The sequence below is a fragment of the Pelobates fuscus genome, chromosome 12 (genome assembly GCF_036172605.1).
Source record: "Pelobates fuscus isolate aPelFus1 chromosome 12, aPelFus1.pri, whole genome shotgun sequence".
Classification (NCBI taxonomy): Eukaryota; Metazoa; Chordata; class Amphibia; order Anura; family Pelobatidae; genus Pelobates; species Pelobates fuscus.
In genome coordinates, this window is record NC_086328.1 from 90,577,664 (window position 1) to 90,721,842 (window position 144,179).

General features: G+C 41.7%; 3 protein-coding genes across 3 annotated transcripts in view; all 3 read right to left on the reverse strand.

The window, feature by feature from the left end:
• Positions 1-265: 265 nt before the first annotated feature.
• GPHA2 (glycoprotein hormone subunit alpha 2) lies at positions 266-9,735 on the reverse strand. Its single transcript, XM_063438023.1, has 4 exons — positions 9,659-9,735; positions 8,995-9,102; positions 7,634-7,818; positions 266-532 (listed from the first exon to the last, which is right to left on the reverse strand). Exons 2-4 carry the CDS (start codon positions 9,089-9,091, stop codon positions 431-433), a joined length of 384 nt encoding a protein of 127 aa, XP_063294093.1. The 5' UTR covers positions 9,092-9,102; positions 9,659-9,735; the 3' UTR covers positions 266-430.
• An 11,318-nt stretch (positions 9,736-21,053) lies between these two features.
• Positions 21,054-82,249, reverse strand: MAJIN (membrane anchored junction protein). Its single transcript, XM_063437497.1, has 9 exons — positions 82,229-82,249; positions 58,114-58,220; positions 52,693-52,738; positions 46,824-46,899; positions 46,633-46,746; positions 41,895-41,941; positions 35,533-35,578; positions 28,374-28,476; positions 21,054-21,128 (listed from the first exon to the last, which is right to left on the reverse strand). Exons 2-9 carry the CDS (start codon positions 58,212-58,214, stop codon positions 21,083-21,085), a joined length of 579 nt encoding a protein of 192 aa, XP_063293567.1. The 5' UTR covers positions 58,215-58,220; positions 82,229-82,249; the 3' UTR covers positions 21,054-21,082.
• Positions 82,250-142,984: 60,735 nt separating this feature from the next.
• BATF2 (basic leucine zipper ATF-like transcription factor 2) overlaps positions 142,985-144,179 on the reverse strand; it is a 17,000-nt gene continuing 15,805 nt past the window's right edge. The window contains exon 3 of the mRNA XM_063437852.1: positions 142,985-143,600. Within this exon, the coding sequence (XP_063293922.1) occupies positions 143,397-143,600 (204 nt within the window). The 3' untranslated portion in view covers positions 142,985-143,396. The remainder of the gene's footprint in view (positions 143,601-144,179) is intronic.

The window sequence follows — 144,179 nt, forward strand, 5'->3', positions numbered from 1 at the left end:
TAAGATACAATTATTTAAGGTAAATTAAATCTGTTTGAAAGTGAAACCTGTTTTTTTTTTTTTTCCCTGCTGGCTCTGTCAATCATAGCCAGGGGAGGTGTGGCTAGAGCTGCATAAACAGAAACAAAGTGATTTAACTCCTAAATGACAGTGAATTGAGCAGTGAAATTGCAGGGGAATGATCTATACACTAAAACTGCTTTATATAGCTAAAGTAATTTAGGTGACTATAGTGTTCCTTTAATGTTGTAAATGGCATGTCTATTTTATTCAGTGTTTACATGTGCTGGTGTGTATATGGGTTTGTACAACCGTGTAACAGAGACGTTTGGACTTCTACTGCCTCCCACCAGCTAAACTATAAAATGCCTGAATGTGGCAAACAGGAGCTCTGACACTGCTAGTAATATGACATGAGAGTGTGTTCATGTTAGTATCTTGAGAGACGACACATATCACATTGGCATGCTTTGGCAGTGCCAATTTCTATCTCTTCCCAACGAGATCCAGCGCAGAGCAATTGAACCTTAACCTGGACAGAAGACAAATAACAATGTGTTTGAGTGTCAGTGGAGGACAGCTCTATAAAAGGTTTTCTACAATTTTCTAATAATAAATTATAGTAATTTTATTATACTGACTTGACTGTGAGATGTAGCTTCAAAGTAACAGACTAACACCAATCAACCATCTGTGTAACCTTCCATGTATCTTTGTAGTAAGGTGCTCATAAAGTTATTTCAAACACATTTAACTCGGGTATTTAGCACTCAGAAGAAGCCTAGATAGGTCTTTATTTGAAAGTTTAGAACCCATTCTAGGCGTTTTCGATCTGATAATATATTACAACAAATACCCTTGCTCATAGAGAATCAAAAGAGATCACGCTCATTCAAACAAACATTAACACTCAGATGTAATCTAACTCTGCACACAAATAAATGCATAGATGTAAACATTTACAGAGTTATTTACTAAAGTGAGAATTCAAAGTGAGTTTCAAATTTAAGGCCAGAGTAACCGAATTGAAAGCATAACTGATATGGAGAATATTTCCAGCTCAGGTATTTTGATCTTAACTTTAAAATTCACTTTGAATTCACATTATTGTGAATAATCCTTTTAGACAATATTTGCAGTTTGGGTATTTTCACCTTAAATTTGAAAGTGATAGCCCTGTAAGTTCAAACTGAATTTAAAATTTAGGGTCAAAATAGTCAAACTGGAAAAATTATCTTGTAGAGTTATTCACTAAACTGAGAATTGTTGACAATTAAAAGTGAATTTGGGCCAAAGTAGCTGAGCTCCAAGGAGAAGTGACAATTTTTCTAGTTTGGCTATTATGTCCTTAAAATTGAAGTTCACTATGAATTCTTACTTTAGAAAATAACCCTGTATCATCCATGCATTCTCATCACAAGCATATCTCTACATGAATTTAAGCATATATATGTGTATATGTGCCTAAACATACATAATGCATTCTCATGGTCCCACATATTCATGCATACATTCATACACATGCATATGCATTCCTAGGCCCGTAGTCGTAGACCACTTAATACCTCCCACTTGTTCTTAATCCCTAACAGACTGAAATTAGGTTTTGTGTAAACACTGACTTTATCAGACTATTGTACGAGAAGTCATGATGAAAGTTTATGATTTTAAACTGAAACGTTGATCTTAAATAAAAATTACGGTTTAGGAGGATAAGACCCATCTGACCATCTTTGGGATTTTTGTAAGTAAAGTACTGCTGGTTGCTGGCACCAGGCAAGTGGATTCTCACTCCCATGAGTGCAAACCTACAGTGGAATGTTTAGATGTAATACATATATATATACAGTTGTAATCAAAATGATTCAACCCCCATTGAAAATCAGATATGTTGTCAAAATGTACAGACTTTCATATGTTTGCAATGAACAAATCAAACAAAAGCAATTGAAATAGCTCAACACAAAGAATGCTCCAACTGCTCTGCACAGTGAATCTCTTTATATACTGAGTGACACACTGCTCTGCACAGTGAATCTCTCTATATACTGATTGACACATTGCTCTGCACAGTGAATCCCTATATATACTGAGTGACGCACTGCTCTGCACAGTGAATCCCTCTATATACTGAGTGACACACTGCTCTGCACAGTGAATCTCTCTATATACTGAGTGACGCACTGCTCTGCACAGTGAATCCCTATATATACTGAGTGACGCACTGCTCTGCACAGTGAATCCCTCTATATACTGAGTGACACACTGCTCTGCACAGTGAATCCCTATATATACTGAGTGACACATTGCTCTGCACAGTGAATCTCTCTATATACTGAGTGACGCACTGCTCTGCACAGTGAATCCCTCTATATACTGAGTGACACACTGCTCTGCACAGTGAATCTCTCTATATACTGAGTGACGCACTGCTCTGCACAGTGAATCCCTCTATATACTGAGTGACGCACTGCTCTGCACAGTGAATCCCTATATATACTGAGTGACGCACTGCTCTGCACAGTGAATCCCTCTATATACTGAGTGACACACTGCTCTGCACAGTGAATCCCTATATATACTGAGTGACACATTGCTCTGCACAGTGAATCTCTCTATATACTGAGTGACGCACTGCTCTGCACAGTGAATCTCTCTATATACTGAGTGACACACTGCTCTGCACAGTGAATCTCTCTATATACTGAGTGACACACTGCTCTGCACAGTGAATCCCTCTATATACTGAGTGACACACTGCTCTGCACAGTGAATCTCTCTATATACTGAGTGACGCACTGCTCTGCACAGTGAATCCCGAAATATACTGAGTGACACACTGCTCTGCACAGTGAATCCCTATATATACTGAGTGACACATTGCTCTGCACAGTGAATCTCTCTATATACTGAGTGACACACTGCTCTGCACAGTGCATCTCTCTATATACTGAGTGACACACTGCTCTGCACAGTGAATCTCTCTATATACTGAGTGACGCACTGCTCTGCACAGTGAATCTCTCTATATACAGAGTGACACACTGCTCTGCACAGTGAATCCCACTATATACTGAGTGACAAACTGCTCTGCACAGTGAATCTCTCTATATACTGAGTGACACACTGCTCTGCACAGTGAATCTCTCTATATACTGAGTGACAAACTGCTCTGCATAGTGAATCTCTCTATATACTGAGTGACACACTGCTCTGCACAGTGAATCTCTCTATATACTGAGTGACAAACTGCTCTGCATAGTGAATCTCTATATACTGAGTGACACACTGCCCTGCACAGTGAATCTCTATATACTGAGTGACGCACTGCTCTGCACAGTGAATCTCTCTATATACTGAGTGACACACTGCTCTGCACAGTGAATCTCTCTATATACTGAGTGACGCACTGCTCTGCACAGTGAATCTCTCTATATACAGAGTGACACACTGCTCTGCACAGTGAATCCCACTATATACTGAGTGACAAACTGCTCTGCATAGTGAATCTCTATATACTGAGTGGCACACTGCTCTGCACAGTGAATCCCTATATATACTGAGTGACGCACTGCTCTGCACAGTGAATCCCTCTATATACTGAGTGACACACTGCTCTGCACAGTGAATCCCACTATATACTGAGTGACAAACTGCTCTGCACAGTGAATCTCTCTATATACTGAGTGACACACTGCTCTGCACAGTGAATCTCTCTATATACTGAGTGACACACTGCTCTGCACAGTGAATCCCTCTATATACTGAGTGACACACTGCTCTGCACAGTGAATCTCTCTATATACTGAGTGACGCACTGCTCTGCACAGTGAATCCCGAAATATACTGAGTGACGCACTGCTCTGCAAAGTGAATCCCTCTATATACTGAGTGACACACTGCTCTGCACAGTGAATCCCTATATATACTGAGTGACACATTGCTCTGCACAGTGAATCTCTCTATATACTGAGTGACACACTGCTCTGCACAGTGCATCTCTCTATATACTGAGTGACACACTGCTCTGCACAGTGAATCTCTCTATATACTGAGTGACGCACTGCTCTGCACAGTGAATCTCTCTATATACAGAGTGACACACTGCTCTGCACAGTGAATCCCACTATATACTGAGTGACAAACTGCTCTGCATAGTGAATCTCTATATACTGAGTGGCACACTGCTCTGCACAGTGAATCCCTATATATACTGAGTGACACATTGCTCTGCACAGTGAATCTCTCTATATACTGAGTGACACACTGCTCTGCACAGTGAATCTCTCTATATACTGAGTGACAAACTGCTCTGCATAGTGAATCTCTCTATATACTGAGTGACACACTGCTCTGCACAGTGAATCTCTCTATATACTGAGTGACAAACTGCTCTGCATAGTGAATCTCTATATACTGAGTGACACACTGCCCTGCACAGTGAATCTCTATATACTGAGTGACGCACTGCTCTGCACAGTGAATCTCTCTATATACTGAGTGACACACTGCTCTGCACAGTGAATCTCTCTATATACTGAGTGACAAACTGCTCTGCATAGTGAATCTCTCTATATACTGAGTGACGCACTGCTCTGCACAGTGAATCTCTCTATATACTGAGTGACGCACTGCTCTGCACAGTGAATCTCTCTATATACTGAGTGACACACTGCCCTGCACAGTGAATCTCTCTATATACTGAGTAGCACACTGCTCTGCACAGTGAATCTCTCTATATACTGAGTGACAAACTGCTCTGCATAGTGAATCTCTATGTACTGAGTGACACACTGCTCTGCACAGTGAATCTCTCTATATACTGAGTAGCACACTGCTCTGCACAGTGAATCCCGAAATATACTGAGTAGCACACACTGTGGGTGTCACTCATATACAGAGGGATTTGAGTTTGTATATTTGTGTAGAAGTGTTCGTTGCTGGTTTAAATAATTGTGAAGTGATGCATGTTCCTTCAATAGTTTTAGGCCAAAATAGTGACCTGATAAAAGAGCTGAGCTGGAGAACTTTCTAATTTGTCCATTTTGGTTTTAAAAAAATTGCAATTCCATTGTCAATACCTGACAGGTCAATTATTGAATAACCTTGCTTATACACCACTGTAAGTATTATCCTTCAAACTCCTTTCTTAAAGGACCACTATAGTGCCAGGAAAACACTTGCCAGGCTCTAGGGGGTGGAAGGGGTTAAACTTACCTCTTTCTCCAGCGCCGGGCGGGTGACTCTCCTCCTCCTCGGCTGCATGCGCATGCGCGGAAGGAGCCGCGCGCATTCAGCCAGTCCATAGGAAAGCATTCACAATGCTTTCCTATGGACGCTGGCGTCTTCTCACTGTGATTTTCACAGTGAGAAGCGCGAAAGCCCTCTAGCGGTTGTCAATGAGACAGCCGCTAGAGGCTGGATTAACCCTATTATAAACATAGCAGTTTCTCTGAAACTGCTATGTTTATAGAAAAAAGGGTTAATCCTAGCTGGACCTGGCACCCAGACCACTTCATTAAGCTGAAGTGGTTTGGGTGCCTATAGTGGCCCTTTAAGCACGGTTTAACTTTCCCTCCCTTCTATCAGTGTTGTAAAACTGTTGTCTATGACGGTTTAATTTACAGTTAGGAGAAAAACTAATTTGCTAAAGCTGGTTGCATTTGGATGTGCATTATTAATGTTGCTAATATTTTGTTCAGAATAAACAGCAACAAAAGGGTAGTCTAAAGCCAGGAAAGCCAGGTGGTTGAGTTTATCTCTATCAAGTGGATTGTAAAAGAAGTACTTCACGTCTGCTTTACATAAATAGGCAGTGAATATATTTGGTGTTTTGGTGACAATAACATGAAAACCTGCACTGAAATTAGCTTTTTTTTTTTTTAAATAAATGTTACGATAAAATACAGTTTTGTTTAATCTTGGTGTTGATACTCTGCAATCATAGCTATGATGCATTAGGACAGCTGTGATGCCATCGATCACTGGATATATAAAGGAACCTCATGTCAGTGCCTGTAGACTTTCTATCGCTGTAATGTTTAAATCCCAGATATGAGAGAAGGATTTGATTATATATTATATAATAGTAATTTATTAAGTGACAATTCACACGTCACAAATTTGGTTATTAAACTGTTGTAAATGTACACATTTAAAACCTCACCTTCAACAAAGTGCCAAAATAAATAGAGAAAGAAAAGAGTCGCTTTAAACATACATAATGTGGCACATTGCTGTGTCTTGTGCATTCTTTTTAAGAATGCATTTTTTGGTAACAGTTTAATGACTCTGTGGTCACAAGAATACAAACCTATTGTGTTGCCCTATTTATCAAGTGTACTTTTTAAAGTTGCCTTTTTAAAGTGATTCATTAAACCACAATTTTCCTGATCAAAGGCTGGTGGAGAAGGCTATGGGAGTTGTAGGTGCTAACCATCTGGGGAACCCAGGCGTAAAGGAAAATATTAATTTAAAACAGGGGAAGTAGAGGCAATCTCTTCTGGGCTCTGGATCCTCTATTATGCATTGCCCTGCTCATCTCAGGTGTGAGTGACTTCGCTGCTCCTTTCCCTGGCACTCAATGGATTATAATATATTTCATTTATTTTTGCTGCTTTTTACAATGGTTCATTCTAGCAATCAAAATTATAGCTTTGTTGTCACTGTCACTCTGCAGCAGGGGTGACAAACTCAAAGCACTGTCTCCTCTCTGTGTCATTGTCACTGTGACGCAGCAGGTATACGCTCAGTTTCCCTTCTGCTCGGATAGTAGGAGGGACTGATTCATCTCTTTACTTTGTAAGGAGAAAATCATTTGCCAAAAATAATAAAAATGTATCTCATTATCTGGGCTGAACCACTATGTAGACTGTAGCTTATTGAGCAGTCCATTCAAGAACTGAAGGAGTTCTGGTGTACATAGCTACGCAGGTTATAGATTTAGCCCATCCTCATTAATGTTCAATAATACCTAATTTAAACAACCTCCTTGAGACTAAGGTAGAAATGGGTTTGAGATGAGTTTATTACATTATTCTGGGTAAAGTTATAAATGTTTGTTAATTTGGTAGAACTCCTCACTAATGTCTGAAGGAGTAGCACACCAAGTCCCTTGGTTCATATCTCTGTCTTTCCCAACAATCATTAACAAATTTACAAAGAACCAGAATCATAACCTTATTCTGCTAAACAAAGAAGAGTATTACCACAACATTCTATATGTCTAGTTTATTCCCTAATGAAAGGTGCAAGCAACCTTCAGCACTCCAGACATTGTGGACAAACCATCAGTAGAGACGTAGTCGATAACATCTGGAGTGCCGAGGTTTGCCTAACCCTGCCTAGAAGTTCTTGCAGTAAATGGGGAATTGTGTAAAACTGACAGTAAAATTGAAAATTTTAGGACTAACAAAAAACGTAACATCTTTTCCAACATGGACGTGTTATCCTAAAATCACCTTGTCAATTCATCAGATTTCTAGTTTAGTGAATAATTTCAGCTGTAGTGAAATAATCAATATATTATTATACAGCAAGGGCTGGATTTTCTTATCAAAGTAAGCCCATAATCTGCTATCCAGCCCCATGTTCCGATTTAATATCCCAACTCTCTATATCCAATAGCTCTTACCTTCTGCAATTTGCTTATAGTGCAGCACTGTGACACTGACGTAATATTATGTTTAAATCCACTTGCCGCCAGCACCGAATATTTGGATGGGAAAGCACTTGACTCACAGTGGCCCACACAGGCATGAATGACTTGGGTTCCTCTGCACGTTCCTTTGCGATCACTTCTTATAGTAACATTAAATGCTAAAGAGTAAAGGAAATGAGTTAAAAATGGTATTTCATACATTTTGTCTATACCTGTATAAACTAAAACAATTATTCTAACAATACTTATATTATTATATCAGGGCACTAATTGTCTGCCCTTAAAGTAGCATTGATATCGCAGAGACTGACTCAAAGCAAGGTCTTGTTACCAGTGGGGTACCTCAGGCATCTGTACTTGGACCCATTCTCTGTAATGTTTTTATTAGTGATATTGCAGAATGTGTTGATGGTAAGGTATGTCTTTTTGCTGATGATACTAAGCTTTGTAACAGGGTTGAGGTTCCAGGAGGGATAAGCCAAATGGCAAATGATTTAGGTAAACTAGAAAAATGGTCAGAGATGTGGCAACTGACATTTAATGTGGATACGTGCAAGATAATGCACTTTGGATGTAAAAACCCAAGGGCAGAGTATAGAATATTTGAGGAAAGGGATTTAGGGGTAATTATTCCAGATGAGCAGCAGGAAATGCTAGCAGAATGCTTGGTTGTATAGTGAGAGGTATTAGCAGTAGAAAAGTGCTCATGCCATTGTACAGAACACTGGTGATACCTAACTTGGAGTATCGTACGCAGTACTGTAGACTGTATCTCCAATAGGAGATAGTTCAGAGAAGGGCTACTAAACTGGCTCATGGATTGCAGTGTAAAACTTACCAGAAAAAGGTCTAAAGATCTTAAAACGCATAGCATTGAGGAAAGACGAGACAGGGGGGATATGATAGAAACATTTAAATTCATAAAGGGAATCAACACAGTAAGGGAGGAGAATATATTAAAAAGAAGGAAAACTACCACAACAAGAGGACATAGTCTTAAATTAGAGGGTCAAAGATTTAAAAATAATATTAGGAAGTATTACTTTACTGAGAGGGTAGTGGATGCATGGAATAGCCTTCCAGCTGAAGTGGTAGAGGTTAACACAGTGAAGGAGTTTAAGCCTGTGTGGGATAGGTATAAGGGTATCCTACATTATAAGAGAATAATGAAAGACCAGATGGTTCTTATCTGCCGTCACATTCTATGTTTCTATGACCTGGAGCTGTCTTTTGTGACCGTGTGACAAATTATATTACTTTGTGTTATGTTGTATATACATATGCATTAATTTTTTATAAAAAATATATTTTTAAAAATGGAAAAGGTCACTTACGATGAAGATGACATCCTGGAGTGGTGACATCATGTGTCTGCGTTTCTGACATCATCACGGCAATGGAGAGGAAGACTGATCCCAAGAGAATGGACATGGTGAAGGAATCTAGAGAAGCAAAATGCTTTATAAGTCCCAAGGCAAACAAAATGCAAGAAGCTATTTTGTTTTCTCTTTCTTGTCCCCGAAGGTTTAACATGTTTCCTTTACTAGAATTATTAGACCAAATAACCGCACAATAAGCAAACAATACCTGTATCTTCAGCAAATCATTTGTTTACTTAAGATGAGCAGATGGAGTTACTGCTGGAAAATGTTACAGTTCCCAAAACTTGGGTGATGGCTAAATGCAGCTTGCGGTATAAACACTGAACTCTTAAGCTACCAGGTATGAACATCCTGCTAAATCTGTCAGTAGACATTTGTAGGTGTCTGAAAAAGAACTTAATGGAAAATTGGTTCCACCAAAATGTACATTTCAGAGTCAAATTTGAGCAGGAATGAAAGAATAGCGTATTCGTTTTGGTTAATAACTACAGAATACATGATACCAAAAAGTAGTGCATATCCTATGTTTACATTCACAATCCTACTAGGCCCAGACTAGAAGCAGGTTTTATATATTGTACCCTCTTGCCAATTTGGTATTCTTCGAGCATCTTACCTTATTGATGGTTAAAGATCAGTTATTCAGACTGCGCTTTTCCTTAGTGTTGAATGAAGGTGTATATATACTTATATATGTGCTCCGCAGACACACCCATCCGCACCTCGCTCTCCCTAATACCCTCCACCTCTTCTACCTCTCCTTTCCCTGGGGCTCTCAAAGTGATCCAAAGAGGTGAAAGAGATTTAATTAATCACCAATGTACTGGAAAAAATTCTTGCATTTTGCTGAAATGAAATAACAGCATTGTTTAACGACAATGAAATTCTACATAAGTAATATTAAGTATGTCACTCTGAATAATGATGTATCTTTACAAAGGAAATGTTAAATGTGATGCTACTGCCCGGCTAAATCCCATTAGGATATCACCATGGTGATTTTAAATATAGTGAATAAACGATGCTTTGGCTGTTCAGTTTATCTGATTGCCATGTTTCTGTGGGACACATAGATTTTTCATGTTGTTGGGCTGTGTATGAAAAGAACTCCCAGTACTAAGGTGGCAATCATGTGCTTCAGAACTGAAATCAATTAATTACAGCTTCTTGTTTGGGACCACACTACCTATTATAGGAGCACCATAGACACCATAACAATTTAAACTGGTTATGGTGTGTTAAGTCCATGGACTCTGGATCAGTGTTAAATGTTTTTACACTGTTTAGCAAGGTTGCTCTCTGTCCCTGGGGGATTCAGCCTGGCCTCCAGGCACAATAGGGTGAAGACAAATTTTTGGCCCCATGCCATACCAAGAATACCAAGAATATTTGGCTGTGATAGGCTGAATGTGCTCGGTTACTGCTCTAAGTCTATCACTGCCCGCTACCTTTGGTATTGCATGAAGAGGATCGTAACTCTGCCTTCCCCATGTTGCCTTTGGTGGCTGGGCTGCAGACTGTCAATGACTAAGCTTCCTTGCTAAATGGTAAATAACAAGTTTAACATTGATGTGGGACCCAGCGCCTGTAGACACCATAACCACTTATATATGTGAAATGATTGTGGTGTCCATAGTGTCCTTTAATTAGTTTATAACAATAATTGATTATTTAAAATGCCTTTTTTTCTTTTTCTAGAAATTATCGGGCCTTCTGATGGCCGGACTTAACCTTAGACAGAGAGAAAGTAGAGAGACAGTGGAAACGAGAACTAGCCAGAGTCAGTAATCAGTCAAACAAGCAAACAACACAGGAAAGGGATAAAGATAAAAACAGGGTCAGTAACAAGCCAAGGTCAATACCAGAAAATACTCAAGGAATCAAGAAATGCACTAAAGTGTATTGGGACAGAAACCACAATAGGACACTGCAGATAGGGCCAGGTTAATTTAAATACCTTTATGTAGCATTTGATTAATACACATCATGCATGCAACCACAAAACCTAAATGTGGGGGTGTGGGGCGAAATGACATGGACCAATAGGAGCCAGTAGAGACTTCTGGCTCCCATTTCCCTTTAAGAATGTGCTTGTTATGCGTACAGCATTCTTTACTATAGTATTTGGGCCCCGTGATCGATGATAATAGTCGGTGCACATGTCCTGCTTGACGGCAGGAGTGTTCCAGTCGCATGTGGCTTGCTTGGATGCAGGAGCTTTTAACAAAGCTAATTTTGGTTGGAATAAAGTTGAATTCTGACCGAATATTACCATTCAGATTCGGTCCACATTCGGTCACTGTTCATAATTTTGAACATTCGGTTACGGGTCACGTTTGAGCATTTGGTTGCATGTTTTAAGTGTTCAGTCCACCTGATTCCTGATTTATTGATTTGATTTAGTGGCTGTTAGTGATGTCCCGAACGGTTCGCTGGCGAACAGTTCCCGGCGAACATAGCTTGTTCGCATTCGCCACAGACAGCGAACATATGCGATGTTCGGTCCGCCCCCTATTCGTAATCATTGAGTAAACTTTGACCCTGTACCTCACAGTCAGCAGACACATTCCAGCCAATCAGCAGCAGACCCTCCCTCCCAGACCCTCCCACCTCCAAGACAGCATACAATTTAGATTAATTCTGAAGCTGCATTCTTTTTTTTTTTTATTCTTTTTTTTTTTTAGACAGAAGTGTATTATATTTGAGCATGCTAGGCTGAACGTGCGTATATCATGGCTAGTTGCACTGAGGGTATGAGTATATAGCAGTACATTGTTGTGAAAGATGGCTGTCATGTTTAGGGTGTAGCTTGCACGTTATCAACTGTGTATTTATATCAGCAGCTCCACCACTAGTTATAAATCAAGTGTGAGTCGCCCCATAAGATGAGACTAGTGAATAACATAATACATGAACGGTTAAGGTAAAGGCATGTAAGGAACTACGACAATAAACTCTTTAGGAGGTGAAATAATGACATGTTTAAACGCTTGCTACTTTACGATTAGTTAATGTGCAGAGAGCAGTTCATGTGATCAAAGGCATGGTGTGGAGGATCGGCTATAGTGGGACATGCTTGGAAGGCTGCTGTTTACTGCTTGTGCTCATCCGATCCCTTCTGGGCGCCAGGTGCAGTCCCTGGGAGTCCCGGATACCTGGAACAACAAAGGCACGTCTCTGGCTGAGTGCCGGGTTCGCGGCTTGAGGTGGTGGAAGCTTGTTTTGTCCGGTGGTCGGATCTGTCCCGGTGGTGCTTCACGTCCGGTGCGGGCTTAAGGTGGAGGCGAATGCTTGACGTGGGGCAGGCTCTGCATTTCTGTTTGTGCTTTGCTGGTACCAGGAGGACACGCAGCTGCCGCCATATTGGGAGAGTCGCAGATGAGTATATCAGCCTGGGCGGCTGTGCTCTGTGCGTCCATTAGCTCCAGACAGCCTCTCAGGGGTGGACCAGGATAACCCCCACCGGTCCGAGGGGGGGGGGGTTACGGAGCTCCTGCCGGGAAGTAGCTGCTCCTGGGCCACCTCTCCTGCCCGGTGAGCACCAGGCCACACTTGCCACGCAGAGGTAAGTAAGACTCTGTCGAGTTGCTGACCGCTATTAAGCATGTCGGGTCGGTCAGGTAGGAGCAACATTGCTGGATCATCCCCTTCTGGGGTGAAATTCGCTTGTTAATAGCTGCTTAAAGTGAGATATTGAGGGAGCTCACACGAAGTGCATCTTTCCTCCATAACAGCTAGGCCCCGCCCCCCGGAAGCTGCATTCTTAGTGAGAGGAGGGACAGTGTAGCTGCTGCTGATTTAATAGGGAAATCGATAGCTAGGCTAGTGTATTCAGTGTCCACTACAGTCCTGAAGGACTCATCTGATCTCTGCTGTAAGGACAGCACCCCAAAAAGCCCTTTTTAGGGCTAGAACATCAGTCTGCTTTTTTTCCCCCTGTGTAATCTAATTGCAGTTGCCTGCCTGCGTGTGTGTCAGGCTCACAGCGTATACTGTGCCCACTTGCCCAGTGCCACCACTCATATCTGGTGTCACAATAGCTTGCACTTAAAAAAAAACAAAAAACTTTTTTGACAGTAATATAATAGCAGTCAGTTTCCTTCACACGTGTGCGTTTCAGGGCCTGCCAGGGCACAGTGTCACACCAGTGCAACTCACATCTGGTGTAACAGTAGTGTACATTTAAAAAAAAAAAATACAGGGGGCTTGTTGTCACCTTTAAGGGACCGTTGGTGTTGTACGTGGCTGGGTGGAGGAAGAGACCTTCAATGACATCAGTGAGGACAAGGAACGGGACATGGCTAGCTTGGTATCCAACCTTGTGCAAATGGGGAGTTTGCGGTTGTGCAAATGGACTGTTTGCGGTGCGTTAAACGGGGAGTTTGGTCTGTCACTGTGAAGCGGGCGTAACCCTTACACTACCTGATCGATACAACATCATACCTGATGTTTTAAAGCACGTTATTCCAAACAATTTAGGAATGTTAGGTGATTTATGCCCTTTATGGATTAAAACCAGACTCTGCATCAACTATGTAATTTTACATGGGAGTTTTGCCATGGATCCCCCTCCGGCATGCCACAGTCCAGGTGTTAGTCCCCTTGAAACAACGTTTCCATCACTATTGTGGCCAGAAAGAGTCCCTGTGGGTTTTAAAATTCGCCTGCCTATTGAAGTCTATGGCGGTTCGCCCGGTTCGCCCGTTCGTGAACATTTGCGGAAGTTCGCGTTCGCCGGAAAATTTTATGTTCGCGACATCACTAGTGGCTGTCCCCAAACAGTCAATCATTTATTTTTTGGCATGCCAAACCAAACACCGAATAATGAATGAAACAAACAAACCTATTGGGCCATTGTCTGTGTAATTTTGTCATCATATGTCCATATGGTGCTTTCAAGTTACGGAATTCAGACGACCAGCCAATTGTCCAAAATTCAGACGGACTACAATTCATTTGAAACCGAAAGCAAGTCTGATACTAAGAGTGTCTTACACAGTCAAGTTACACTAAAATGGTATTTAACATTATGTATTTCTCATCTGTTACGCTAATGAAAAAGTGATGCCCGTTGTAAAAACATGTAAAAACTAAACAATAACGCTGTATTGTTTTGGTGTCTGGAGTGTCTCTTCAAGACTAAGCATTTTTGTAAACACTGTTCTGGAATGGTGAGAAATTGACTATAAATCTCTACGTTAAAATGAGCGTTTCATGCTGTGGACACAACCAGAATTAGAAATAATGAACAAAATTTAGTATAGAAATATTATATAAAATATAATAAAGTTTTATGAATATTCCTTTGAAAAAGCCACATCCTAATGACGCACAAAGTTTCCAAAGGACGAAAAACTGAAGCAGGCTATGAGAACATACAGTGAACAAAAGCATCAACATTAATCTGTTAATCCGCCTGCAACACTGCATCATGTTAGAGGATCACATTTTCCACATCCTGATGTCTCATCTATTTAGGGAGAGATGTTATCATTGTGGAAAAATGTTTCTTAAACTAAAAAATAAATGAACTTCTGCAATCCAAGGAGAGGACTCTACTTGTACTGGGATAATGTCATCAATCCCACTTGTCTGACTATATCACTTTGTAAATGAGTGTATAGAGTATTGTATCACTTTCAGCTGTTACTGTACCGGAAAGGACAGTCATTGCTCCCTCCTGTTGGTCCTGTCTCTGCATGGAGGACAGGCGTCTGGATTCACTTGCATTTTTAATGCCTACGATACATAGGAAAACACAATAACGACACTGCAATTTTGTGACAGTCAATTGCTTTAAAAAGAAGCAGCATTACAAAGGAGGCTATGAAAGTTAGTGGTGCTTAGTGTTAGGGAAGAGGTAGATGGACTCAGGGTGCCTCAGGGAGGCTCAGGGTGCCCTTTAAACCATAGCTTCCCTAGCTTGTGATCTGTAATGCAATTATAAACACCCCTTATCCCTTTGCCACCCTTACTCTAAGTCCCCTTAAACCTACAGACATATCACATAGTCTTTGGCCTTATTTAGTCTAGAGCTGCCTCTGCCTAGCTTCAGTGTGTAATGAATGGTGGAGCCAAACTGATTTCCCTCTCCAGTTGGTCCTCTCACATCTCTCCCCTTTGTCAGTCCTTACATTGGCTTTGTGTATTCTATAGGAGTCAATTCAAAGTACTAATCCATACCTATAAAGCATTGAATAATTCTAGCCCCTCCTACATCTCTTCAATGATTTATAGGTATGCCCCTTCTCGGTCTCTACGCTCTGCCCATGACCGTCTCCTGTCTGCTGCGTCACCCGTACGGCCAACTCATGCTTGCAGGACTTCTCGCGGGCGGCTCCCTTACTTTGGAATAGCCTGCCTACCACTCTCAGACTCACCCCTAGTCTTCAATCTTTTAAGAAGTGCCTTAAAACCTAACCTATCTCTTCAGGAAAGTTTATTCCATCCCAGAGTAACCTCAATCTCACATACCTTTCCCTTGCCCTCTCCTAAAGGGCAGCACTCTACTCTCTCCTCCAGCTTAACTCCCACCTTGTTTGATTACTATCTTCTGTCCTATTGTGTTTTATACCCCACCTCCTATAGACTGTAAGCTCGTTTGAGCAGGGTCCTCTTCAACCTATCGTTCCTGTAAGTTTTTTGTAATTGTCTTATTTATTGTGAAATCTCCCCCTTTTATAATATTGGAAAGCACTACGGAATCTGTTGGCGCTATATAAATGCCAATAATAATAATAATAATAATAATTATAATAATAACTGTCTCTGTACCACAATCAAGGATAACCTAGAGAAGTTTCTATCAAGTCATGTTTTACCCCTGCTTCTCCAAGCAACACATATTCCACACTCTCTTGCTATAAAGGGTGCATAACAATGCACACATTGTACCATTCCACTAGCTGTTCTTTGAATTGTATCCAATAGTTTTAATATCTTGTACTATCATTTGACATCTGTTTCCTACCGCTGATCCTAATTCAACCATGTAGCAGAAACCGAAGACTAATAAAAACACTGTACAGACAGAAAGAAAACCTGAAACAATAGTCTCCTGATGCTCCACAATCAGGATCTGCAAATTTCCTCAGACAACACTGGACACACAGGCAATTCTAAAAGAACATTTCTTCCCACTGGGAGGCTTTATGAATATGAATAAAGGCTTCTCAGAATCAGCTCCAGTCTTATTTCACTCGTTAAGGCCCAGTATTAAGCACTAGGTCCCAGTGGTTCCTAACAGTATATCTCATGTCTGCTTGTCTCTCAATACTTATCATACTTTATGTTTATTGCTTTGATGTAAAATCTCTTGTTTATTGCTATATTTACAAAATTGTGCCATACTTCTGTTTAATTATGTTGATATAAATGAGCTTGATTCTGTTGTGATGGCATTGCAGACATGTTTGTATTTATCTGCAAACAAAAATAAATAATAGTTTTAACCCCTTAAGGACACATGACATGTGTGACATGTCATGATTCCATTTTATTCCAGACGTTTGGTCCTTAAGGGGTTAAAAAAGCTTCTCAGTAAGCCAAACTGTTGCTTATGTGACAATAAGTTGCCTTTTTATTAATACTGCTTGTGTGCTCAGTCCTGTCTGTCTAACAAAAAATAATTTTTTATGTAGTTGAGGACTGAAGACAATCCTAAACGTACAGGGTACGAAAATCTTCACTGAAGTGAGAATTGTTGGGAATTAAAAGCGAATTTCAAATTTAACCCCTAAATGACATTAGGACGTGCCATTACGTCCTAGAAAGCCTGGACTTTAACGTTTGTTAGGACATATTGGCACGCCCTAATGTTCTGATGTGAACAAGATTAAATATCTGCTCACAGCAGGGAAAGCAAGGTATCAATCAATCAATCCATGGAGCTCTCCTTTTACTTGTGGCCCTAGACTGACAGATGAGCTGTATGTAGCACTCAAAATTAAATAATTCAATAAAACCCTTTAAAAGACAGTTAAATCCCCCTGTTTGAAAGTTTTGTGTGACCCAGATGTTAACTGATACCTGGGGATCCCCTCTGTCAGCTGGGGCCATATTTGGTGCTGTATGGCAGATGAGCTGTATGCAGCTCTCAAAGTGATGATTGTCAGGCTTTAAGCAGTTCAACGGAGACTCACAGGATATGAAAAAACCCAGCTTGCTCTCTTGCCAACTGTGATTGGTGCTGGGTTTGCCAGCCGAACAGCATCAATCACAGTGTAATTGACAGGGGCAGAATGCCAGACTGAAGCATGAGAGGGAGATCTCCCTGTCATGCTAAAAAAAACAGTCAGCAGATGCTGGTCATTGATCAGTTTGTAACCTTTGTAAAACCCCTGTCAGCCCTCTTCTACAAACCCCCTGTCCTGCCCGGCCCCACTACTACAAACCCCCCGTCCTGCCCCCTTCTACAAAACCCCTGCACCACCCTTCCACAAATCCCCTGCTAAGCCCCAGTATACAAGACCCCCGTCCCAATACAAAACCCCTGACCCCTTCCACAAAATCCCTGCACCCCTCCCCCCCCCCCCCCCCACACACACAGTTACAGGCAGACAGTCACACACACAGTTACAGGCAGCATCACACAATCACAGGCAGTCACACACACAGTTACAGGCAGACAGTCACACACAGACAGTTACAGGCAGACACATATAGTCCTAGCCAGACAGTCATGAACACAGTTACAGGCAGACAGTCACATATACAATCACAGGCAGACATTCACACAAAAACAGTTACAGTCGCACACAACACAGTTACAGGCAGACAGTCACACACATACAGTCACATGCAGACAATCACATATACAGGCAGACAGTCACATGCAGACAGTAACAGGCAGGCATACACACACAATTACAGGCAGACAGTCATACACACACAGTTTCGGGCAGACAGTCACACACACACACACAGTTACAGGCAGCCACCCACAGTCATAGCCAGACAGTCACAGGCAGCATCACACAGTCACACACACACACAATGGCATACAGATACAGGTAGACAGTCACATAGTCACAGGCATACAGGCACACACAGTTACAGGCAGCCAATAACACACACATACAGTCACATGCAGACCATCACATATACAGTCACAGGCAGACAGTCACACAAAGACACTGGCAGACAGTCACACACAGTCACAGGCAGCCATACACACAAAGTTACAGGCAGACAATCTCTCTCTCTCACACACACACACACACACAGTTACAGGCAGGCAGACAGTCACACACACACAGTCACAGGCAGTCATACACACAGAGTTACAGGCAGACAGTAACACACACACACACAGTCATATGCAGACAGTCACAAACACACATACTCTCTCTCTCTCACTTACAGACAGTATGGGCTGGAGGAGGGGTGGATTCACTGAAGTCCTTCTCTGGAGTCTGTAAGTTGGAGAAGCAGGGACTTCTTCTTGCTTCCCCTCCATGTGCATCAGTAACAGCAACGGGTGGGGCCATGTTAAGCCCTGCCCCCACTGCTGGTTTGGCCCTGCCAACGACTTTTATTAGCTCCTCCCCCAATCTCCTTCCGTGCTGCCAGTTTTGACGTAATTGCTGGTCTCTGCAGGTGTGAGCTGTGTTGGCCGCCCCGTGTCCCTGCTGCCTTGGGGCACTTTGTGACTGCACGGCTCACACATGACATATCCCTGGTCATGGCACCCCCCTACCTACTGGCACCCAGGGTGTAATGTACAATCTCTTGTCCTAACACATTTCACTCTCCACTTCAACTTTGATTCTTAATATATAAAATATTTTCAGTTATATCTTTAGTCCTTTCTTCTAAGATTAAGATTTGAATATCCATCTTAAAAACTCTTGGTTCCTGAGTTTCATTAGTTTTTACACTGTTAACAAAGACTTTTTACCTGCCCTTCTTTGGACTTTCTCTAAAGCCTTATTTCCTTCTGGAAAGATTTCCAAACGTTTATTGTGATGATAAAGTGTTTGAATTTGTATTTTCCACTGCTTTGTTTTATCTACGGTGTCTATTTTTAAGTCATTCGAAATAATACCACTAAGGCTCCTTTAATTTGTTTGTCATTGCAGTCCCTTTAAACTCTCCTGTTAGGCAAATTCCATGATAACAGGTCAGCCCTGATATATTAAATGTAAAGAAAAGGTTTATAATCACATTTTCATTCTTATATTCTTTCTAAGGCAATTTTTGTACTTTTAAATTTTAATTTTAACAGTTATTAAAGGGACACTATAGTCACCTGAACAACTTTAGCTTAATTAAGCAGTTTTGGTGTATAAAACATGCCCCTGCAGCCTCACTGCTCAGTCCTCTGCCATTTAGGAGTTAAATTCCTTTGTTTATGAACCCTAGTCACACCTCCCTGCATGTGACTTGCATAGCCTTCCATAAACACTTCCTGTAAAGAGAGCCCTATTTAGGCTTTCTTTATTGCAAGTTCTGTTTAATTAAGATTTTCTTATCCCCTGCTATGTTAATAGCTTGCTAGACCCTGCAAGAGCCTCCTGTATGTGATTAAAGTTTAATTTAGAGTTTGAGATACAATTATTTAAGGTAAATTACATCTGTTTGAAAGTGAAACCAGTTTTTTTTTCATGCATGCTCTGTCAATCATAGCCAGGGGAGGTGTGGCTAGGGCTGCATAAACAGAAACAAAGTGATTTAACTCCTAAATTACAGTGAATTGAGCAGTGAAATTGCAGGGGAATGATCTATACACTAAAACTGCTTTATTTAGCTAAAGTAATTTAGGTGACTATAGTGTTCCTTTAAGTACAATACCCAAAAGTGTCCAATACTCTCCTATGACCTTAGTGAATTAAGACTAACATTGGCACCCCCGATATGTGTGATCCACAACAAGAACTCAGCATGGTCAGATTATTAAGTCATTAAACAATGATAGGATAGGCTGAAGTAAGGGGTCTCTTACCTGAATGACTGACAGACTGACAGGCATAAGCATGCATATTTATTTATTCAATGTAGAATTTTTCATAAATCCAAAATTCTATGCAGCATTAAAAACAGCAGAAGATTAAAGAATCAAACACATATAAAATTAAAAATGTATCTTCAGTGTCTCATCTGTTTCTAACTCGCTAATGCCTTACTGTGTTCACAGGCAGTGACTCACATATAGAGTTTGCATATTTCAGCAAGAATAAGCCAGGTAATTGAATTGTACTTCTTCCACGGCACAGGAAATTAAGGGTTAGAAGGCTGGGAGAAAAGGAAATGTGGTTATAAAAGAATATTACCACTCTTCTACGAAGCTGCTCTCCCTACAGGTTCTCAAGCTGTTAAATAAGTTCCAAGGGTACAATAAGGTGCAGATATTTTAATCATAAACTTTTTCATTTTTTAACAGGCTGATTGAGATTACAGTGCTCATAACGCAGAGGTGTTAATAAAGAACTTCAGTGCATAATATATTACTGAGTTTTTCCTTTTGTATATCAAAGATGAAATTAAGAAAGGTAATTACTAAATGACACAAAATAACAGTTGGTGATGGACATAACATCTTACACATATTAATTACATATCAAGCTAAAATGAAAATGAGAGTCCGTAAAGTTCAACTCTTACACATCCATGTTGCTGCTGTTAATGCAAAAGAATGAAAGAAAAAAAATCAAGTTCAAACAATTTACAATTGTGTCTCAAAAGAAGAAACAAATATCTTCTTGACTCCACAAATATAACACAGCTTCTCCATGGAGCACAGATAATTATTAGATAATGTACATGTTACTGATTGCCTTATGGCAGAATTAACTAAAAGGTTAACTTTTACCAAAGGCCTAACAGCCCACAAAAGGTTTTATTCGTGCAATGCAGACATTTTTAAATCTAAACATTAATTGAAAAATAAAATAATAATAGAACATTAAAAATAAAACACAAATATAAAGCCCAAACTCTTTTTTCGGTGTCTCATCCGTCGTTAATTCAGTAATAGCTTACTGTGATCACAGGCAGGGACAGGTACGGTGTTTGCATATTATAGCAAGAGTAAGCCAGGTAATTAAGTGGAGCTCCTTCCCCCGAACAGAAAATGAAAGGGTATAAGGCTGGGAAAAAAGGAAATACAGTTAATAGGTTATTTATATTTCACTCTTTTTTAATATGAAGATGCTCTCCCAAAAGGATCTAAGGCCATTAAAAGAATACTATTTCTTTATTTAGTTGTTTTCGTTTTTTGTTTTTAACAACTTATGCATAAAGTGCCTTTAAGGCATTTTGCAGTTACATTGATATTGAAGTATTTTTATAAAGGTGATACAGTAAAAGGAAATGTATATATTTTTTTAAAACAGAAATTGACAGAAGTTTTTTTTAACTAAATTCTGATGAAGTATATAAAGCTGATAACACATGAAGGACGGGATCCGGAAAGGACAGAAAATAAATCTGAAATAAGTAAACATAGAACCTATCAAGGACTCTTTTTCTCAGTCCTTCTGAGGAGTTTGGAATGAGCCTACTTTAGAAGGCAAAGATTTTATTTTATGCTCAACCTGGCAACTAATTTTGTAGGTCAATCACTGTTCAGCCTCTTTTTCCTAAAGACCCAGCAAACAGCACGTGTGCAAGAGTTGCTCCCTGGGTGTACCGCTTTCAATGCCCGGGGGTCTAACCTAAGCTGTCTCCTTAAGAAGGTGACAGTGGTACATGTAATGTATAAGGCCAAGTCAGGGTTCAGTCTATTTTCCCAGACGCCCCAGTAAACAACACATATGCAATAGTTGCTCCATGGGTGTATTCATTTTAGTGACCAGGAGTCTGACCTAAACTCATTCATTGAGGACATGGCAATAGAATATGAGCTGCATAAGGACAAGCCAAGATTAATCTTCTTTCCTTGAAGAACCAGCTAATGGCACTTACATAAGGTGACTACCTAGTATGCCAGTTTTAGTTACTGGGGTCCTTAGGTGATGACAAATGGCATATTGAGTGCACGAGAAAGTCTCTAGTTTATTGGGGTTTTTTTCATAGGTTTTATTGAACAGTTTCATAATTTTTTTTATAATACAATGTTTAATTAAAAAAGGGAACATATTAAAAAGGAAACATAAAAATGAAAGCCTCAAGTTTAAGCAGAAGACACAGTTATTTGTTAAAATCCCCATATGGAGGTGAAACAAAGGCGTGCAGCAGCTTGTCTGCCTCTATTGTCATTTACTAGTACAAGTATAGGGGTTCCTATTATTTCAGCTACACCTGGCTGCCTACAGTCTCCTCATTGATCAAGGCAATTCATGTTTTGGACCTCCTTATAACAAATAGATCATATTTAGCTTGGTTATTCTTAAACATCTATGTAGGTTTTATATGCCTTCCTAAATAATATAGCCCCGACCAAGAAGAGCTTTTTCCCCAAGTGACTAATCAAAGTAGACACCTGTGTACAAAGTGTGAAAAGTCCTAATTTCTAAATCCATGCTAACACTTGTTCCTATCAAAGTATGCAGCATTAAAAGCATAGCTGCACATAAAAGGGCTTCTTTCAGAGACTAGAAGATAGTTTATTGTTTTGGATACTCGTGATTGTCAGTATCAGCACATGGCACAAACACAGCCTATGTATGAGCTGCTGTGAAGACACTGCCTCAGTATATGTGACTGATATAATCTCGCAGTATGAACTTGTGTGAAGACACAACCTCAGTATTGTGAATAATATATACGATGCAATGTCTATTATAGAACTAGAGTTCTAGGCTTTCATTGCACAGGATTGCATTAATTGGCTGAAAGCTGTCAGCTGACGCATTCAGGCAATGAATGGAGATGGCTTTGGCTTGCAGCACATTACAAGCTCACTGACAAACACAAGATTACTACAAGCTCACTGATGCACACAAGCACACTACAAGCTTACTGATACACAGTGATGTATCTTAATACACATAAAAAAAGAGGGGAAATGTGATTCTTAATAAATGTACTATCCAAGAATTGATAGGAAATTGGTTGTATCTGTGACACTTTCTAAAGGCATACTCTTACATAAATAGGGTTGAGAGGAAATAAGGAAAGTGTCAAAAAGGGGGAATCGGACAGAATAGTAGCACTCTAAATAATAAAATATGTAAAAAAACATATGGTAAAAAAGGGGGAAATCTGTATATAACATTACTTAATTTTTCAACTGTATAGACTCATCTACAGTTGCAAGAAAAAGTATGTGAACCCTTTGGAATGATATGGATTTCTGCACAAATTGGTCATAAAATGTGATCTGATCATCATCTAAGTCCCAACAATAGACAATCACAGTCTGCTTAAACTAATAACACACAAAGAATGAAATGTTGCCATGTTTTTATTGAACACACCATGTAAACATTCACAGTGCAGGTGGAAAAAGTATGTGAACCCCTAGACTAATGACATCTCCAAGAGCTAATTGGAGTGACATGTCAGCCAACTGGAGTCCAATCAATGAGATGAGATTGGATGTGTATGTTACAGCTGCCCTGCCCTATAAAAAACATACACCAGTTCTGGGTTTGCTTTTCACAAGAAGCATTGCCTGATGTGAATGATGCTTCGCACAAAAGAGCTCTCAGAAGACCTACGATTAAGAATTGTTGACTTGCATAAAGCTGGAAAGGGTTATAAAAGTATCTCCAAAAGCCTTCCTGTTCATCAGTCCACGGTAAGACAAATTGTCTATAAATGGAGAAAGTTCAGCACTGCTGCTACTCTCCCTAGGAGTGGCCGTCCTGTAAAGATGACTGCAAGAGCACAGCGCAGACTGCTCAATGAGGTGAAGAAGAATCCTAGAGTGTCAGCTAAAGACTCACAAAAGTCACTGGCAAATGCTAACATCCCTGTTAGCGAATCTACAATACGTAAAACACTAAACAAGAATGGATTTCATGGGAGGATACCACAGAGGAAGCCACTGCTGTACAAACAAAACATTGCTGCACGTTTACAGTTTGCACAAGAGCACCTGGATGTTCCACAGCAGTCCTGGCAAAATATTCTGTGGACAGATGAAACCAAAGTTGAGTTGTTTGGAAGAAACACACAACACTATGTGTGGCGAAAAAGAGGCACAGCACACCAACATCAAAACCTCATCCCAACTGTGAAGTAGGGTGGTGGGGGCATCATGGTTTGGGGCTGCTTTGCTGCGTCAGGGCCTGGACGGATTGCTATCATCGAAGGAAAAATGAAGATATTTGCAGGAGAACTTAAGGCCATCTGTCTACCAGCTGAAGCTCAACGGAAGATGGGTGTTGCAACAGGACAATGACCCAAAGCATAGAAGTAAATCAACAACAGAATGGCTTAAACAGAAGAAAATACGCCTTCTGAAGTGGCCCAGTCAGAGTCCTGACCTCAACCCGATTGAGATGCTGTGGCATGACCTCAAGAAAGTGATTCACACCAGACATCCCAAGAATATTGCTGAACTGAAACAGTTCTGTTAAGAGGAATGGTCAAGAATTACTCCTGACCGTTGTGCACGTCTGATCTGCAACTACGGGATCTGATCTGCAACTACGGGAAACGGTTGAAGTTATTGCTGCCAAAGGAGGTTCAATCAGTTATTAAATCCAAGGGCTCACATACTTTTTCCACCTGCACTGTGAATGTTTACATGGTGTGTTCAATAAAAACATGGCAACATTTCATTCTTTGTGTGTTATTAGTTTAAGCAGACTGTGATTGTCTATTGTTGTGACTTAGATGATGATCAGATCACATTTTATGACCAATTTGTGCAGAAATCCATATCATTCCAAAGGGTTCACATACATTTTCTTGCAACTGTATATATGTATTCCCGTCTCACACATACTCCTTTTCCCTTCTCTTGCACTGATGTAATATGGCCGCCCAGCCACTTCCGGGAGAAGGAACATAGCAGAACCCCTTGCATTGCGTCACTATCCTGTGATACAATGCCCCTCTCGTTATGTCGTGGATTACCACAATGACCTCTCTGAAGAGGTAGGACTTAACCCCTTAAGGACCAAACTTCTGGAATAAAAGGGAATCATGACATGTCACACATGTCATGTGTCCTTAAGGGGTTAAAGAATGCATATGGCATTGACTTGTTACTATCCCACTGTTGATAGAATTATATGTTCACTCGAACGGAAACGCAATGCCGCCATCTTGGCAACATCTGTGTTCCACCGTGGAACGCATACAGTCAATTAACCAATACCATGCAAAGAACCCGTGTCACTTCCGGTGTGACGCGTGCATTAAAAAATGGTGACAGGAAACCAGAAATCTGCTACACCAGGAAGCAATTTTAATTTATGAACACACCATATAATCAGAACGTTAAAGGACTCTACCACCACACTTCTGAAGAAGCTTTTTAAGTGGCGAAACGCGTAAAGTGGGACTAATTAATCTATTTATATATCTATATATTGGTTTTATTATCTTTTGGCAAATTAAAGTTTATTTTATATATATTATTTTCTTTTGCACCAACTGCTTCCTGGCATCAACACATCCTTAGGTGGGGATTATACCATCCATGCTGATTATACTAGAGCAAGTTCTGCTCTAGCAAATGTGAGTACAATACCTTTTTTATTTATCTGTTTTGCAAATTTGAACTTACTTCACCATTGGAGTTTTTTTCTGCATTTGCCTCTACATATTTTCTAGGCATGTGCATGGGGAAAATTTTCGGTTCGGTTCGGCATTCCGAAATTCGGGATTTTCGCAATTTGGGACTTCGGCAATTTGGCACTTCAAGACTTCGGAACTTCGGCAACTTCGGCACTTCAGAACTTCGGCATTTCGAAACTTCTGCATTTCGGGACTTCGGCACCTCGGGACTTCTCTTGCAGCCGCTTGGTAGATAACTCTCTAATTCCCACGGTATTAGGGAGTTATCTACCAAAAGGCTGAAAGACCTAAATTGGTCTTTCAGCCAAATTTACTAATACTAAGTAAAAATTACTTAGTATTAGTAAATTTTGCCCCTACTCGCTATACCGCGAGTAGGGCCATGTCTAGTAAACAGTGAGCAGCCTGTGACTGCTCACTGTTTAAAAAAAAAAAAAATAGTGCCCCCCGGCCCCCACCCCTGAGCGGCGGGGGGGACCTATTGTCCTTCCCCCTGGCCCCCACCCCTGAGCGGCTGGGGTCGTAGGCCCTAAATACTAATAAGGGGGGGGACCTAATGTCCTCCCCCCTGGCCCCACCCCTGAGCGGCGGGTGGGGGCCCTAAATTCTAATAAGGGTGGGACCTAATGTCCTCCCCCCTGGTCCCCACCCCTGAGCGGTGGGAGGGGGCCCTAAACAAGAAAAAGGGGGGGGACCTAATGTCCTCTCCCCTGGCCCCCACCCCTGAGCGGTGGGTGGGGGCCCTAAACAAGAATAAGGGGGGGACCTAATGTCCTCCCCCTGGCCCCCCACCACTCAGCGGCGGGTGGGGGCCTAAATACTAATAAGGGGGGGGACCTAAGGTCCTAAGGTCCTCCCCCCTGAGCGGTGGGTGGGGGCCCTAAAAAAAAAATGTTGTCGTCCCCCAGAAAAAATATCCCCCTACCTACCCCCCTCACCCTAAAAACTAATGAGGGGGGGGACCTTTAACTTTAAAAAAACAAAAAACTTACCATTCAATGTTTTCTTTCTTCTAAAATCTTATTTTTTCAGCCCCCAAAAAGGGCAAACAAAAAACCATAATAACCGACGCAATTATATAAAAAAAAATAATCCAATTTAGGCCCCCCACCCGCCGCTCAGGGGTGGGGCCAGGGTGGAGGACATTAGGTCACCCCCTTATTATAATTTAGGGCCCCCACCCACCACTCAGCGGTTGGGGGCCAGGGGGGAGGACATTAGGACCCCCCCCTTATTCTGATTTAGGCCCCCCACCCACCGCTCAGGGGTGGGGGCCCGGGGGGAGGACAATAGGTCCCCCCCCCATTATTTTACATTAGGGCCCCCACCAACCGCTCAGGGGTGGGGGCCAGGGGGGAGGACATTAGGTCCCTCCTTATTCTGATTTAGGGCCCCCACCCGCCGCTCAGGTGTGGGGGCCGGGGGAGGGGCAACCTTTAGTTTGACGCGCGAGTGGGGGCTCGGGAGGGGGGATTTTTTTTTTTTTTTACAGTGAGCAGCCACAGGCTGCTCACTGTTTAATAGACATGCCCCTACTCGCAGTATAGCGAGTAGGGGCATAATTTACTAATAGTAAGTAATCTTTACTTAGTATTAGTAAATTTGGCTGAAAGACCAATTTAGGTCTTTCAGCCTTTTAGTAGATAGCTCCCTAATACCGTGGGAATTAGGAAGTTATCTACTTATTCATTCCTGTCATTACATTGACTGGCCAAGTAACTTACATTTTATATGAATGTATGTTACTTGATTGTTGTAAGTGTTGCAAATGCTTACAGCTGAATCCTGGCTATGTTTGTATATTTTTTATTTAAAATTGTTTACAATGTAACATTCTTCTTCTTTCACTGGGTAAGTATATTAGTACTTAGGCAATACTGGGCTTCGGAACTTCGGCACTTTGACACTTCGGAACTTTAGCATCTTCGGAACTTCGGTAATTTCGGAACTTCGGCAATTCGGACATTCGGAAGTACCCGAATGTCCGAATTGACCGAAATTCGGCAAAATTCATATTCGGACCGAAACGAATTGCACATGTCTAATATTTTCTGCATATTGCACTTTATCTGACAGACCAGTGGTGAACATAACAACATATATCCTTAGACGGGGATTGTTCCATCCATGCGCAAAACAGCAGAGCTCTGAGTTAGCTCATACAAATGTGAGTGGTAGAGACATTAAATTATCCACCACCTACACTTTATACTTACTGTATTGCACTATTATCTTGGTTTTTTTTTTTGTCTTTCTTTGAGGTCCACTGTACCATATATTTGGAAATCTACGTACGTTTAACTGCTTGTGCTTACATTTTGGGCACAGGTTTACTCTGTCTCCTTTTTTGTATTTAAAGAGGAGTGGGACAAAATCCCTCCTGAGTTATGTGCAAACCTGGTGGCCAACTACAAGAAACGTCTGACCTCTGTGATTGTCAACAAGGGTTTTGCCACCAAGTACTAAGTCGAAAGGGTCAAATACTTATTTCACTCATTGACATGCAAATCAGTTTATACTGTATCTCACTGTTAAAATACACCTACCATTAAAATTATAGACCGATCATTTCTTTGTCAGTGAGCAAACGTTCAAAATCAGCAGGGGATCAAATACTTTTTTCCCTCCCTCAACATCTGTAGTGCCAAAGATTTCTTACCCATGTCTAAGAACTTTTAGGTCACAATTAAGCCAAGTACCTTGCTATAAAAGATAAAATTCCTCCCTTATGAGTATCAGGAGATTGGATGGAATTCTGAGCCTCTTGCACTGGTTGGTTGGATAAGGTCTGGACAATTCCACCTACAAACAAGGATGTAAAATATAGCAATTGAACTGTTTCATGGCTCAGAATGAACCTCAAAACTACTGTATACTAACTATACAAAAAGTAACAATTTGGGTTATTATCGCTCAAAGTGTGGTCAAGGAATGCACCTGGGTATTTGAATAGGTCGCACAGGGCCTGCATTCAACACACATATATATCTGGGTGTAAGTGGTGGAGGGGTGCTTAGTTGCATGCGTTTTAGGAATTATCCTTTTCCTTTTCCAGATGATTGCTTAGGTCCTATCTATCACCCACTTCAAGGCTGAAGGCTTAGGGAAATCTTTGTGGAAGCTAATTTTTACAAGTTCCCATGGGTCTTTTGTATCATGAATTTGTGCTGTAAATTGTAATTTGTATTTTCGATATCTAACATTACTGGCAGTTAGTGAGCTGTATTTTCTATATCTAACATTACTGGCAGTTAGTGAGCTGTAGGGGCAGTTAGTAAGCTGTATTTTCTATATCTAACATTACTGGCAGCTAGTGAGCTGTATTTTCTATATCTAACATTACTGGCGGTTAGTGAGCTGTAGGGGCAGTTAGTGAGCTGTATTTTCTATATCTAACATTACTGGCAATTAGTGAGCTGTAGGGCAGTTAGTGAGCTGTATTTTCTATATCTACCATTACTGGCAGTTAGTGAGCTGTAGGGGCAGTTAGTGAGCTGTATTTTCTATATCTAACATAACTGGCAGTTAGTGAGCTGTATTTTCTATATTTAACATAACTGGCAGTTAGTGAGCTGTAGGGACAGTTAGTGAGCTGTATTTTGTATATCTAACATTACTGGCAGTTAGTGAGCTGAAGGGGCAGTTAGTGAGCTGTATTTTGTATATCTAACATTACTGGCAGTTAGTGAGCTGTAGGGGCAGTTAGTGAGCTGTATTATCTATATCTAACATTACTGGCAGCTAGTGAGCTGTAGGGGCAGTTAGTGAGCTGTATTTTCTATATCTAACATTACTGGCAGCTAGTGAGCTGTATTTTCTATATCTAACATTATTGGCAGTTAGTGAGCTGTAGGGGCAGTTAGTAAGCTGTATTTTCTATATCTAACATTACTGGCAGCTAGTGAGCTGTATTTTCTATATCTAACATTACTGGCAATTAGTGAGCTGTAGGGGCAGTTAGTGAGCTGTATTTTCTATATCTAACATAACTGGCAGTTAGTGAGCTGTATTTTCCATATTTAACATAACTGGCAGTTAGTGAGCTGTAGGGACAGTTAGTGAGCTGTATTTTGTATATCTAACATTACTGGCAGTTAGTGAGCTGAAGGGGCAGTTAGTGAGCTGTATTTTGTATATCTAACATTACTGGCAGTTAGTGAGCTGTAGGGGCAGTTAGTGAGCTGTATTATCTATATCTAACATTACTGGCAGCTAGTGAGCTGTAGGGGCAGTTAGTGAGCTGTATTATCTATATCTAACATTACTGGCAGCTAGTGAGCTGTAGGGACAGTTAGTGAGCTGTATTTTCTATATCTAACATAACTGGCAGTTAGTGAGCTGTATTTTCTATATCTAACATTACTGGCAGTTAGTGAGCTGTATTTTCTATATCTAACATTACTGACAGTTAGTGAGCTGTAGGGGCAGTTAGTGAGCTGTATTTTCTATATCTAACATAACTGGCAGTTAGTGAGCTGTATTTTCTATATTTAACATAACTGGCAGTTAGTGAGCTGTAGGGACAGTTAGTGAGCTGTATTTTGTATATCTAACATTACTGGCAGTTAGTGAGCTGAAGGGGCAGTTAGTGAGCTGTATTTTGTATATCTAACATTACTGGCAGTTAGTGAGCTGTAGGGGCAGTTAGTGAGCTGTATTATCTATATCTAACATTACTGGCAGCTAGTGAGCTGTAGGGGCAGTTAGTGAGCTGTATTTTCTATATCTAACATTACTGGCAGCTAGTGAGCTGTATTTTCTATATCTAACATTACTGGCAGTTAGTGAGCTGTAGGGGCAGTTAGTAAGCTGTATTTTCTATATCTAACATTACTGGCAGCTAGTGAGCTGTATTTTCTATATCTAACATTACTAGCGGTTAGTGAGCTGTAGGGGCAGTTAGTGAGCTGTATTTTCTATATCTAACATTACTGGCAATTAGTGAGCTGTATTTTCTATATCTAACATTACTGGCGGTTAGTGAGCTGTAGGGGCAGTTAGTGAGCTGTATTTTCTATATCTAACATTACTGGCAATTAGTGAGCTGTAGGGCAGTTAGTGAGCTGTATTTTCTATATCTACCATTACTGGCAGTTAGTGAGCTGTAGGGGCAGTTAGTGAGCTGTATTTTCTATATCTAACATAACTGGCAGTTAGTGAGCTGTATTTTCTATATTTAACATAACTGGCAGTTAGTGAGCTGTAGGGACAGTTAGTGAGCTGTATTTTGTATATCTAACATTACTGGCAGTTAGTGAGCTGAAGGGGCAGTTAGTGAGCTGTATTTTGTATATCTAACATTACTGGCAGTTAGTGAGCTGTAGGGGCAGTTAGTGAGCTGTATTATCTATATCTAACATTACTGGCAGCTAGTGAGCTGTAGGGGCAGTTAGTGAGCTGTATTTTCTATATCTAACATTACTGGCAGCTAGTGAGCTGTATTTTCTATATCTAACATTATTGGCAGTTAGTGAGCTGTAGGGGCAGTTAGTAAGCTGTATTTTCTATATCTAACATTACTGGCAGCTAGTGAGCTGTATTTTCTATATCTAACATTACTGGCAATTAGTGAGCTGTAGGGGCAGTTAGTGAGCTGTATTTTCTATATCTAACATAACTGGCAGTTAGTGAGCTGTATTTTCCATATTTAACATAACTGGCAGTTAGTGAGCTGTAGGGACAGTTAGTGAGCTGTATTTTGTATATCTAACATTACTGGCAGTTAGTGAGCTGAAGGGGCAGTTAGTGAGCTGTATTTTGTATATCTAACATTACTGGCAGTTAGTGAGCTGTAGGGGCAGTTAGTGAGCTGTATTATCTATATCTAACATTACTGGCAGCTAGTGAGCTGTAGGGGCAGTTAGTGAGCTGTATTATCTATATCTAACATTACTGGCAGCTAGTGAGCTGTAGGGACAGTTAGTGAGCTGTATTTTCTATATCTAACATAACTGGCAGTTAGTGAGCTGTATTTTCTATATCTAACATTACTGGCAGTTAGTGAGCTGTATTTTCTATATCTAACATTACTGACAGTTAGTGAGCTGTAGGGGCAGTTAGTGAGCTGTATTTTCTATATCTAACATAACTGGCAGTTAGTGAGCTGTATGGGCAGTTTTAGTGAGCTGTAGGGACAGTTAGTGAGCTGTATTTTGTATATCTAACATTACTGGCAGTTAGTGAGCTGAAGGGGCAGTTAGTGAGCTGTATTTTGTATATCTAACATTACTGGCAGTTAGTGAGCTGTAGGGGCAGTTAGTGAGCTGTAGGGCAGTTAGTGAGCTGCATTTTCTATATCTAACATTACTGGCAGTTAGTGAGCTGTAGGGGAAGTTAGTGAGCCGTATTTTCTATATCTAACATAACTGGCAGTTAGTGAGCTGTAGGGGCAGTTTTAGTGAGCTGTAGTGACAGTTAGTGAGCTGTATTTTGTATATCTAACATTACTGGCAGCTAGTGAGCTGTAGGGGCAGTTAGTGAGCTGTATTATCTATATCTAACATTACTGGCAGCTAGTGAGCTGTAGGGGCAGTTAGTGAGCTGTATTTTCTATATCTAACATAACTGGCAGTTAGTGAGCTGTAGGGACAGTTAGTGAGCTGTATTTTGTATATCTAACATTACTGTCAGTTAGTGAGCTGAAGGGGCAGTTAGTGAGCTGTATTTTGTATATCTAACATTACTGGCAGTTAGTGAGCTGTAGGGGCAGTTAGTGAGCTGTATTTTCTATATCTAACATAACTGGCAGTTAGTGAGCTGTAGGGGCAGTGTCAGGATCGGGACAGGGATCCAACACGCAGAGTACAGACAGTAGAAAGGTTCGTATACCGGACCTTAGAATGGCCGGACTAACGTACGGAGATAGAGAGAATGGTCAAAGGCAAGCCGAGGTCGAGGGAACGAGAAGACAGGTAAGCGAGGAACAAGCCGAGTCAAAGGGTAACAGAGATAAGCAGAGTAATACAAACAAGCCGGGTCGGAACCAAAAGGATAACTGGAATACAAGAGCGCTGAGTGACTAGACAGGCTAGAACCACGACAGGGCAATGAGCAAATGGAAGAAGCACTGTTAAATACCCTGGCTCAGGAGAGTAGACACGCCTCCGACGAGTCCTGATTAGTTTCCAGACAACTGAGTGACAGGTCGGTCCGGGTTGGCGTCATGACGTCGACTGCTGGGCGTCGTGTTATAAAAGGAAGTGGATCCCTCGCGGCCGGCGTGTAAATGACCGGAAGGACCGCGAGGGACGGAGGAAACAGCCCTTCTGGACGGATAAACTTCTAAGTCTCTACCTCTCTCAGAGGTAGCGACTTCAGGTACCCTGACAGGCAGTTAGTGAGCTGTATTTTCTATTTCTAACATTACTGCCAGTTAGTGAGCTGTAGCGGCAGTTAGTGAGCTGTTTTTTCTATATCTAACATTACTGGCAGTTAGTGAGCTGTAGGGGCAGTTAGTGAGCTGTATTTTCTATTTCTAACATTACTGCCAGTTAGTGAGCTGTAGGGGCAGTTAGTGAGCTGTATTTTCTATATCTAACATAACTGGCAGTTAGTGAGCTGTATTTTCTATATCTAACATTATTGGCAGTTAGAGAGCTCTAGGGGCAGTTAGTGAGCTGTATTATCTATATCTAACATTACTGGCAGCTAGTGAGCTGTAGGGGCAGTTAGTGAGCTGTATTTTCTATATCTAACATTACTGGCAGTTAGTGAGCTGTATTTTCTATATCTAACATTACTGGCAGTTAGGGAGCTGTTTTTTGTATATCTAACATTACTGTCAGTTAGTGAGCTGAAGGGGCAGTTAGTGAGCTGTATTTTCTATATCTAACATTACTGGCAGTTAGTGAGCTGTAGGGGCAGTTAGTGAGCTGTATTTTCTATATCTAACATTACTGGCAGTTAGTGAGCTGTAGGGCAGTTAGTGAGCTGTATTTTCTATATCTAACATTACTGGCAGTTAGTGAGCTGTAGGGGCAGTTAGTGAGCTGTATTTTCTATATCTAACATTACTGGCAGTTAGTGAGCTGTAGGGGAAGTTAGTGAGCTGTATTTTCTATTTCTAACATTACTGCCAGTTAGTGAGCTGTAGGGGCAGTTAGTGAGCTGTATTTTCTATATCTAACATTACTGGCAGTTAGAGAGCTGTAGGGGAAGTTAGTGAGCTGTATTATCTATATCTAACATTGCTGGCAGCTAGTGAGCTGTAGGGGCAGTTAGTGAGCTGTTTTTTATATATCTAACATTACTGGCAGTTAGTGAGCTTTATTTTCTATATCTAACATAACTGGCAGTTAGTGAGCTGTAGGGGCAGTTAGTGAGCTGTATTTTCTATTTCTAACATTACTGCCAGTTAGTGAGCTGTAGGGGCAGTTAGTGAGCTGTATTTTCTATATCTAACATTACTGGCAGTTAGAGAGCTGTAGGGGAAGTTAGTGAGCTGTATTATCTATATCTAACATTGCTGGCAGCTAGTGAGCTGTAGGGGCAGTTAGTGAGCTGTTTTTTATATATCTAACATTACTGGCAGTTAGTGAGCTGTATTTTCTATATCTAACATTACTGGCAGTTAGGGAGCTGTATTTTGTATATCTAACATTACTGTCAGTTAGTGAGCTGAAGGGGCAGTTAGTGAGCTGTATTTTCTATATCTAACATTACTGGCAGTTAGTGAGCTGTAGGGGTAGTTAGTGAGCTGTATTTTCTATATCTAACATTACTGGCAGTTAGTGAGCTGTAGGGGCAGTTAGGGAGCTGTATTTTGTATATCTAACATTACTGTCAGTTAGTGAGCTGTAGGGGCAGTTAGTGAGCTGTATTTTCTATTTCTAACATTACTGCCAGTTAGTGAGATGTAGGGGCAGTTAGTGAGCTGTATTTTCTATATCTAACATTACTGGCAGTTAGAGAGCTGTAGGGGAAGTTAGTGAGCTGTATTATCTATATCTAACATTGCTGGCAGCTAGTGAGCTGTAGGGGCAGTTAGTGAGCTGTTTTTTTTATATATCTAACATTACTGGCAGTTAGTGAGCTGTATTTTCTATATCTAACATTACTGGCAGTTAGGGAGCTGTATTTTGTATATCTAACATTACTGTCAGTTAGTGAGCTGAAGGGGCAGTTAGTGAGCTGTATTTTCTATATCTAACATTACTGGCAGTTAGTGAGCTGTAGGGGCAGTTAGTGAGCTGTATTTTCTATATCTAACATTACTGGCAGTTAGTGAGCTGTAGGGGCAGTTAGTGAGCTGTATTTTCTATATCTAACATAACTGGCAGTTAGTGAGCTGTAGGGGCAGTTAGTGAGCTGTATTTTCTATTTCTAACATTACTGCCAGTTAGTGAGCTGTAGGGGCAGTTAGTGAGCTGTATTTTCTATATCTAACATAACTGGCAGTTAGTGAGCTGTAGGGGCAGTTAGTGAGCTGTATTTTCTATTTCTAACATTACTGCCAGTTAGTGAGCTGTAGGGGAAGTTAGTGAGCTGTATTTTCTATATCTAACATTACTGGCAGTTAGTGAGCTGTAGGGGCAGTTAGTGAGCTGTATTTTCTATATCTAACATTACTGGCAGTTAGTGAGCTGTAGGGGCAGTTAGTGAGCTGTATTTTCTATATCTAACATTACTGGCAGTTAGTGAGCTGTATTTTCTATATCTAACATTACTGGCAGTTAGTGAGCTGTAGGGACGGTTAGTGAGCTGTATTTTGTATATCTAACATTACTGGCAGTTAGTGAGCTGTATTTTGTATATCTAACATTACTGGCAGTTAGTGAGCTGAAGGGGCAGTTAGTGAGCTGTAAAAAAAATTATAATAATGCTAAATATGAAAAGAAGAAAAAATAAACATTCTCTCACCTAATTTTCTGCTCTTCGTACCATACAATATATTTTGATCTTCACTCTTTAAAATGGCAGTGAATACAATTATTAGTAAAAAAAAAAAAAAAAAAACAACAGCATTTCAGCAATCAGGCTAGAACAAAATGTTACATTGAAATAGGAAATAATTACTCTTTTTCATAACGCTGCAGGTTAATTAACAAGAGTCTCCTGTCTGTCATCAGGAAAGACTATGCTATGATTTTGGAGGAGTCATTAAAGCATTTAATGGAACAATGGTTTTGCACAAAGCAAACTAAATAAGCAACCTTGACATCCTTCTAAAACAAATCACGACTGTTACATTTAGAGTTGTCTACGTGCATTGGTTGTGTTTATTTTGTACATTTAGGCTTTTAAGAAGTGTTCTGTGAATTTCTATTGTATTGAAACCTCTTTATTATAAGAAATTGATATTTAGACATTATTAACATTATTTCAACTGTATTTATGATTTCTATTTTAATACAGTTTTAATCGGTGGGCGGGGCCTGACCGCTGGGCAGTACGGACGCAGGTTAGAGCTGCTCCTGCTCCAAGTGGCAAATATCTTGCATAAAAGCCATAAACGGATCTCTTCAGAACCACAGGGGCCACCGAATGGGAGTTGATTGCAGGGGCTACACGACGATGCCACACATGCAATATATCCTGCAGGAACCCCAGGAGGAAACCCCACGGCCTTCGAGTATGGTCGGAGCGGGGGAAACGGACGCTCTCCCGTCGCCTTCACTGGCTAACCTCTTGAACATGGGCCCTCGTCCTCCCCCCTATGGACCAGTGGGGGTTATCCTGGTCCCAGGAGGGCCTCCTCGGGCGCTAGGGGCAACTAATCCAGCCGAGACCTGCTGGCCCCAAAATGGCAGCGACTGAATCGGAGCCACCCGTTGCAACACAGGGGATCGACATCCTAGCGTGGCTGGAGGCCACATTCGAGGCATTCTGGACCATGCTGAAGGAGAAAATGGCTGCGGCTCACACTCTAGCCGAGTACCCACTAAAAATGCCTCCCGTTACATTTCTCTGAGCACTTCACCTGTTTTGCTGCAGGCTTAAAATGCCATGTTAACATGCACTGAAATAGAACCTGAGTTGTTTAACACATAGCTTGATTAATCTGTTCTATTGTGCACATGAAAACCACCATTTGAGTGAGCTCTAACTAACCCTTGCACCCATTTCTTAAACAATTGCGTGTATCATTATGTTTACTTGATATTTAAAAAAAATAAAATATGGCAGCCTTTCTTAGGAGTGTACTACACACCATCTTGTTATCATTAACTTGTATCACCCCACAATGCCTCCTCTTTTTATTCTGTACCCCATAACGCAAATGCCATAATAAAAAAAAGATTGACAAAAAAAAAAAAGATACAGTTATAATCCATTCAGACTGAATTATTAAAGGGACACTCCACTGACCAAAAAGGTATAAATTCACAATTTAGTAGATAAACCCCCAATTAACACATGCATGCATTTTTCATGCATGTTTTGATTGAGCGTATATCAAAAAGGAGCTTGCAAAATGCTTTGTGAGCCCTCTGTGGTGGAGCTCCTGTACTCCGACCGAATATCTCCGCCAAGTCTGCTTCCTAGGTGCTGGGGAGAGACCCTGGAACGTCTCAGCCCCAGTAACCAAAGCTTAACCCCTCTCCGGAACTCTACCACCAAACCAGACTGCAGCTCTGCATTTGGTGATTGCTCTTGCCTTTACAAAGACACTTGTGGCTCTCAGGTCTAGCTGTCTAGTCTCTGGGCTAGAGGGATCGTGCAGCCAGCTAAACAGGTCTGAAAACTCTGTTACTGGGATCCCTAAAAAGCCACATAAGAGAGACAGTTACAAAGGGAACAAACATGCAACACTTTAGTTTCAACTAGGAGCCTTTGTGGACTAGTCCTTAAATGTGTGGTGACAACCATAAAAAAATACACATATATAGAACAATGGAGAACGAGCAACTATAATTAATACATGACCTATAAAATACAAATAACATTTCCTAACACATGAAAACGCAACAATATATACAATTAACTACTAATTTTGTTGCCTTAATTTACATACCAGCATGTGGGCAAGAGGCTGGCCTTCAAGGGGGGGGGGGGGGGGGAAGAGACCTTTTAGTGTGTTTTTTTTTTAAAAATGAAAACATTTTCTTTTGGTTTTAGCAGCCCCTCTATTTCTCTCTACAGCCCCTGCCCCCACATACTGCTCCTGCCCCTCTATTTTCCTCTACAGCCGCTGCCCCCTCTACAGTCCCACTGTTTCCCTCTACAGCCTCTGCCTCACACCATACCGCCCCCTCTCTTTTAATCTAGAGCCCTTGTTCCTCCTATACTGCCCCTGTTCCTCCCTCTACAGCCCCTGCCCCCACCATACTGCCCCTGCCCCCTCTACTGCCCGTGTCCCCTCTTTTTTCCCTCTACAGCCCGTGCCCCCCACCATACCGCCCCCTTTCTACTGCCCCTCTATTTTACTCTAGAGCCCCCGTTTCTCCCTCTACAGCCCCTGTCCCCTTCTATATTTGTTTTGTGCCCCCTCTATTTCCCTATACAGCCCCTGCCCCAAGCATACTGCCTCTGTCCCCCTTCTACAGCCCCTGTCATCCCTCTACTGCCCAAGTGCCCCCCTCTACTGCCCTTGTGGCCCCTCTACTGCCCTGTCACACCTTTACTGCCCCTGTCTCACCCCTCTAAAGCCTCTGCCACCCCCCTCTACAGCCGCTGTCCCACCTCTACAGCCTCTGTCTCCCCCTCTACTGTATCCATATGTCTCTATATCTTTCTGTGACTATGTCTGTGTATATATGTCCCTGCATGTCTCTGCATGCCTGTATGTCTCTATATGCCTGGGTCTTTATGACACTGTATGTCTGTGTTTGTATATCTCTGTATGACGGTCTTTAGTTCTCTATATGACAGTGTCTGCATGTCCCTGTGTGTCTGTATGACTATATGTTTGTGTTTGTATGACAGTGTACCTGCATGCATTGATTGTATGACTGTGTTTGTTTGATTGTGTGCCTGCATTTTTCTATGACTGTGTGCCTGTAGGTTCGTGTTGCTATATAGCTATGTCTATATGGCTTGGGAGGGAAAAGATACACATGGGCCCTGAGGGGAAGAGGGACACACAAAAAAAACAGGCTGAGGAGAGAGACCCACAGAAAAGGTCTGTGGGAAAGAAAGAGACACACAAGGGACTGAGGGCGAAAGAGATACAAAAGGGGTGTTGTATAAGACATACCAGGGGGTGTAATACACACTAAAGGGGGTTACAATACACTAAATGTGGTAAGAATTTCAAAACGGTGGATACAAGACACTGCTGAAGATGCCTTTTATTTGTGGAGGGGGAGGGGAGGGGGGGAGAAAGGGCGGCAAAACTCATCTTTGCCTGTGTAGCCAAAAATCCTTGCACCAGCCCTGACTGGGGTTAAAATTGGATACTCCTCACCAACAATGTATTTCAGCAAGGTTTATTTGCAGAAAGAATTCGGATATTCATGTGTGATATAAAAAAGAAGAGATGTAGGAGAAAAATCAGTTATAAAGGAGAGGAAAGACAATACAATATGAATGTTGTAGGCAAAGAAATAGGTATTGAAGTCATGAAAGAAGAAGAATTTGGACAATGCATCTGTGTAGGCAAAGAGGAAAGGGGCAAAAACTGAGATTTACACTGACAGAGATGGATAACATGGAAAACTTGTTGAAAGTGATTGAGTATGAATAATCACTATGTTAGGGTGAGAGCCATGAGAAGGCACCACCAGTGACACCAATATTAGGTAGGCATTGTTGAGAGAAGAGTAGGATTATCATTACATCAAAGATAGAAGACATATCGAAAATAATTCTGATGGCTTAGAACAGGCCTGCAAACTGCAGCCCTCCAGATGTTTTGAACAACAACGCCCATGATTCTTTTAATGAAACAGATAGCCAATGCCCGTGATTCTTGAATGAAACAGATAGCCAGGGAATCATGGGAGTTGTAGTCCAAAACATCTGGGGGGCCACAGACTGTGCAGGCCTGGCTTAGAATGTTGTGCAATAAGACATAGACATAGAGAAGCACTGTTTCTGCATAGTGAGTGGGCCATAAGCCAGATTGAATAGCATGGGGTAACAGAGTGGGAGTTGATGACGGTACACAGTTTGCGTGCAACTGTAATGCTTACCTGTTCCGAGGCCTCTACTCGCCACTCTGACAGGGAGACAGACGCTGTGCGCTGCGAATGTGTCTCTCTTTATGTTCGTTAAAGTTAGGCTTGGGCAATATAACTCCCTGTATTTTTGGTTCAGATCGCCCCATAGTGGTTCTTGTATAGCCCAACGATACATATTCTATCTATAGTTACCTTGTTACTGACCTTGGCTTGCTTATCATTTATCCTACTCTCCATGTTCCTGATTTTTGGCTTGTCTACTGTGTACCTGTTTTCTCCTTCCCTTGACCTCAGCTATCACTTTGACTATTCTGTATGTAAAGTCCGGCCACTCTAAGCCTGTTAATACAGCATCTATACCTTTGTTGTATCTTGGGGTTTGTGTATGCGGGTTCCCTCACACATATCGTGACAACAACACACTCCAAGAGCGTAGAAAAGTAGGACAGAAGGTAGATTGCTCAATGACTGTAATGTAGAGAAGATTCTTTGAGAACAGAGAATAGACTGGCATTTTTAAGGTACTAGAATAAAAGCTAGAAAATAATGAGCACTTAAAAACTGAGCATAAACTATGGTATTGGGTTGGTAGGGATGATGACAGAGAGTGATTGCTTCATGGTGGAGAAAAGATAGTCATGAGAGACAAAAGTGTTGGAAAGTAGGGGGCATAGAAGTACAGGTGGGCCAAGTGTAAGAAAGGATGTTCTCAAAGCTGAGATTTTGTTACAATTAGAAATATTTTCAAAATAGTTGGTGTCAGACTTTGGCTATTTTTTTCTTATCAATAAAAACATGCAGTAAAAATGTTTATTTTATGACACAGACTGTTCAGATGACAATATTCTTCATTTACCATACCCCCCTATTCTTAACTGTTGTACTACAACCTAAGGATTGGTAGGGAATGTGGAGCATGGCTGATGTCACACTCACATTTTAACCCCTCACTCACTGCTTGTGAATGTAGAATATGGAGCTCTCACAAACTCGTTACATTGTTGAATTTTGTTCATCAGGCAATTAGCAATTCTGGTATATGTTATTTCATGGAATTGTCAAATGAACAAGCCTGCCCTATATTGGGGTTTATTCACTAATCAAGGAATTGAAGTGAACTGAAAACCAAATTACAAAAAAACTAATTGTTTTAAAGGACCACTATAGTGCCAGGAAAACAATCGTTTTCCTGGCACTATAGTGCCCTGAGCGTGCCCCCACCCGCAGGGTCCCACTCCCGTGGCGCTGAAGGGGGAGGAAGGGGTTAATCGCTTACCTTTTTTCCAGCGCAGGGCTCCCACGGCGCTGGGACTCTCCTCCCTCTTCTTCCGTCATTGGCTGAATGCACATGCGCGGCAAGAGCTGCGCGCGCATTCAGCCAGTCTCATAGGAAAGCATGATCACTGTGAAAATCACAGAGGCTGAATTAACCCTAAAGTAAACATAGCAGCAAAAAGGGTTAAACCTACCTGGACCTGGCACCCAAACCACTTCATTAAGCTGAAGTGGTCTGGGTGCCTATAGTGGTCCTTTAACTATAGTTGTGTTGGAGAAACCTTTACAAATACTTTGTTTCTGAAGTTTCCAATTCATTTTTAAATTCACTGCAGTTCAGTGTGTAGTGAATCAACCTTTACTTGAATCATTTCCCTGGGAAAGTAACTAAAAGCACAAATCCACTTTTGCCTATCAGTCCCAAGTGATTAAAAGAGCTCTTTGTTGTTGTGCATAAACTGAGTGCTTCAGCATGTGCCTGGGAGCAAAGACAGAGAAACTTCGTATCAGAAGGAGATTTATGAGAATGGCACGTATATAGCATTACAATATGGAGTACAGCGAGGGCAATTCAGAAAGATATCTGGAGGATACTAATTAAAATATAATGTGTAGAAAACACGTTAGACTTCTATCACTGAACAAATTCATTAAAAAAGGAAAAAAATAATATTTACTTTGACCGTTTGGTGTGAAGGTTACAGAGTATTACAAAACCACTAACTATTTTGGCAGCAAGGGCTTCTACTATAATAAAGAACTATAAAGTATATAAATGTCATTGAAACAAGACCCTATTATTAGATTGTCCTGTACTGTATATTAATATATAATATCATATTATGTAAGGTTTAAATCATATATCTGCTCTACATTCTTTCATACCTTATCATTAGTTTTCTTAAATGTTTCAAAGCTGGGATAGCTGGGATCTAAAATAAAAATTAGTGCAATTATACATCATTTATGTAGGGAACACAATATAAGTATTTTATTGTAGAATTTTTTTAATACATAAGATAAAAATAACTGTAAATTAATTGTAGAAAAACAAATAATAAAATAGTAATATGAGGTATGTCAAACTTGTAAAATGCAGGGGGTAGGGCCTGACCATCATGGCAGCAGGATCTGTTTCACATGAACTCCCTACTAAACGTGAACATAAAAGCTTCTCACAGCCATACCATGCCCGATCTGGGCCAGCACAAGCAACTAATGTGAACTGCACAATCACTTACCCCTGGCAGAAGCATGCGGCCTGGTGCACGGCGGGCGGGAGAAGCGGCTGATCTCCTGTACCAGAGGCGCCCGGATGCAGTCACTGGCGCACATGTGCACTGTTACACCTCCTTAAACTGGTGGGGGATATCCCGGTCCACTCATGGGAGGCCTTCCCATTATCACTGGTGTGTAGGAGGAAGACACGCAGGTGGAGACACCATGCAGTAACCTCTCCAATTTGGCGGACACTGCATGCCAAGCCAGTAACAGCGTGATTTAGCCCAATATTTTTACCTGGCTGGACAAGATATTTGCCAACTTCTGGCAAAAGCTGGAGCAGGAACGGCAACAACCGTCCCTGACGCAGTCAGGAAAAAATGCGCTCCGACAACGCTCTACTCATACAACATAAATACCACTGGACCAGAAGGCCCTAAAATGGTGACAGAGCATGCAGACTCCCTCACTCCTCACCAAGTCAGCACAGAGAGAGGCATGGATGCGGTATAATGCTAAAGCAAGCGTTGTGCATGAAGAACCAAGGTGAACTCAGGTCTGGCCTTATGATTGTACCAACATGCCCATTACTAGATCCGAGGCCTACAGCACTCCACCTGGATTTGGGACTTTGTTCTACCCATGGATGAATTCAAGACTGGAATATTCACAACCTGGTCTCTTTGTCTTCTCCCCCTAATATAGCTTGTTGGAAGACTTATCTCGCTCATATTGACTAGCTTTATATACACCCTGTTCCAAATTATTATGCAAATTATATTTTTCTCATTTACCTAAATAGTTGATGTAAATAGCAGTCAGCATAATTCTCATGTTATCAACTATTAAGAGTACAATTCAAATTTTATTGAACAAACCTCCTAATGATAACAGTATTTTTTTTAAACATAAAAAACTTACAATGCACTGTTCCAAATTATTATGCACAGTAAGTTTCAAAACACTTTAAAGGTTGTAAAGAATTGAAAATTGTCATTTGTTGTGTTTGCAGCATATTTATTGAAATCAAAAGCTATTTCAATCAAACTTTTAACAACATTTTAACGTTTTAAACATTTTAACAGGTCACGTTACATTTTAACATAGGACCCCTTATTTGATAGCAGCTTCACAAGTCTTGCATCCATTGAACTTGTGAGTTTTTGGACAGTTTCTGCTTGAATTTGTTGCTAGATGTCAGAATAGCCTCCCAGAGCTGTTGTTTGGATGCAAACTGCCTTCCACCCTCATAGATCTTTTGCTTAAGGATGCTCCAAAGGTTCTCAATAGGATTGAGGTCAGGGGAGGATAGAGGCCACACCATGACTTTCTCTCCATTTATCTCCATGGCAGCCACTGATGTAGAGGTATTCTTTGCAGCATGAGATGGTGCATTGTCATGCATGAAGATGATTTTATTCACAGTAGACATAATCTATGACATAGACATACAATAAACAGTTATGGTCATATAAGGAACAATTATTAAAAAAAAAAAAACAATATAGTTGCTGGAAGATACGAAAGGGAAGTTGTCATTAAATCATTTAGCAGTCCTCTAACCTGGTGAGCCATAAGTTATAGGTATCTTGTTGACGTCTATTTAAACCAGATTCCATTTTCAATTGAAATTTAATTTGTTCCTTAACTACTAGCCAAGTTGGCACCAAAGCTAATTTCCAGTACCTAGCAATAGACAATTTTGCAGCTAGGAGTGTATGTATTATCACTGGAAGTGATTTACTGCCAACTTGGCGAATATCTAGCTGTAGAATGCATAATTGTGGTGCGAGAATTAAATCAATCATGATTAACGCTTTTATCTTAAGAAGAATCATTTTCCAAAAAGTTTGTATGGGGCCACAGTCCCACCATACATTTAGATAATTCCCACAGTCCAAATTGCATCTCCAGCATTTGGAGTCGTAAGAATGAGCAAATTTACTGATTTTACTAGGTACCATGTACCACCTATTTACAATTTTATACTGGCACTCTACTAAGTTGAGACAGTGTATGTATTTATAGACTAAATTTAGAGCCTCTCTCCATTGTTTACATATGATCTGGATATCGAGATCTCTCTGCCAAGAGTTTATTATGGCTTCCAAAGGTTTATCTGGGTCTTTTTGCAAAAGTCTTATTCCCATAGCTAATAATTTGTTTGGGGAATCTTTCTTGAGTATATTTTCTATACAATTTATTTGGTTAGATCTTTCTATAGCAGTATGCTGTTGGCAAAAGCCTTTTAGCCTAAGGTTAATATTAGACATATAGTATGATAAATTCCCTAGAGGTAGAAAGGGAATCAACTTGTTCTGAATACCTATCAAGTTTTTCGTTTTTTCCCAGTATTTTAGAATGCCGTTCAAAACAGTACTATGTGATATGACCTTGCGTGAATAATCATTTTTTGACTTGATAGGCCAAAAAAGCAAAGTCAAGACCAAAAGTGGACCCTCGGTGGGAGTTAGATCTTGTTCTAATTTGTACCAGATCTCATTCTTAACTTCCGCTAATTGGGTAATAGCTGCGTGTAAAACTCGCAGCTTTTTGATAGTTAAAATAGGAACCCCTAGCCCTCCCAGGTTCACTTTTAAAGATAAACGATTCAAGCTTATTCTTGGTGGTTTATCCAACCAGATAAATTTATTTAAGAGGGACCATTCTAAATAGGTAAACCCATTTTGGAATAATATAGGACCTGATTACATTAATACGGCCCCACCACAAAAATTCAAAAATTTTCCATTCTTTTAGTTTTTTTGCTTTTGATTTGAGAAGTGGTAGAAAATTTAATTCCATAATTCTATTCACATCATTTGAGATTTCAATCCCTAAATAATTAAGTGATAAATCTGACCTAGTATTTATATTTAAAACTGATCTGATTTAGAGATAATATATCTATCTTTATCGAGAAATTGTATCGATCTAAAAGATTGCCTGTTAAACAACTCCCTGTATTGTGTTATTGTTTCCTTGATGTATTGTTATCCATTTATGTGAAAAAAAGGAGAAATGTATCTCTTAATAAAGAATATAAATATCGAAGATGATTTTATTACGGAAAGCATAGTTCTTCCTTCTGTAACAGGGAAGAAAGTGGTCAGTCAGAAACTCCACATACTTTGCAGAGGTCATCTTTACACATTCGGGGACCCTAAAGGGGCCAACCACCTCTCTTCCCATGATTCCGGCCCAAAACATGACTCCACCACCGCCTTGCTGATGTCACAGCCTTGTTGGAACAGGGTGGCTGTCCACCAACCATCCACTACTCCATACATCTGGACCATCCAGGGTTGCACGGCACTCATCAGTGAATAGGACTGTTTGAAAATTAGTATTCATGTATTTTTCTGCCAATGCAGCCGTTTCTGCTTATGAGCATTGGTTAGTGGTGGCCGAATAGAAGGTTTATGCACAGTTGCAAGACTCTGGAGGACTCTACACCTTGATGTCCGTGGAACTCCAGAGGCACCAGCAGCTTCAAATATCTGTTTGCTGCTATGTAATGGTATTTTAGCAGCTGCTCACTTGAGCCGATGCATGGATCTGGCAGAAATCTTCCTCAATGTGCCTTTATCTGCACGAACCCGTCTGTGCTCTGAATCAGCCACAAATCTCTTAATAGTGCGATGATCACGCTTAAGTTTTCGTGAAATATCTAATGTTTTCATACCTCGTCCAAGGCATTGAACTATTTCACTCTTTTCAGCAGCAGAGAGATCCTTTTTCTTGCCCATATTGCATGAAAATGGTGCTCTGCTTAATAATGTGGAATACCCTCCTTTAGTAGTTTTTCCTTAAATCGGGCTCACCTGCCAATCTAATTATCACAGGTGTCCGAGATTGTTTTCAGTGATCAAAAGAGCCCTGAGACAAAATGCCATCAATGAGTTAAACTGAAAAACAAAATATTTAATCTTTGTGACACTTAAATAGAATTTGCATAATAATTTGGAACAGGGTGTATTTTGCTTTCCATTATGCTTTTACTTTACATACCTCATATCACTCATCTCTTTTCTACTACCATGGAGGCATCCAGTGGGAAATACTCTGCTGCATGGAGTAATGTTGTCTCTCTTATGTTATTATGTTTTTCTTTTTATAGATCCATCTCTGTGCAGACTGCTGGTATACTGTTAATATTGCTCGTCTGATTCATTCTACACAAGTTTTTTTCTACTTCACCTCTACTAAAATTGTGCTTCAATATATACACACTTTCTTGCTCTGATTAGTTATTCTATTGCAATTACTCCAGTGTATTGTGTCATTCTCAAGGACAGCAAAAATAAAGAATTAAAAAAAAAAAAAGTGTAACATGCATTTCCCATAGGTCATACGTATTTTCACATTTTCAATGTGTCAACGTGTCATTTGTGGTTCTTACCATGTAGTAAAGATTTTGGCTCTATGTATAATGTAAACACATCAGGAAAAGGGAGAAGAGGTCTATTCCCATGTTTAAATCTCAGTCGAGAAGCACTGTCCCATTTGCTTTTATCTGTGGGCATTGGTAAAGGTTTTAGTGTTTACAGCACAGTGAAGTTATCTGTTATATTTTCATTATTAAAAGGATACAGGGAAAAATGATAAAACTCCTTGTAGAGAACGGTTTCAAATATTCGTGGTTGGCAAGAACAGCTCGAATTGAAGCCTGTAAAAAAGAAAAAGTGTCAGTTCTATATAAGTAATAACAGTCTAGTATAGCTGAGACTTTATCTAATTTGCCAGGAAATCAAGATCAAGTGCACAGGTAACCTTTTTCTTTGATTTAAACTGTATGTGGTTTTGGAAACTTGGGCTTGACAAAAACTCTGCATTTGGGTCAAAAAGCTGACAAGTTCACTGTGGTGTAATAAATCTTCTTCAGATTTTATTCAGTATTGCAACTCCATGGAGTAACCCTTTAAGGCTGGTCTTGCTGAGGGATTCCACAAAGGAATACTCATTTTGATAGAACTGTTACAGATGGTTGAGGGCTAATTATAATGAGATGGCCTATTCATGGCCAGATTTGCTACAAGGCCACCGAGGCCTCGAGGCGGCAGGCAGGGGAGGGGCGGGACAGCCAGTGGTGCCCCCACTGTCCAGCCCATGCTTCTCCTGTGTGGCTAGTGCCAGGCTCGACTCCCACTCCCTCTCCTTTACAGTATCAGAACATTGCAGTGGGTTACCTTGGGAACCCTATGATACATTTTGCAGGTCACATACTGCATCTCCCACTGAATCACCAGGTATCAGTATTTTCCCTCAGGGAGTGAAGAAGAAACATTTTTTAAATTAAACATTTTTGTAACATAAATAAAACACCAACCCCTCTACAAGGGCTCTAATTGGGTTACAGAGGCTAAAGTGGGGTGATCCATACCTCCCACTATAACCCCAACCACCCCACTACAGTCCCTATCACCACACTATATCCATTATCCACCTCACAATAGTCCCTATCCTCCCACTACAGTCCCTATAGACAAACTATAACCCTACTAGAGGTTGTCACTTCACTATAATTACTATCCACCCTACAGTAGTCTCTATCCTCCCACTAGAGCCTCTATACACACTATTCCCCTACTACAGTCAATGTCACCTCACTGTTGTCCCTGTCACCCCACTATACCCACTGGCCAACCGACAATAGTCCCTATCCCACAAATAAAGCCCCTATCCCCACTATAGCCCTATAGCCTCTGTCACCCCACTATTCACCCCACAATGGTCCCTATCCTCCACACAGTCCATCTATAGCCACTCTCTCCCCACTACAGCCACTATCTCCCCACTATATCCTCTATCATTCCTATACTCCTACTATAACTACTACCTGCCCCCACAGAAGCCCCTATTCCCCTACTACAGTCCCAAATGCAACACAACATGCAGCCGCCCCCAGACACACAACCCCATAAGCAGCAATGTAGTTGCATTCAACACCCATTGTACAGCGCTAGAGAATTTGCTGGTGCTATATAAATAATGAAATAATAAGGAGGGGTAGCAAAATGGATTGTTGTCTAGGGCGGCAAGAATCCTTGCACTGGCCCTGTTTTGAGCACCATCCTTTTTGTGTTTATTTCTACTAGTGGAGGTATGCAGATAAGGCACTCTATCGTCCACCTGAAGGATAGAGAATTTCAGCTTTCATGTACCAACTAAAGTAACCATTAATGCTCTATATACCTAAGAGGCTTTCATATATGTAGGGCAAGGCAGTAAAGCACAAGAGTTCTGAATGTTATTCAAAAGCTTAACTCCATGGCTAGACGTTCCCTTTAGGTGTACGTTTTACCATGAGGAACTTCAGCACTACACACCATAATCTATTAAGCTTATGTATCTTTATCTGACTCACAGGAGAGATCTCTTTACCTGTTAAAATGAGTAGCTACATTTGTTACAGTAGGATAAACAACAACAAAAATGGATTGCTACAGGTTTACTAAATTGCTGTTTAGACTTTTGGCATTGGGCCAAGTACATCATGCTATTTAGTAGCATTTTGTTTATGTGTTTTTTTGAGAAATGTCTCAACTGTATCTTAGGTATGGACACATTGTGCATTTGTATAGTTGTTTGCAATCCTACTATTACTAGGTTCACCTCCGTTCTCTACATACTGATTGGTAAATGAAGCAGCACTTTCTTTTTTTTTTACGTCTCTGAAAAATGGCAATGTTTACATTTTGCCTATGCCATGCCCATATTTGTTTTTAACCATTCACTTAAAGGGACATTCCACTGCCCAAATAAAAAAAAAAGGGGGGTACATTCGGTGTCTTCAAGCTCCACATGGTCTAATGCATTTATATGAAGATATCACTGATGATTTCAGCTAGGGTGGAACAGTGGCTGTGGCGAGACAAATGCGGCATGGGATATAAAGGAAGTCTATCATCATAAGGGCTTAAAAGGGCTTTGAAGTCCTATGTTAATATCCAGGCCTCCAAAGTTACTTGCCACTGCAAGCCATAGCATTACCCACCAGGGGAAAATTTCTACTTGCCAAGGCTTCTTTTTTTAATTTTTATTCAGGGAAACCAATAATCTAAATAGTTAGGAAAACATGTTCTAATGTTAGGAATAAATGTCTGTGTTTCTAACAGGGTGTTTCATTAAAGGGTTACTTCAACTGCCATGACAACTTCAGTGATTTTGCAGTTGTTTTTTTTTTGCTATTTGGTTCTATAGTTATTAGTTTCTAATGAGTGCCTGCTACTCATCTCTTCTGAAATCTGCTGTCATTTCTTCTCAGAGCAGGAATTTCGGTGACTTGTACTTCTATTATTAGCGTTCTAGTTATGGAAGCTATGCAATTGTATTAATGCACGCTGCAGTTTAGAAGGGAAAAATAGAAAGGGAGCTGTAGCCAAGTACAGTAAGGAAGAAGGAAGTATTTTAGAATGAGGATATGGAAATAGGATGCCTGGCTAATTTTTTTAGGTGAAAAGCTCGAAAATGCATTCATTTTTTTTTTTTGGGTGCCTGCGGTGTCCCTTTAAATGGAATTGCTTTAATTTAAAAAAAAAGTTATGTTTTTGTCCACAGACTTTTGGCAGCTCCTCATCATGGGCACTCTGGGGTTATGCAGCACCATGTGCAGAATATTGTGATGCACTGTGTGTTCTGACACCTTTTTATCATGGCCAGCATCATGGTTTTCCGCAATTTGAGCTACAGTAGCTCTTCTGTGTGATCGGACCAGATTGACTAGCCTTTGCTACCCACGTGAATCGATGACCCTTGGGTGGCCATTAACATGATGCTAGTTCTTAGTTGTCCTTCCTTGTACAACTTTGGGTAGGTATTAACCACTGCATACCAGGAACAACCCACAAGACATGCAATTTTGGAGATGCTGTGAACCAGTTGTCTAGCCATCACTATTTGGACTTTGTCAAAGTCACTCAGATCTTTTCACTTGCCCATTGTTAATGCTTCGAACACATGAAATTAAACACAACTGAATATATACTTATCTTAGAATTACTCTCATCTTTTATTCCATTTCCACTGAGTCCTGATTTCACTATTGTTTTAATTCAGTAGGTACCCAACATGAAATTCAAGAACTAACCGTTTACTTGCTGCTTAATATATCCCACCCATTGATAAGTGCCACTGTAATGAAATAATCAATATTATTCACTTCACCTGTTAGTGGTTTTAATATTGTGGCTGATCAGTGTTTTCCTTAGTGAACATAAAATTAGACATCAAAAATGTAACCTAAAGGGAGCCAAGCTGCAGAACGGAGAGGTTGCATGGCACTGCAGCTCCAGCGATTCAAACTAAAAATACCCTGATTTAACCTGAAAAAAACCCGACCAAAACGGCCACAAACCTAAGCCACAACAGAGGAGCCGAGATGGGACGCAAAAATAAGAAACAGAAGGCTGAACAGCCCAGACCTGGCCTCGATATTGGAGACATGTGGAGGCAGGCAACGACCGGGCCCAGGATGGCCGACTCCCCAGAAAATTACTCCGACCTGTCGGACGACTTCTCCCAGAGGGAAGACGCACATAACCCCCCTGGCCAACCGGTGCTAACTACCAAGTCTCTAGACCCCGATAATGCACCCGTCACAACAGCGGTGCTCAAGGCACTGCTGACAGGCCTGCAGACCACGCTCCAGACGGAAATGGTGGTCCTTCGCACGGACCTCCAGGGCATAACCGGGAGACTGGGCAACCTGGAAGACACCTCCGCCGCCGCAGCGGCCCATATTACCTCCATGCAACAAGAGATAAGGAGTCTACAGGGCAAAACTGAGGCTTTTGAGCGGCGGTTCGACGCACTGGAGGACGCACGCCAAGCAGCCAACTTAAAGGTACGCGGAATACCAGACGACATGCCGGCGGAGGAATTACCGCACTTTGTGCGACGACTCCTGGCAGCGCTGCTACCACCACGGCAAGCTAAAGCCATAAGCCTAGACGGCGTCCACAGAGTCCCCAAACCGGCCAGAGCCCCAACAGCGGCCTCCAGAGACACCATAATCCACTTTCAGCGGAGGGAAGACAGAGCGGCAACTATGGCGGCAGCAAGAAACCATGCCCAATACTCTTTTGAATCCATGTCACTCACCTTTTTCACGGACTTGTCTGGCAGTACCTTGGCATGGAGGAGATCGTTTAAACCAATCACTATGCTCCTTCAACAACAAGGCATAATATACAGATGGCGCCCCAACCGTTCCCTGCTGGTAACAAAGGGCAAGACCACCCACGAGGTTTACGACCTGCAAGGAGCACAGGACTTATTACCCAAGCTGGGCCTGCCTCAGGAGGCCATGCACCCCACGGCAAACCCCGAGACCACCAAGCCACGACACAGGTGGGATCCTGAAAAGGCGAAAACTTTTGTCCCACGACGACTCGGACACGGCTCCCCTGCCGACAACCCACCGTGACAGCTCCCAGAGACATAAAATTCACAAAAAAATTCATGGCCGGGACTGTTGGACCAAACCACAAATAGTGGTCACCTACCAAGACCCCACGGTTGTTTATGTTCTAGTAGATTTGTTTGCTTATTTAACCTAACTAGCCTGTTTTGTTTAATGTTACACTTCTTAGCCTCTCTTCACTACCACACATACAGATGATGCCAGATATCCACACGTAACACACTCACGCCTCTGCCACCCACCCGATCAATTACCTCTCTCTCCCCCCCGTCTGCCCTAAGCGGATGCTAGACAATGCATACCCCCAAACTGTAGACAGACGGGCGTAACTCACACCCAGCAACCAGATACTTCACAAGCCACACACCCACTTACACGGCTACAACGAGGAAACTGCACCCCATCACGGCACAGTACACTGCGCCTTACTCAGCCTTCTAACTTTCGGAACAGCCTACTACAAGCATAGTGAGGTATACTTTATGGCACATACGCCAACAGCGCAAACTTAACCGCTTAGCTTGCCACACATCAAGTATCAATTGGTTATTCTTAAACCTCTATCATATTTAACTTTCAAGCACACATAGGTTAACCAGCCAATGTTCTCATTAACCTGCTTTACCATGTGTAACATATTTTATTTAACGAACCTACATGTTACTAGTCTATTTCATCAAAATATAAAATGTGCAACATCTTAGCTACGCCAAGAAAAGCTATGTAATTGCTTGCACTCGCTGTTGTGGCGTTGCAAAAGTGAATGTAATCTTATGCACAAGAAAAATAAAGAATTCAATAAATAAAACTAAATTGTCACATCACCCAAAAAAAAAAAAAAATGTAACCTAAAGTCCTGCAAGTGGTTTTAACAATAGTGCTATATTTATTTATTATTTATTTATAAAATATTTTACCAGGAAGCATACATTGAGATTTCTCTTGTTTTCAAGTACGTCCTGGTATCAATATCAATAATAATGTCAGCATGAATCAGAGCTATGCTACCAAACGTTTTTATCTTTTCTTTTCACTCACCTCTATTTCTTCTGAAATGTGTTCACTGTTACCTTCAACCTGTGTACTATAAAAGAAGGGAAAAAATGAAATCTGAATTATATACAATACTGGTAATTCCATTCACATTTTCTGATATGAAAGGGCTATCTGGACTTTGACATTTAAATCTATTATCCTGTAAAGTGACAGTTTAAGTTTACCACATTGTTACGGACATGTAGGAGTTTATTTACTAAACTCCAAATTGTAGTGAAATGAAAGCCAAGTTGCTGTTACCTAGGCTAAAAAAACAGCTAAGCGGATGACTTGAATTTTCTTGTAGTTATCATCTACTGAACTCCTTGTGCGTTACTACTGTATGTCATGTTTGGAAATTACCAATGGTCACATGACATTACTGAATTCTGTCTTAAAACATATTCACACAGCCCTGTATGCATCTACTGGCTTATTGAAGAGCTTATTCATCACCATGATTCGACACTGTCACTTGTTAAAATATGCAGACTTCTCCAAGAACTGCCTGCTTGTATTGCAGCTAAAATGATGTATACATGTAAGGAACTCACAAGCATCAATGCAGCCGAAGACACGGGTTCTAGATCTAATCTCAGGATTTACGTTGCAGCATCAATTTAACCCCCAATCTTAGCAAATTTGACGCTGCAGCATTGTTAATAGGTTGCGTCCTTCACACTGTAAACTAAACTTAATGCCTTTTTATTAGTTAGTATCGACATCTCTATTGATACAATACTCATGCACAAAAAATTATGCAAAGCCCCATATAAAGCCTTAGCCCATCTTCATTAGCCCAGCCCCCTTTTGTGGTTTCATAGGTCCTAAACGTGTTCTTTGACTGCTCTAGTGTATATTTATATATTGTATTCCTGACGGGTCCAAAAGAATCCCAGGGATCATCCATTAAAGAGACAATTTATTTGTTTGCAAAAGTTTGTTAACATGGTAGAAACCACATAATGTATAAAGATGAATAGAGAAGAAATTGTTGGGGGGGGGGGGGGGGGGGTGGGGAATGTACTTACACCACATGCATAGAACTGGGGGGAACAGAAACAGAATTAGCAACTGAATGCATGTCTTAAGAGACGCTTCCTCAGCAGTAACATGTTACTGTAGAGAAACTATCTCAGATTATCAAAGAAAAGAAGGTATGGACGCAAGAGCTAGATAAATAGGTAAGATATTGGGTAATGATAGATTGGTAATTGCACATCTATGGCATATGTGGCATCAATTAAACTCTGAGGTGGTATAATTATATGCACATAGTGTAGACCAGTGGTTCCCAAGGTCCTCGAGGCACCCCTACCAGTCCAGGATTTGGGGATCACCTGGTTATGTCTAAGGCGTTTTTAGAAAAAAAGAAATACAACACCTTAGACTCAACTGGGTAATCCCTAAATCCTGGACTGGTAGGGGTGCCTTGAGGACTGGTTTGGGAACCACTGGTGTAGGCATCAATCATGGCGATATGAGTAAATGTGACGTTTGACATACGACATTGCCACCAGGTAATTGGCTGCAGCTACGGCTTACATCAGTGCACATCAAGCACCTCAGGGGTGTAGCCCAGGGCCGGACTGGCCCACCGGGATACCGGGAAATTTCCCGGTGGGCCGCGGCACCTGGGGGGCTGGAGAGTGAGAGGGAGCCCTGCTGTCTAATAAAATCGCGGCCGCCGGCCGCATGTCAGTGCCGCCGGGTGGCCGGTCCGGCGGCACACTCAGAGGTGATTACTCACCTTGCGGCCGGCAGCCCCATCTCCTGTGCTGACAGCTATGCTGCTGTCAGTATCAGTGAGTGTGCCGGGCGGCCGCCTAAGCGATGTAGCAGCACACTCACTGATACTGACAGCAGCATAGCTGTCAGCACAGGAGGACTGAGGGAGGGGGCGGAGCTAACTACCAAGCTCCCTCGCGGTTCCTATGATTCCTAGCATCTACACATCATAGAGTAGGGATTACTCTATGATCTATAGATGCTAGGAATTATGGGAACCGGGAGGGAGCATGGTAGTTAGCTCCGCCCCCTCCCTCAGTCCTCCTGTAGCAGCAGCAGGTACAGAGAAAAATAGGGGAAGGGGAATGGGACAAAAAGAGGGGAAGGGGGGACAAAAAGAGGGGAAGGGGGGACAAAAAGAGGGGAAGGGGGGGACAAAAAGAGGGGAAGGGGGGACAAAAAGAGGGGAAGGGGGAGACAAAAAGAGGGGAAGTGGAGGACAAATAGAGGGGAAGTGGAGGACAAATAGAGGGGTAATAGAAACACTGGGGAAGGGGGGACACAGAGACTGAGGGGTAATAGAGAGACAGGGGATGAGGGGGACAAAGAGAGGGGTAATAAAGAGACACCAGGGAAGGGAGGGGGGGCAAAGAGACAGAAGGGTAATAGAGAGACAGGGGATGGGGGGACAAAGAGATGGGGTAATAAAGAGACACCAGGGAAGGGGGGGGGGGCAAAGAGACAGAGGGGTAATAGAGAGACAGGGGATGGGGGGACAAAGAGAGGGGTAATAGAGAGACACCAGGGAAGGGGGGGGGGACAAAGAGACAGAAGGGTAATAGAGAGACAGGGGATGAGGGGACAAAGAGATGGGGTAATAAAGAGACACCAGGAAAGGGGGGGGCAAAGAGACAGAGGGGTAATAGAGAGACAGGGAATGGGGGGGACAAAGAGAGGGGTAATAGAGAGACACCAGGGAGGGGGGGCAAAGAGACAGAGGGGTAATAGAGAGACAGGGGATGGGGGGGACAAAGAGAGGGGTAATAGAGAGACACCAGGGAAGGGGGGCAAAGAGACAGAGGGGTAATAAAGAGACAGGGGATGGGGGGGACAAAGAGAGGGGTAATAGAGAGACACCAGGGAAGGGGGGGACAAAGAGACAGAGGGGTAATAGAGAGACAGGGGATGGGGGGGGGGCAAAGAGATGGGGTAATAAAGAGACACCAGGGAAGGGGGGGGGGGGAAAGAGACAGAGGGGTAATAGAGAGACAGGGAATGGGGGGGGGGACAAAGAGAGGGGTAATAGAGAGACACCAGGGAAGGGGGGGACAAAGAGACAGATGGGTAATAGAGAGACAGGGGATGGGGAAATAAAGAGAGGGGTAATAGAGAGACACCAGGGAAGGGGGGGGACAAAGAGACAGGTGGGGTAATAGAGAGACACCAGGGAAGGGGGACAAAGAGACAGAGGGGTAATAGAGAGACACAGGGGATGGGGGTACAAAGAGACATAGGGGTAAGAGAGAGACACGGAGGAGATGGGGAAGAGAGACTCGGAGGAGAGGGGGAAGAGAGACAGGGAGGAGAGGGGAGAAAGAGACACAGAAGGTTTGTTGGCTGGGGCTACAGAACAACACAAAAGGGGCTAGGGAAAGAGAAATACAGAGGCTGGAGAAGGGTAAAAAGAAACACACAGGGACTGGGATGAAGTAAAAGATGCACAAGGGTCGCTGTAAGAGAAAAAAAGGAGACAAGATACACTAAACGAGGTAAAGGTAATAGACGTAAATTGATGTGATCCTGACAGTAATACACACACACACATATATATATATATATATATATATATACATACATATATATTGATGTGTGTATTAGTAACATATATTTATGCCTATAATATTTACACATATAGTAATATACATTTATATATGCATAATACACACATAAATGTCATTAATATATATATATATATATATATATATATATATATATATATGTAATGAGCACGTATTGGCCCAGTCTTGTTGCTAGTTGCATACTCATGCACCATAACATATTTAAAGTGAAGAGCGCACCCATAGAACTTCAAAATATACAGGCTAACTTCATTTTTGTTTAGTTGTGCAATTGCAGACATTCAGCATTTCAGTATCATTACTAAAATGTCCTTAATAGGCCAAAGTAGTTGTACTGAAACATTGATTACATGCAAATGTACGTCTACTTAAATTAAAGGCACTCTTTTGTTTATTTTGAAGCCCTATATGCGTTCTTTCGTTTCAATTTCAAGTTATTTTTTCACCCTCTATATCAGCACACTATGCTGGCGCGACGCATTATTGGGCTGGTATAGAATTTTTTTCCAGGGCTGCTTTTAGTTTCCAGTCCGGCCCTGGTGTAGCCAAAAGACAAAATGAGAAAAACCAACTTGTTAAGGCTACATTTATCTGACAGGCATGAAAGAGAGTACAACTGATCTTGTACATTGTAAGCTTGTTTGAGCAGGGCCTCCTTCACATATTGTCTCCGTTGTTATTTTGTGTGTCAATTACTTGTTGTCAGTTATCCCCATTGTGCCAAACTCACTATTTTTCCTGTGCCATTTCCCTGCTAAGTTTTCGTATATTATGTTCCCAAACCCCATTCACGTTTCCACAGTTCGGGAGCTGCAATCTACCGAACACCGACGACCACCCCCCTGGCTCATTAACTACAAATTAACCACAATACTAAGTGCTCTCCCTGTGTGGCCACCATTCGTATAACAGAACAACACGTGCTGGAGAAAATGGCGGCCATCTTGTCGCTCAAACGCAGGCAGCAGTGCTTGGTCCTCAAGTGCATGGAACTCAAAATCGGATACATCCTCGTGTGAACCTCGGTGATCTTGCATCAACGTCTGCTTCTTTCCTCGACAAGACAGGAAAGCACTGTTCGGTAGGATTGTTTGCACAAACTAGGCAAACAATCGCTATCTATGAGCTAGGGGAACTGTTCGACATTTCATTCATTTCTGAACTATTTCTCTGGAACTAATTTGGGCAGACGCCATGTGTGTGGTCAGTCAAAACTTTACCACGGTGGCAATTCGGCTGTGTTTGTCGGATCTGAGCGCTATTTGGATATTTTTAATGATTTTTGTTAATATTTTGTAACTCTTGCGCCTGGGAGATAATTAGATTAAGAAACAGCTGACTCTCTTATCTCCCAGACACAGAGGGGCCTAGGCGGGCTTACCGTACAAGTGAATGGAGACACCATGCTGGGGGTCTGTGTATATAAGCTGGCCACTAGATCATAATAAATCATTCCTTCTTGCACCTGGTATTCCTTCTTTGGCTATACCAGAGCTATAATCACTGATTCGCTTGGAACTCGAGAGATTTACAACGGATATACTTAGAGTATAGGGGGATCCGTTACACCCATTCTATAATTTTAAAGCGCTAAAGAATATGTTGTAAAAAATTCTAATAATTCTACACCTTCTGATGAATTACTTTATTTTGATTGGACACTCAGACTAAAAATGATTCATCATATTTGGGGTAGATCATTAACCTATTAGTCTTTATTATAGCCAGGGATAACATACAGAAGCCATAAACTCTCTGCAAAACTATATTTCTCATAGTTTTCACAATTAAATGTACTTTATTTGCTGTATGTTGTGTGTATGTATTTGAAACTTACTTAAAATGTGTGCCATAGCGAAGTTTGAACTTGTACACATACTTTGTTGTATGAAAGAGACGTGTTTCAGGCAATGGAAAAGAGAAAGACTTCAGAGGCATTCTACACTGAAATAAACAATAGAAAGTGATATAATGATATGGGTTAGTGCTATTCACCTGGCACTGAGGAAATGCAGACAGTTGTACACGTATAACTAGCACATAAACACAACAATGCTTATTTTGCTCAGGGGTGTATAATATATATATATATATATATATATATATATATATATATATATATATATATAATAAATACACAAGAACCATCCCCCCATGTTTCCTATATATATATATATATATATACATACATATACATATATACATATACACACACACACACAACGTTTTGTTTACTTGTCAATTCTTTAGAGAAGTATTTTTTTCACTACTGGAAACAAAAAAAGTTAAATATGTCCAAATAAACTGCTTATGGGTATTTATAATAAAACTGCTGGATTTTTTTCAATGCACACTTTGAAAATTACCCACACTATATGCATAACAACTGTGTACCCCAAACCATATTTTAAAAGTAGTGAAAGCTAAAGGTATCCTTTCTGTTTCAATCATTTTTTTATTCTATATCAGCATTGTAAATGCTGGCACAAAAGGAGCCACAAATTTAAAATGGGTACATCTTTACTAACGGGCTTTAGGTGAACATTAGATTAGATTATTTGTATTTACCAATGTGTGTCCATTTTTAATTTTTTTTATTTCACTGTTTCACCCATGGCATCTTATAAACTTTGATATATCTGTGGGCATCTCTTGTTATAATGTACAATTTCTTATTTTTTTTTTATAAACCTCCCTTCTAATATTGTATCTCTTAATATTTAATTAGTTTAAAATTAATAAGTGTATGTCTTTTATTACTGTTCATATTTTCATACACTCTCTTTTTTCTCCTTTTAGCCAGAATCATTTTTATAATTAAAATATCGATGTTTATGTTTTTGTAAAAGATTATTTTATGCATCTATGTGTTTTTGTAAATATTTATATTTGTGTATATTTTTTCCACCTTTTAAATTTTTTTCTGCAATGGTGCATATGTCCTTGCGCTTTCTTGACTCCACCAATATGGTGGATTTTAAAGCCGCAATTAGATTATATGCAATGGACCTAGAACACTCAAGATTGTGAATTGGAGCCGTGACTCGAGTGCCGAAACCGAAGTCGCATGCCAGACGAAAGGATGCGCACGAACATACACGTCTGGGCGTAAGGAAATGACGTAACCAAAAGGGATAATTTAGACTTTTGGAAAAGGCGCCAATACGGACATAAACAGGGAAGATTATGTAGATATCGTTAGCTGAACCACTTTTGAGAAAGGTGAGAAGCAGAAACGCGTTAAGTAGAGGTGGACTTTCTTTTTACTGTTAGGTTTTTATTTACCATTTGTTCCAATAAAGCTGTGAGAGCTTATTTTCATCCTGGATTTTGTTTTTGGTGTTGTCACCTAAGGGACAACAGTTAATCAGGAACCCAGTATCAAGATCCACAGGAAGTGGCTACCTATCTCTTCTGTACATTGAAGTCTTTAGTCTGAGACAGCTTTTGGAGTGGCTCAGAACCACGTGAGTCAATCTCTTTACTTTAATACATAGATCCGGTCTATCCTAGATTACCCTATATGTTTGTTTTATCTTTTTAGATTTTATCATCATTGTCCAAGTTTGTGGTAATATTTTATTCTGTGTGTGCTCTCCCCATTCTATATTATATAATACACTTGTTTTTTGTGTGTTTGAAGTGATACACAAGATGATAGTAGCACCAAGTTTACCATTGTTTATCAACTTTACTATTTTATTGCTATTAATTGCAGCCCACAAATAAAATTTGCCATCATAGCATACCATCTGAAAAAGTAAACCCAGGGTATTAAAAATGGGGTATGTCCAATCTTCTTTAGTAGCCACTTAGACACAAACGATGGCCAAAGTAAGCGTTCATTTTTGTATTTTCACCCCAAAACTGCACTTTTACTGATGATGTCATTGTGATATGGTTTGTGTTTTTTTTTATATCTTTCTCTTTATTCAGATTTTCATAATTTATACGATACGTTCTAGAATTTGCTTATACAATCATTTGAATTAACAAATTACATCCATACAGTCAAATATACATTGCTGACAATAAAGAAAGTTACAAAGCATTATGTATGCTATGTATTACTATATTTGTACAATTTATTCTTGTCTAGTTGCAGCAGTTAAAAGGCATTACCCATAATCCTACACTTCTTTTACATTATTATTGTGACAGTTATTAGTTGCAATATTAATTTCTGATCTTCAAAAAAAGAAAAGACCGTCTATGCCTATAGGGCCTATTTTCCTCTTATGATAGAAGTTTAGAACTTACTTCTTATCACTTGGAATATTTCCCTTACTCCAGTATCCCCTCCCCATTCCTACTCCCCTTCTGGTGTTATAAACTATGGGGTTGTTTAGTTATGTACAATCTGATTTTAACTATTTAGTACCTATGGCCATTCTGACCAGATGTTTTTGTACATTAGTCTTCATGATTTTCCTATAAAAACCTTCTTCCATACGAAATTGATAATTAATTTGATTGATTATTTCTAACCATGTTGGTGAAAATGAATTCTTCCAGTTTCTCGCAATAGCTAATTTAGTGGGCATAAAAATATGAATTAATAATATTTTATGATTTTGTCTATCTAATGGAAGATCAATATGGACTAGAAAGGTTTCAGGGGATAAGTCCTGAGCGCACAGCTTTGAAACTACTTTAGAAAGTGTATTTTTTAAATCGAACAGATTTTCAGAATCCCACCACATATGGTATAATTTGCCTTCAGGGTTTTTTACATCTTCAACAATTCTTAATTCTACATGGAGTCATTTACCACCAATTAATTATTTTAAAATATGTTTCGTGTAAGGTTAAGCTATGAGTAGATTTATTAGCTTGAATTAGTGCCTCACTCCATTTTTCCAGGTGGACCTCTCCAAGGTCTGATTCCCACTGTGTTGTGTAATGTAGGTCTCCCCAGTAAGTGCAGTTTGAGCATATATGTGCGTATAGGTGAGTGATGAGTCCCCTCGGGGTTTTTTCCTTGAGACACATTCGTTTAAAGTTTAGAATAGCGGGACAATTGGTGTGTAGGAGGGCCCTATGTTCTCTTGGTAGCCAGATGTAGAATTGGGGTCGGTCTGCTCCGATTATTTTTGACTCTAGATCTGCCCATCTACGGCCTCCCGGTGTCGAATGCCACATGGCGATCTGGGCGAGTTGGGCTGCCAGATAGTAGTTGTGAAGGTGGGGCAAGCCAAGTCCACCTCCGTCTTTGGGCCTGTATAGTATGTTGCAGGAAATCCTATGTCGTTTGCGTTGCCAGATAAAGTCCCCTATGGTCTTCTGAAGGGGGGCTAAATCTGTTTTAGCAATAGGTAAGCGCAGTGCTTGAAAAAGGAAGAGGAGTCTGGGGAGTACATTAATTTTTATCGTATGGACTCTTCCTATCCAATAGTGGTTTGTCTACCCATCTGTCTAGGTCAGCGCTGAGGGTTCTGAGTAGGGGGGTGTAGTTAGCCCTGTATAGCTGCTTGGGGTCTGCGGTCAGTTGAATCCCTAGGTATTTTATGGTGTTTTGTGCTATGGGTTTGTGGTATTGGTTTCGTATGTGGGTCGCGTCATCTTTTGTCATGGCTATCGGGAGCGCGGTGGATTTGGACAGGTTGACCTTGTAGCCTGATAGATCACCATATTCAGTCAGCACTTGAGCTAAAGCCTTCATTGAGTCCCCTGGGTTCGTAAGAGTGAGGAGTATATCGTCCGCATATCCGGACACTTTATATGTTTGGTCGCCCTCTGAGATACCTTGTATGGATTGGTTCAATCTGATTGCTTGCATTAGGGGTTCTAGTGTAAGTACGAATAGTAAGGGTGACAGCGGGCAGTCCTGTCATGTGCCATTATGTAGTTTGATTGATGCGGTTAGGACGCCCAGGATCCGGATGTGTGCCTTAACATCTGTGTACATAGCTTGGATCATCGGAATGTATGTCTCTGGGAACCAGAGGTGTCGTAGGAGTTCAAACAGGTATGTCCACTTCACCCTGTCGAACGCCTTTTCGTCGTCAAGAGAGAGTACAAACAAAGGATGGATTATATTGTTTGTGTATGGGAGTATCTCATTGTATGAATCTGTTTTTATTGGTTTGTTTACTTTGTGTCCCTGTGCCCAACAAGGTTCACCTGGGTGTCGCCCTTGTTGGGAAACTTGCATAAAAGGTAAGTGTGCCTCCATTAAAAGTCTATTCCAGATTACACTCCAAAACTGTGTGTCATCCTGTTATTGGTGGGAAAGAAGATTTATTCCTGTGTCTGCTGTTACAGCTTGCAGGGGATTAAACGGGGAAAGTCCTTGTAAGGACTAGAGCTAATTCCCCATTCGGTTGCAGGAAGGAGCGGTTCCACGGCTCCAGTCAAGCCACGGCGGCTGTGGGCAGAAGTGCTGCGGTTTGTCCCCTGTTCCTGCTACGCTGGAACAGGGGACAGGGGACTAGGAGAGGTCTACCCACTGGAAGCTGGATCCTGGTCTTTGGTCCAGGGTGGGTGGAGGATGGTGAGACCCCAAACAAGCTGCGGCGGTTCGTGGAGTCTACGGTAGTTATGGTGTTCCAGTGCAGTGATTATGGTACTCGCAAGTACTAGGAAGCAGCGATAGACGGAGGTACCCGGTCAGGGTGCCAGGCGGCCTGTTACAGCTACGTGTTGCTCCATGGAGTTTGAGAAGGCGGGCGCTGTGTTATGTGCCATTGCCATAGGCGTGCGCACGGAGTGTGCCTGGGAACACCCTAATCCTCGCGGCACGCCTATGGAGTGAGACTGGCAGGGGAGATCTCAGGATCTCCCCTATCGGCTCATGCAGAGCCGGCACTATCTGTGCACCGGCTCTGCTCTAAGCCTCCACCATGGGCTGGTGAGGTGATCATAGATCTCCCTCACCAGCCCACAGGCAGGGAGTGAGGCAGGAGAGGACACGGGGAGCTCTTGCCAGCAGCTCCGCCGGGTTCCTCTCGCGAGGTTGGAGCGTTGCCGCGGCAACGCTCAGATCTCGCGAGAGTGAACTTTAGTCCCGCAGGCTAGAGTTCACTCTCCACTGCACCACCAGGGATGGCAGCAGCACGGTCCCCCCTCCCTACATAAGGTAAGAAGGGAGGGGGGATATTAACTAAACAGCCCCCCACCCCACACAATACACACAAACAGAACCCACACACAGCACCCTAACACATACACACACACTAACAGCACCCTCACACTAACAGCACACTTACATATACACACACACTAACATCACCCACATACATACAGCACCCTTACATATACACACACACTTACACATACATCACCCTTACACACACAATGCCTTCACACACACAGCGCCTACACACACACACACACAGCACCCTCACACACACACACAGCAGTATATGTGTATGTATGTGTGTGTGTGTATATATGTATATATATATATATATATATATATATATTTTGTAGTCGGGGCACTTGCCGTGATAATAGTGTAACATAGCATATTATAACCAAAAGACATATTCAAATGACACCAGTCGGTTGTGGTGTGCCGGAACCGACAGTGCAGTAGGCCTGTAATAAAAGTGGGCCCACCTTAGAGAGTGATATGAATAGAGGGAGCGGTGGGAGGGGTGATTCGCCAGACTGTTCACGATAAGGTGGGAGAGGATTGGCCGCCCTTTTAAAGGGAATTCAAGACCCTTCCACAACTACAGGCCAAGGCCTTACATTTGTAGTCGGGGCACTTGCCGTGATAATAGTGTAACATAGCATATTATAACCAAAAGACATATTCAAATGACACCAGTCGGTTGTGGTGTGCCGGAACCGACAGTGCAGTAGGCCTGTAATAAAAGTGGGCAAAAAGAAGAATACCATACCAATTTATCATATAACAACAAACGTTTATTCGGATAAGTCACAAAAGCTTGTATTACCTCTTCCACTGGTTCGGGCTGTAAAGAGTATAGGTGGAGAACGTCCAGCATCCCATAGTCCCGACGACATGAGCTGGAATGTGGTTGGAGGAAGCGGAGAATGCTGCCCCAATGGGGTAGGAGTGTCCTGATGAAAGGTTTGTATTATGCCGAGCCTAGTTAACAGTAAGTGAACATGAAGCATACCTTAAGATGCTGTATGAATGGGAGCCATGAAGTTCTGATAATGGCTGGAGTGGTTATATTTGTAAAGTTGCGCATTAAGTATCCAGAACTTTACCGGGCCCCAGTGTTTAGAGTAGGTAATAGGGGTATGTTGACCGTATGTGCTATAGGGATAGGTATAGACTGAGTTAAGATAGCTCCTAATGGTCTATGGTGTCTGCGGTTATTATATTCTTAGTGGTAAAGTCATGGGATGTAAGAACCCATAGTATGCTAGAGGTTTGCTGTTTGATTGTTGTATGGTCATGTGCTCCGCAGGAGCTGAATCTATAGGTGGATAGTGAATGAATATGTTGTGTGGATGAGTAGCCTTTGATATGGCACAGGTGTTTGGATATAAATTCCTTTCAGTAGGTCTTTATCAGATAATATAAAAGGAATCCTGTATTGTTGGGGTGTCGTAGGAGCATGTGGTGTTGGATATCCATAAGATCCCGTTTAATTGTGTTTAAATGATTATATAAGTTAAGGTGGCAAAAGAAGTGAACCCCAAACCAGTTTCCATAGCAAACATGTCAATAGCTTGAACCCCCCTACAGCCTTAGTGAAATATGTGAACACCCTATCGTATAATTACCTTTTGTTGACTGAAAGTGTAAGGTGAGAAATGTGATGTGCAAGGGTAAACCATACCTTATTCCACAAGCATGTCTCGGAATGGCGGGCCGGTAAGCTAGCCCGGAAGAGGTGGGTAGTGTCTGAAACGAAACCGAAACGAAACCGATGAATGTGGTCAGCTGAGACGTTTGCGAAACCCGGCATGTGAATACAAGAGATAAAATAGCAAGCAGCTATTCATGTGATTTTCCTCAATAGTTTCCTTAAGACCAGAACTGAAGATCGGCCCATATGTACAATGGTTAGGTGTATGTGAATAATATCTGACAGAGTGACTAGACCATATTGGTCCCCAGGCTATGGCAGCCGTCATGAACGGATATCATATGAAACAAGGTCGGAGTATAGGAGAAGCTGGGTCGGGACTTAATGCCTATGAGCCATGACGGGCAACACCATACATTCCCTCCTAAGGCCGTCAAACAAGAGTATGCCGCGGCATCTGTCCAAACAAAGGGTGAAAATGTCAGAGAGGGTGGAATAAACATGGCTCGCCCGTCCGGTATTCGAGGAAAGTGCCAATAAGTAAATCAGTGGTTGCATGAGTGTCTAAACATGATATGTCTGTGGTGAGTCGTGGGAATAAAGAGTAGTAATCGGGCAAATGAAGGATCTACCCTGTGGTATGATTCACATGGCAACATTGAGCGACCCCAGCAGTAATCGAAGGTTCTTGCGGTAGCCAGACCTTGTTGCAATTAGAGTTCAAATGCACGATATGTGCCAGCCTGTATGTGGAAAGAGCCTAATCGGATCCCCAAAATTGTGTGAAAAGGAGGGGAACCAAAGCCCCCTCCACAAACCCTTGAACTAGTTCCATCCTTTTAACTGTACACATTAACTCTCGGTCTGTTAGATCTGTAGTAAGTTAGCATTCCACTGTCCCAGTTGTCAAATGTACAACCCATGTGGAACCCTAGAGTCAGCCTTTACGCATAAATTTAACCAATGCTGTGAGGGATGGTATTGTAAAGTGTAACCAATAAAGTGATGTTGATGCCAGTGTGGTGAGGTTTTTAGGAAACTCTATACGGACACAAGGATAATAAAGAGAACAAAACGTGTAACAACCTACCTGAACTAGAACCTCCAGCCCCTCCGGAACTGTGACACATAACAGAAAACATGTAATTTAATCATCATAGTGAGATGAAGGGATAGGGTACTGGCAGGCTAGCTAGAAGCCAAGTGGCAAAGAACTTAGCTAACTTAACGTGACAGATGAGGCCCTACTAATTGCCAAGCTGCGTGAGAGGCGCTAACTATGAGTTGGCCCGAGGGGATTTTGAGGCCACCAAACGTTGTGGCAGGGTGTTGGCCTCTCGGTGGCAACTAAAGCATAAGATAGAATGGGAGTGACATGGGAGGCCCTCCCTATGCAACCATGCGAGGCGGCTACCTATGATTTGGGCCGAGGGACGTATACCTCCGAGTATGAGGATGGGTGCTGGCCTCGCGGGACCACTAACGCATGGATTAAGACCGGAAAACAGAACCTAGTTGGGCAACCTAATTCTCCAAAAGCCAGTACTGCCCTAAATAGAAAGTACAGGGATGTGAAAACGTGGCTGATATAGTTGACAGGACTAGATTACCAGCAGGAAAATAGGAGCGAGGGAGGTATTAGATACGTGCTGTAACCTAGTAAACGATAAGGGGATTGAGTATTCGTGCATGTAGATTATGTAAGTGGCCCAGAACGCGGGCCTGAACAGTAACGGAAACCTTCCAGAACCTATAGAGAAGTAATGAAAATAATAAAGGTAGGTGACGGAAATGCAACAGAAATACCTATGTAATCTGATTATTATAAGTGAGAAGAAAGGACCTGGTACTGGCAGGCTAGCTAGAAGCCAAGCGGCGAAGAATTAAGCTACCTCAACGTAACAGATGAGTCCCTACTAAATGCCAAGCGGCGTGAGAGGCGCTAACTATGCGTTGGCCCGAGGGGATATTTTGAGGCCACCGAACGTTGTGGCTGGGTGTCGGCCACTCGGTGGCATCTAAAGCATAAGATAGAATGGGAGTGGCATGGGAGGCCCTCCCTATGCGACAATGCGAGGCGGCTACCTATGATTTGGGCCGAGGGACGTATACCTCCGAGTATGAGGATGGGTGTTGGCATCGCAGGACCACTAACGTATGGATTAAGATCGGAAAACATGCAGATATACATGTGCATACGTGTTAATGTTGAAAGCTACTGCAAACATACGACTACCTGCTAATGTATCCTAGCTAATGTCTTTTACCAAAATGTACGCATGCAAAGCAATCTAGTTACAGCGATAGAAATATAAATGCATGCAGATATACATGTGCATACGTGTTAATGTTGAAAGCTACTGCAAACATACGACTACCTGCTAATGTATCCTAGCTAATGTCTTTTATCAAAATGTATGCATGCCGAGCGAACTAGTTACAGCGATAGAAATATAAATGCATGCAGATATACATGTGCATACGTGTTAATGTTGAAAGCTACTGCAAACATACGACTACCAGCTAATGTATCACCCATTCTTGCTTTATGTTCAGTTTACGTTAAGCGAATTACAAATTAATAAAAAAAAAGAGGCATTGATAACGTGGAAATGTAACTAACGGTGTTATTGCTATATTAACCCTACTCTGTGAAAATCCTTGCATTTCCCTCTCTTTTTTCTGTACCCTTCACACGTGCCTTAATAAAAGAAAGATTGACAAAAAAAAAAAAAAAAAAAGATCGGAAAACAGAAACCTAGTTGGGTAACCTAAATCTCAAAAGCCAGTACCACTCTAAATAGAAAGTACGGGGGTTGTGAAAACGTGCCTGATAAAGTTTGAGTCGGGACGAGATCACATGCAGAAAAGTAAGAGCGAGAGGGTGGCAGTAGATACGTGCTGCAACCCTGTAAAATTGATAAGGGGAGTATCTGTGCGTACCAGTTATGTGAGTGACCCAGATTGTGGACCCAAACCATAAACGGAAAACCTACCAGAACCTAAAGATAAACAATGAACAGAAGACAGAGGTAGGTGACGGAATTGCAGTGCTTGTAAAGCAACCGTGCAGCATGACCGAGGTACCTAAAGAAAGCGAAATGTTAATGCCCAATAAAATAACTTGCAATGAGTACAACCTACAACCATGTTATCAACCTAATAAGGCCAAGTATTGGAGCGATGATGTCACAAAACGTAAGCTTAATATCCTGCAATGAACTTGTAGGAACAACATAATTGTCAGCTAACAGATAAATTAACCAGCTGAATACCATATATTTAGAATAGCCACACATAAATTAATTTACTTGGAATCTGTAAAACCTTCAAACCAACAGGGGTATATGACTTAAAACCAGGGACATGACATTACATAATCAGGCCACCAGGTGGCGACAAGACTGAAACAACCTGAATCGTGTAAACGAATGGCTGGAAAGTAGCCGAACCTAACTTCAGACAGCAATACCAGTTCACACAACCACATCAAATGACATTACATAATAAGAAATGCCCAAAATTCCCCCTCATGTATACAAACAGAAAACTGTGTGGGAACGTAGTTTCCCTGACAGTGTCATTATTACTCACTTATGTGGCTGAGCGTGATGGGATTTGAGCTGCCTTAGTGTTTCCCGCCTATAATGCTGTTGTAGAGCCGTGTAAGATCTCACTTTACGGCCGGAAATAGACCGACGCCGGTCTCGGAGGGAGCGTTCCTTGCAATGGCCCCGTGAGTGACTACCTGTGACCTTCTTCATGGAAGGAGGAGGAGAAGACCCGGGGAAGCCGGTACGGCACTCCCCTTGGTGCCCCTGTTACAGGGAGATGGGCGGCAGCCGGCAAATGAATCCCCTCCGCCCCTGTTGATATGTGACACTCCTCCGTGCCCCTGTTGATGGGTGGGAGGGGTAAGGACCTGGCATGTGGGTACACTCCTGCCCTGGAGGTGACACCGTGGGGGGGGGGGGGGGAGGAGGGTACCGAGCCACACTGTAGACCCCAGTGGTTGTGTGATCCTCCTTATGTGATACAGACGGTGTACCAGTGTACCCGTCTGTAATCACTGTTAAGCGCGGGAGCCGAAGCAGCCCATTTTTACAAAGAATACCGCAGACCCCCATGAAAATTGAGGCCGTGGGGGTTCTGTAGTATATCCGGAAAGCATATATAACGGTGCCAGGGACCCTGGTGGTCGGCAGACCCCACTGTATGATACAGACGGTGTACCAATGTACCCGTCTGCAGACTCACGATTAGAGCTGGCAAACGCTGTCCAGGACCACCATGGAAGGCAGGTAAGAAACCAAGATGGCGGTCTGACCGGAAGTGATTCGCCAGACTGTCCACGATAAGGTGGGAGAGGATTGGCCGTCCTTTTAAAGGAAATTCAAGCCCCTCCCAGAACTACAGGCCAAGGCCTTACATATATATATATATATATATATATACACACACACACACACGTGGCGTGTGTTTGTGCTTTAGGGTGCACACCCTTATACAATAGGCTGCGCACACCTATGGTCATTGCTATTTGCTCAACTCTGGTCTCTAGTTGGGTGGTGCGGACCCCTATGGCATGAAACTCAGCCTTAACCACTCTGGAGCTGCGGGTGCAAGCTTAGCTAATATGTGTGGTTTCGCCTGGGGAGCTCACGTGGGTTTCACTGTTCGCAGTCGAATCTGGTGAGAGAGAGCCTCATGGGCTAGCTCGGCAGCCATCTTGTGTCGGCCTTGAGGGGCGCGAATCGGCAAACATGTCTGCTACGGAGACACTGGGCTCCTTCCATTCTCCTCTCTTTTTACGCTGTGTCTTTGCATCTGTTCCTGTGCTAGGCATTTTCTGCGTCTTTAAAAATTGTTAGTGAGATTCGATGCTTTTGGTAAATGCTCGATTTCAAGTGGATTGATCAGGAGCACTTAGATTAGGCGGCCATTTAGGTCGGCTGTCAAAACACGCCCCTCTCTTTTTTCTTTTTAATCCGTTTTACCGGGGGTTTAATTGGCAGTATAGAGTTCCTGCGCTTTCCTCTTAATACTCTTTGAGCAAGGGAGCTTGTTTCCTTTTTCTATCTTTCTTCTTGCCCTTTTCTTTCTCTTTCCTTCCTTTCCCCTTTTCTTTTCTTCCTTCCTGAGTTCTCTGCCCCTTTTTTTTTTTTTTTACATTATTTTTCTGTGCATGAAAATAACAAGCATTCGTAATGTGCCACAACAGCACGCATATTTTATCCATTAAGATTCGCAAGGTGGCACTAAAGAACTGCACATTTTTTCTTTTTTGTTATCGTTTGGTACAAGCTATAAACATTTTTTAACATATGGACTAGATTTGAGTAGCAGACAACGTGTAGCATGGCATAAGTTGGTGCCTAAAGTAAAACAAAATTTATGCTTACAATAAATGTTCAATTATAATGTCATAGTTCCTAAAATCCTATTATTAATGTATACACATAGACAACAAGAAATGGACAGTAATAATTACTTATAGTTGGTATGTCAAAATTGGTTAAATGTAAGGTATAGATAACAGTCTACATGGTATTCACATAGGAGATGCATGTATGCGTGTCCAAGGTGGTGACTACGGTGAGAAAGCGATGTAAGTAAGCGCTACTGTGTCTGTCTAGTTTCTGCATGTATTGGGGGAAAAAAAAAAAAGTGGGTAGTATAAGCAATCTTCCTGAGCCGTAGCCTAACTATATAAATGCCCTGATGATAATAAGGCTGTAGGTAAGTGATGTTAGCCATGCGTGCCTAAACTAGTAAAGTGATAGTGTGGCTATGTATTCCTTCACACTGTAATGGTACGAGCTAAAGCCTTGGTAGTTTAAGTTGGAAGGTGGGTAGTAGCACAGGTTGATAAAACTTTGTAGTTAGGCGTATTGACTTAAATCCTGTGTCTGCTAAAAATGAGAAGATAAGTAAAATGGAAATCATAGCAGAGATCGGTCCCTGGGAGCATATACAGGTTGCCAGTGCTAGTTAAACTGTTGGGTACGCCACTACTTGCACACTGGTGTGATATATAGCGGAGCTTATTTGGCATAGAACTAGGTTAGGCGTAGTGTGAGTTGCGGCAGATTATATACATGAATGTGTATATATGAAAACAGCAACAAAAAAACACACACACAAAAAAAAAATTGTTTCAGTCTTCTAGGAAGGGGAAACATGGGTTAGGAAAAAGGGCCTACGTGAGGTCCCCTGTTAAGCGCCAGTGGAATATTTTCCCTGTGCCTCAAGGGGCCTTGTGCTATGCACAAGGCCGGGCATATCAGAACACCCTGAATGAAAATAATAAAGGGAGATAAGAAACATAAGAAACACTTTAAGTAGGGGGGGCGGGGCCTAACCGCAGAGCCGAGAGGTCGCAGAAAAGAGCTGCTCCTGCACCTCGGGACAGAAACCTCGGGTTAAACGCCTAAAACTTACTGTAAATTCCTCAAACGAGTATCCAGCAGAAAGGCGAGACCGGGGGCTACCTACCGATACCAAATATGTGGCATACCAAGCAGAAACCCTCGAAGTACCCCTCAAGGCCTGCCTGCATGGCCGGCACAGGGGAGACGGCCGCTTCCCTGATGCCTCCAACAGAGATAAGCATGATTACGGGCCCTAACCCCCCCCCTATGGACCGGTGGGGGTCATCCCGGTCCCAGGAGGACCACCCCAGAAGCTGTGGCAGCAACCCCAACGGGACCGACCTGTAAACAAAATGGCGGAGACTACACTCGAGCCAACAGGCCCAACAAAGGAGACTGACATCCTAGCCCGGCTGGACGCCACATTTACAGCGTTTTGGGACAAACTAGCAGACCGGCTGAGCACAAGTAAGGCTAAAGCTTCAGACCCACCTAAGGCACCGCCATACCGCTCCCGTCCAAAGCGCACACCTAGTCAGGCCAAGCGCGCCAAAAAAATATGGCGGAGAAGAAGACGCTCTCTCCTGCAGGCAGGGACACACACGAGGCGGCGCCCGACAGCACGGCACAAAGTACAGCAAGCCGCCCTCAAGCAAATGAAAACAGAGCTGCTAACCATGAGAGCTGGGAAGAGCCTGCACTCACACCCGAGAGGGGTCCACACCACGCCTGCAAATATACCGGGGAAAAAGATGATCTGTCCACATCTCAGCAAACGGGCAGCAAAGCACATGAAGCACACAGGCCTGGTGGTCGGAACGGGTGAGTCCCTGAACGGATTACCAAACCCGAGTCCAACCCTTAAAGGCATAGGCTAAGGAGAACTCTGTGGGACATCAGGAAGACTGGGACACACAGCCTCCAGTAGTAACAGACTATCGCCCCCCTTGATCTAGGACTTATTATACGCCATGCTAATTGTACCGCACATGTACCACACAGAACTAATCCCTTGCTTCCTCAAGCAGCCCAACCTTGTAGATCCTGACACTACTCTAAACTCCTGCCACCGAAGAAGCTGGGACAGCCGTAGGGGAAGGTGTACCTGAAGCAAACCAAGCTCATAACGTGATCTATCAATGCTAAATTTTATTTCATGTTTATTTTTTGTCTAAATCTATTAACACTGTCGTTGAAATGTATAGCATAGACAGGTTGTAACTACCAGAATTAAGCTGAACAGCATGTTTAGCCAGACACAGCTAATCACTACATAGTAACGTAAGCTTGAACAACCAACATGCACTGTTATCTATCACCTTTATAACCTGCCTTAAGCTAATCCAGTTTTGTAATTTTATCAAAATTCAGCCTAGACATAATTCATTGTTACGCGTTTAAAAATTTAAAAAATTTGCAAAGTTTTTCCACTGCCTATCTGATGTACACCTGTATTTCATTATGCATACTCTAGCTGTTGTGGCACGGTGTGCTATATGTATATCTTCATGCACAAATAAAATACAGAATTAAAAAAAAATAAAAAAAAAAAGAAACACTTTAAGTAAATTTAAGGAGAACACAAGGGGAATGCAGACAGTACACAGTACACAGGCTCCCCCCCCCCCCCCTGTCTCTCTCGTTTAGTTATGGCAGTCCATAGTCTGGTAAAGGTAAGCCTTGGTAGGCTTCCTGCAACATGGTAGCTTTGGCTCCCAGAGGGTCTTTGGCCTCTTTCCTGATCCCCCCTCCGTTCGATCCCTCGAGCAGAGTGATCTGTGGCACAGTGGGCACTCGGAGAGTGAAACAGTCCCCGGGCCCCCCCCCCAGGGTCCACAGGCCGCTCATCTCCTGCACCTCCCCTACACCTTCAGGGACTCTGTGAGGCATCGTCCCCTGAGATGTCTCTCCCAGCTCCGGCCACACACTTGATTCCGTCATGTTTCGCTCGCGGCCACCGGTACACCGCTGCTCCACACTATCCGGTTCCACAGGGCTCGCGGTGCTGGGGACAAGTCTCTCCAGGCCCCCCACAAACCCAGAGATTGAGGACAACATGCCTCCGATGGCTGGAAGTTCCGCGTGGCTCTTTCCACAGGTCCACAGTCCCCAGGGCTTATGTGCGACATGTTGCAGTCTCCTACGGCACGTGAGTGTGTCTTCTTGTACCGGCATTCCCGGGCACATCGTGTTGGTTGTTCGCGCCCCATAGGTCTGGTGGGAGGATGGGGGATCGCCATTCCTGGGTGCATCTTAAGCTGCGGGACAGTTCCCCATTTAGGTGGGGGGGAGCGGGACCGGGCCGCCACCCGCCTTCAGCATCATGTCCCACAGGGCTATAGGGAGCAGCCACAGGCACATTTAGGAGCAGGCTGGCATGTTCCGCCATTGCTGTCCATCGAGGCGTCGGAGTGGAGCCTGGAGGTAGGCCTTTGACTTCGGCAGGCTTGGTATTTCTACAGACATTTCTGTGGTCTCTGGTGGGTTCCCACAGGCATATGTAGTTATAATTAGTGGTCTGCTGGGCACTTTTGGCAGTAAATCACCATCTTTAGAGAGCAAAGATCGGAGCTGATGAAGATGGCTGCCGCTCCGCTCGGCGGCCCGGCCCCGCCCTCTGCCCCTTTTTCTTTCTTTTTTTCTTCCTCACCTTTTTTTCCTTTTAATTTTTTCCTTCCTTTTTTCAAATTATTAGAGTACTATTTTTACTTGATTTTTCTACTTTAAATATGTTTTGCTAAAGCTCCAAACGAGCTACTCACAGTTCTTTCTATAATTTTGCCAATATGATTCTCGTGAGGTGACTTGCGCTGTCGTATGGATTCACAGTCCGTCTATTCCACCTCTGGCTCTCCCAGGGCTGCACGCACTCTCTCCGAGCCTCGCGTCTGATCCTATGTCTGGCGAGACCCTGAGCCACTTCAGTGCTCTATTTGTCGGAGCTTTCCGCCTCCCGCTGATCGTTCCCTCTGGGCTCCACAATATTATGGGATCAGGTAAGGGGAGAATGACACAATAGAATGGAAAAGGGCGCTACACACAAAATACTACAATACTGGTGCAGCTTAATACTACAAATACTACAACTGGTGCAGCTTAAAAACACCTCGGCATACAATCACTTATTACACCAAATGAAAGATATAGTGAACAGAAAAAAAAGGTGAAAGCGCACAAACAGTGGTGAGAAAGAGACTTACTTTTTTTGCGCTAGTTCACCGTATCTTCTTTGGGGAATGGGATGAGGGGAACAAAAGGAGAGTTTGGTACTCAGTTTAGCTTCTCAGTTTCTGGGGCCTCCGATGCCAAACAGCATGCCGCCAACACCTACTCGTGCAGCACGAACGCGCCTCATGACATCACGCACCGGCTGCGTACCTGGTTTATGTTTTTAAACACTAATGTTAGTGTTCAGTGAAGTCTCTCGAGTATAACAGTACCCCCATGTACAGGTTTTATAGTGTTTTGGAATATTACAGTGTAATAATATAGGGCTCGCAAATAAAATTCTCTGGACTTTCTGCATGGGTTGTCAGGTAGGTCCTTCAAATTGTAATTAGTAAAATCAGATAATTATGTAAAAAGATTACATAAATATGCATGTAGAATTTAAATATATATACATACATGTATATAAATATTTTGTATATACATATATATATACATTTACTTTTACATTTTGGGCTTTACTAACATTTTTGTTTTAACTTTTCAGCACTAGGGGGACTGCCTGACAGTCGCCCTGCAAGCATCTCCATGGATGCCTATTGCAGCCATGTGACCGATCTGTGACAGTGATCACATGGCGAGCGGGTGCCTGATTCGGCAGAGGGGAACTGTCTGGGCTGTCAGGCATTCCATTTGAAGCGGATCACGGCGGAGGTGTCGGCTGGGCTCTGTGGCTCTAAAACATTGCTGTGTTTAATGCTGCTGCAACGGCCTGAGACCAGCATAGAACGCTCGAACGGTGTTAAGGGGTTAATCAAAGGATAAAGTTGTTGTTTTTTTTTTTTTTATTCTTTATTTTTGTTGCGCAAAGGTGAACAAACAATTATGTCATGACACGACAGCTGTTGACACAAGCAGTTTAGTACATAGTTGACATATGAAGTGGTTGACAGATAAAACTTGCACAATTTTTAAAAGGTGTAATGTGGAACAAGGGGAAACATCGTGTAATTATACAGTATGTAGGTAGTAGAGTAGCTTAGCGGCAGCCACCGCTGTTCAGTATGAACTGCACGCAGTATAGTAATAGATCCTTAGCTGGGTAGGCTATTAGAGGAGCACGTTACTGTATGTCAAGCTAAGGTTTGTCAAAGTTAAAGCATTGCTTATATCCATTCTGCATACAAGAAACATAGCAAATGAACTAACGCCATAACAGTTAAGCAGGCTTTTTGTGTAGCGTTCCTGGCGGTTTAAGTGGAACAAGAAGCGGAGTGAGGTTTTTTTTGTACGTTAAATACACAAGAGTATGCCTAGTCAAGCGTAGTAAGGAAGGGTAACAGTAAAACTATTAATTTTGTTTAAAACAAGTTAACATGAGTTGAGACCTTAATAGTTTGTTGGTCGTATATTGTTACAGGAGATATCTATATGCTAGGTAAGCCCGTCGTGTGGCAAGCAGTTATTTGTTAGGCCGGCTTTTCCAGCTTAAAATAGTTATGCTAAATTGATAGATCACGCTGAGAGCAGTTATATGCTAGGCAGACATATCCTGATGTAAACGGTTATATGCTAGGCAGACACAACCTGATATAGACCGTTGTATGCTAGGCAGACACAACCTGATATAGACCGTTGTATGCTAGGCAGACACAACCTGATATAGACCGTTGTATGCTCGGCAGACACATTCTGATATTAACAGTTATATGCTAGGCAGACGTATCCTGATGTACACAGTTATATGCTAGGCAGATACATCGTGATATAAACAGTTATATGCTAGGCAGACATATCCTGGTGAGAACAGTTACATGGAAAAAACAGTTATATGCTAGGCAGGCACAACATGTTAAAAGCAGTCATATGCTATGCAGGTAAATTAGCCAGCATGAACTGTGGTGTGTAGGTTATCAAGCCTAAGAGCCGAAAAATAGTGTGTCGGCTGTCAGTTCTGCTGGGATAGTTATTTGAAAAGGAAAATAAAAATAATAGGAAACAATCAGGGCTCAAAAGAAAAACAATATTTGGACCTTAGACATTAGTCCCAGTGAGTTTCAGCTCAGCTTAGCCTATGCCCTCGAGGGGCAGAGCATAGTCCAGTCTTTGGGAAAGATGTCCTGCGCTTCCAGGTTTCAGAGTGGGTTGTAGGGGAAAGCCACTCACCGGGGTCGATGCCTCCACCCCTACCTCTGGCGCGACGACTGGTCTAAGGGTCGAAAATGCCCGCTGGTGTGGCGCCCGCTGTTGATGTGGAGTGTGCCGCTTTACTCGCCGCCATTTTGGGGCCTTCCTCCGCGCTGGGTCCATGGGCTGCTGCTGCAGGGTTGCAATCCGCTTGAGAAGGGAGTGTTTTATCAGCTGCTGCGGTGCCTTTCGGTGCGTCGTTTGTTGCTTCAGGATGATTTCCCTGTTGGCTTTCTGCCCAGGCGGACCATGTGTGTGCAGGCTGGATGCTGGGTGTGCAGCTGTACCTGGCGGGGCCCCATGCACCCCTTCTCCCGCTTGCCTCCGTCCGCTCCTCTGTCCCCCAGCCCCCTGTGTTGTGCGTAGTTCCAACTGCTCCCAAAATCGAGTGAAGATCTCGTGGAGGTGTAGCAGCATGCGATCAATCGTGGCGCAGCCGTCTGGCTTGGTCTGCCTCGTGTCGCTTGTGGAGAGTGTATCCGCCATTTTTGAGGAGGAATGCCGTGTGACAGCATCTCGCAGTCTCGGCTGCCCGTTGTCCATAAGGTGAGTGCCTTTGCTTAATGTGGTCCGGGATGACCCGCCGGATCGGGGGGGGGGGGTGGTGGTGTGCTGCTCAGGGTGCCCACCTTCTGCTTGAGGTCCCGGAGAGCGGCCGCCTCTCCCGGGCTCAGCCCTTGGTAGGCCGCAAGCCTCGTTTGGTCGGTCCGGTGTCGTAGAGGTTCGGGAGAGGTACCGTCTGGTGCAGCAGCCTCCCCCTGGTTGAATTTTAATAAGCTGCGGCCCGTAGGTGCAAATTTCTGGGTGAAACACCCCGTTTTTCGTCTCCAGACATGGGAGCTTGTGCTGAACACGTCTGGGCTGCTTGGTTGCCAGGCTCCGCCCCCCAGTTGCTGGGTTTTTAATATGTAGATTACATTATTTACATATCTTTAGGATTAATGTGTAAATGATTTGAGGGTTACTCCAAGAATCATTACTCCAAGATTATGATGTTGAGTATCATGCCTTTCCTCAGTAATGGAGAAAATCATTTTGCAATGGTTTGCCCTCTTATTTGGTCCCACTAGGCTCTGAGCCTCCAGTAATTGCTGCTAAATGACTGCTGCCAATTCACCAGTTGAGAGCCTCAGCTGACCGCTCTCAGACAATGAACTCCCCTCTGTGCATAGAAAGCACAGAACTGACATTAGCCAGGATGGAACTCTTTCTCTGAGCTGGCTAATGACATCCTAATTATACTGACAGAGGTCAAGTTATACCCGGAGCAAGAAGCCCTAATATCTACATACCCGGAGGGTCTCATACTGAAACTTCAAATCACATGCTGCTTGGAGAAACCCTTTAATGAATACCATTAATATATACCGTATTATGTGTGAGACGATCCCTATTTTTTGAGCCCAAAATTACGAAGTCAATATTTTAAACATCAAATAGAACAACTTTGATATATTTTTTTAGAGGTGACTTCTAAGGAGAACAACACACTTCTGATTCTCATGCCTCTCCTGTACGATATTCTGTGAAGTTAATGGCTCTACAGTGCATGCCGGGAGACTGCAGCTCCCATAACAAAGCATAAATATAAATCAGAAAGCAAAACCTACCTGAGGTGGAGCATACCTTAAAGAGCTTAATGTATTTGTTCAGGTGAGATCTATAGCTCCCTGCAGCTCCCTTCAGAGAAAATACAGTGTTTACATTGATTGATAGGAATACCTCCAGTGGCCGTCACTCAGACGGCCACCAGAGGGACTTCCTATCATGTAGGGCCCTAAAAAGGCCCTGTACACGTCAGACGTATTAAGATACGTCTGACGTGTGCAGGAGAGAGAAGGCACTGTGTGCGCGCCTTCTCTCTCCAGCCTGTCAGTGAGGAGAGGGGACGGGCAAATACCACGAGCTGAGCTGTCAGTCAGCTCAGCTCGCGGCCGCGCACACCGCGCGCATGCGCGGTAGTGCGCTCAGGACTTCAGAGGGTGGCATGAATGCCACCCTCTGAAGTATGTGCGCATGTGTGGCGAAGCTGCGCATGCGCACAAGGGAGCAATGACGCTTCCAAATGGAAGCGTCTGATTGCTCCCTGCTCGCCTATTTCGTCATTTTGACGAAATAGAGGGCGCGGCTTCACGAGGCTCCTGGCGCTGGAACCAGGTGAGTAAAAACGGCTGCCTGGAGAGTCCCTTTAATGTGGCTGTTCCTTTTATGGTGTGGCATGCCTCTGGAGCTCCGTTGGTGGTAAGTGATGATGTCTGTTGCAGCTCTCACGCCTTAGGCCTGGGGGGCAAATCGAGTCAAGAGGTCCATTGCACCAAGCATAGAGTAAAAACACCTTTCCAATATGATTGAAAGGGGGGCAGTCTCCTAAACAGACACTCAATGACATGCACACACACACTTGCTGATTTGGCACACACTAAAAAACACACACTGACAGGCACACGCACACACTCACACACACAGTTACAGGCATACTGACTCAGACAGACAGACATATTGACACACACATACTGGCTGACACACACACACACACACACACACACACAGACAAACTGGCACACACATAGATAGACATACTGACACACAGACAGACAGACAGACAGACATACTGGCGCACACACACAGACAGAGACATACTGACACACACAGACATACTCATACACACACATACACCCAAACTTTACACTTTTAAAACCAGTAGACAGGGGCTGAGTAAAGGGACAGGGCTGTAGTGGAGAGTATAAGCTGTAATTAGGGATTTAGGAAATGTAGGGGGGGGGGGGGGGAGAGGGGCTGAAGTAGGATGATGGCTACAATTTGGGAAAGGGGATGTGGTGTGGGTGATATGGGTTGCAATTGGAGGAGAGGAGCTGTAGTGGGGATGTTATGGGGCTGTAGTGGGGGGCATGGGGCTTAGGAAGGGGGCAGGAGCTGAGAGGGGGGGAAATGAGCAGGGAAAAGGTGGGACACGGACTGAGAGGGGGGGACAGGGCTGAAGAAAGGGACAGGGGCTGACTAGGGGGACAGGGGCTGACTAAGGGGACAGGTGCTGAGGAAGGGGGACAGGGGCTGAGGAGGGGGACAGGGCTGAGGAAGGGGACAGGGTTAAGAAAGGCAAAGGGACAGGGGCGGAGCAAAGGGACAGGGGCGGAGCAAAGGGACAGAGGCAGAGCAAGGGAACAGGGGCTGACTAAGGGGACAGGGGCTGAGGAGGGGAATAAAAAAAAAAGTGTATTTCCTCCCTGAGTCTTACCTTAGGCCAGGGAGGGGTGGGCAGCAGCCAGCATACAGCAGTCAGTCTCTCCTGATGATGTCAGGAGGAGGGGGTGTGACTTCCTCTGCTCTTCTCCCAGACTCCCCAGCGGTCCTGGGAGAAGAGCAGTGAAAGTCACGCCCCCTCCTCCTGACATCATCAGGAGAGGCCGGCCGACTCCACTGACTGCAGGAAGGTAAGTTTAAAAATCTGAGTCCCAGCCCACCCCTGTGTGTGGGCCATGGCACACTGAAAGGCGGCAGGTGCCATCTTAACTTTGGCCCTGCACACAAGTTGTTTTTTAAAACCCTTGCAGTAACATTCCATGTATAAGACGACCCCCAATTTTAGTCTATAGACTGTAAGCTCGTTTGAGCAGGGCCCTCTTCAACCTATCGTTTCTGTAAGTGTTCTTGTAATTGTCCTATTTATCGTTAAATCCCCCCCTCTCATAATATTGTAAAGCGCTACGGAATCTGTTGGCGCTATATAAATGGCAATAATAATGATGTAGAATTATTAAAAAATCTTTATTGTACTTGTAGTGAATTATTGCACTAACTCCATTTTAACCTGATACTGTGACAAACCCTCCATTTTGTCCTCATAACCTGACTTCTCCATATGAAAACTACATTACATGACAGAATTGCTCAGCACATCTAACACAATAGACAAAGACTGTATTCTCCATAAAGATATGACTAACTCAGGAACTGCTGAATTTCCCCTAACTCGCAACATAGTATAAATTGAAGGCCATGAGAACACTGTAGTAATGAAATGTTCTATTCATAAGAGACCTTGCACCTGACCACAAGATCTGACGTCACCGACCGTGTAAAATGACGCTCAAGACCCCCCTTGACCCCACTCGTGTCCAAAATAATACCACCTCTTGGTGGGTGGACACGAAGCTAACCACTTAGTTTTGATCCAATTAATTATATTGATAGGTGGATACTAACCCAGACACTTAACAATTAATGATGTTTATTCACTGATATCTTGATAATCAATGATGACGAAAATGTCTCTTAAAAGGGCCTGCGCGCCCTCTGATACTTCACTTGCCAATAAATTTCCTCGAAGTTATTTTAACCTGAACTCCGTGTGTCAGACTGAATTACTTCAGCGTATATACGCAATTCAATTCTTTTTAATTTGGACAGGAACAGATAGACATTTAAACATTTTGGTTTACTAAAAAAGTACCATAACAATAATAGTAGACTCAATTTTTTTTAGAAAAAAACAAAAAACAGTCTTATACATGGAAAAATACAGTACATTTAACTGACTGTTTGCAATAGTTTCATATGCTACACATTATTTTACTGGGGAATATAAATGGTAATAATACAGTGGTATTGGTAAAATGGTTAATAAGATAATTTTTTTTTTCAATTCTCTCTGGATCTAAACTTCTGTTCATAGACTTGGACAGCTGTGATATACATTTGGTAATTTTAATAACTTGACACTATTTTCTATGTAGGTTAATTGCTAATTATTCAATTATTTTCGAAAATGTACCTTTTTTCTATAGAATAGTTTATCATAAGAAAACAATCAAGAAAATAATATACTGTATTAGATCCTGTGGAGATTACATGGCAAAAGCAATCTAAAAAAAAAAGGAAACGTCTCAATGCACAGCAATCACAAACTAGCTGAAATTACATTTTAATAGAAACATATCTAATGCAAACAATGCACATCAACATTAAAAAAATATATATATTAATCTGAGTCTGACACTGCTGGGAATATTACAGAATGTTTATACAAATTTGTAAAATGTAATTTCTGCCTCTGCAGTCCATTTGATTTCTAAAGGCTTATGCTATAGCTCACATAAAGACAATAAATTATCAGTATTTTACATAGACCACACATATATTGAGGCTTATGTACAAAGACTAACTTCTGGAGCAGAATTAAAAAAAATAAAAATAATAATTGAACGATCATCAAGCAAAAATTACATTTCATATATAACCCTAAACACACAGTGCAGGTTTGGGCACAATTACAGACTGGAAAAACCACCATAAGATGGCTATTCAATAATTGGGAGGGAAATAAAGGAATTAATTCTACATCAGAGCTGGCCAGTCTGGGTTAGTTGTTTATCACTGTTTCTGTCACATGGAATTTGTCGCTAACTAAGCCCATCTCGCTCCTGGTCCTATATTGGCTAATAAATCAATATTCACTGTTTTCCCGCTCACTTACGCCCTATTGAGACGAATCTTCTTCCCGCGCTTTTTATCTCAGGCCACGCCTACCAACATGTACACCAATCAGCGGCCTCGTTTCATCCTAGTGTCCAGACCGTCAACTTGCTGGTCTAGTCTGCTCCACGCTTTCAGCTACTTCCGGGAGAGAGGGGTGGAGTAAATAGAGACACGTGGGAGGTATGGTGGAGACAGTCAATAGGGACACTTGGAAGGTATGGGGTGGGGTGATGGTTGAATAAGCTATGTAAGAATAGCATGACAGTGTGCTTTGAAAAATAATTTATTTTATATATTTATATGTGGTATAGTACTGGCTCTAGTTTAGGTTGGCAATACATTGCTTGGGAAATATAGAGGGACATGGTGAAATTGAATGGCCTGGGATAACACCATTACACGTCCTAACTTTTTTTTATTTATTTATTTATTTTTTTTAGGAAAATGCCATTTTAATTGGACATAACTGAAGTGTGTGTCAGGAAAAGGCACGGTAAACATTTGTTATTAGGTCACTTATGATCTGTTAACTTTTTTTAAATTAATTTTTTTAGTACATCTTCCATACTACAATGAAAATGATCATAGATCAGAAAAGTGCTAAAAAATAATTACATTTAATTTGTAAAAAAAAAAAAAATCATAAACAATTACAAGCTTGGAACATCATAAAGTTACATTTATTCTTTCACAGTTATAGCATGGCTCTTCAAGTCCTGCTGAAGCTGGAAATTATATTAAAGGGGCCCTAAAATCACCCAGACCACTTCAGCTCAATGAAGTGCTCTGGGTGCCAAGTCCCTCATGTTTTAACCCTTCAGATGTAAACATAGCAGTTTCAGAGAAACTGATATGTTTACATTGCAGGGTTAATCCAACCTCTAGTGGCTGTCTTCATGATAAATGCTTTCCTATGGACTGTTTAAATGTGCGCGTGGCACTTGCCGCGCATTCCGCTCCACTCTGGAGCTGACGTCGGCAGGGGAGGAGAGGTCACCAGCGCAGAGGAAGCCCGGCGCTGGATTTTTGGTAAGTAGCTGAAGTGGTTTTAACCCCTTCAGCCCTGAGGGTAGGGGCACCCTTAGGGCACTATAGTGTCAGGAAAACCGCTTTGTTTTCCTGACACTATAGTGATCCTTTAAAATATGATTTATTTATTTTTGGCTGACCAATTTTCCAGTTTGTGGTAATACTGATTGATTTTCTTAGTGTGCTCTCATCCATTATTTATTTGACTGTAGGTACTGTAACAATTTAATCTTATTGAAGTTGTTCTAATGCCTTCCGTCCTTCACCCCTAAAATCTTTTGCTTTAATAATTAGAAGGCTTGGAAGCTCGGTTTAAAGCCACACCTCCAAGTCCTCTGGGTAAGAGTGCCGGGACTGTTACTTCCCAGCTGTCATGCGCAGTGCTCATCCGGTCTGCCACAGAGAATAATTGTATTCAGTGATTCTCTATGACAGAATCTTGAGTGATTCAAGGCAAGTGCTGTACCTACGGTCCACAGTGCTCCTATATTAGGAGCCTTGGATGGATGTCATCATGCCTCTCCAGGTTGACATCATTCAAAGAAGATGTCGCGGCAAGCGCTGAGGGAAACTAGGCACTGGAGAAAGGGAGAGTAATTAGTTTTCTTTCATTTTATTTATTTCTAATACTGGAGGGACCTTGAATGAAGTAGCCACGTCAGGACTGTAGCTTTAGGAATACCATGTATTCCTAATGCTACAGTTTTCCTTTGAAGACTTCTCATGGTGCTCAAGGAGATAAGTTCTATGATGGCTTTCACATAGTCTTTCATAGATTACTTTGTTGCACTCTTATATGGGGAAGTATTACAGTTATGTGGCTCCTTTCATGTGAATTGAACAGGAACGCAAGATGAATTCTCAGAGAATTCACAAGAGGGAGAGCTGCAGGTAAGTGGATTTCCCTTTAACTTTTTTTTTAATTCTTTATTTTTATTGTGCAGGTGGTTACAGGTTACCACAACAGCGTGTTGCATAGGTTCACAAGAGTTAGGTAGTGGCATGAGCGTTTGCACATTTTGTATTTATAACAAATTTAGTAAACATTGGTGATCCATAGTTAAGCATGGTGAGTAATAGTTAAGCAAGGTGATTAACAATGAAGCATGCTATGTTGAATTTGTAAATAACAGCACTAGTTGCGCTGTAGCTTAGACATATAGTGCGTTACATTAATTGGTAAGACAGCTTTTGTAAAACATGTTTTTAAACAGGCTTTTAAATCAGGCTTTTAAATCAGGCTTATATGTCAGGCTTATAAATCAGGCTTATATATCAGGCTTATGAAACTGGCTTATATATCAGGCTTATGAAACAGGCCTATGGGACAGGCTCATGAAACAGGCTTAGGTACTGTTATAGTGTGAGCACGTTTAGTGCAGTTATGTAGCATCAGCAAAGGTACAATATACATGCAATCTAGCGTGTGTAATCTAAGCATAAAATGATCAGCAATGCTAGCGAATGCTAAATTAGCTGGATTATACCTTCCCTGCGTGTCCCATGTATTTTGTACTCCAGGTTAGCAGGACAAAGTGTGGTGATGGGACCTGCGTGGCTGCCTGGAGGCACGTTATGAGGCACGGGCGACAGTGGGGCAAGGGGATCAAGCGACTCGCCAGTCAGGCAGGCTTGTCAGTATGGAGTTGGTCTGTGGCATTAGAGTTCAGCGTGGGTCGTCGGTCACGGCTTAGGAGGCTGTAAATGGGTCTAGGGTAAGTCCGTTTGGGTTGCGGCTCTGAACAGTGCCCACCGTGATGTCCCATGGAGTGAGTACCCCCTCAGCCAATGCCCAGCGTTGGGAAGAGCGTTGTGAAGGTAAGAAAGTCCTGGTGTTGGCCCTGGTGCCTCGCCGAGAAGGGTCCCGCATGCTTGGTTTGGAGGGTAGGCAAAATTGTGGAGATTAGCATGCATCTCCTATCTGACCTCGGGATCCAATGTGAGATATGCATCTGGTTCTTCGTTGTGGTCAGATCTGGTTGTGGTAAGCTTCTTGTTGTGTCTTTCTTTGCCTTTCTCTTGTCGGGATGTCTGGCAGGGTACCAGTGGGCGGCTTGCTGTCGTGGTAAACCGGGTCTTTTGATCCGCCATTTTCGGGCCCCTTGCGTCTTTAGCGCCATGTGTTTGCCTCGTGGTCGTGGAGGCTGCTTGTGAGGTAAGTTTTCTCTTACTTCTGGCGACCGGACCTGTTGCTGCCTGAGTTCCAGCTTTCTCCAGAAGGCGTTGAACAGGCTATCCAGTCTAGCTTTGAGGTCCCAGTTTGCATGTGGGCACTTGGCGTCCGCCATTTTCTGTTTTTCCGTGGCTGTTTGCAGCTCGATCGGTGACTGCTTATACGGCTTGAGGAGCAGGGTTGCCTCCCTGGAGTGGACCGGGTTCACCCCCGCCGGTCCCTGGGGGGGGGGATAGAACCTCGAGGAATCCGCACCGCCACTGGCAGGCCGAGGAGAGCGGCCGCCTCTCCCCCTTTCTGCCAACCGCAGGCCACGGTTGTACATCTCGGGCTCCCGTTCTCAGAATCTCTCGGGTAATATGTCTAGGGGTACACCAGAGCTCCCCTAGCTTGGGTTGAGCTATGTGGTGCCTATTCTAACGCTGTAGCATCCGATTTCCCTTTAACTTCACACACCAAGCTGATATGGCAAACTTCAGGATTCTTTGCAAATTATGCAAAAAACATGAAAGTAGCAAAGTCACTTTAAAGTGTACAAATATAAAAAGAAAATTAACTAACTTTTCACCTTCACATTGTGACAGCCAAAATGCCTAATTTAAGGTTAATCATTCTATTCTCTTTCTTCCATGTAGTCATCCATCCCTAAATGGCACTAGTTCCATCCCACAATACCTAATGCAGCTATACATTTTGCCCGTGAAAAGACTAAAGAAAAAAAACATGCAATAAGAATTCCCTATTCTGCACATTTGTCTTTTTCCCCCTGGTATTTTACCATGCTAAACAACTGTATTGAACACTGGAGAGATTCTACTCCAGAGTGTAAAACATTTGTTGTCCTGTTTTTGTTTTTTAAAGACATCTTAATTTTATGGTAGGAGAGGCATAACAGAATTAGTACTAATAGTTTTTGGAATAACACAAGACAATGAAATTGCTCATAGAAGGCAAACTGTCCACCTTATTTTCTTGGTTGACTTAACTGGTCAGATGTTAGATCTCGTGCTAGACCAGAGAGGGTTTGTTTGATTTTTAGAATCACAAATCCCACAAATGTGTGAACGGCAGTTGCAGGATCTTTTATTGGAAATTAAATGCAACAGTGTCCTGACAGATCAACTCATCATTGCACTGATTTAACGGCACACTATAGTCACCAGAACCATTACAGCTTAATGTAGTGGTTCTGGTCTATAGAGAATTTCCCTGCAGGCTGACCAATGAAAACGCTGCCTTTCCATAGAAAAAGCATTGTTACATTGGTGCCTAGAAACACCTCTGGCGACAGTCACTCAGCCACTAGACGTGCTTCCTATTTCAGAGCTGCACTGTGTGTGCACCTACGAGTATAATGAGGTGACGCTGACTGGCGCGGCATTTTGCCGCACATGGGTAATGACATCTTGGGAAAGTATTGGATTGGCTGAGATTGTCAAGATTGATGCAATGGAGATGAGCCAGCCATGCCGAGACCAGTGCGGCGATGGAGAAAAGGAAAGTTAAATATCTTTAATCTCCAATTTGAGGGGGACCAGGGACCTAAATAGCCAGCGGAACACTATAGTGTTCCTAAACTTGACTTTTCCCTTGTCGCTACATTTATTGTTTTATGTCTTTGATTGAATCTCAATCCTGCTTAGTTAACCCAACTAGTGTGTGGCAAAATAATGACAATATTCATTTTATTCGTATGTTTATTGCTTGTTACTACAGCTTCACATGTGAGATGTTTCTTTATTTATTTGTAATCTGCCGTCTATTTAACGGCGCTCGCTTGGAAGGTTGGATATGGTGTCTCCGTGTCTCTGCTGTGCTGCACCTTTTTGAAAAACACAGACATTAAAAAATAAAAAAGTAAACCTATTTTACATCTCATCAGCAAGTCAAGCTTATTAACAAGTTTACATTTTATTTAAGACAGTGAGCTGTTATAAGTTTATTGTTATTGGGCAATTATATCACCATCTTGAATAACTGAAAACATCCAACAAAAGAAAGTTATAATTTCAGGCGGTTCACTAGTTTTTTTGTTTCTTATTTCTCTCTGCAGCTCTTATTACTTATTTATGTTCAAGTGTGGCAAAGAGGCATGTCATATATACTCTTTACATAATCACTTTAATTTGTCTCTGTGCAATCAGTGCAGTCTCTATTCTGGTGACTAACATATAGCAGTTGTATTCCTGACACTTTAGAATCCTTTTAATAGTATAGTGCTCACTAAGTGTCAAATGGTCAAAGTCCATTTCCAACAGAACAACCCACATAAGGACTAGGTGAAGGGGTGAGTGAAGAAATGTAAACTACTCACCACAAACTCCCATCATTTTGCTCAGCAAAGGAATATCAAGCATAGAGCCCTTAGAATTCATAAAGACTCTGATGAGTAAAAACTTTATGGTACGGAGTAATTTACTCAGGGAATCTGTATACCTGGAAAAAGTGCAATCAGGAGAGCCCTATATAGTGTAATAATTATTATAGTAAGAAACAAGAAGCAACAACAATCAAAACAGCCCCCTTAAAGATGGGCACTCACAGAAAAAGTGCCCTAACAATGGTGCTGATAAATTAGCAGAATGTTTAAGTATGAAATCTCCGGGACCACTATGCCATCTTCCTTTGATTCAAAATTGCCGCCGTGCACACCAGCAGTTCAGAATACACTATTCACCGAAAGTACGGTGTCCGACTGGTTCCCCAATGATACATTGTGGTGAGCAAGCTAGTCACTCCCTCTGCTGTTCTATGTTCATTCGCACCCGCTACAGTCCTCCCGCCCCACCGCCTGCTCCCTAGATCCAATTCCCTCACATCTCATCTGTACTGTCTTCTTCTCTTTCTCTACCTTTCACTAAAATTCTCAATCTCTCTCTCTCCTCTGGCAAATTTCCATCGCCCTTCAAACATGCAACTATAAACCCAATTCTAAAGAAGCCCAAGCTTAACCCTAACTCCCCATCCAACTACTGTCCTCGCTATTACCTTTTGTATCCAAGATTCTTGAAAGAGTTGTGTATGTGAGATTGACAGACTTCCTCGAGTCCAACTCTCTTCTAGACCCGCTTCAGTCTGGTTTCCGAGCTAAGCACTCTGTGGAAACGGCACTCGCCAAAGTATCCAATGATCTACTCGCTGCAAAATCTCGTGGTCACTACTCTATCCTAATTCTTCTTGACCGATCTGCGGCTTTTGACACTGTTGATCATCAACAGCTTCTTCTCATCCTCTGCAATATCGGTCTACAAGATACTGCTCTCTCCTGGTGCTCTTCCTACCTATCCCAGTGCTCTTTCAGTGGTTCTTTCTCTGGCTCTGCTTCTTCTCCCCAACAACTCTCTGTTGGTGCCCCCCAAGGTTCAGTTCTTGGTCCCCTACTGTTCTCCATCTATACTGCCTCCCTTGGTAAACTCATTAGCTCCTTTGGCATTCAATATAATTTCTATGCAGATGACATGCAAATCTATCTGTCCTCTCCTGATCTCTTCCTCTCCCTCTTGACTAGTGTCTCTGACTGCCTCTCTGCTATTTCTAACTGGATGGCTGCCCACTTCCTTAAACTCAACTTGACCAAAACTGAAATTCTGGTCTTTCCTCCCTCAAGTGTTGCTACTCCTGTGTCTGTCTCCCTCCAAGTCAACGGTGCTACCATCAGCTGCACCACGCAGGCTTGCTGCATAGGTGTTCTCTTTGGCTTCGCCTCTCCTTCACGCCTAATGTTCAGTCTATTGCCAAATCCTGCCGCTTCTATCGCAAAAAAGTTTGTGCACATCCAACCGTACTTAATGCCAGATGCGACTAAGGCGCTGGTCCATTCCACTGTCCTTTCTCGCCTTGACTACTGTAATCCGCTTCTCAGTGGTCTTACGTGCTCCCTACTTGCGCCGTTACAGTCCATTATGAATGTGGCGGCGAGGCTCATCTTCCTGTCCGCCCGCACCTCCCACACCTCAACCTTCTGTCAGTCCCTACATTGGCTTCCTGTAAGATATAGGGTTCAATTTAACATTCTGGTTCTTGCTTTCAAATCTCTACATAATGCTGCTCCCACCTATCTATCCTCCCTAATACACAAGTATGTACAGTCTAGGCCAGGGGTAGGCAACCTTTGGCACCCCAGATGTTGTGGACTACATCACCCATAATGCTCTTACACCCATAATGCTGGTAAAGCATCATGGGAGGTGTAGTCCAAAACATCTGGAGTGCCGAAGGTTGCCTATGCCTGGTCTAGGCCTTTACACTCTGCTGAAGACTTATGTCTATCTTCTGTCTGTACTCCCACCTCTGATGCTTGCCTTCAAGACTTCCTGTGGAACTCACTTCCCCCTCCGTTAGATGCTCACCCAATCTCCATTCCTTTAAAAAATAATTAAAAACCCACTTCTTCATAAAAGCGTATTAATTAAACTGTTAATAGCTCCCGACTGATTCCTCTCTTGCAACTGTCATTAGTCTAATACTATCCTTACCTTTTGTGTCACTTTACCCCACTCCCTCTAGCATGTAAGCTCATTGAGCAGGACCCTGAACCCCTCTGTTCCTGTGTGTCCAACTTGTCTGGTTACAACTACACGTTCGTTCGTCCACCCACTGTAAAGCGCTACAGAATTTGTTGGCGCTATATAAATATTAACATGATAATACGCGTTCCCTAGTTTTGCGCCTACTTTGTCAGGGTCATAGCATGATCACCGAATCCTTCAATTTAAGACCAATTAAGATAGATGCTATTGAAAACATGAACAAATATTAATTAAAAATACAAAAGCAACTTATTACATATATTTTTTGCTACATGTTTTTAAGTCATGAATTTTCATTAATTGACACCTACTAAGACAAAAGGTTAATTTGTATGAAAATACATGGTATATATGGCATACTGTTTAGATATTTGGCAAACTTCATAAATCAATAATGTATCAGTTTGCTATAATGTAGAAAAGAAGATTTGTAATAAGTTACTTTTTATTTTTTATTAAAATGTGTTTGTTTTGAATAGGACGATCACCACGCTATATCTTCGGCGACCCAGTCGGACACTGTACATTCGGTGAATAGTGTATTCCGGGCCCGCGGGTCTCCCTACTCTGATGAGACACTAGACAACCTATTCTATACTTCTTATTGCGACAATTTATTATTAGACACCCTAGGTCATGTTGAGACTGACAGGTCCTGACTTATCGCTGTGCTGATACCAAGTGTTGCTGTATTTTGCGAGTACATATATAAATAGGCCCACATACACTGGTACATCATTCTAGGCCAAAGCTCACACACTACACTCCCGAATATGGAAAGGGACTACAGAACTTATATACATACCAGTCTTTGGAGCTTATGATCTTAACGTGAATTGTTACGATGTTACTATTTTGGATTTACGCACCTTCTTGTTTTATTTGTCTTATACCATTGACATTGTACTTCTCGTCGGCCTGCAAGCCTACTTATTGCTGACTCTTATGTAATAAACAAGATTTACAAAAAAAAATAAATTGTGTATTCCGAACTGCTGGCATGCACGGAGAAAAGACACCATAGAAGTTGCAGAGGTTTCATACTTAAAGAAAATTCTGCAAATTTATCAATGCCAGTGCGTACTTTACCTGTGAGTACCCATTTTTGGAGGGCTGTTTTAACTGTTGTTGCTTTTTATGTTTCTTAGGATACTACAAGCAGGAAGAGCTGCACGGAACCCTGCGCTGTTTATATGCTATTTTGTTATACTGTACTTTTTTGGGAAGATAGCGTTTTATATATATATAAATAACGCTATTTTTTTTTATTGGCATTTTTATTGGAAGCCATTTATGTTGGAACATTTGGGATTTATGTAGCGTGGTGTAGATGATTAGATGATAATCCACTTCCCTATCGAAGTGAAATTTTATTTTTTTTGAGAAATTTTCCTATCCTCTGTTGGGTGGTTGTTTTGGTAGCAATATAAGTATGGATATCTTCTGATCCTCAAATCCGTGGGATAGCGGATAGAGAAAGGCCATGGGTATAGATTCCAACATTGGCTACTGGTTAGTATGCAGGGGTAGTGAGGATGGTGATACAATTTGTACCACTGGTGATGCTTGTGAGCATAAAAGTGGCATGTATACGAGAAAAAACATACTGGACAGGAAACCAAAATTGGGACTGCCCTGAGTTTGGATCAATTAGCAAGTATGATGGACAAAGACATGTGGACCATTTGTCTCCAACTTCACTGTGCATGAGTTAGAGAAAAATAGGGGCTATTTGTCAAGTATACAAAAAAACCTGGGAGTATTTGCTTAACTAATGGAAAGCAAGAAAACATAGCATATAACTGTGTGGATAATGTGCCAAAAATATTGTAATCCCAAATGGCCACTCACACTTTTAATGAAGTTATAAAGCCTTGTGTGTAAATCCCTTCCAATGGTTCAATCTTAGTATATTAAGATCACCATGTTGTGGCTGGCACACATATACTCAAAAGAAGAAAATATAATTGTAGTGCAAAATAGAGTGTGTAATAAAAAGTATCTTATTAGATGGAAAGGCTATGGTGCCGATGATGACAATTGGGAAAACTCTGCTAGTGTACGTGCCAATAGATTGGTTTCTGCTTTCCACAAACGTTATCCTCACAAACCGAGAATGTAGCACCTAGGGTGTGCTCCTTAGAGTGGGGGTCCTGTCAGATCATACCTGTCAGACTATTTCATGACTCCGGTTCTACTCCCTTCCGAGTATACGGATGATAGTCTCCGCTCTCTCCTATCATGCAAGCGTCTTACGCCTTATAGGGAAGCCGCGCCAGAATTGAATTACTTAGTTAATTTGTTAGGTTACTTCCGTATTCCTTGTGCCGGCTAAGCTCTTCTCATTTCTACTCCTGTGTGCCGAACTCCTGGACTGTTTAACGGATTCTCCTGCCTTCTCCTTAACCTGAGCTCGGACTGAACTACCGCACTTGCCTCTCACTCCAAACCTAAAGACCCGTACCGTTTCACCGTTTATGTTGCATTACAAATCCCCATTGACCAGGCTTGTTAAAGGACTCCTCTCTTCAAACTTTAAGTATACTCTTAAACTAAATTCCTAGAAATTGTTTTGTTCACTATTGGAATTGAACTTTCCTCTGCTTGCTAACTATTGCCTGCTACAATAGCTGTTTCTGAATTCTACTCAGCTAAACTCCTACTTTTGCTTTTGCTGAAAGCCTATTTTATCTTGCTGAAAATGTATTTAAAGTTACAGTATTATATTTCGTCTTCCGGACTATTGCTGTTTATGTTGGCACTGTATCCACAGTTATATGCTATGTTTTCTTGCTTTCTATTGGTTTAGCAGACACTCCCAAATTGTTTTTTGTATAAGTATTTCGTGGAAGAAAGGAGGAGGTCTTTGGGGTACCTTGAAAGCTTCACCTTATACAGGGAAGTTTCTTTCTGTTAATATTTTTATTTGCACTAAATGCACTTTAGTTTATGAACACAAATATTGTCCTGCATTTGCACTGTTTGTCAAGTAACTTGGTAACCTGTCACCTGAGTTTTGTCCTCCCCCTCCACATAGCTAATTTTAAACACAAACAAAATTTTCATGAATTAGGTTAATTACTTTGGAACCATTTGTTGGTCTTCGTATTCAGCTTCAAAGTCTTCTGTTATTGTTGTGTTGTTTATGCGATACCTAGATATTTCCAGGAGATGGGACTATCGGGAAAAAAAAGATTTTGTGTAAAAAGAATTTCAACTTTAACTCTGTAATGTAAAGAAATTTACATACACAATGACATATAAATATAGTTATACTTCTAATAAACCTCTTCTCATTATCTGCACACTTGTCATAGACTTACCTGTACCTGGCACCCATGCTGCTCCCCTTCTTGGGCTGCGCAGCCGCACTGCTTCTGTCTTCAGGCTGCGCGGCCTGCATATGAAATATACTTACCTTCGGTCCAGTGAATGACTCCCTCTGCTGGTTTGTGGGTTGATCTACAGGCCCTTAAATATTTGACTACACGCCCGTAACCCCTTAAGGACACATGGTCCTTAAGGGGTTAAAGGAACCGCATCATCTAGCCTACCCCATGCTCTTTGAAGTCGCAGAGATGACGTGGACCAATGAGAACACACGCAGACCTATTTAAAGCCAATTAAGGTGCACTCATGGCCCTATCGTGATTTAGGTTTTGTAACACGTTTAGTGCTCCTGTGACTCTCTTGTGATTTCCTGTTATTGAGTTTGGCTTCGTTTTGACTCTGTTAACCTCTGGTATCCTGACCTGGCTTGGTTTTCCTGTATCTGTATCTCTGTATTCCTGACCTCGATTCTCTCTTGTAATACGTTAAACCTGGCCACTTTAAGGCCCGGTAATGTGGCTTTTGGACCCTCACTTTGTGGGTATCCTTTTTCCTGTGTGTAAGGGTAACAGCAACCGTGACAACCCTTTTTCCCTTAGCACAGCTTTGAAATATACTGATAATAAGAAAACAGCGATTAGTGGTCCTCTTTGTAGCACATCTAAACTGATCTCTTATTTGTAGAGCTGTGTACATATACTGAAATTGAAGCCAATCAGGAATACATTTTTGCAATTGTTGTAGGTAGGGGGCAGGGCTATGTTGCAGCAAGCTGCAGACTAAAGTGATTTGAGCTGGAGGAAAGACACCCTAAAGGAAAACAGTCAAACTGTTTTATGAATTAAATTAAAAGTTTATACCGTATGTACTTTATAGTTGCGGTTTGTATTATTTTGTAATGAGTACCTATATATAATGACCTTACTTCAGTGCGTTTTGTGACTTTCCCTTGCTCTCTGGGGCCATCTTTAAGTCTTCTATGGTCGGAATCTTAGTTTATCCAATTGAAAACTGTGCATGCAATGTAAACCCACTTCTCCACTGGCATGAGGTCCTTTTGTGGTTCTGGTCGCAGTCTAAGAGAACATGCATACACTCTGAGCCAGGAAGGGGAAGGAGGGAGTGTGGGGTTGGCATGTAAAAAAAAAAAAAGATGAATGTAGAAAATGTAGGGAGGCTGGAAGGGATTGTATGAGGGAGGGGAAATAAAATCTTCCCCTTGCAAGCACACTCCCAATGCTGCTTGAAATGGTAGCAGCTGGGTATGTCAGTGCATAACAACAGATGCAATTTTGCACAGAATTAACATTAAGCAGCCAAGACTTGTGCAACTGGCTGTTAATAACAATATATTACACAGCTCCTCGGCATATCATTCCTTTTGGTTCCTTGAATTTCCTTACCTCTTGGTACTCCTTTAGGATTTCATAGATGCAGAACAAAACCCCTATAGCCATCATCAGAGGTATAAGCTCCTCCAGCCTGAGGGATAATTGTGCTTTTTCTTCTCCATGCCTCTTTCGCATCCATTTCTGCCATCTTTGGCAATTTGTTTCAGTGTGAAAAGAAAAAAAAATGTTATAAAGTCTGTGAGACCATCCTCCACCCAACTCCAGGCCCAGGAGAAGACACAGACCACAGGTGACTACATTCATAGTGTGCATCAGGACTGCCACCACTGCTTCTGGTTGTCAGTACAATTGCTATTGACATTAAACGTGACATCACAAGGCACAAAATCAGAAAGATGCAATCTGATTAACCAATTAGATACAAGGAAACAAATGGAAATGACCACATAAGCTTACTTCATTTGTTTGAAAATGTGCAGTGGCTCATATGTTTTTGAATATATATATATATATATATATATATATATATATATATATATATACAATGTATTAAGTGTTTAGCCCTGTTGCTATGGCTAGCTGGAATAATCTATGAAATAGTAGTTTTATGCCTAATTCACTTTCTTTTTCTGGTTTAGCTAACTGTATTATTATTATAGTGGCAGGATGGTCTTTTATAAGGTTTTTGGATGTCCTATCTTCAGTGATGACCTAGGATACTACCTTCTGTCACCTACTGACTACAAGCCTATAAAAAAAGGAAGGTACATCAAGATGTAGATGTTGGTACATCAAGAAATATGTCTGTTTGAGAAAGAGAGCAAAATACAAAACTCTTTCACTATATAGCTCTGTGATAATACAATTTCACCAATGTGACATAACACCAAGTGTTATAAGTGAATGAAAAAACTTTCCTCTAAGTTGTAGATTTTAACCCGAAGATCTCCTCAAATCTTCCATATAAACATGAAAACAAAATATGGGTCAATCTAACTATAGAGAAATAAAAGATAACATAGTGCAACTCTGTTTGGTATATATATAATAGTGAAATGTGCCAAATGGATCGCTCACACTTTAACTGTGAAAACAGGGCGTATCAAAATTCCTTGTGGCTCTCAGGTATTTCTCTGATTCCAAAATTATGATTTTTCAATCTCATTTATGTGGAAAAATAAGAAAAAAGCATCCAGAATGAAAAGTAGAAAGGCTTGTGCAAAGTACAAAAAGCATTTATTACTTACACATAGGTAAGGATCAATCAGCATAAAATCAAGGATAAAACTGCCCACAATGTGTCCAACGCATTTCTTCCCACTTCAGGGACTTCCTCAGGGACCTTGCAGCAGTGTGGCAGGTGTAACAATGAATAAAAAACATTCCCTCTCCCTCCCTCTTAAATACACCCCACAATCAATAGATAACGTCCATTCATAGGTTCCACCGGTGAAATTCAGCTGCTCGCAATTGAGATGCGATCACTTCCTGGTTTCGGGTATGTGACGTCATCACGTTCCGTTACGGACGTCCGCCGTGCGTTCCATTTGCGTTCCACAGATTTTACAAGTTTTTTTTCTTGGTGGATCTTTATTTCTTGTGTTTCACAATCGGTCCATCAAAGTGGGACCGTTCAGAATCGATGTGTTGTGCATAATGTGAGCATGGAGAGGGGAATGAAAACATATTAAAATATATATATATATATATATATATGAATTTTTGCACATTTTGCCTTTCTATTGATTGTGCATCTCTGTACATTTATATAATTCTGTAAATACAGAAATATGTAATATAAAGTTTCTACAGGCAACCATACATAGAACTATGAAGAACAATTATCTTATTGTTTAAAAGAGTATATTTCATATATTTCAGACATTTAATTTGTTATAATGTAAATAAATATTTGTATCTGTATCAATAAAGTTGAACTTGTTTTACCTTTAACCATAATATCTAAAACTACAAATTATATATTAGTTTGTTGTTTCTTTCTTTTTTTGTGTTCTATTTCATTTATTTATATATATATATATATATATATATATATATATATATATATATATATATATAATTGCAAGAAGGAACTTTTTACACTTTTACATAGATAAAAAAGGATTGGGAAAAAAAGAGAAATTACAATAGATATTTGGAAATAGAAATTCTATACAAAGAATTCCCCACACCATAAAATAAAAAGGTGAAATTAAAACAGGCAAACAATGTATAACCACAATAGACTGATTCTAATCCAAAAAACACCATAAATCAATGTCTAAATTGAGTCCCCTTGGTTGTAGGGTTTTTAGTGTATTAATCCAGTATGTTTCCCGTTGGGCCAATTTTTTTAATGAGGTTACCACCCCTCCAATAATTATCTATTTGTTATATCCCTAAAAAGTAAAAATTTTGCCAATTAAATTTATTACAAGTATTACAATGAATTGAAACTATGTGTTTATTAGATTTTTTTCAAATATTATTTTGATGTTCCAAGATACGTTCCTTTAATTTCCTGCAGGTTCGCCCTACGTATTGTTTCCCGCAGGGGCATTGTAAGACCTAAATTATATTTCGGGTTTCACAATTTATGTTGGATTTTATATTGAACTCTTATCCTGTTATGATGCTTTTAATTTTTTTTACATTTAATAGTCTTTGGGTTTTACAAGCTTTGCATTTGTTGCATGAGTGAAAACCTTTTCTGTTTTATTATCTCTATGTGAATTTTTTAAGGCATAACTGGGTGCCAATATATATATATATATATATATATATATATATATATATATATATATATATATATATATATATATATATATATATATATATATATATAATTTTTTTTTTTTTTTTGAGAAAGAGCCTCCGCATAGAGATTTCAGCAAAGCAGTAACCAACAGATTCCTAAGAAATACCATGAGGAAATTTAAAAAAAGGATTTTTAATTTTGTACAAGAGGTGACCTTCACAATCTCAAGGAGGAACATTTATTTTGCATCTTGTGTTGAAACCCGCATTTCTACCTTTCCGTTTGCCTGTGTGCTGTCAATTTTTTCATATTTTATGGTAGTGTGATAGAGTATTAGCACTATTGTGGAATGGGACAATCCTCTTGGGTAAATGTTCTGGTGATACCTTGTAATGCGGGGCTCAAAAGTTAATTTCCAACTCTATTATCCAGGTATTAAAATGAATAGCCACTTCATAGCCCTATCTGAAATGTGTCAAATGGGAATGGAGAGCTCAGATATTTCAGTAAGCCAGAGTGAGTCCATGACAATTCCACCAGACTGAATTTCTACTGTGTGTTAGGTCATCAGTAACTGAGAAATTACAATAAAGGCAAAGGTGTAGAATAACTTTATTAACCTATTTAAAACCCAATGATGTTTTCTCATGTGGTAAATATGGTGGCAATAAATTATAATAATATTTTAAGAAAAAAAATACATACTTTACTGACCAGTAGTCATAGGCCAAGATGATCAACTTCCTACAAATGACAAGGCTTAGTAATGTCCTTCTCCTCTTGTGGAGATACATGTTAAAATGCAATCTGAATGGGTTGGTTTGACTGGTCCTTCTTATTTCCTACTTTGTTTACTCCTGAAAAGCCTTGTTTCCTGCCCCATGCAGGCTCTCCTAAACACTCTTAAACACAATGCATTTATGCCTCTAATTTCCTTATTGTTTTTTGGAGTAAGTTTACCCTATCTTCCCAAGTTTGTAATGCTGTTTTTTTCCTATCACTTTTTTTTTTTTTTTATATATGAGCACTTTATGTGAAAAACCTTTGACTAATACAAATTGCCAAATAAAATCAGCTTTCTGACATTTTGTCATTTGGGGTATATCTAAAAACACTTTTAAAACGTGCAGATCTTTGCAAGCGCTCCCCTTCTAACCCTACCCATACTTTCTATGGCTGTAGAATCAAAGACTTTCCATAGTAGCTCAATGAGAAGTTTTTAAAAGGTGTGTGTGCTCTGGGCAATTATTATTATTATTTTATTATTTATAAAGAGCCAACAAATTCCGTAGCGCTGTACAATGGGTGGACTAACAGACACGTAATTGTAACCAGACAAATGGACGCACAGGAAAAGAGGCGTTGAGGGATTGCCTGCCTCTAGGGTTTAGCTCTACTGCGGCAAATTAGTAGAAAATTACACAGCCTGTCATCTTACTGACAGCCAGGGTGGTGTAACAAGGTTAATGTATAAAAGTGTACATTTCTATTAAGGTACGTAAAGTAAAATCTAAAAATAACACATAATTCACACATAATGCACTTCAGTAAACTAAAGCGCTTTAGGTGCCTTGAGTGTTCCTTTAATGTATCCTGCCATTTAAAAGCTTTTATGAACGACTTCTAGATCAAAAGTGTTCACGGAGTGACATATAAAAATCAGTAACAGATTGTTGTGACAGCTTTGAATTTCCATAGGTATGCAGTTTTATTTTTTGTAGTTTTGAGTAATGGCCTTTGTTAACCTAGCCAAAAGTCTGTACTTCATGTTGCTCCAGCACGGTTAGTTTACTGCACCCTCCTTTGTTCAAGTATGTAGACATATTCAGATATCTCTTCATTTACTGTATAATTGGCAGCTTCTGAGCCACGTGTGGACAATAAAACAATCTGCACACAAACAAGATAGTATTGTGGTAAGTCAGTTAGCATATAAACCCCTTCTATTACTAATAGTAACTACTAATGTTACCATGTATAACTTCACTTAACTGCTAATTTCTCTCATTTAAACTCCCTATAACTCCACACATACTTTCCCAATACTTCTCTTAAGAAATCAGACAGCTCCTTGCTTGAGCTTCTATAACTTTATGACTGATCCATATATCTACTGATCCATATATCTGATCCATATATCTACTGATCCATATATCTACATATATCTGGATTGGTATATTTTTATATCATAAGCCATTTTACCATACTTCCTTCTGATGCTTTCAATGTAATGTTAATTTTGACAGCAAATTTCAATTTAGTTTTAATCATATTCTTTTGACTAAAAAGCCATTTTAGTCATCTGAATTGTTTTAGTCAACTAAATCTCAAAAATTTTAGTCGACTAAAATGTGACTAAAAATTGTTAGTCGACAAAATTAACACGGTTTTAATGCCATATACCTTTTATTATTCACTCATTCATTGGAATAACAATTCCTCTTATTATAAAGTATACTCTCTATCTTTTTTTTCCATATTATTCCTTAAAGTCTCCTACAATCATTCAATAAACCTGCCCCCTTGTATTCAATGCATTCTAGAACACAAGGCCTATATGCACATCTATTGCTCACTACAGGGAGTGCAGAATTATTAGGCAAATTAGTATTTTGACCACATCATCCTCTTTATGAATGTTGTCTTACTCCAAGCTGTATAGGCTCGAAAGCCTACTACCAATTAAGAATATTAGGTGATGTGCATCTCTGTAATGAGAAGGGGTGTGGTCTAATGACATCAACACCCTATATCAGGTGTGCATAATTATTAGGCAACTTCCTTTCCTTTGGCAAAATGGGTCAAAAGAAGGACTTGACAGGCTCAGAAAAGTCAAAAATAGTGAGATATCTTGCAGAGGGATGCTTCTGAGGCATGATCATCGAACAATCAAGCGTTTCATTCAAAATAGTCAACAGGGTCGCAAGAAGCGTGTGGAGAATCCAAGGAGCAAAATAACTGCCCATGAACTGAGAAAAGTCAAGCGTGCAGCTGCCAAGATGCCACTTGCCACCAGTTTGGCCATATTTAAGAGCTGCAACATCACTGGAGTGCCCAAAAGCACAAGGTGTGCAATACTCAGAGACATGGCCAAGGTAAGAAAGGCTGAAAGACGACCACCACTGAACAAGACACACAAGCTGAAACGTCAAGACTGGGCCAAGAAATATCTCAAGACTGATTTTTCTAAGGTTTTATGGACTGATGAAATGAGAGTGAGTCTTGATGGGCCAGATGGATGGGCCCGTGGCTGGATTGGTAAAGGGCAGAGAGCTCCAGTCCGACTCAGACGCCAGCAAGGTGGAGGTGGAGTACTGGTTTGGGCTGGTATCATCAAAGATGAGCATGTGGGGCCTTTTCGGGTTGAGGATGGAGTCAAGCTCAACTCCCAGTCCTACTGCCAGTTTCTGGAAGACACCTTCTTCAAGCAGTGGTACAGGAAGAAGTCTGCATCCTTCAAGAAAAACATGATTTTCATGCAGGACAATGCTCCATCACACGCGCCCAAGTACTCCACAGCGTGGCTGGCAAGAAAGGGTATAAAAGAAGAAAATCTAATGACATGGCCTCCTTGTTCACCTGATCTGAACCCCATTGAGAACCTGTGGTCCATCATCAAATGTGAGATTTACAAGGAGGGAAAACAGTACACCTCTCTGAACAGTGTCTGGGAGGCTGTGGTTGCTGCTGCACGCAATGTTGATGGTGAACAGATCAAAACACTGACAGAATCCATGGATGGCAGGCTTTTGAGTGTCCTTGCAAAGAAAGGTGGCTATATTGGTCACTGATTTGTTTTTGTTTTGTTTTTGAATGTCAGAAATGTATATTTGTTAATGTTGAGATGTTATATTGGTTTCACTGGTAAAAATAAATACCGTATATACTCGAGTATAAGCCGAGTTTTTCAGCACATTTTTTGTGCTGAAAAACCCCAACTCAGCTTATACTCGAGTCAATTGTCTGTATTATGGCAATTTGCATTGCCATAATACAGACTGGGGCTGTGGGGGCTGCAGAGAGATGTTACTTACCTTTCCTGCAGCTCCTGTCGGCTCTCTCCTCCTCTGCCGGTCCGTTCAGCTCTTCTGTCAGCTCACAGTGTAAATCTCGCGAGAGCCGCGGCTCTCGCGAGATTTACACTGGGAGCTGACCGAGGTGCTGAACAGACCGGCGGAGGAGGAGAGAGCTGACAGGAGCTGCAGGAAAGGTAAGTAACATCTCTCTGCAGCCCCCACAGCCCCCTCCTACACAGTGCCCATCCACTGGACCACCAGGGAAGGAGAGCCCCCCTCCCTGGCCAGCTAGCAAGCAGGGAGGGGGGACGAAAAAATGTGTATATATATATATATTAATAATAATAAAAAAAATAAAATAAAAATAATAATAAAATAAAAAATAATAATAAAATACAAAAATAATAATAATAAAAAAATGTAATGAAACAAAAAAAATATTAAAATAATAATTAAAAAATAAAAATGCCCACCCCCCACCAAGGCTCTGCATCACACTCTGCATTACACACACACATACACACACTGCATTCATACACACACACTGCATTCATACACACACACACTGCATTCATGCACACACACTGCATTCATGCACACACACTGCATTCATGCACACACACTGCATTCATACACACACACTGCATTCATACACACACACTGCATTCATACACACACACTGCATTCATACACACTGCACTCATGCACACACACTGCACTCATACACACACACTGCATTCATACACACACACTGCATTCATACACACACACTGCATTCATACACACAGCATTCTCATACACACAGCATTCTCATACACACACACTGCACTCATACACACAGCATTCTCATACACACACACTGCACTCATACACACAGCATTCATACACACACACAGCATTCATACACACACTGCATTCATACACACACACTGCACTCATACACACACACTGCACTCATACACACACACGGCATTCATATACACACACTGCATTCATATACACACTGCAGTCATACACACTGCACTCATACACACACTGCATTCTCATACACACACACTGCATTCTCATACACACACACTGCATTCTCATACATACACACACTGTATTCTCATACACACACACACTGTATTCTCATACACACACTGCATTCATTATATACACACACTGTAAATAAATATTCAATTAATATAATTTTTTTAAGGATCTAATTTTATTTAGAAATTTACCAGCAGCTGCTGCATTTCCCACCCTAGTCTTATACTCGAGTCAATAAGTTTTCCCAGTTTTTGGGGGTAAAATTAGGGGCCTCGGCTTATATTCGGGTCGGCTTATACTCGAGTATATACGGTAATTGAAATGGGTATATATTTGTTTTTTGTTAAGTTGCCTAATAATTATGCACAGTAATAGTCACCTGCACACACAGATATCCCCCTAAAATAGCTATAACTAGAAACAAACTAAAAACTACTTCCAAAAATATTCATCTTTGATATTAATGAGGTTTTTGGGTTCATTGAGAACATGGTTGTTGTTCAATAATAAAATTAATCCTCAAAAATACAACTTGCCTAATAATTCTGCACTCCCTGTATATTCGCTCCCAAATTTTTTTTACTCATACTGTATTTTCTGTTGCAGTTTTCTTACCCCACTCTTTTCTGCTATGATCATCAGGACACATGACAAAAACTCTATGGTCATTGTTAAGGGGAGGACCTTCTCCATTCTTCCCCATATGGCCACTTCCTCTTGTCCTTCTCTCTTCCGTATCCATGTTTGATATTTGCAGGGTATTTTTTTACCCAACTGTGTACTTTCAAAAGTTTCCATATGATTATATTCTTGAGGTCCTGTCGGATTGTTCCCCATCTCTAGGAAGAGAAACAGACAAAGTCCAGAGATTGATGGATACAAAAGCGACATTTAGTCTTGGTGTTGGCTGTGCATGTGTATTTATGCTTTGTTAAGGAAGTGTGAAGTGTTCTTTTCCTTGACAGTCTATGACATCACAGAGATCCATGGAAATGTCACATAGTAGCTTAAAGGGCTACTCTAAACACCAAAACAACATTAGCTTAATGAATCAGGTTTGGTTTATAGATGATGCTCAATGCAGTGTCACTGCCATTTAGAAGTTAGACTGGTTTGCTTATGCAAACATTATGCATGTAATATGCAGGAAATTTGTAAAATTAGACCTTGTTTTCAGGAAATGTTTAGGGAGGCTGTGTGAGATGCTGCCAGTGGAGATGTTGCTGGGGCAGCATAAACAAAGTGATTCAATAGCACATAATTAAGTAGTGATACTGCTAAGGCAAGATGTATACTCCAAAGTGACTTCAATAAACTTGCTTGCATTATGTTATTTTGGCGCATAGAGTCCCTTTAGGATTGAGGGTACATGTTGCATTTAGGAAAACTATGTGAACAATTAACATGATTCAAAGTGTAAGCTCATGCAAGATCATAAATTGTGTTTTAAGTCTGACATATTCTCAAGCAATAAAAAGAAGCACAAATGCCCAAATAACGGTCTTAAAGGGATCCTGTCACGGCCTTGGGTCATTGTATAATTTGTAAAGACCCCCCACAGTGACTGTTCCCCTGGCAGTGAGATGTCTGAGTGGTGCAGGGAAAAGTGAATGATATTTGCCTGGGCCTGAGTCACGCAGCTGCCTCCATTACTTACCTGGACATGATCCTCGCAGCCACCACTATGCTCTTCCTACTGGTCCTCTTTATTTCCTGTCACGTCAGCTGCCAGGAGCCAACATTAGTGTTGTACTCTCATGCATGCCCAAGAGAACAAACCTGAGATCTATGGAAATGGCCATGGGATCCTTCATAAACAAAGCCTTTTTACGCTCAGCTGTCACTAGTGATGGCTAAGCGCTTGACAAAAGGTTGCTGCGACTTTTGTAAGCATAGAAAAAATACTAATACAAGGTTGGTGCACATGATATAAAATAGCAAGGCAATAAAGAATCTCATGTAACGAACCCACTATCAAAAAGTACCGGGGGAAAGGTGGATAGAAAAAAGGAAAAACTGATAAAAACCTACATAGTGACTGACTATTTGTCATGAACTCTAAACGGTGCTTGCTCAGCATATATAATGTTTATGTTTGGTTTTGTCATAGTGTGAGAAGCGCATTGAGGGTTTATGTTTGCATGTAATGCTGATCATTTTCTTGCCAAAAAAGAAAATGTACACTTCACAAATCATGGCAGCATTTATTGTGGATATTACAAGGTCCAATCCATCAAGCATTAAATTTGATTCCCCCCCCCCCCCCCCAAACAAAAAATAGTAATCAGCCATTAAAATGTTTTTATACATATATATATGTATGTACATGGTGGGCCAAAATTAATTTGCCGCCCCGCAAAATCGAGCTTATCCGATTGCATTGTTCAAAACATTAGTTAAAGGAGCACTATAGTCAAAATATTAAAGCAAGAAAGACAGGTCCCCTAGCCTTCTTTCTTGTTTTTATATTACTTCCCCATAACAAAAAATTATAATAATAATAATTTGAGTCCTTTTTATCATATAAATTTACCTCCGTTCCAGCACCGAGCTCTTTGGCAGGCCACGCCCCCTTTTTTGTCAAAATGACAAAATAGAGAAGTGTCATTGCTCTCTGGTGCGCATGCGCGGCACCAATCGCGTTCTTCATAGGGCGGCATTGAATGTTGCTCTATGAATGAACTGAGCGCTCTACCGCGTATGTGCGAGGTATGCGCTTTTGCAAGCTGTGCTGACAGCTCGCTGTTTATGCCCGCTGCCCCCTCCTACCGCATACCTCCTCAGCCCAAAGTTTGTGTGTTTCCATAGAAACACTATATATAGAGATCTCTATAGTGTTTATATAAAAACACACAAATTTTAAATAAATATTGTAAACATACACACACTCTATGTACATCCATCCATATGTGTATCTATTATTATTATTATTATTATTGCCATTTATATAGCGCCAACAGATTCCGTAGCGCTTTACAATATTTTGAGAGGGGGGGATGTAACAATAAATAAGACAATTACAAGAAAACTTACAGGAATAATAGGTTGAAGAGGACCCTGCTCAAATGAGCTTACAGTCTATAGGAGGTGGGGTATTAGAAACATTAGGATAGGAAATATCAAGTAGGAGTGAAGCATCTCTTTCTTTCTCTCTATATGTATATATATTTCTATCTCTCTCTAGATCTATCTATCTATCTATTTCTATCTCTCTATTTCTATCTGTCAGGATCTTACCTGATAAGGAGTCCGACGTGCAGAGTTATATGCTCACCCTTGCAAATAAACACAGACCAAGGTGACCAGGTAAGAAGCCACCTGGGCTGTGAGTCTGTGCATGGGGGCTTTGCAGGATATAGATCCAAGTCACAGTACAGGCAAGGACAAGCAGAGGAGTAGTCGTGGAAAGCCGAAGTCAGGGGTAGCCAGAGGTCAGAGAAAACAAAGAAATAAGCCAAGGTTGGAAGCTGTCTGGAGAACAATGGATCAAGATACACAATAACAGGAACCAACAATAACAGGAGTCAATGAACTGACACTGCCCTCAGAGAGAGGCAGTGTTTTATACCTGGCTGATATGGCATCTGCTTCAGGTGGACTGAGCAGCCACAGGAAAAGTCCAACCCCCTAGTGCTGGAGATAAGGCAAGATCGGACTTCAGGCTGATACATAAGCTGAATTGTGGCTCAGAGGCAAAACAGCAGGCCCAGGACACAGAAGGATCCAGGTTTATATCCCCTCTTGGGCACTTCTGAGGCGACCACGTCTGGATGTCACGGTGAGAATGGTGACAGGACCCCACCTTTAAGAACTCCCTCTGGGCGTGAACAGGCTCTTTATAGTTACAGTACTCCTCAGCGGTTTCACTAACCGAATCAAGAAAGTCCTTGTAGTCAAAGTCCCCAGAGTGGAGTCCCTTATCAGTGTGAGTCTCCATAGTACCAGCTTCTGGTACAGCTGGAGAGCAGTCAAGAACTTTGATGCAGGTGGTAAGTACTTCTCGTACCTCAGCAGGAGCGGAGTTTGCGGCTTGCAATGCCTTCTCGAACTGTAGTAAATCTTTAATACGGGACTATAGTACCATTAGAAGCAAAGGCACAATCCGAAAGTACCGTATTTATTCGAGTATAACGCGCACACGTGTATAACGCGCACCCCTAATTTTCGATTAAAAATCGGTATAAAATTTTATACCGATTTTTAATCTAAAATTAGGGTGCTTGTTATACTCGAATAAATATTCGAGTGGGTGCTCGATAATACCGACCGCCGGGCTCATTACAAGCCCGGCGGTCCTGGGGGGGCGGGCAGCAAGCGTTTACTCACCTCCGTGCAGCTCCTCCAGCTTCCCTGTGTAAATCTCGCGAGACCCGCGGCCAGCTCTGACAACGTCAGAGCGTCAGAGCTGGCCGCGGGTCTCGCGAGATTTACACAGGGAAGCTGGAGGAGCTGCACGGAGGTGAGTAAACGCTTGCTGCCCGCCCCCCCAGGACCGCCGGGCTTGTAATGAGCCCGGCGGTCCTGGGAGGTATATTTATTCGAGTATAACGCGCACCCCTAATTTTAAATTAAAAATCGGTAAAAAAAAATTGCGCGTTATACTCGAATAAATACGGTAGTACTTCTTTGGGCTGGCAGGAAGTAGTGATGTGTCAATAGAAGTATTTACAGGATGAGGTGCAGATAGATGTCTCAGGAACAGAAGGTTGAGACTTCTCAGGAGTACTGGGTATGTTGTTTATCATAGTCTGGGTACCTCTTTGTGTCATGGAACGTGGACAGGGCAGGCAGCAACCGTGGCAGTTTCCAGGCTGTGTTGCCGGGATGACAGGATGGGTCCATATAGAAGAGCTTTTGGCTTTGGTGGACGAGTTGGGAAGAGAGAGATGATGCACCCTCTTTCTCCAAATAAACACACAGGCCATGGACTCTCCTACGGTTTCTTTCCTCAGGAGGCAACCTAGTTCGGATAATTCCGATATCCATGGGTTCCTCCCTGACCACTGGAGTTTCATGGCTTACTTGGGTACAGTCAGGGTGACACGGTCAGTCACTGAAGGTAGGCTTGTACTGAAACAGGATGGAGTCATCTTTTTCTCTAGGTACCCGAGATTTGCAGGAACCTGAAGCAGGCTTGGGAGTAGCTTTCTTGGAGGTAAGGCACTGAGAGTCCATTGCAGTTATAAATGACTCCCAGTCGTCCAAGACAGCACTTTTCTCCTGCAGCTTCTGGTATGCCTACGTCCGGAAAGCAGATTAACAGTGGAGCGGACTTTGACAGTCGGTGGCATAGGTACTTAGTTTTAAAGCAAACAGAAGCTCACAATCCATCTTGAACATAGTGAATGAGGAACAGGAACCGTCGAACCTGTCAGGCATTATTACAAAGGTTTCTGGATATGCAGGTTCCAGGATTGGGTGTGCATTTAAATGCCAATACATCCTTCTTCATCTGCTGAACAGCCTGGAACATGTTGGTCACTTGCTGAGCAAGGGAGGTGAGTAGCTTGTATATCTCTGCACACTTCATGGTCAGCTCATTATGTCAGGATATTAACTGATGTGGAGTCCAACATGCAGAGTTATACGCTCACCCTTGCAAATAAACACAGACCAAGGTGACCAAGTAAGAAGCCACCTGGGCAGTGAGTCTGTGCATGCGGGCTAGTCGTGGAAAGCCGAAGTCAGGGGAAGCCAGAGGTCAGAGTAAACGAAGAAATAAGCCAAGGTCGGAAGCCATCTGGAGAAAACTGGATCAAGATACACAATAACAGGAGCCAGAGTCAATGTACTGACACTCTGATGAGCTAAACAGGCGAAATGCGCGTCAGGGGTAGCTTCGCTCTTACTAGCTATTTATCCTAAAACTGATACCAGGCAGTTGAATGATGGAGATATTTCTGTGACGGCGTCCCTAGCTGAAATCTGTTGGAGGAAACAGCCTTAGGGGCAGCTTTGCTTCTTTTAGCTATCTATTCTAAAAGATAGCTATTTGCCATCTCCTACCCACCCTGGACCTACGACAAGGCTCCAGGCTCCAGTGGGTGAACCTTCAGAGAGCGAAGCAGGAACAGCTCTTAAGAGGAGCTAGTTATTAGCATCCAGGGGAGTATAGCAACCCCTAGTGTGATATAGCAGTACCCTACAACACGAGACGAGGGTGCGAGTTGAGGGTAAGAAGGTTCTGAGGGTTTATTGAACAGCTTGCATTTTTATAGTTTTTCCCCACAAGGTTGACGCCCAGGTGAACCTTATGGGACACAGGACACAGAATTAACAAATCAATAAAAACAGAGTCTTACATGCAGACACTCCCCTACAGTATACACAATCCCTCCCCTGTGCCTGTGATACAATTAACAAAGACAATGGGCTAACTCAATTAACTCTAAACAGAAAAAAATTACATTTTTACAAACCCCAAAAAGTACTGCAAAATACAACATATCCCCTGATAGCCCCGATCTGGGTGAACAACATATCCAAAAATCACCCAGATCGGCTCAGTTGTTCAGGAATTACCTGGAAGTCTTTTAATTTTGCCCCACCGTTCACATGGATGGTCCCATGCCCAAAACGGTTCCATACGCTCGACGACAAAACACTGCTGGACAATATAAGATGGCCGACGCCACATGTTTGAAATCATTCCAGTTAAAAGTCCAAGGGGCAGAAACAGTACTTTTGAACATGGGTTACTACAGGGCCCATAGTAGGAGGCTGGCAAACAGGCCCCTCCAAAAACCAGTGGCAAAGTTGCTTTCGTCACAACAGCACTGTAGCAGATTGGTCAGAGATACTAGTGGTCATCCGGCACTGTTGCACATTAGCTGGAACTCTGCACATCTGTCCAGATATAGGGGCAGCGACATTGCGATTATTCTGCTTGGTTAGCCACTTTTCACATTTATGTTTATATTTAACTCCTTGCAGGACTATTTAAACAGCAGTCTACATTTATTTTCTAGTTATTAGAGTGTGCGTTTGCATTAATTTCTGCACCAAACTATTAATGAGATCTGACACCTCCACCCAGGTACCGGGTGTTTTGTGCTTTTACAAGACCACTGGGCTCTTTTAGTAAATATATATATTCTTTTGTGTATTATTTTTTTTAGTCCATTCCATGGACTTTTATCTTACTGATTAAATGTTAAGTTTTATATATATGAATTAGGATTTAGGATCTGGTTCTGTCCGGTGCTTTATTCCTTTCTGTTCTCTGTTGCATCCTCCATCTCTTCCTTTTTTGCAGTGTTTTATACTATTTGGGATCTGCTTCAGGTGGACTGAGATTGACAGGAGCAGCAACAGGAAAAGTCCAGCCCCCTAGTTTTGGAGATAAGGCAATACTTCAGGCTGATACATGAGCTGAATTGTGGCTCAGAGGCAAAACAGCAGGCCCAGGACACAGAAGGATCCAGGTTCATATGCCCTGTTGGGCACATCTGGGGAGACCACGTCTGGATGTCACGGTGAGAACTGTGACACTATCTATCAATTTCCATCTCACTCACTAATATTCTCTCTGTCACTAACTAACACTTTCACACTCTTTTTTTAAAATAAGTTTACTTACGGTTTGGATCCTCCTGCTGTGTCTTCTGCTGTCAGCCAGAGCCGATCTTATCTCCCACACAATGCTTCCCCAAACTCCGGCCCTGCTGAACTACAACTCCCATGATTCTATGAATGAAATAGATTGGTTGAGAATCATTGTAGTTGAGAGATTGGTTGAGAGTTGTAGTTCAGCAACGACTGGAGTTTGGGGAAGCCTGTCCCACACTGTCAGCTCTGGCTGCTGACAGCCTCTGGGGTTACTACAGGACACAGGAGGCGCGTTCACAGTGCCTCCTGTGTTCTGATAGCACGTTTGATGTCTTCAGCTAAGTGTGAAGACGTCAAACGTGAGTCCTGCACATCAGGCAGAACTTAACTCGGAAGTCCTTCTGGTGGCAGTCTGAGTGACTGCCACTGGAGGTGTTCCTAGGCTCTAATATAAACACTGTATTTTCTCTGAAATTACAGTGTTTACATAAAAAAGCCTGCAGGGAGCTATTGTACTCACCTGAACAACCCCATTAAGCTGAAGTTGTTCAGGTGACTATAGTGTCCCTTTAATGTTTAAGGCTCTAGCGCATTAATTTCTGCACAGATATTCTCCTTGAGCTGCTCCTTCATGTATCCCCCCAGAAAGTATTCGGGAGGGGAATAGTTGGGCGAACATCGTGGTCAATTTAATCTGGGAATTTCTTGAAATTATCCGCTTGCTCAGTTGTTTTAGGTGTTAAACACTATCATATTGATCAATATTGCTTCAGACCTGAGTAAGAGAGGAAAACGCTCGAAAGCTTGTACTTTTAAACATTGTTAGTTGAATAAAAAAGTATCATTACATACCGCAATACTCTGGCATAATATATATATATCTCTACACAATCCAAAAAATGTAAACAACCTTAGGACTTTTACACAGTTTCAAATTATTGAATTCATAGTTGTAATTGTAATTCCAAATATCTTGGAAAGCTCCAAGTGGGGCCAAAATGAGAGTCCTAGGGTCCGAGTTCTTCTTATGGTTATTACCACTGGATCATGGGAAGGGGACTTTGATGATGGGGACCTTGCATTTGCCCCTTGAGAACCTGGATTTGACAGGGGAAGGTTTAATATTGGCATTTACGGCTGTTTTTGTCTTCCTCAAATATATGTAAATGGGGCTTACAAGCCGGAAATCAACACATTATAATCTGGTGTTTGACAACACCCTACAATTCAGAGACAGACGGGGTTTCGGGATGCAGGAAGGATGCCGCGTGTCGGAGTGTTTTTGGATATCTTTGCTGGTCTCACTTCCGCCTGTTTTCTGGATGTGATTTGACAACACTCTCCCCTCCAGAGTTCTTAGAGGTCTCACGGCTTGACTATCAACCCCCGACAGTGGGGTGCAGATTCAGAGGGCCTGTCTCAGCGAACCAACAGGGGCGGAAGCAGAGATATTATCCCTTGGACACCTTGCCTCTTGATGCTTGAAACCGTATTATGTATATACTTTGGTCTTTTTTAATTAATTGTTTAATTTTATTTTCTGCAGGGTCAGTAACATGAGCACTACCGACACGCTGGTGATAGAGTTTGGCTTCCACACCTTCCTATTTGCTAACTGGGAGAGCCTTGTGATAGCCACTACTCTGTTTCATATGTCTGTGATTAACTTTCTATCTGTATATGGCTCTTAATGTCCCGTAAAAACAATCACAGTCTCTTTGATATGTCCATCGCTAAAATGCGTGGTATACCTCTCAAGAGACTCACTTTAAGGACGAGCAATCGCCCAAACTTATAAATCACATCTATAAACAGTCTTTTCTGAGTATTAATCCAATAGGGTAATCTAAAGGTTTGGTGATCTTACTACAAAAATCTTTTCCCGTTATACCAGAGCTGGTTTTGACGGATCAAGAGGGCAGCTATGTACTTGTAAAGGGCACAGTCCTTGACAGACATACATTCGGAAATTTGTATGTCACAAACCTTTGTTAAGACAAGTTCCTGAGGGCAACACTCAAGATCCTAGCAAGTTTTGGGATGTTTGCTTCTGGGAGTTGAATTCAATGTTGGGCTATAGCCAGGTATTGACACCTCCTCAGGAATAGATTACATATTTCTCAGCCTTTACTATGTATCAGACATGAGACAAATCTGGATTGGCATAACGACATGGTCAGACCATTCCCTAGTCCTGATGACATTGAACTTCCCCTTTCACAGACTGAAGACTTCACTCACTGGTGGACGCGGAGGTGGAGCTTTCCCACTATTTTGAGGACAATGATAAAGACAATATATTACCATTGTCTCTCTGGGTAGCTCACAAAATGCGTCATATGGTTTTTTTTTCCAAAAAGCCTGTAACACACAATTTTCTCACCTCTTCCAAGAAGTACATGACTGGAAACAATCGACAAACAGAAATAAGACCAAACTCACTTTCAGACTTTACTGCCACGACATAGGGAATTGTCTCGACTATTTAACACCAACCATCAGAAAGCGCTTTTAACCACTAAGATTTTTTTCCAATGCCAATAAGTACGGCTCGCTTTTGGCCCATATGATTAATACAAAAACATCAGCCACTAACATTTCTAGAATACAAACGCCCATGAACAACCTTCCAAACTACTTCCAAATTGCAAAGGCGATCCATACATACCTCTTTAAACTATTTTCCCTACGGGTACAGTGCTCACAGACTGAACAAGACTAGACCATAGGCCAAATCCAGACATGTTTAGAAAGACACAGAGATCCTGGACCAGCCCTTCGTGGTTGAGGAACTTACAGTCCTAAAAGCTACAAAACCAGGCAAATTTCCAGGTCCTGATAGATTGTCCATGAGGTATTATAAGCAATTGACGAAGGTCCTTTTATCCTGCTTGTTTGGGTTGCTTTACAATCTACATGAGGAACAAGGCTGGCCATCTTAGACATTGATGGCAAACATTTCCCTTGTTCCCAAACTCAGCAATGCAAAAATTACAGACCAATATTCCCACTGAATTGTGACCTGAATTATTCACAAAGACATTATCTCATAGGTTACAGCCTCACCTGAACAATTTAATACATGGGGACCAGGGGTGCTTTATACCAAGGAGAGATGCAAGAGACAACACCGTTCATACTGTGCCCCTTATCATTATTAACCTAGTCAACATACGAGACAGTGCTGAAAGCCCACTTAACTCTCCATAGCCTGTGGCTGGGTCATAATCCTGTGGGACTCCCACTCCATAGGTAGTCCCTTGAGGTTGTGGACAGCCAATGAATAAGACATACATCTTGGCTCTCTGCCCGGGGGGGAGCGATATGCTGGGACTTCATCGCGGGTCAAAATGGCAGCGGGCATGGTGAGTTGAGCTTCTCTCTCACGAGACTCAAAAAAACGGAGCTAGGATACTGCACAAACCGCTTCATAGGCTGTCTGGAAGGTAGCTTCCCACCTTCTTACTGATCTCTCTGCTGTTTTGTCTGTGCCACAGCTTCAGATTTGGGTGTGGTTAATGTGCCTCTTAAACAGTGGTAACTGCTTTCCTGGTGGGGACCGGGATATCCCCCAGCGGTCCAAAGTGGGTGGGGGTGTGGAGGGGGAATGCGGCAACTGCTGTAGTGGTCAAAAGGCACCAGTAGCTCCAAGTCAGGAGATCAGCCATTTCTCCTATCCACGGATAGGAAATGAGGCTTAAAATTTGCACAGAGTAGCTCCCTTGCCTGCTGGATTAGGTCAGTAGTCACTGGGATGAGGTTGGTGAATGAGAATCCTTCTTAGAAACACAATAATTGAGGATTATGTGGAGAGCACATGCTGTGCACGTCTGTCTGCCATGCTGTCCAGGCCCCACCCCCCACTAGTTTTTGATTAACTTACCTATTACTTGCAATTGTATATTTCTTTGGAAAAACTCAATAAAAGGTGATTTATAATTTTTTTTAAAAAAATAGTATGACCTTAAGAGAGGTGTGCATAACAAATGCCAGCAAACCTGAATGAACTGAAGCAACGTTGTAAAGAGGAGTGGGACAAAAGTACTCCACAGCGACGTGAGACTGAAAACGATTCTACAAGTTATTGAATCATAAAGTGTACTTGGTTTTTCACACATGGCCTCTCCATTTTGACTGTTTATTTTCGTTACATAAATCATGACACGGTGTAATATGTCATGTGTTGTGGTTCATCTGAAGTTGTGTTTACCTAAGGAAATGATGATTGTTTTTATGTCCTGATTATGTAAACCCAGCATTCAAAAAGAGTGTACCGTATTTTCCGGCGTATAAGACGACTTTCCAACCCTTGAAAATCTTTTTAAAAGTCGGTCGTCTTATACGCCGGGTGCTGAAACCGGACTGGCCATTACGTTGCTGCATATGGTGGGGGGAGCTCAAAAACAGCGCGGCCGCATCCCCGCCGTATGCGGCGACCATATAAAATCAGCAAGGGCGGCGCTGTAGAAGAAGCCCTTGTATCCTATTATCGTACCTCCTTCTCTGCCTCTCAGGTCGCGCACATGCGCCGATTCACTGCAGTCCTCAGGAGCGAGATCTCAGATGTGCGAGATCTGAGAGGCAGAGAAGGAGGTACGTAATAGGATACAAGGACGGGGCGGGCCAGACAAGGACGGGGCGGGCCAGACGGCGTGTTTGATAGTCTTGGAGGCAGGTAGGGAGAGCTTGGAGACAGGGAGGGCTGGGTAGGCAGGGAGAGCTTGGAGACAGGGAGGGCTGGGCAGGCAGGGAGAGCTGACTAATCCAACCAGCCAGTAAGGTACCGTACATCACTTGCCGTGATTGGCTGGTTGTTTTGGTTAGCTCTGTTTTGGTTATACTGGGTACCACATACAATACAGCACCAGTATCTGTACCTGTTCATACAATACAGCACCAGTATCTGTACCTGTTCATACAGTACAGTACCAGTACAGTAAATACAGTACTGTACATACAGTAAATACAGTACCGTACATACAGTGCAGTATACAAATGTCCAATAGTCAAAACCCCATCATGGCTCCACCAGCAAGAAGAAAGAAATATGAAGCCAGTTTCAAACTTAAAGTTGTAAACTTTGCCATGGAACATAATATCTGCGCTGCTGCAAGACAATATGGAGTAACAGAAAAGATGGTTCGGGATTGAAAAGTAAATGAAAAAGCATTAAAGAGTATGCCAAGGAGTAAGTGTGCATTAAGAAGAGGCACCCCACATTGGCCAGAACTCGAAAAACATGTAGCAGACATGGTGAATGAGCATCGCCAAAACGGTTATGTAGTGACTCGAAATAAAATAAGTTTGTTTGCACTTCAGTGGGCCAAATCTAACCCAGATCACAGCAACAGATTTAAGGCCACTGTATCCTGGTGTACTAGATTCATGGGAAGGCATAATATGGTACTAAGGCAAAAGACGAAAATTGCCCAGAAATTACCTGCAGATCTTGATAGCAAAGTACATAGTTTCCATCGATACATAATACAGCAGCGCACTAAACATGGCTATGCGTTAAGTAGTATTGGAAATATGGATGAAACTCCAATGAATTTTGATATGGTTGGGAATAAAACTGTCCATCAAAAAGGTGAAAAAACGATTTTAATTAAAACAGCAGGACATGAGAAGTCCAGTTTTACAGTGGTACTAGGATGCACAGCTGATGGTGCCAAACTGAGACCAATGATTATTTTTAAAAGAAAAACAATGCCGAAACTCAAGTTCTCTGTTGGTTGTTTTGTACATGTGAATGAAAAAGGCTGGATGGATGAAGAAGGGGTAAAGCTATGGCTTGATAATGTATGGAGCAGGCGACCAGGTGGACTTATTCAAAAACTTAATCTACTGGTGTGGGATATGTTTAGGGCTCATTTAACTCCCAGCACCAAGCAAAGGCTTGCAAAACTAAACACAGATGTGGCAGTTATTCCTGCAGGATTGACATCGTTGGTACAGCCACTGGATGTGTGCCTAAACAAGCCATTTAGAGATCGCATTCGAGAACAGTGGAATGAATGGATGGTTAGTGGCGAAAAGTCATTCATAAAAGGAGGAAACATGCGTGCTCCACAGTTGGATGTTTTGAGCAAGTTTGTCATAAAAGCCGGGAATTGATGCAGAAACAGTAATCAAGTCTTTCAAGACGTGTGGCATATCAAATTCATTAGATGGTATGGAGGACGACTACTTGTGGCAAGATGAAGAGAAAGCTGAGACCACACCATCTGATACAGAATTCGATCCATACGATGACTGCCTTACAAATGTATCACAAGATGTCATTGATGTACTTATGATATCAGATGACGAAAAGGAGGATTTTGTAGGCTTTTAAAGGGAAACTGTGACGCCAGCAAAACCGGTAAAAATACAATGGCTTGCCGTTATGATGGGCGTTGCCAACTCGCCAGGGACTTGATCTCTATTGTTTGCTATCTTCCTCCTATCATCATCAGTTCCAGTTTGGTTGACAGCTTAGAAAACAAACAGCATGGCAGCTCCCATGGTTTTATTGTCTTATCCTTCCTTTCAGCTTTAGAGTGAATTAGGAAAAGTTTAATCCACTTGCACTGTTTTATGTTTTCATGTTTGATGACAAACAGCCTTATGTTTATAAGTGACAGTTTTCCTGCTAAGTATCTGCATGTCATAAGCATTTGAATTAAAATTACCATATTGAAATCAAATCTGATGTTTTTTTAATTTTTATTTGGTGTGCGTTGGAAGGGGGGTAGTCTTATACGGTGAGTAATTTCAAAACTCTATATTTTAACTGGAAAAGTTGGGGGTCGTCTTATACGCCCAGTCGTCTTATACGCCGGAAAATACGGTACTTTCTTTTTCCCATGACTGTATATGTATAAAAAAAACAACCCAAGACAATCCAATTTTAGGACTTTTAAACTGTTGCAAATGATTTAACCCCTTAAGGACGACAGGCGTGTTATGCCGTCCTTAAGGAACCTGCCGTCCTATGTACTTACCCGGTCGCCGGCGATCGTGGTATGGGGACTTAACTAGGAGCCCAGGGAGTCCCCCTCTGTCCTCTTCGGCCCCCCTGGGCCATGTGATCGTGAGGTCCTTGCAAGGACGTCACGATCACATGGACTGCATAGCCGTCCAAGGCAGTGCCAGCAGGGGGAATGCCTGTAATGACAGGTACTCCCCGTACTGCCTGAAAAAAAACCGATAAAAGATCAAAACAGTTTAAAATAACTATATATATATAGAGTGGCATAATTCTATGTATATATTTATGTAATAATTTTACATAATTAGGTCATTTTATTCATTACAATTTGCGGGACCTGCCTGACAACCCAGGCCAAAAGTCCAGGGAATTTAATTTGCTAGCACAATATTTAACCCTGTAACTTTCCAAGACACCATAAAACCTGTACATGAGGGGTACTGTTTTACTCAGAAGACTTAGCTGAACACAAATATTAGTGTTTCAAAACAGTAAAATGTATTACAACGATGATATTGTCAGTGAAAGTGAAATGTTTTGCATTTTTCACACACAAATGGCACTTACACGGATGATATAATTGTTGTGATGCGTTTTACTGTTTTGAAACACTAATATTTGTGTTCAGCGAAGCCTTTCAAGTAAAACAGTACCCCTCATGTACAGGTTTTATGGTGTTTTCAAAAGTTACAGAGTCATATATAAGGCTTGCGTTTCATTTTTTTCACATTGAAATTCGCCAGATTGGTTACGTTGCCTTTGAGACCATATGGTAGACCAGGAATGAGAATTACCACCATGATGGAATACACTTTGCAAAAGTAGACAACCCAAGGTATTGCAAATGGGGTATGTCCAGTCTTTTTTAATAGCCACTTAGTCACAAACACTGGCCAAAATTGGCGTTCAAATTAGGTTTTTGCATTTTTCACACACAAACAAATATTAACACTAAATTTGGCCAGTGTTTGTGACCAAGTGGCTACTAAAAAAGAATGGACATATTCCATTTGCAATACCTTGGGTTGTCTACTATTGCAAATGGTATGCCATCCTGGGCTACCATACGGTCTCAAAGGCAACGTAACCAATCTGGCGAATTTCAATGTGAAAAAACTGAAAAATGTAACATGCTATATTTGACCCTGTAACATCCCAAAACACCATAAAACCTGTACATAGGGGGTACTGTTTTACACGTGAGACATCGCAAAATACAAATATGTGTATTTTATTGCAGTAAAAGCTAACAGTATTGACATTCACAGTTAGAATGTCACATAGAACTAAACATTTTGTTTTTAAATTCTTATTTTCTCCCATTTTTTTATATTTCATTCATATTAAATTATGTTTTATAGGGGGGACGTGGCTAACTGCCGAGCTTAATGGTCGCTTAAACCTGAGCTCCGGCTACAGAGGCCTACAATCCACATCAATCTGCACGATTGGGACCTGTAAAACGCCAACACAAAGGATGGCACAACATAAAACGAAGAAGGCATCAGCCAAAAACGAAAATTTTTTTTTTTTCGGCACTAAACATCCACCAGAGACCGCTGAGCTGCTGCGGCCTTCCCAAGATGGCGACGCCAGCCCAGATCACCAGAGCTCACAGCATGATGAGGAGCAATTTACAGCATCAGATCAACTTACGAAAAGTCACCTGCAACAGGCACTCGACGACCTCTCTCAGAAACTCATCATGTCCTGGCAGCACTCGATGGACTCTCTGAGGAGAGATGTACAAGAGGTCAGTAAGCACACACCGCAAGTAGAATCCAAAATGGATGATTTCGCTACAGCACACAATGACCTTGCAACCCACGTAGAGCTACTTGAACAAAAGCTCATAACAACCGAAAACAAACTTGCGTATATCGAGGACCAATCCAGGAGAAACAACCTGCGGCTGCGGGGGATCCCTGAGTCGGTCCCGCAAGAGGAGCTCCAAACGTATGTGCGAGGCCTACTGAGGGCTTATGTGCCCGATATACCAGAAGAAATGTTCCTCCTGGACCGGGTACATAGAATCCCCAAACCAAGACACTTACCTGATACCATTCCACGAGATGTACTCACGAAAATACACTACTTCCATGTTAAAGAAATCGCTCTCCGCACAAGCAGAAACAAAGCGATGCCACATCAAGATTATCCCACGGTGAAACTGTTCGCCGACTTATCTGCCAACACATTGAGAAGAAGGAAGGAATTTGCACACATTGCGGACAGAGTGCGAGCTAATGGGTTGAGATTTAGATGGGGCTTCCCCACGAAAATGATCATCTCCAAAGAAGGCGCTCTACATACGATATCCTCCCCAGAAGAAGGGGCAAGGTTGCTCCAAACATGGGGTATAATAGAAAACACTTTGGAAAAAGCAAAAGCACCCTCTCGCCGGGTACAGGTAGAATGGAAAGTGGCACCGGCCAGGCGTGACCCCCGCTGAGAGAATAAAGGAGACGACCCGACAAGCATGAATCTGATCCAGACATAGGCATACGAAATGCCTCCAACTTCAGGAGACCTCCCTGATAATACCGGTCACCCACCATCTAAACCGCGACATGGACAAACAGCACACATATGCCAATTGACTCTGCAGTCCCAGGGACTTGCATTTTTTGCTGATCCTGCAGACCCCACCGTACACTAATATAAAGTATCTACCGCTCTAAGCCTCAGAAGTGTACTCCCTGGACGGAACACGGGTGCCAAGCCAGCAATCAACATACTGTAATAGTGCCAAATCTCATGTAACGTATAATTGTGATTCTTTAACCGTATGTAACTTAGACAGAGATATACAAAATGTGAGGATCACCCGACCTGCAAGGGGAAGGGATCTGTATAATTGGCTATGCTAACTTTCAGTAAAGGGGGTATACGCTTACAACTGTATGGTAAATGGCAATTAACTGCTACTTGGGATGATATTGGCGCAGAGGATAGCATAGGAACCGATATGCAGAACAACAGGGCACTTCAGATAGATCACCTAATGACCTAGTCTGTTGAGTAACACCGCCTAACAGAACACTCAGCTGCGCAATTAAGACGACATGTTACAGCCCATATACCTGAAAGACACTAGATGGGGAAAAAACAGGCATACTGAGGGAGGGGCCACTTGCATACACACAACAAGTAGAAAGAAAATGGGTGCAGGGCCCCGCAGGGGATGTTAAGACTTCAAGTCTAGAAGCCTGGGTGTTTTAAAGTGGAGGGCTGAGATTGTTCGTTAGAATATCACAGGTTACCAATATTCTGTTGTTTTATATTCTGTTATTTTATACTTGCATGTCGAAATAACCAAACGTGCAATAATAGCATATGAAATGTCTAATAGGTGACGGACATAGGGGATATCTCATGGAGATCACATGGAAACTTGCACGGGTCGATACACAGAAAACCCACATTATATACAGGTCCTAATCTACATAAAGATAACGTTAAGGCTGTTGGCCACCCGTATAGATATCTTGGTATCTACCCCCCATGGCCCCATCAGTTGGCGCCATGTCCCCGTTTGGGGCGCATTGTAAATATCCAAGTCTTGCCCCCCCCCCCCGGTCACTTCCTCCCCACCCGCCTCTCTCACCCCCTAGAGAAAACCGCCGTTGTTATACCTGACGTAAACCGACGTAAACATTTGGTACACTCGACTCAGTCACAGTATGCTAAACTAGGGAAATTAAGGCCTCAAAACCGCACCATAAATGCACGTAAATACTTAGAAAACCACAAGCACTCTCTTACTCTCCCAACTTAGCATGAAAATACAAACCCATAACGTGAGGGGACTTAACTCCCCTCACAAAAGAAGAGTACTCCTGGAGGACATGAAACGTGGCTGTGTGGACATAATGTGTATACAGGAGACACACTTTAACCATAATAAGGTCCCCACCTTTGGGGCCAGGGATTACCCAGTCCAGTACCATGCCACCCACTCCTCCAAATCAAGGGTGGTATCCCTTCTCCTCCACAAATCTCTTGCCTTTGAGTTGTTACAAATACAAAAAGACCCACAAGGACGCTATCTCATAATTTACTGCATTATAAATATGATTAAATACACATTAGTGGGGATATATGGTCCGAACGCGAACCAGAGGCACTTTCTACTCAAGGTCCTCAATAAAATACCACCAATACAAAAAACATCTGATACTATGTGGAGATGTGAACCATGTCCTACACCCAATAGCAGACACATCACTTAGCCCTGATGCACCTAGGACCAAATCCCTAAGGCAACAGTGCAAAACACTAAATAAACTAATCTCCGAACACAATCTTTATGATATGTGGAGACTACTTCACCCAACCGAAAAGGGATGCACCTACTACTCCCAGGTCCATAAATCCTACTCTAGGATAGACATGATACTAACTACGAGCGACATACTACAAAGAATAACTAGTGTTGAAATTGGTGACATAGTATGGTCTGACCATGCCCCAGTGTCTGCAACAATACGGACCAAATTCGACCATAGGGGTAAAACGCCATGGAGATTAAATGACTCCTTGCTGCACAACACAGACTTCCACGCAAAATTGAACCAGGAGATTGTTGAATACTTTAGGAATAATACTCTGCCTGAACTTACACCCTTAACCACATGGCAAGCACATAAAGCAGTGGTCAGAGGAACTTTCATTAGCAGGGCGTCTTACCTTAAAAAGATGAGAGACCAAAAATATATTGGTTTATTGAAAACACTACGAGACCTACAGAGCGCCCAATATCTCAAACCGACAACAGAACAAGCTAGTGAAATAACTGAAATCACGAAACAAATTAATGAGATACTTTTAGAAAGTACAGCTTATACGATCCACAAACTAAAAATGCGCAATTATACACAGGGCAATAAAGCTGGAAAAGCTCTAGCATCTTTGTTGCGACAAAAACGAGCACAGTCAAAAAATTCCTATTTACATAGTAGTACTGGAGGGAAAATATACGAACCTCATGAAATTCTTGCTGAAATGGCTACCTTTTATAACTCACTATATAATATACAAGGGAACCCACAGACGCACCAACCGACTATGATCGAAATACAAAGCTTCCTATCCAAAATAACCTTACCGAGTCTAACATTAGACCAACAAAAACTACTCAGCAACCCCATAACTCTGCCTGAAATCTTACATATAATAAAAACGTTACCCCACGGCAAATCACCAAGCCCAGACGGTCTCACCAACTCCTATTATAAAGCATTTGGACATACTATAGGGCCACAACTAGTGAACACATTTAATCATATAATAGCTGCGGGAACAATGCCGCAAGACATGCTGATGGCACATATAGTAACCCTGCCCAAACCAGGCAAACCACCAACTAAGCCACAGAACCTGCGGCCCATATCCTTGTTGAACATGGATACCAAAATTTTAGCCAAACTATATGCCACGCGAGTAACGAACATGATACCAGAGATAATCAAAAAGGACCAAGTGTGCTTTGTAAAAGGCAGGCAGGGAGCAGATGGTACCAGAAAACTATATAACCTGATGTACTCTAAACAACTACGGGAGGAACCCAGTGTATTCCTGTCACTGGACGCTGAGAAAGCGTTTGACAGGCTGCACTGGAACTTCCTAAGAGAAACATTGCGGAAATTTAACTTCCCGCAGCAGTTTCTAAACGTAATCTCGGCATTTTACTCTAAGCCATCTGCCTGTGTAACGAATATCGGTTTTGAGTCAAAGCCCTTTAGTATATCTAACGGCACGTGGCAAGGATGCCCACTGTCGCCGATATTATATATCTTGGCCTTAGAACCACTGTTACAAGCTATAAAAGAGGGGGGAAATCGATTACAGGCATTATAAAGGGTGGGAGAGAATATAAAATAACAGCATTCGCGGATGATGTAATGTTATCACTGACCAAACCGCTAATATCTATCCCCTCTTTCAACAACAATACTAATAAAATACAGCGCCTGCTCGTTTTATAAATTAAATGTTACTAAAACACAAGCTATGTGCTTACACTCAACGCCGGAGATAGACAACAAACTACAACAATCCAATGCCTTCGAGTGGAGGCAGGATCATCTCACATTCCTGGGAGTCAAATTTACAAAATACACACACAAAATATTTAAATCAAACTATATCACACTTATCCAAACAATAAAAAAACAACTTACGGGCTGGAAAAACAAATATATCTCCTGGACAGGTAGAGTGGCGGCGGTAAAAATTATGATTCTCCCTAAGCTTCAGTACTTATTTCGAACCCTACCTATCCAACTACCAACTACATATATTAGAGAAGCGCAGAACATAATTAACTCCTTTGTATGGACATAGAAAAGGCCTAGAGTGGCAGCAAATATACTCTACCTACCACAAAAAAGAGGAGGCATGGGTCTCCCAAACCTAGATTTATATTATAAAGCAGCTATCATTAGTCCCCTGATAGCTGCATTTCATTCACACGCCACCTTCCTGGGTACAACTGGAGGCCACATACACTGAGGGTTATGAAATTACTAAGATAGCAGGGATAAATAAACAAAACAGACGAAAATTTCAGAACATGCTCCCCGTGACCGCGCTGAGACTAAAAGAATGGAATAGATATACAAAAGATCTCAATCTTCATAGAGAAGTCCTGCCGACAATGCTACTCCAATCTTTTGACATGCTGATACCACAGCTAAATATAAGCGGTTGGGCCAGCCGGGGGCTGACACACGTACACCAACTCATGGGCGTAAACGAACAACTCCCTTTCAGCATATTACAAAAAAATATATAACCTCCCTCTCACGGCAGCATTCGTGCACAGACAAATAACCTCTTGGATTAAAACACATAGAGGGCCAACACTCACAGATACCACTAAGGGGCACATGCGAACTCTGGTACACATATGCGGAACAACTACAAAACCGCCGGGCATAATCTCCAAAATTTATAACAGTTATACCCCCACAACAGAGATACGGAACATGAGCTTTATAAAAAGGTGGGAGAAGGATATAGGGAAACAATTACCAGAAGAAACTTGGCAGAAAACAGATGGCACATGGTACCTACTAAGCTGAAACACATAGACCCAAACCACACAGGGGCATGTTGGAGATGCGGACACGATACGGGAGACGTTCTGCACATGTGGTGGACATGCCCGGCCATAGTAAAAATATGGGCAGATGCTCAATCACTAATACAAACTATAGGACACACAGACATACCACTAACGCCAGAATTTTTTTTTCTGCAACACATCCCACCACACCTACCTAAACCCCTAAAATATCTTATCTTTCACATCACCATAATGGTAATCACATCTATAGCTAAAGCCCGGCTGCAAAAAGATCCACCAACAATAGAAACGAGCATACTGCGGCTAGACACGATCAAATCCTACGAATGCACCACGAGAGCATACAGAGCTCCACAATAATTTTGGGTGGAAGCGTGGAAAATGTGGGACACACATAGAAACTCCCAGAACTAAAACACAAAGAATTGGGCAATATAGCCCACTAGAGAGAGAGGATACCAAACCCACTACAACCTAAGAGACAACGTAAAGAATTAGGCAACGCATTCTCGGGGAACAAAAAATATATCTCCCCCCGTCCACCCCACCCATCCAATCTCCCCCCCCCCCTTCACCTCCCCAGTTCATAGGGAAATAATATGTTCATCCTAAGTTAAAAAAGGTACAACCAAAAACCCAACGGCTCATTTTGCTGTAACTCAGAGTGCCCTAGACCGTCGGACAGTAAAAGACATGAACAACAACCGCAACCAAAGTCAAGAAAAACCATGACATGACTAGGCACTGTGACGGACAATACTAGGATTATAAACTGCTCCCATCTTACAAGGCAATTCCGTGTATAATAAAGAACTAAAACCGTTATGATTGATGAAAACTAGTTGGTACACTTAAACCTTTATTTAAGATGGAAATGTAAGATAATGGAATGTACAACAAACGCGAAGGTCCCACAACTTAGCTATATCTTGGGCCTCACGCACTATGTGAAGTTATATCCATTGTATTTATTGTATTTAATGTAAAGAGTATGTCTTGTATTTTGTACCTTGAAAAATTGCATAATAAAAAAAATTATGTTATGTTTTATACCTAAATATTTGATGTTAAATGAAAACCCTGTTTCTCCTGAATAAAATGATATATAATAAGCCCTGTTTCTCCTGAATAAAATGATATATAATAAGTGTGGGTGCACATAATATGAAAGAGGCGAATTACGCCTGAACAGACATTAAGCGCAAATTCAAGTTTTTGTTTACGTTTTGTTTTGATCACACCGTGTACATTTGGCTCAGTCCTTAACCCCTTAAGGACAGAGCTTCAGAAGCTTGACTTACGCTTAATGACACAAGTAATTTTTGCATTTTCTTGCTGTTTGCGTTCAACTGCAATTTGCATCTCTCTCATTTATTGCACCGACACATATTATATACTGTTTTTTAAAGGACAGAAAGGGCTTTAATTTGATATAACATATAAATATATAAATGCTTACTTATTATAAAAAAAATACAGAAAAATGCAAAAAAAATGAAAAATATTGGGTTTTTTTACAGTTTTTGCAATCATAATGTGTGCATAATTAGTGCAGGTTAAGGAAAGTAATTAAAAATAAATTCATTTATTTGTTCTGATTTACAGAATATATAATGTGTCTGGGATTTTAAGGTTTTTTTTTGGTAGTTACAGGTCACAAAGCACAAGGAGTAAAATAAAATTTTAATATGGAGCGATTTTAGAATTTGGTATGTTTGTCTTGTAAGCCTAATAGCCATAAAATAAAACAAAATTGCCACACAAAAGTATATATTTATATAAAGTAGACATCACAGGCTATTTACCTAAGGTTGTTTTGACACTTTCTACGTAGCCATTTTACCGCCAACCTCTGCTAAATATTGGAGTAAAATTGTGTTTTGGGGGGGTTTTCGCACACAAACGTATAACAAAGAACTTCTCATGTGTATTTTGTAAAGTTGTTGTGTGCTATTCCTGTACAAAGTTTTATTATGTGTTCAGTTACTTCTGCTGAGCACAACGGTACCCCCATTGTATGTCTTTGGCACTATTTTGTGAAGCTACAGTGCCATATAGGAGACCTGTCCTTTTCAGTATTCACAGTAGAATTTTGAGAGATGGATATAATGAGCCTATGCTTCCATTTGGGGTATTATAACAGTTTGACTGTTCAAAAACCCCCACAAAGGCCTACCATTTGTAAAAGTAGACACTCCAGGGTATCTCATAAGGTGCATATTGTGCCTTAACATGCCCCCATTTTTTTACCATTACATGCCAAAGTATGTGGTAAAAAATAATTGTGTGCATTTTTTACATACGGATTGCATTTTTGCTGGGCATTTTGTATATTTCATATGTGCCACTAAGTTCAAACCCCCCAAATTATGCTCAGCTAAGTCTTCTGAGTAAAAGGACACCCCCATTGTATGTCTATGGCACTATTTTGTGAAGCTACAGTGCCATACAGGAGACCTGTCCTTTTCAGTATTCACAGTAGAATTTTGAGAGACGGATTTAATGAGCCTATGCTTCCATTTGGGGTATTATAACAGTTTGACTGTTCAAAAACCCCCACAAAGGCCTACCATTTGTAAAAGTAGACACTCCAGGGTATCTCATAAGGTGCATATTGTGCCTTAACATGCCCCCATTTTTTTACCATTACATGCCAAAGTATGTGGTAAAAAATAATTTTGTACATTTTTTACATACGGATTGCATTTTTGCTGGGCATTTTGTATATTTCATATGTGCCACTAAGTTCAAACCCCCCAAATTATGCTCAGCTAAGTCTTCTGAGTAAAAGGACACCCCCATTGTATGTCTATGGCACTATTTCGTGAAGCTACAGTGCCATACAGGAGACCTGTACTTTTCAGTATTCACAGTTGAATTTTGAGAGACGGATTTAATGAGCCTATGCTTCCATTTGGGGTATTATAACAGTTTGACTGTTCAAAAAAAAAAAAACACAAAGGCCTACCATTTGTAAAAGTAGACACTCCAGGGTATATCATAAGGTGCATATTGTGCCTTAGCATGCCCCCATTTATTCACCAATATATGCCAAAGTATGTGGTAAAAAATAATTTTGTGCATTTTTTGACATACGGATTGCATTTTTGCTGGGCATTTTGTATATTTCATATGTGCCACTAAGTTCAAAACCTTCAAATTATGCTCAGCTAAGTCTTCTGAGTAAAAAGACACCCCCAATGAATGTCTTTGGCACTATTTTGTGAAGCTACAGTGGCATATTGGAGACCAAGCCATATCAGTTTTTACAGAACTTTGAATTTTGACGCTGGACCTATGTGCAATTTCCAAGCATCTTCGTAAGTTTTAAATTCAAACTACCCCACAAAGGCCTACCATTTCTTAAAGTAGACACCCCAGGGTATTTCAAAAGGCATATTTTGAACCTTAGCGTGGGATAATTTTTCCGCTAGCTTGTACCAGGTGTAGTGGTAATAAGCGTTTTTTCTGCCTTTTTGACACACAAAGTGAGTTTGCACAGTATATTTTGCAAACCTTATGTGTACCACCACTCTATAATACTTTATATGTTGCTCAGCTATGTCGGCTGAGTACAAAAATACCCCCGTATGTACCTTTGCCAGGTATATGTGGACATCGGAGGGGCACATTTGGGACACAGCCATTCCATTTTTTTTCAAACTTTACATTTTTACGCTGTGCCCATGTCCCATTTTAGAGTATTTTACCAGGCTATATAATCCAAATACTCCATAAAGCCATACCATTTCTTAAAGAAGACATCCCAGGGTATTTCAAAAGGCATATTTTGAAAATTAGTGTGGGATCATTTTTCCGCTAGCTTGTACCAGGTGTAGTGGTAATAAGCGTTTTTTCTGCCTTTTTGACACACAAAGTGAGTTTGCACAGTATATTTTGCAAACCTTATGTGTACCACCACTCTATAATACTTTATATGTTGCTCAGCTATGTCGGCTGAGTACAAAAATACCCCCGTATGTACCTTTGCCAGGTATATGTGGACATCGGAGGGGCACATTTGGGACACAGCCATTCCATTTTTTTTCAAACTTTACATTTTTACCCCTTCAGCAGCTTACCTTATTCCAGCGCCGGGCTCCCTCGGCGCTGGTGACCTCTCCTCCCCCGCTGACATCAGACGGGGGAGCTGACGTCGGCGGGGGCGGTGAGGTCACCAGCGCTGCGCGCATTCAAAGTGTCCATAGGAAAGCATTTCTCAATGCTTTCCTATGGACGCTCTGCACGATGGAGGCATAATATGCCTCCAGCGTCGCATATGCGCCTCTAGTGGCTGTCCCGAAGACAGCCACTAGAGGCTGGATTAACCCTGCAATGTAAACATAGCAGTTTCTCTGAAACTGCTATGTTTGCATCTGAGGGGTTAAAACCTGAGAGACCTGGCACCCAGACCACTTCATTGAGTTGAAGTGGTCTGGGTGACTATAGTGTCCTGATTGTATATGTTTAAACAACAGCTTTAGTTTAGTGAAGCAGTTTTGGCATATAGAGCCTGTTCCTGCTGTCTCACTGCTCAATTCCCTGCAATTTAGGAGTTATATCACTTTTGTTTTTTATTAAGCATCCCTAGCCACACCTTCCCTGGCTGTGACTCACACAGCATGCATGAAAGCAAATGGTTTCATTTTCAATCAGATGTTTACTTGCTTTAGATGTTTTATCTCCTGCTCTGTAAATTAAACACTCATGAGGCTCATGTATGGTCTAGATTCTAGAAGGATATGAACAGATCAGGAGATGCAAAATTCTGGATTAAACAGACTGTGCAATAAAGGAAGCCAGAACGTCTAGATACCTATGTTTGAGTCAGCAGCAATATTTTTTATTAAACACCAGTGTATTTCGTGCTACAAAAAAGAAAAGTAGAACATTGTTTTTTGTAGGACCTCTTATGCTCTGTGGTGCTCTCGACTTCTCTCTTCTGTATTACTTACAAAAGATTTAATGAAGATTGTCAATAAGAATATCTAGATTCCTTTTGAGGAGGTGTTTAGGAAGGCTGTACAAGTCACATGCAGTGAGGTGTGACTAGGGCTGCATAAATAAAGTGATCAAACTCCTAATTGGAATTAAGCAATGACAGTGCAGGGGCATGATTTATACACCAAAAATGCTTCATTAAGCTAAAGTTGTTATGGTGTCTGTGACAAACACCCCTCTCCAAGTGAGTTTGCCACGAGCTCCTGGAGGAGCCTGCTTGCCAGCCTCCTGCCCACAGACTATTGGCCCTGCAGGGAAACCTGTAAAAGACTACCAAACTTGACCGACTGTTAGCACTGATTTCCCTGGAACTGCTTTTGGCATAGGACCATGTGCACGGTCGGTCAAAACTATGACTTCTAGGAAATTCCTGAACCTCTGAACCGATCTAGGTGATTTTTGGATATGTTGTTCACCCAGATCAGGGAATGTAACTATATTGGGGTTTTATGTGTTTTAAGGTACTTTTTGGGGTTTCATAAAAATGTTTTTCTGTGCTTGGAGATAATTGTGTTAGATTAGTACAGTTCCTGATTCAGTTATCTCCAAAGCACAGAGAAGGGATTCTATTGTTTGTGTATGGGAGTGCCTCACTGTATGATTCTGTTTTTATTGGTTTATTCACTTTGTGTCCCTGTGCCCAACAAGGTCCACCTGGGTGTCACCCTTGTTGGGAAACTTGCATAAAAGGCCAGTGCGCCTCCATCAAAATTCTGTTCCAGCTTACATTCCAAAACTGTGTGTCGTCCTGTTATTGGAGGGAAAGAAGATTTACTTCTGTGTCTGCTGTTTCAGCTTCCATGGGATTCAATGGGGAAAGTCCTTGTAAGGACTAGAGCTAATTCCCCATTCGGCTCCAGGAAGGAGCGGTTCCAGGGCACCAGTCAAGCCACAGCGACTGTGGGCAGAAGTGCTGCGGTTTGTCCCCTGTTCCAGCTAGGAAGCGGTCCTTGGCGGAGGTACCTAGCCAGGGGTACCGCTACAGTGTCTATATAGTGTCCCTTTAAATTTGAAATTCAGTTTGAATTTTCACTTAAAGGACCACTCTAGTGCCAGGAAAACAAACTCGTTTTCCTGGCACTAGAGTGCCCTGAGGGTGCCCCCACCATCAGGGTCCCCCTCCCGCCCGGCTCTGGAAAGGGGTAAAACATACCTTTTTCCAGCGGTGGGCGGAGAGCTCTCCGCCTCCATTCCGCCACGTCGGCTGAATGCGCACGCGCAGCAAGAGCTGCGCGCGCATTCAGCCGGTCGCATAGGAAAGCATTTACAATGCTTTCCTATGGACGCTTGCGTGCTCTCACTGTGATTTTCACAGTGAGAATCACGCAAGCGCCTCTAGCGACTGTCAATGAGAGCCACTAGAGGCTTTGGGGGAAGGTTTAACCCATTAATAAACATAGCAGTTTCTCTGGGTTAACCCTAGCTGGAACTGGCACCCAGACCACTTCATTAAGCTGAAGTGGTCTGGGTGCCTAGAGTGGTCCTTTAAGTAAATAAACTTGTACATATTCAGCACATTATATTAAATGGTTGAATGCCAGTATTTGCATTATATTGTATAGATCACACATACAAAAAAATCTGTAATTTTCTGTTATTCAGTTTCCAGCTTTTCATTTTTTATTTTTTCTTCACGTTATTGGTATGTTAACACAAGATTAACTGCATGGAAAATAAAATACTGGAACAAACACCAGCTTTCTTGTACAATCTGAAGACATGGCTTTACAGAAATACTTGTGTGGAGAAGGGCAGCTGAATGATGTTTTGTATGTGCAGACCTGCTGTGTGGGTTAATTGAGGAGCACTGGGAAAATGTGTTAATGGAAAAATGAAAGCTAGAGGAGTTAAGGAGGATTAGGAAGGTTCTAAAATCCTGTCATTGGAAGTGAAGGGAAAAGTAGATGCACGGGGAGAAGAGAGGCAACACACAAAGTTCAGTGAAACAGAAAGGTTCTTGAATTTATTTGAATCCATTAACTAAAAAAAAAAACGCAAAATACAATACAGTGTTGCTCTGGTCAACAGTTTTTATTGAGTAATTAAACATTTTTCAAGTACAACGTATGTTTGTATACATACTACGTCATGGGTGCCTTTTATAGATCTTCACACATGTAAAAAGGTAATGCATAAGGTGTGGATAATGCTTTTAATACATTTTTCTAATCTTCATCTACAACATAGATCCTGTTTTGCAAGTTTAAAAGCACAGGGTTGTAAAAAATCATCTCAACATTCTAATTCTAGACTCTATCATTCTAGACAGTTATAAGATGTTCTGTATTATAAGTGCAATCCATAATAAAAGGCCCACACTTTGGGAAAGGTACGCAGGCAACTACACTGGGCTATTCACTTTGAGGGCCACATGACAGTGTGGGCATGGAGGATGAGTAGTTTCCATAACGGAACTCAGGATGTTGGGCAGGATTTTAATTGCTGTCTTCCCAATCTGCAGAGTAACAGTCAGCAACCTCTTCAATGTAACACTGGGACAGGTAGAGGGTGCTGGGATATGAGGTGTTATCCCAACACCCTGTGCCTGTTAATGAGAAAAGTGATGAAGGGGAGTAGTAGGTAAAGCTCTGCCGCTAGGTGCACATCTCTCCTGCTTCCCCCAAAGGGTCAACAGGAAGTGAGGACAACAGGTTGCAGATGTGTTTCAAGGGATGAGCAGAGAGTTAAAGGACCACTATAGTGCCAGTGCCATTTACAATGCTTTCCTATGGACGCTTGCGTGCTCTCACTGTGATTTTCACAGTGAGAATCACGCAAGCGCCTCTAGCGGCTGTCAGTGAGACAGCCACTAGAGGATTTGGAGGCTGGATTAACCCTAATATAAACATAGCAGTTTCTCTGAAACTGCTATGTTTATTTAAAAAAAAAAAAAAAAAAAAAAAGGGGTTAATCCTAGAGGGACCTGGCACCCATTAAGCTGAAGTGGTCTGGGTGCCTAGAGTGGTCCTTTAATAAAAGAAGTTTGTATACAAATGTGTGTAAGTGTTAGCTGTATGAGTGTTACTAATAAGGTTGGTGCATGTAACATATTATGTGTGCATGTGAATGGCTAGTAATGCCTGTTTGGCTAATTAGGCATGCTTAGTTCTGGGTGTATTTGAGCATGGCCAATTAGAATTCTGTAAGTGGCTACTTATATATGTGTGAGTAATCATGCATATGTTGGTGTTGACAAGGTCAATCTATCACTAATAAAGATTTAACCCCTTAAGGATGGAGGCGATATCCAACTTCTGAAATAAAAGCTAGAATGTGTGCTCTGTGTTTATCCCATTGTAATTTATGGGTTTCTCTTTAACCACTTAACGAAGTTAGGACAAATAATTACATCCTTAATATACAGGGCTTTAATGCGGTTAGGACGTATTCACACGTCCTATCATTTTGGTGTGTGTAGGGTTAAATCCCTGCTCCCCTCTGTCAGCAGAGGTTAAAGTGAGCACTATATACAGTCCTTTAAATTACATTGTTACATAGCTGAAAAGAGACTTGTGTCCATCAAGTTCAGCCTTCCTTACATATGTTTTTGCTGTTGATCCAAAAGAAGTCTGAAGCGCTTAAATTGATATTTAAATCCTCATTGACTGCATTGCGATGTGATTGGGGTTAAATCCCAGTTCACACTAGGAGCCCCAGACTGAAAGATGCACTGTATGCAGTGCTAAAACAGACTGCTACTATAGCCATTTAAAAGCATTTAAATACCTATTGCAGCAATGTTGTGTGAGCTGGGTTAAAACCCTGTTCACACCAGGGATACCCCAGTAACAATCTATACCTTGGGCTCCCCTCTCTCAGAATGTCAGTTAGTGGCTCCAAGCTGACCGAAGAGCTGTAGCTCTTTAACCCCTTAAGGACCAAACTTCTGGAATAAAAGGGAATCATGACATGTCACTGAAGCTGAACAGCTCGCTCTCATCCTTGCTGATTCTGAGCTGGCAGGTGCTCAAGGGGGAACCCTGGGTCTGAACAGGGTCTCCCATTATGGCCTCATGCTGATTGTATTTGATGCTGGGCTTTGCAAGCTGTTCAGCACAGATCACAAATAGCATTACAGGGATATGACTAATGCTGAAAACTGCATGTAGATGATGGCTTTATACTGCTCTCTACTGTTTTAGCTAGGAAACTCATCTGCTAACAGTACTGATTTTAGCAGAGGGTTTCCTAAGGGTTATGGTTAGAGGTAGAGTTAGTGTTAGGATTAAAACTGTTTAGTGATATATAAGATAATATAGTATCACTTCTATTACTTGGGAATACACTGATGTTATATTGTAGCAAAACAGTATTGCTTCAGCATTAGTGTTATGTTTACACTTTTACAGCTTGTATAAGTAGTCACAGAGTTTTACTCGCTGTATAGTCTCCACTCACTCCTGCTGTTCATATTATATTTTTCTTTTCTATATTTTTTTCTTTTAGATTTATTTATTAAAAGTTACTTTTTAAGCCTATAATGTTCTCAGTAAATCATACACAGGTAGAATGGCATTTTTGTAACAGGAAAAGATTCCACCTGTGAGGATGGGTCCAAAGAATAGGAGCCTTCCCACTGGTGAAAGATACCTTGGTGGACACTCCAGTGGTGTCCTGGGGCTTAACCCCGTTAGGAGAACAAACAAAAAATTGCTCAAACGGCTGGAACAAGCCAGACTGTCCGAGTATAACTGGATATGATAAAGAAAATAATTAAATAGAATCAGTACATTCAAGTGAAAAATACTTGTAATTAAAGATAGTGCGAAACTTGCCTTAATGGCTCACCTCCCTGATGCCAAGTGATACTCAAAAACCCATAGACCTCCAAAAATAATTGCTAGCTGGCTACTGACTTTATTGAGCATACGACTGGTCAAGTCCAGAGCTAGGGGTGGAAAGGGTAGGTGTATGACACTTGGCTGACATAGGTGTCTTGGTGGTTACTAAAGTGTAGAGAGTTCTAATGCCATGTGGCTAGTAGCTGACTCCAGACTACAGGTCATCTAAATCAATGTGGTGACAGTAGTCGGGTCGTGAATCAAGCCGGCATACGGGGCAACAAATAGTTATTCCCTGTGGAAATAAAATCTAGCTATTGAGGGAAAAATACCTATATCCCTTGAAAATATATAAGCTAGAAAACTGCAACATCCAGCAAATAACTGTTGCAGTGGTTACCAGGGATCCCCCAATTCAGTGAGAATAAATTCTCAGCAGGTTGTTATAAAGTAACCATAACCAAAACTAGAGAGAGGTGAAATGAAACAAAATTTAAATTAAAGTGGCTCCATGTGCAGAACCATACTTAGAATGTTGGTTGCCTGCACATGGTGATAGATAGCCTTAAGTGTAAAAGTGTGAAGGAAAAGAGCCCATAGAGCCCGACGCGCGTTTCGGTGCTTTCTTAGATGCACCTTCGTCAGGGGCTAATGGGAGACTGGTTGCTAGTCTCCTTTTAAATGTATTCAAGTCTCTGTAGATAAACTAGCTGTCCAATCAGATACCCAGAATCGGGCGCCAAGAAACCCACGTGGGCATATGCTAATGACCTTGACTGGTCAGCCAGTCATATGCCTAGTTTCCTGACGAACTACCAAGATTGTTTAACCAACTGTGTGCCGTTTGGGGGATATAGACATCGATCTGTCAGTGTAGATCAGAATATGCGAAACTGTGTGGATGAAACTAGCAACAGTAACTACATAGACTAGGTCGTCCCTTTTATTATGTTTACCGGCAAATGCTGTACAGAATGGCTTAACATAATACGATGTGTCTGTATATATACTGGTCTCCGTCGGAATATGCTAATGGGCTGGTCCGAAACAGCCTATCATTAGCATTCTGATACTATAGTGTTCTGCCGTGTTAGATTAACCCTCTCACTGCCGAGAGGGGTCTGTAAATGTCTATAGTGGGATCCTTATGAGGCTGTGGCGGTTATAGGTGTCACAGTATCTAGATCAGAATAAGGGTGCCAAACTTACATGACTTATCAGCTCTAACTTCAGCCGTACATACAGTATAAACAATCGTGGTTTATGCAAATGTGAGAAAGAGACTTTAGCAATCCGTCAAAAAATGTGTACCAGTAAAGGATTGTATCCTATGTCCCCTAGAGTGCTAAATGGCTAATCTATGGTTCGTGAGATATAAATATGATTCCAATGTCTCTAGAGGGGGTTAAGGAACATCCTAGCGGTGAGGTAATATGGATGTAAGGTCTCTTATCTCTAGCGTGTTGGTACACAGTGCCTAGGTTGCATTGTATACTTCGGTCTTGGACGATAGGTTATCAAAATACTGATTGTAAGGACAGATGATACTACAGGTACGCAACTTAAATAATGGAAAAGAAAAAGAAGGAGGAGAGATTATATATTAATATTTACAAGTATTTACAATATATACAAGTGTATTTACAATTATGTAATGAGTATTAACATAAGCGTGCTTTAAAGGATGGATATAAGTATATATATATTTATATATATATATAGCCACCGTGGGACATGATATGGTCAGTGGGTTTATAGATAGTCATCATATAAACGGAGTATAGGAGAAACCCTCGTTCAGACCATTTGGGGACAGAGTTTTTAATGTAAAAATCCAATAACTTTCCCTTTGGAGTAGTTTGTTGTCTATATCACCTTTCCTGGGACCTAGCTTTATTTTTTCGATTCCACTGAACCGTAAACCGTTCGCTAGGCCTCCATGTTTTAATTTCAAGTGCCTGGAGATCACTGTATCAGTTTGTCTAGTGGGGTTCACTGAGTTAACATGTTCTAGGATCCGGTTTTTAAATGGTCTAAAGGTTTTTCCTACATACTTTTGATCACAGCTGCATGTTAGAAGGTAGATCAAGCCAGCTGTTTGGCAATTAAAGAAGGTCTTAACCGCATGAACCTGGGTATTAGTGGAATTCGAAAAGGTTTTTGAATTCTTGCGGATAAACTTGCACGCCTTACATCGGCCGCATTGGAAAGTGCCTATAGCTGGTGTTCTCAGCCATGTACTCTCAGGTTTGGGTAGTGACAGATGGCTGGGTACCAAAAGGTCCTTGAGATTGCGACCTCTTCTGGCTGTAAGCGACACATGAGGGGTTAGGACTTCTTTAAGGTGTTGGTCTTGAAAAATGAGAGGCCAGTATCTATCTAGAATCCGTTTTACAGGGTCCCAACCGGAATCGAAAGTGCCAATGCACCTGATTAGGTTTTGAGGCTTATCTTTCTTGAGATTATCTTCAAGGAGAGTTTCTCGTTCCGTCATTAAAGCCCTCTTGTATGCTGACTTGAGGCATCTATTCGAGTATCCTTTGATTTTAAACTGAGATCTCAGAGACTTGGCCTTAATTTTAAATTCCTCCAGAGTCGAGCAATTCCGTCTCACTCGCAAGTACTGGCCTACCGGTATGCCTTTTTTAAGGGAGCTGGGGTGGTGACTTTGCCAGTTCAAGAGGTTATTGGTGGCAGTAGGTTTCTTAAACAAGGTAGTGGAGACATGATGTTCATCGTCTGTAATTTGTAAGGTCTAACATGCAGCTGTGATCAAAAGTATGTAGGAAAAACCTTTAGACCATTTAAAAACCGGATCCTAGAACATGTTAACTCAGTGAACCCCACTAGACAAACTGATACAGTGATCTCCAGGCACTTGAAATTAAAACATGGAGGCCTAGCGAACGGTTTACGGTTCAGTGGAATCGAAAAAATAAAGCTAGGTCCCAGGAAAGGTGATATAGACAACAAACTACTCCAAAGGGAAAGTTATTGGATTTTTACATTAAAAACTCTGTCCCCAAATGGTCTGAACGAGGGTTTCTCCTATACTCCGTTTATATGATGACTATCTATAAACCCACTGACCATATCATGTCCCACGGTGGCTATATATATATATAAATATATATATACTTATATCCATCCTTTAAAGCACGCTTATGTTAATACTCATTACATAATTGTAAATACACTTGTATATATTGTAAATACTTGTAAATATTAATATATAATCTCTCCTCCTTCTTTTTCTTTTCCATTATTTAAGTTGCGTACCTGTAGTATCATCTGTCCTTACAATCAGTATTTTGATAACCTATCGTCCAAGACCGAAGTATACAATGCAACCTAGGCACTGTGTACCAACACGCTAGAGATAAGAGACCTTACATCCATATTACCTCACCGCTAGGATGTTCCTTAACCCCCTCTAGAGACATTGGAATCATATTTATATCTCACGAACCATAGATTAGCCATTTAGCACTCTAGGGGACATAGGATACAATCCTTTACTGGTACACATTTTTTGACGGATTGCTAAAGTCTCTTTCTCACATTTGCATAAACCACGATTGTTTATACTGTATGTACGGCTGAAGTTAGAGCTGATAAGTCATGTAAGTTTGGCACCCTTATTCTGATCTAGATACTGTGACACCTATAACCGCCACAGCCTCATAAGGATCCCACTATAGACATTTACAGACCCCTCTCGGCAGTGAGAGGGTTAATCTAACACGGCAGAACACTATAGTATCAGAATGCTAATGATAGGCTGTTTCGGACCAGCGCATTAGCATATTCCGACGGAGACCAGTATATATACAGACACATCGTATTATGTTAAGCCATTCTGTACAGCATTTGCCGGTAAACATAATAAAAGGGACGACCTAGTCTATGTAGTTACTGTTGCTAGTTTCATCCACACAGTTTCGCATATTCTGATCTACACTGACAGATCGATGTCTATATCCCCCAAACGGCACACAGTTGGTTAAACAATCTTGGTAGTTCGTCAGGAAACTAGGCATATGACTGGCTGACCAGTCAAGGTCATTAGCATATGCCCACGTGGGTTTCTTGGCGCCCGATTCTGGGTATCTGATTGGACAGCTAGTTTATCTACAGAGACTTGAATACATTTAAAAGGAGACTAGCAACCAGTCTCCCATTAGCCCCTGACGAAGGTGCATCTAAGAAAGCACCGAAACGCGCGTCGGGCTCTATGGGCTCTTTTCCTTCACACTTTTACACTTAAGGCTATCTATCACCATGTGCAGGCAACCAACATTCTAAGTATGGTTCTGCACATGGAGCCACTTTAATTTAAATTTTGTTTCATTTCACCTCTCTCTAGTTTTGGTTATGGTTACTTTATAACAACCTGCTGAGAATTTATTCTCACTGAATTGGGGGATCCCTGGTAACCACTGCAACAGTTATTTGCTGGATGTTGCAGTTTTCTAGCTTATATATTTTCAAGGGATATAGGTATTTTTCCCTCAATAGCTAGATTTTATTTCCACAGGGAATAACTATTTGTTGCCCCGTATGCCGGCTTGATTCACGACCCGACTACTGTCACCACATTGATTTAGATGACCTGTAGTCTGGAGTCAGCTACTAGCCACATGGCATTAGAACTCTCTACACTTTAGTAACCACCAAGACACCTATGTCAGCCAAGTGTCATACACCTACCCTTTCCACCCCTAGCTCTGGACTTGACCAGTCGTATGCTCAATAAAGTCAGTAGCCAGCTAGCAATTATTTTTGGAGGTCTATGGGTTTTTGAGTATCACTTGGCATCAGGGAGGTGAGCCATTAAGGCAAGTTTCGCACTATCTTTAATTACAAGTATTTTTCACTTGAATGTACTGATTCTATTTAATTATTTTCTTTATCATATCCAGTTATACTCGGACAGTCTGGCTTGTTCCAGCCGTTTGAGCAATTTTTTTTAGAATGGCATTTTTGTTTTTCTTTTTTTGTTTATTCTCTATGATATTCACCATTTAAAGGTTACCCCCCTTTTTTTGTGCCCTCTACCTTGTGATATCTCAATTTTGTCCCTAGGTTAATTCTTTTCATTTTCTTCGTATAACTGTTTTAGGATTAGGAATAGTGTAGAGTTACGGAAGATATACAGTTAGTTAGTGTAAGCATAAGCAGGGCCGGACTGGGATAAAAATTCGGCCCGGGCATTTTTTTTATCACAGCGGCCCACTAAGAAGGGGCGGTGCAGAGAGGGTGTGTTTTGTCGTCACTAACAACAAACACGCCCCCTTCTCAAAGTGCAGGCCAGGGCAGACCATGCGCAGAGCTCTGCTAAAGAGCTCTAGCATGAGAAAAAAGCCCTGTATTTGTTCTGCACAGTGCAAGCAAATTTAATAACATGCTTGCACTGTGTTTCCTTGCAACTTGTCTCTGGTGTCTCTATAAATGGATACCAGGAGACAAAAATGCCAGGAAAGAGTATTGTGCTGTGTTTGGAGCCTGCTTGTGGGATTGTGTGTGTGTGTGTGTGTGTGTATAGAGTGAGCTGATTGTGGTGTGGTATTGTATAATAAGGTCGGTTTTAGTCGTGTTGTGTTTGTGGTGTAATGTAATGCATATGTGGCTAGGGTCTGTAAAGAATGTGTGTATAGGGGATGTAGCAAGTGTGTGCATACAGGCTATAGTGTGTGTGTGTGTGTATGTATATGTGATGTAGTGTTTGTAGAGAGTGTGTGTTTAGGGGTGTAGTATGTGTTTGCTTACAAGGAAGTGTGTGTCTATAGGGTATCCAGAGTGTGTATGTCAGGAATGCAGTGTGTGTATATGTATGTATATATATATATATATATATGTGTTTGGAAGTATTGTGTATGTGTGTGGTGCAGTGTGGGGAGGTTCGGTGTGTATGTGAGGGGTGCAGTATGTGTGTATGATGGATGCTGTGTGTGATGTGTGTGAGGGTGCTGTGTATGAGGGTGCTGTGTATGATGTGTGTGAGAGTGCTGTGTATGATGTGTTTTGTGATAGTGCTGAGTGTGATATGTGTGAGTCCTGAGTGTGATGTGTGTGAGAGTGCTGTGGATGATGTGAGAGTGCTGTGTGTGATGTGTTTTGTGATAGTGCTGAGTGTGATGTGTGTGTGAGTCCTAAATGTGATGTGTGTGAGAGTGCTGTGTGTGAAAGTGCCGAGTGTGATAGTGCTGTGGATGATGTGCGTGAGTGCTGAGTGTGATGTGTGTGAGAGTGCTGTGTATGATGTGTTTTGTGATAGTGCTGAGTGTGATGTGTGTGTGAGTCCTAAATGTGATGTGTGTGAGAGTGCCGAGTGTGATAGTGCTGTGGATGATGTGTGTGAGTGCTGAGTGTGATGTGTGTGATGGGTGTGAGAGTGCTGTGTGTGATGGGAGTGAGAGTGCTGTGTGTGAAAGTGCTGTGATGGGTGTGAGAGTGCTGTGTGTGATGGGAGTGAGAGTGATGGGTGTGAAAGTGCTGTGATGGGTGTGAGAGTGCTGTGTGTGATGGGAGTGAGAGTGCTGTGTGTGATGGGAGTGAGAGTGCTGTGTGTGAATGTTAGAAGGGATTGAGTGTTGGGGGGGTAAAATAAAAAAAGAGCAGGCATTATGTCCCCCCCTCCCTTCTTACCTTTAGCCTGGGAGGGGGGGACCGGCATGCTGGTGAGTGGGGGGGGGGAACGGCACTCCGACACCATCCCTGGTGGTCCAGTGGTGAGTGAACTCTAGCCTGAGGGCTAGAGTTCACTCTCGCGAGATCCGGTCGTTGCCATGGCAACGCGCCGGATCTCGCGAGAGGAACCCGGCGGAGCTGCAAGATAGAGCTCCGCCGGGTCCTCTACCTCCCTCCCCAGCCGCATGTCTCTCCAAGGGGGCCGGTGAGGGAGATCCCTGATCTCCTCACCGGCCCTTCATTGAAAACAGCGGGGCCGGCGCTCGGATAGTGCCAGCCCTGCATAGACCGGCAGGGGAGATCCTGGGACCTTTCCCCTGCCGGCCTCGGCCCATGGCCACCGCGGCCCACCGGGCATTTGCCCGGTGTGCCCGATGACCAGTCCGGGCCTGAGCATAAGGGCAGGGTTGGCATACTGTTAGAAGGGGGTTGTTATAGGGTTAGCGTTAACTACTACTTAATCATTTAGGTCCTGGACATATGAGGTATTTAACAATCAGAGTTATTTTTATTTAGTTCTACTAGATGTGTTTTTCCCATTACTAACATTTTATTTACACTTAATGTTGTGTTAAGAATACTGTACACATATGATATTAAGAGAGAGCCATTTCTGAATATTAAAAAAACAATATATTATATGTATGGGGGGACTTAAAGAGAGACCCTTACATTACCGTTGAACAAATAAAAGGTGCAAATTTCAGGTTTTGTTTTGGTTCAGAACTTGGACAATTGCCTCTGTCCTTAAAGGGTTAAGTGCAACTATGCATATTCTATATTGATTTTTGATAAATAACCCTAACCCTATACCAACCCCCTAACAGAATACTTACCGGTATGTTCTTTTTAAAGAGTATAACATTTTATCCTTAAATTGTGCTGGCAGATTTGCTAGCAAATACTAAAGATTGGGAGAAAAACACAATGAGTCTTTCGCCCATATGTCAGTCAAGTTTAACTGCCAGCTGAGGAGGTAAACTTTGGGATTACAGGGTAACTCCTGTTTTTTGTCAGCTGCAAAAAAAAAAAAAGTTTGACAAAAATGGAAGGAACTTAACTTATAGCTTTTTTTTTGCAAAATAACCACTACAATAAGCACTGGTGTTGGTACTTGTGTCCATTGAACATCTTTTCTCTTACAATAGCTACTCCGCATATATCCAAGAGATTAACCCCTTAAGGACACATGACATGTGTGCCATGTCATGATTCCCTTTTATTCCAAAAGTTTGGTCCTTAAGGGGTTAAGGACCAAACTTCTGGAATAAAAGGGAATCATGACATGGCACACATGGCATGTGTCCTTAAAGGGTTGAAGGATGAAAAATGTAGTTTTACAAAACAAGTTTGGAAAAACTGCATTCACAAATACCAATAATATGGATGAGATAAAATAGTTAACAGCATAGCAGATGAAAATCCATACAAGGTGGTGACAGTTCTGATAATTTTGATCTGCTTATTGGTCTATTTTTAAGGATGCAGACATTTTCTTTGTGCAGAAAACTTAGATTACACAGTCAAATGTAACATTACCCCCTTTAGTGGACATTGTGTAAACTGCAGATTGTATCTATAAACATGATATCTAAAAAATATTTTCAGATTTAGTTCCATTTTAAATCAAAAACAAATATAGCAGCATATCATGTTTGTTAAAAATGAATAATGACAAGACTGCAAAACATCTTCATTTAAGAACATAATCCCAAAATATTGCAATGATGTACTTCAGGAGTTTTCTGTAACCTCACCCTCTAACACAGTGGGGGTTATAATTATATTATGTGTCTCTTTAAAAAAGGTGACTTAATGTTTTTGTATATGCAACATTATGTGCAGTCTTTTCCATCGCCAAGATTCAGACACATCACAGTTTCTTTCCATTTACTTTAAAGGAACACTATAGTCACCTAAATTACTTTAGCTAAATAAAGCAGTTTTAGTGTATAGATCATTCCCCTGCAATTTCACTGCTCAATTCACTGCCATTTAGGAGGTAAATCACTTTGTTTCTGTTTATGGAGCCCTAGCCACACCTCCCCTGGCTATGATTGACAGAGCCTGCATGAAAAAAAAAAACTGGTTTCACTTTCAAACAGATGTAATTTACCTTAAATAATTGTATCTCAATCTCTAAATTGAACTTTAATCACATACAGGAGGCTCTTGCAGGGTCTAGCAAGCTATTAACATAGCAGGGGATAAGAAAATCTTAATTAAACAGAACTTGCAATAAAGAAAGCCTAAATAGGGCTCTCTTTACAGGAAGTGTTTATGGAAGGCTGTGCAAGTCACATGCAGGAGGTGTGACTAGGGTTCATAAATAAAGGGATTTAACTCCTAAATCGCAGAGGATTGAGCAGTGAGGCTGCAGGGGCATGTTATATACACCAAACCTGCTTCATTAAGCTAAAGTTGTTCAGGCTACTATAGTGTCCCTTTAATATTTGAAGCTTTGATGAGTTTGCAAACCACTTTGCACTATACATCCACCACCATATATAGGAGGGTGCTACACGGTCAGACCAGTTGCGTTTTAGTCTATGGCATCATACACCATCAAACAAACAGCAGCCAAAATAATCCAGGGATCTGCTTCTTGAGGTAGGGTGACACAGTAATTAAAACAGAAAAAATAAATGATCTCTCAAACAAGGGGTAGCCAAATTACCCAAGTATAAGTTCATTATCCAAATGTTCTGATGAACCAGTCAAATGTATTAACCATGGGTGAGAGTAACGAAAGGCTGTTTCTATGTTAATTTTTAAAGTCGATGGCATTATTGTTTAAAGTATCGCTCCATCCTAAAATACCAAACTTCAACTTCCAAGGTACAATATGAAAGGTAGTGCACTTAAATGGGACTGAGTGGCTCCATAATGTTTGAGGACCAAAATGGGTCTGCATTTTGTAAGATGTCCAAAAATATATCATGAACGTCTAAGCAGCATGTAGTCTCATGTTCTTTCAAGATACAAGACAACCTGGATGCTTCCTGCTCCAGTTGTTTAATTTCGTTGCGCAGTGCTGCGTTGTCTTTTTCTAATTTCTCATATTCCTGCAAAATGAAAAGATAAACACGCATTAGTCGACTCATAGAGCCATATGTGAAATACGATGTATGCGCAAAATGAAGGACCAATGGGAAATTATATTATTTTTTTTTTATAGTTGACAAACACACAGTACAATTTATATACCATTTATTATCCTTTAGATTTGCTAAAGATCACGTCCTGTTATACAGGTTGTATTTTCCACTTTGTATCCTCTATATTGTATGTGCTATCCCACTTTTTTAGCTCGTATTGCTTTTTTAAGCTGTATTACCTAATTTGTTGTTTTTCACACAGTACAATTAACACATAACAAAACACCCCATGGGTAAGCACCCTGCTGGTGCAATGCTGAAGGTCACTGCTCTTTTGGTCTTGCTTCCCCCCTCTATTTCCCAGTTGTAATTGTTTGATCCAATGAGGGTTTTTGACATCAAGGGTTATCCACTAATCATTAAACTACGGATTTTGTCCAAATTCAAACTGCATTGGCAATTCTCATATTTACTAAAGTGACATACGGTCGTAATTCAGATGACCTGAACAAATCTGCAGCAATCATCTAGATGCATCCGGTGCCA

Bases quoted from the DNA above. Each gene is read 5' to 3' on its own strand.
- GPHA2 (XM_063438023.1), bottom strand. From the start codon at position 9,091: ATGTCCATTCTCTTGGGATCAGTCTTCCTCTCCATTGCCGTGATGATG. The intron at 7,819-8,994 runs GTAAGTGACCTT...TTTACTCTTTAG, and splicing joins TCCAGGATGTCATCTTCATC to CATTTAATGTTACTATAAGA. The intron at 533-7,633 runs GTAAGAGCTATT...TCTTCTGTCCAG, and splicing joins CTATAAGCAAATTGCAGAAG to GTTAAGGTTCAATTGCTCTG.
- MAJIN (XM_063437497.1), bottom strand. From the start codon at position 58,214: ATGCCTCTGAAGTCTTTCTCTTTTCCATTGCCTGAAACACGTCTCTTT. The intron at 52,739-58,113 runs GTAAGTTTCAAA...CTTCTTTTATAG, and splicing joins CGCTATGGCACACATTTTAA to TACACAGGTTGAAGGTAACA. The intron at 41,942-46,632 runs GTAAGAACCACA...TTTTTATTTTAG, and splicing joins GCCAAAATCTTTACTACATG to ATCCCAGCTATCCCAGCTTT.